Raw genomic sequence first — 144,179 nt, 5'->3', positions numbered from 1 at the left:
TATTAATTTTTTTAAAGTCGACTGTACAATAGCATTATGTCCTAGACTAGAAGAGATAAGGAATAAGGACCCTCCCATAAAACTTATTTTTTTATTTAAAGGGGTAACAATGCCCGAGGCTTTGCGAATTGCTCGATCTTCCGAGAAAGAGTTCCGCGTATAAATGTTTTTTTTTGCAAATTTGTTGTGCATACAGAGGGTCCCGGACGTCCCGGAATTATGCAACACTTAACTTTGCTTATCGATTGAAAGCTCGCCCGTCAAATCATGCTTCTCGATCTTGTGAAATATTTTTGAAATTACAGTGCGTCCGCTCTCTAATCCGGATCGGCGGAATCCGGACGAGTTCTCGACGGTTACATTTAAAAGATTGAGGTTATTTATGCATGTCTGTTCACCAATGAAAATCTTGTGGAGTTTTTGTTTAAGCATAGAATTCTCTATGTCTTCAATTTTCTTTAAAACATTTTAATTCTACAAAAAAAAATCTTGTTGTATTATATTTTCGAGACGTTGAACAAATAAAAAAAAACCATCCGAATTACGAAGCGGACATCTGTCATATTGTCTTCCAATCATCCGGATTACAAAACGGGCACTGTATTTTAACCAGCTAAAGCAGTAATCAGCTGGACTGAATTGAAATTCAGATTTATAAATATGTAATTAGTAAATCAGCTGAATCTCTGAATTGACCTCATCTAATATTATATATTTAACTAATTAAAAATAAAAGGGGTGGCAAAGCGTCCCAGCCTTTGCGAAATGCTCGAATTCGTGACTTTGCTATACCGCCAAAGTACTTTCCTATCGTTTACCGTTTACCGGTTCTCAACTGATTAGAACCGATAAATCTCTTAAAAGATCCCCCAAAATAGTTTTAAAATTAATAGGATTGATTTTCAGATAAAATTTTTTTATCGGTTATGAATCGGTTCATTACCGATTCAAAACCGATTGGGACCGGCTCAGTTTTATAGGGAATTCCAAGAACTTTTCAACGAGCCCAAACATGACCCCATTCGCTTGATAAATGCGCTTTCTGATGTCTTTTTAACTTTTGACCTTGAAAAAACGTTATTAGGAATGACTCAACGGTATTACAGTAGACTCTCACTCAATCGGCTCTTTTTCAATCGGGCGACAAATTTTGTTGACAATTTTCACGTTTAATTATGAAGCTAATTCGCTCAAATTAGCTGTAGTTCTTCCTATTTTATCGTGATTCTTCATAATTGAGCACTTTTTGTGGAATTTACAAAGGATTTGACGCTCAATTCTATCGCTAAACCGGATGACATTTTGCCCCATATTCCCGATTGAGAGAGAGTCTACTGTATCGTATAAGGGCAAAATGGCCGCCTGGGTAATCTTTAAAACCTAGTCCCCGGCGAGTGGCTTGCAGAGTTGAAGCCAATTTCTTACTTTCACATACAAATGCGTATGGGAATTTTTCTGCACTCGTGATCGTTATGCTAAATATTTAAAAAGTGAGAAGTTTTCCCGTAATATAAGATAACTTTCCGTATGGTGGGATAAATATACTAAACACAGAATTCTATACTCTAGAAGGGAGATGCCTTAAGAACTCCCATACAAAATGTGTCGCATGAAGTAACGAACCAAAAACCCTAAACATGACACCAACGCCATCTGATTTCCTCTTCATGTATTTTGCGCCCGAGCGCCATCTGTCAACTTTTCACAGAATTTCATTACGCCACCCTCCGCCCCGCCATATTACATTTGTTCGTTATGAGTGTTTTGAAGTGGCGTGATAAAAGTGCTTGTGAAAAAACTAAAAAAGACAATAAATTAACAGTTTTAAGAACAATATGGTAGTGAAATGTGTAGTAGAAGGTTGCCGGCTGGTGCAGAAAAAAGATTGCGGCATATCTTTTCACTGGCAAGCAGAAATTTTGTGACAAATATATGGGCAGAATCGAATGATTGTTCTTGAATTTCTACGCAATTACAGTTTTCCTGGGGATCCGCTGAGGAGGCAACTTTGGATTCATCTCATCCAGGAGGGGAATCGCCAATTACTTGATGAGACGAAGACGAAAGATCAAAGGATTTGTGGGAAACATTTTAGCCAAGATGATTACCTCCCCGGAGGCATCCGGAAATTCTTGAAGCCGAATGCAATTCCGCAAAATTTTCCAGGAACCGAATCTCAGGAACCACAAATATCCCAGTCACAACAAGACAAGAGACCGTGAGTATTAAAATTTACATTTGTTATTCATCTATTTCATCTAGAAAAACTAATTTCTTCTAAAATTTTATTCGACATTGTTGTCCGGAAACAATCAGGGGAGAAAGTTACTCGTTTTCCATAAAAAAAAAGTTATTTTTTTGTAAATAGGATACCCTTTTAAGCAACAATCTTGTCTTTGAAGATATAATTTTTCCCACAAGTAATAAAACTTTTTTTAAATTATAACATTTAGAACGACAGAATTAGAATAATCTTGTGTGATATTCTTCTTGTAGGTGGATTTTCCATGACCGTGTTTGTGAATCAAGAACTCCAAATACCTTCAATAATTTTTTTTTTCTAAAAGATCTACCAGGTTTTATAAGTTTATTGAAAACACTTTCCCGTATTTTTAAAACTCTGAGTGAGAATTTTAAAATTTAAAAAATATTTAAAAAAATATATTCTTGATTGCAGGGATTTTTTATTACAATCGCGACTCAAGAATTAAAAGGCGGTCCTCAATATTAGGTGAGATTCTTAACAATCTCACCTACTATTTTTTTATGTGGAAGCTTTTATAAGTTTATTTTAAAGTAAAAATTTTTCCCGTGGATTTAGAACTCTCTTAGAATTTTGAGAATATTTTTAAAACTTATTGTTGTACGGTTTTTTTTTAATCACGAGGGCCACGCAGAGCATTTTTTCATATTTTCTTCAATATAAAGCAAAAAAAATTGAATTTAACCTCTTACTCATATAAAGATCAAAAATTTTAACTATATTTTTTGAAATTTCTCGGAGTATAGGGGAAACTGGGGCAAAATTTCTCAAAATTTTTTCAATATTCACAATTCTCTAAAATAAAAGAGACTGAGACTTCAAATTTTTTATTACAGATAATCTTCATTTGCCTTCTTAAACTTACAAAGTTTCACGGTATTCGAGGAAAGATTATGTAAAATAAAATATAGTTAAATTTTGATCGCTATTTTTGGAATATTTGGATTTCAGAAAATATCAATACTGATTAGCTCAATTTAAGCACATTTTTTCTTTAAGATAGAGAAAAATTATCTTCGACAAAGTTGTAGAGAAATAAATTTCCTATAAAAATATGTCTATTTGATGTTTTTAACGTATTTGAACGTCACGAATTATCCGAAGACTGACAAAATTTGCCCCAGCAATTTTAAAAATCTCCACAAAATCGACTTTTAGGAAATGATTAAAAAATCACATATCTTTCGAGATAGAGCAATGTTGTAGAGTAGTAAATTTCCTATAAGAATATGCTCCTTATAAAACGTTTAAGTTTTCTCAGAGGTCGTGAAAGAATTAAATTATGCGCTTTGTTCACCTGACGTCAAAAAATAGATATTTCCTATTAGCTTATGAGCTAAACTCATACTTGACGAAACATTTTTTAATCTTTATCAGAACTTATTTTACTAGTTTACACTTGGTGTAAAATATACTGAAAAATGTATTTTTGGTTTAAAAATCTCTCAAAAATCCAAATTTCATTAAAAAATGTAGGGGAGACCGGGGAGGTTTGGTACACTTTTTCATGTTTAGACTTTGAGACACAATTCCAAAAAATCAAGTTAGTGTATTACAATTTTAAGCGGTCTATAAGATACTTATAGGTATTGACTTTATAAAAAGTACTCGAAAGAACTTGGAAAACAACTGGAGAAGATAAAACATTTAACTTGACGTTTTGTCCCAAACCTCCCCGATGTGGGGCAGTATGGGACGCAAAACGGGATGTTTGGGACGCGTTTTTTCTCGCATAATTTGCATTATTGGAGCACGTTAAAAAATTTTAAGTACTAGATTAAAAATATTTCTAATCGAAATAAAAATGTTTCATCTGTTATTTCATACTTAAAAATTAATATCAATTTAATTTATACAGTACAGTCATTTATTGTCAATACTTATCAATTATACTTATCAATTGTATGTATATCATCATTTTGGTGAGAATACGTTTGTAATACTATTTGTTGTGCATATTTCAATGTTATTTTAATAATAATTTCAAAGTATGCATAACAATGGTGTTATAATAATATGACTACTATGCGCTTGACAATTAACTAAGTCTATTACTATGGGATAATTTTGTTAATATAACGTTAAAAAAAAAGAAAAAACTCATATAATTTGCTCTTTATGTAAAGAATACAAAAAAAATATGAATGCGATTGATAAAACATTCATCTGAATATTAAAAGCGCATAATAGTTGTATTGTAATTAAAACTTACTTACTTGAATCTAATATTGTGTTTTTTTTTGTTTTTTTTTTCTTTTTTTACAGAAAAGAGACATCTGCACAACATTGAGACTGCTCAAGGAAGGTAAAAAATCCGGAAAATATCCACCAGGCCTACGAGCATTCGCCTTGTCCCTACACTTTTACAGCCCCAAAGCTTATAATTTTCTCAGAGAGGAAATTGGTACTTTACCGACCCCGCGGACCATGCGCGGATGGTACAGTAAAATTGATACTGAACCAGGTATGTCTTCAGCTGCAATTGAAGCGTTACATTCAAAAATAAATCAAGAAAAATCCTATGGTAAGAAGGAAATCTTTGCGGCCTTAATGATGGACGAAATGGCCATTCGACCAAAGTTGTGTTGGGATCGTCAAAAGAAAAAGTTCCGTGGATTTGAAAACTACGGCATGCCGAATCTATCTAAGACTAAGAGAAAGGCCAAGGAAGTTCTTGTTTTCCTTATCAATGCAGTAAATGGAAGGTGGAAGATTCCTGTGGCTTATTTTCTAACAGCAGGGCTCAACGGAGAAGCCAAAGCCCAGTTAGTTTTGGACGTACTACGCTTTCTGAGCAAAGTCGACATGCGTATAATTTCGCTGACTTTCGATGGCCATCCTGCCAACAGGAAAATGGTGGAACAATTAACTTCATCAAAGTTTGGATTAGCGACCTATTTTTTACATCCTGTTCAAAAGCACAAAGTACATATAATTTTGGACGCAGCTCATATGATAAAGCTGATGCGGAATTACTTTGCCAAGCCCCATTTAATTAAAGATGGCAATGGTGACCATATAGAATGGAAGTACGTTCAAAGGTTGCATATGATTCAACAAGAAATGGGTCTACATTTTGGAAACAAACTTAGAAGTCCACATATCAATTACAAAGATAATATCATGTCAGTAAAAGTAGCTGCCCAAACTCTGAGCCATAGTGTGGCAGTGTCTTTGGAATTTTGCCGGCTATTGGAAATTTCAGGGTTTAAGGATTGTGAGGGAACTATCAAATTCATTGATATGATGGACAAGGTAATTTTGTGGCCGTTTGATGCAACGAATGTATGTGTAAATTTACCTTTTTCATTTCATTGTAATTTCAGGCTTTCGACATCGCCAATTCTAAAAATTTGAATGATCTTGATTTTAAAGCCCCCCTTCGTCAAAGTAATTTTGAAAAAATTCAGGAAATGGCAGGGGAAATTGAGGCATACATAAAACATTTGACTGTTTATGTATTCCAAGGTACATCCCAGGATGAAGTGAGTTTGTGGAACTCCCAATCATGTGGAGTAGGTGCGAAAGGCCTATGTACAACACTTAAATCAGTTCTTAATATATATGAGGAGTATGTGGCCACCGGTAAACTGAATTTTTTGCTCACATACAAATTATCCCAGGATCACTTGGAAACCTTTTTCTCCAAGATCAGATCTCTGGGAGGATTTAATCCCAATCCCAATGTCGTGCAATTTTGCGCAGCTTACAAAAGACTGCTTATTCATAATCACATTCGGCCATCAGTACATGGTAATTGCGAAGACGACCAAACGTCAGAAATACTTTGGGTATCTTCAGGCCAGCCATCTGAATTAAAGGAGGAAGTGCATCTTAACGTTCAGGAACCTACAATTGAAATTGATGATCTTCCTAATCTTTCTGACGAAGTTAATCATATCATAATTTATATCGCAGGTTTTGTCGAAAGGTATATCCTAAATAAAATCAAGTGCGAGCTTTGCACAAATCAAATTTCTCAGTGCGAAACAATTCAAGGGGATTTAATAAAAATAAAAACAACGATAAGGTTGCATTATCCCAGTGAGGATACCTACAAGTTATGCGAAATTTTGGAAAAAATTCTCAGACAAACTGAAATTCACACACATACTTACGCTAAAATTTCACATCAATTTTTTTCTACGGTTGATTTTGATCTATACTTCAAAAATGTGGAATTCGGCCACACTAATAGTTGCGAAAAACAGAATTTTCTTAAAAAACTTGTGGACACTTTTTTAACCGTAAGACTCAGAGAAGTTGAGAAACGCCTGGAACCGAGAAACGTAAGAGCAAAGTTCAAAAGAATGCTAAATCTAATGGGCCAGTAAATATTTTTTAAAAAAATCTTAAGTAAATTTTCTTCAGCAAATATTTATACGTGAAGTATTTTTCCCTATTTTTTGAATTAGTATCCTGTATTAATTAGTGCAATCTACAAAGAAAACAAGTACCAAAATTTAGTTATAAGGATTTTCAAAAGGAAAAAATGGCTGTAATATTTATGTATTTTTAATTTTTTTCGTGTAAAATGTGATAATGGTTAGTGCAATCGGAGACATGAATTACCAGAAAGTAGTTATAAGTTTTTTTTAAAGAAAAACCTTGTTGAATTAATATTTATGATTTTTCATTTATAATCTGGAAAAGTGCAAATATGATCAGTGCGATTACAGACAATAAAATGATTTGAATCTGAATTTAGATATGATTATTATCTTAAAATGAAACTGTTATATTTTGTGCTTTTTTAAAAAACTTTAAAAAATGTATACATTTACTATATCTTATTTTATTAATAAAATATTATTATTATTTTTTTATTTAATAAATTCAGTCTATTTTTGTCGTGCATTTTTACTCTTGGGTGATAAATCTTTTTGAGGAGCTGCAATCGTTAATTCATTTTGTTTATTCGCTTTAAAATTATTTTTGTATTCTCATCAAATTTTTGTATTAAAAAATTAAATATTTATAAAATCCATTTTTCGATTTTTCAATTAAATTAAAGGATTAAAAATTGAATCAATCGAATCAACCTAAAACTATTTTGAAGAAGTTTTCCTTAAATTCCCTGATGGGTACATTTCTTGTTTCATCTGTAACTAGAACTTCAGTGTAACTAAAGCTATAGATTTTTTTAGACGTTTGGATAGATATTCAGAACTAGTATTTGCTATCTAATCTGAAGACTACCCAGCAAAACTTCGATCTGCAATTCTGCACTTTTGAAATTTTAACGTTTCTTGTCATTCAATCGGATACTTCGTGTGGCTTCGGGATAGTCGTGCGACTTCGTGAGCATCGCGAATTTCTTTCGTGCTTTCTAACCATTTCCTTCCCCTTCGTATTTTCTATTATGGCTGATTTAATAAAATATTGTATTATAACATTATAATAATATTGTAAAAAAAGAGAGTATTCACGTAAAATTGTTGAATAAAAATTGAATTTTAAATAAATTGAAATACATATTTTTATATAGTTAAAATAATGTTTAGAAACATTAGAAAGGGTAGAAGAAATGTAGAAATCATCTAAATACTGTAAAGAAATTCTACCGATAATTTTAAAATTTTCTATAGAAATTCTGCAGAAAATTCTGCAGAATTTTCATACAACGATCGGATCCACCTTAGAACAAAATTCTGCAGAAATTCTGCTGATTTTTCGGCAGTTAGTAATTCAAATCTGACGAATTTCTGCAGAATTCTGCAGAATTTGCCGGGTGGGTATGTGGGAGAATAACGAACGTAACAAACTTGAGTATTACTTGTCATTTTTCTCCCAAACACTAAAAGTTGTAGGGATTTTTGAGATTTAGGAGTCGTGAAAGGATAATACCATCAAGTAACATCTAGTGTGTTAAAATTCTTGATAATTATTTTATGAAATAGTTTTTTTTCTTGAATAAACTGTTGTCATTTTCCCTTATTCCCCTTGCAAAATAAGCAATTTTGCCAATTTGTGACAAAAATCACCATTTATATGACATTTCAATACAGATCCATAGAAAATTAAACAGTTTTATGAACCATATCCCATAATATCTAAAGCTATGAATACATTTTCTATTTTTTTCAACAACGTCCTTTTTAAATACGTTGAATATGATGCATTTCAAATCAAATGTCGCGCGCGCGAAACGTACGAGCAATTTCTCAAACTTGCCACTAGGTGTCAATCATGGCGTTAGTTTAATTTTCATTCCACCAGGGGGTTTGCTATCGATCACGAACCAATGCTTTTGAATACCTCCAACGCCCATCTCCCTTCTAGAGTATAGAATTCTTTGATACTAAATTTTTGTTTAAATACATTTTTTCCTCGGAGCACTGTGAGCTGAGTCCGAGATCAATTTAGGAATTGGCTTCAAATAGCTCCATATAAAAAGACCAAGGAGGGGAGTGGTAGGAGGAAAACAAGGGGCATGTTAACGATCCTTGGGTCGACTTATGGGTGGTCCTGGTCCCCCGAAGGTCCCAAGTCGCTATCTCTTACCGTTTGGCCTCTAGAGCTGGCGACAGTCGAACGGACAGACGGACAAACAGCGTGACGACATTTCTCAGAGATAGTCTGAAACGCGAAGATTTGTTTACAAAAGTGGTCTCCGGGGGATGGAAGGTTCGAGCAGTAAACCAGTGATAAGCCCAGATAAGCTTATGGTAGCTGAGATTCTTTACAGTCGACCACGAAATGCGTGCAACTCGGAATGCGCGAAAATTCGAGTGTGAGTTGAATTTTGGGGGTAAAGAATCGCGTCGAGCCAATTTCATCCATTTTGACTGCCGAGAACAGTTTACTTGACGCGATTCTTTACCCTCAAAATTCAACTCACAATCGAATTTTCACGCATTCCGAGTTGCAAACACCCCGAGTTGCACGCATTTCGAGGTCACCTGTAAAGAATCTCAGCTACCATAAGCTTATCTGGGCTTATCACTGGTCATTTTCTATTTTAAATAATCTGAGTGCAGAAGGCCAACAAAAGAAAAAAAGTTCATTGAAATCGGTTAATAAACATTAGAGATAGAGTCCGGTCCATTTGGATATAGTAAGGGTCGGGGTACAGTGGGTTGGAGTGGAGACGGCGGGACCTTATATGTTTAATATCTTTAATATGTTGTAGCTGAGGTCGAGACTTATTTTTCAAAGCAAAAATTCTACTTTATGAACAATAGTTAATACTATTAACTATTTTCTATTAACTTCGCTTAACAAAATGGATTTTTAGCTTTGGGAAATAAGAGAAAAATTGAAGCATTCAAAAACTGACGCATTAAAAGGCATGTCACTTTCCCCCATAATTCTTCTCAATAAATCAGCAAAAACACTTTCAATTCGTTCTTTTAAGGCTTTTATACACTAACAATCAAGAAAATTACATCTGCAGAACGTCAAACTCCCATATAAAATGCATATGGCAGCAACTGCCACTTGGTCCTTCCGAGTGCAGATTTTTGTTTTTGCAATATATTTACAGTAATATTTAATTTTTATTAAAAAATTTATAACGAAAAAAATAGCCAGATAAATTCTGCTCGCATTCAATCAGGCCTCCAGGCGAAATGATATATTCTTCGATAAAATTCGGTCAATTCAAATTTTATATAATATAAATGCACGGATTTTTGACCTGGTTCAGATTTATTCAATTGTATTTACACACGACGTTTCGGGGACGATTTTACCCCTTCCTCAGGTATGAAAATCAAAAAGACAAATCGGGTCTTGGAACAAAATAACTACCACTTCCACTTTTGAACAAATTGATACGTCCAGCATGCCGGTCAAATGCAGACCGTGCATTTATATTAGATATATTCTTCACTATAAAAAATTAAATTGAAAACTAAATTGGCAGCGGCTGCCACTAAGGTCCTTCCGAGTGTTAACCTTTCCCGAAAACCACTTGTCGATATCTCTCTCCGTTCTCTCTCCAGAAGCGTTTGTCCTCCTGACGGGACGGACCGTCCACGAAAATCGATTTTCAGCACACATGATATTCGTGATCTATGAGTGTCAAAACGTGTAAATCCAAAATTTGGGCCCGATCTGACGAGGTCGCATTTCACCTGTGACCACAAAAGCTGAGATTGTAAAGAATCTCAGCTAATAAATCAATTACGATTACTTGACCCACTTGACCAATACGTTACAGATTAGGGGATCAATTCAGATATTCAGCTGATTACTGATTATACACATTGAATTCCAATTCAGACATCCCAGCTGATTACTGATTTAGCTGATTAAAAAAGTCTCCAAAAAGCTCCTAAGCTGTTTTCGTATTCAGACACATCCGGACACATCAGTGTAATCAGCAAATTACTGATTAGCCGTTGATTTATTTTCGACCACCTCTCGCGGTGACCGATAAACTGATTTAAGTTAATTTGACCCTTATGAAAATCTATAATAGTGACTCCGTATCATATTTTCCACGCGATTTTCTTGAAAAATTATGTAAATAAGTGCTTGTATTTTTATTATTTTTACTTTTCTGTTATTTTTTTTATTCTTAAAACAATATTTTGTGGCAATGTACAAAGGGCCACCGAAACTGCAATTAGAAAATAACTGTGAAGAACTCGATATTAATTTTTTCGAATATTAAAATTGTGAAATGAATACTAAAATTCCTTCAGGATGTGATTGATTTCTTGGACTCCAGTCTGTTGAAATTTTTCCATTCAGAAGTTTTTGTCTAGCTCGCATGAATAATAAAATAAGTTTGTCCAGGCTGTGTTTTGACCATGGGGGTGACATTAGCTCTGAAAAATGCGACCGGTTTTAGTGTAAATTTGTCCCTGTTTTCGTACACATTTCACGAGATATCTCCGAAACTACGTTAGTTGCCAATTTGGGGTTTTCGGTTGCCCATTCCATATTAAATTGGCTTTTATTTTGTATTTGTATTTTTTGCTAAATCATTCTACAATGACAGAAAACACCGAATAAACTCCAAAGTTTTTATTCGGTACGCTAAAAAACATAGGGGAAACATAGTAAACCTTATGCCCCTGGTTTTGACCATTGATTGTACTTACAATCTTCATTTGACATTTGTTCGGTTTCAAAAGCTTCTTGCTCACCTTTGAAGGATATGAAGGGTATGAAAGGTATGAAAGCTCCCTAAAAAAAGATCTTCAGACTAGGTACAGTCCTATTTTTGACGACTTTGGATTTCTAAAGTGCATTAGATTTTCTTAAATCTGTTAGATCATTTCCCTATATGAATTTTTTTTAGTGTTACGTCAAGTGAACAAACTTTCAGCCTGATTCTGATGCCCTTGTAATTTGAATTTGTTCCTCTTCCTGCATTACTGCAATTGACTTTTAAGTCAATGAGATATTTTTGCCTATTTGAATTTACATCAATTTTCATTTGAGATCAATAATAAAACTTTGCCTGCGAGGATTTACTACTAATTAAATAGAAACCATCGAAGTTTATGGATAAAAAGGGAATTAGATTTAGTAGGGACTGAATGCAAATATAAAGCAAATAAATATATCCCTTATCACAGTTATTTTGATAGTTAATAAAACTGACAATCATATTGGGATAATAGTTGAAATTGGAATGCCTCAAAGTCAAAATTAAGCCATTAAGTTATCTAATTGATGACAGTCACAAATTGTTCCTGTAGCATCTTTGCAATTAATTCTTAAACTTGTCGCATTGGATATTTTATCGCAATTATACCCATGTGAACATTAGGAGGGCCATTCTTGAGGAATTTACATCTTTTGAACCCCTTTGGCGCATGATGAAGATTTCAAAATGGATTTACAATTACAATGAGGCAATTCGGGGATGATGATCTACAATCTACATGCAAACCGGGACATGTAATACATGCAGAAATAATGGGATTTACCATGTTCTATCATAACCAAATTTTATCCTACCCAGCTCAATGGGCCTCTGCATTAATCACCAACATGATTTATTCAACAAAATTTGTTTAATTATGAATTACATTCATTTTAAAGTGTTCAAAAGTGCTCGTAGTGCCACTCTTTCATTCGAAATTTCCAACTGCTTTTCCAAGGTAGATTTTTGCAAGTGAAAAAGAATATTTTTCCCCCGTTAAATGAATAAACAAAAAGAAATATAAGCATTAAATTTATCATTGAAAACGCAACATGTTGATAATGGAAAACCCAAAAATAAACATACTCGTACCTACTTATAATTTTCACATGTTATACATGAGTTTTCATTCTCTTTTACTCACCTTTTGCTATTATATATCTTTTCCAGGTATTATTCTGCACCTTTTGTATGCGAGAGGAGCAACCAAACAACCTCTGAATATGATGCTTAATACACAAAGTAATTATGCTTCGCACCAAAGTTTATGAAGATGAATTCAGGGGAAGATTTTATGTTACATATATGGAGGTTATATATACATATTTGAAGAGGGTGAAGAGCAAGTTTTCCAGTCATTATCAACGATTTATGTTTTCACACAGAAAGGTATAGGACTACAGCCAAGACATTTATATTAAACAAATCCGTCTTTGGGCTTCACCTCTTATTTCGTTCTTCAAGGTCCTTGAGGATTGTTGGAAAGTACAATTTTTTTAAACTTTTTTTTTAGTACAAAAGTGAAAAAAATATTTAGGTTGATTCAGCTCATGAGGACGAGACATTAAGACAGTTTACACATTATTAGGAGATAATCGCGTTTAGGCCTAAAAGTTGTAACTGTTCGACTCGAACTCCGAGACAGAGCAGTTTCCACCGTTTCCTCAAACAATTATTTTCACCTTTTTACCATTCTATCTTCCAAACGGTAAGAGATATCGACTTCCGGTCTTCGGTAACCCCCCGTCCCCTCACAAGTCAACATTCTGCAGCGACCTAACTTACCCAAATCACTCCTCACCCCTTCCATCCCATCCAAACACATAGTTTTTTGGCTTTTCTCAAAATTGGTCTAGTCTAGGCGATTTCGTTCATTTTCGGGTATGTTTTAGAAGTACAGTAGAGCCTCGTTATAGTCCATATTTGGTTCCAGATTTGACACTTGGGTCGCACTATAGTCCATGTCATTTTTTAAAATTATCAACGACTTTTAGTATTAAAACTGCTCGACGGCTTCCACTTTCTTTGCAATTGTGGTACTTGTCCTCGCTCTCTTCATTGTGGATCACAATTATCACAACTACTTAATAAAGTTTGCCAAAAATATTAAAATAATTATGACAATATTGCACGTCGCGTACTAAATAACATAACCTAACTTAAATTCAGTGTTTTGAAATCAACGGTCGATAAATTGTGAACTATAGAGCGATGGCCTATAGCGGGGTTCTACTGTAATCTAGCTGAACATTTCGTTTGTCAAAACAAAAATCTCATCCGATTGAGCGGAAATTTTAGTATGTACTAGCTGATGTCAAGGCCTTTTTAGAACATATTTAAAATCCTAACTTGTTCAAGATATTGTCTGGATACAGCGGTTCCAAGTTCAAAATTTTGACACTTGCATGAATACAGAACTACGGGAAGCTTTTTTATCGAAAACATCGCAAAAAAGACAGCACTATCGTTAAGCAATGAGATCTAGCAAACAAACAAAAAGAAAAGTAGGGGAGACTGGGGCAAAAAGTCACAAATTGAAAATTTTAAAATTCAATATCTTCGAAAATAAATAAGATAGCGGCTTAAAATTTTTTCCATAGATAGCCTCCATAGGTCTTCTTCAATGTCGTAAGTTTGTTAGAATTTGAACAAGGAATTTAGAAAATAAAAAATATCGAAATTTTTAGCCCTATTTTTGAAATATTTTCTGTGCAAAAGATATCAATTATTAGCTACTTATATTAAATTTGATGCACTGGTGAATATTTCCTAAATTTTCTGGATATTCTTTGAATACGAATCAGCTCTCTATTTTAGAATTTTACAAAGATTCTTTTCTCCAGAAATCCTTTTATTAAAAACGACCACTTGGGGTAAAAAGTAACAAAAGCTATGGAGCAAAAAGTAACAAAAACTGAAACAATTTCTGATGTCCCATGGTGAAAAGAAACGTCAATGATATGTATCGCCGCTTGTTGTTTGCATTGGTCAAACGATTTGCAGTCTTTTGTACGTTGTTTTTTTTTGTAAAATAGCTTAAAATGCGCTTTTTTCGCGCAGATAGAGAAAACGGTGTTCTACAGAGGTTTCCTATGAAAATATGTAATCAAGGTATTTTACTTAAATTTACGGAATCCCGTAATAAAGCGAATCAAAAAGTGATAGTATCTTATTCCTAAAACTATTTGCCCCAGCATTTTTGAGAATGATCACAAAATTATCTTTTAAAAAACGGCTCGATAAATATATTTCCTTACAAAATAGAAGAAAATTACTTTCACAGAGTTGTAGACCGGTAAATTTCCTATAAAACTGCGCTAATTAGAAATTTTGGAGGTGCTTGGGTAGCTTGTAAAAAAAATAAAATATTCGTTTTGCGACTTTTTGCCCCAGTCTCCCCTAATGTTTTTGTTTATAACAGCATATTATTTGAGGATCTATAAAACTGTTTTTACAAAGATGAAAAAATAAAAAAATAAATAAATGCACTTTTCGTTTATTTGTTTTTAAATTATGTAAGAGTAAATAAAAATATAAAATAGTTAAAAGCCTCAACCATTTTTAATGTTTACTGAGGCATTTCGTTTATGTTTCAAAATTCAGGGTTGGTAAATAAAGAACGCCAAAATAAGAATATTTCAAAATTTTAGATTTTGAGCCTCTGTATTTAGGTAATTTCTCGACCTAAGTCGGAACAAAGATACATTTTGAAAAGGTATTTACATGAGCTATGTCATACTAAAATTTCAGCTCAATAGGACAAGTTTTAAATTTTGACAGTTATTCAAAATGGTGGACGAAAACGTCAAATCAAGATGGCGATCACGCCATCTTGTAGATCTCATGCATCTTACTGTTAGATGTGAAGATCTTCATTGTCGTTTGTTATCAAAAATTATTGATTTTTTGGTATTTCTTGAAAAGTGCAAAGTCACCCGCGACGACGGTACGAAGATTTATGAGAAAGTACGGGCATTTGATTCAATGTACAATTTAGGGAAGAATCACATTGAAAGTAAAATGTCCACCGTCACTGTCAAAGCCTCACTGTATTTCGTTAATTTACGCATTTTCGTTGCAAACCCGTCAAATAATTTCGTCAGATATCTTTAAGATTTCTACAGAAAATATCTACATCTCTGCCGAAAATCTGCCGAGAAATCTGTAGATATTCCTACGATTTTTATTTGGGCTTGGGACAAAATTCGTCAGGATTTTTTGCAAATTTTCTGACGAATCCTAGTGCATACTCTGACGAATTTCTGTAGATATTTTGCTGATTTTCTGTAGATTTTTTTTACATTCAAGACTTTCCAGACAGATGTGTCAGAAAAGATGGAATATTTTTCACTGAAGTTTGCAAAATTCAAAAGAGTTCTTCTTGGTAATATCACAGTGTTTATATAAAATAAAGAATTCTGTGATGCCGTGTTATAAGTAGGGAATAGTGAAGTGATATCTTTAAACACAGTGTCGACCTAAATTTAGTGTTTTTGTATCATTCCATGGGCGATTTTTAAGAAATTTGTATTTTTGCTTGAATCTTTTTACTTATCTAAAATATGTACTCGGTAATGCTTGTTAAGCAGAGCATACCATTTTCTTTATAACTTCTACAGTTTCTTCATAAATAAACAATATTTTTGTGAAGTAATGGAGGCTATGCAGATTTTCTAGGGAGAAATTCTGCCGAGAATCTGTGGATTTTCGGCAGAATTTCTGCCGAAAATCTACAGACCTTCTACGCAGAAATTCTGCCGAAAATCTACAGATTTTCTCTGAATGTACTAGAATATACCGTTACAATTCAAAAAACCTCCAAGTAAAATCGGCAGGTAGAGCAATGATTTGACGGGAATCTTACGCAAATTCTTGAATAACGTATTACCTTATCTCATACTCGGTGGCACTAGATAAAAATAATATAAGAAAATTGAAAAAAATATAGTGAATATTCGATAAACAGTGAGCAAAAAAAAAACTGTAAGAGAAATTAATCATAAAGTTTTTTTTTGTTTACCGTTTATCGTATTTTCGTTTTATTTCTTCAATTTTGTTATATTAAGTTAATTAAGGAATATGAGAAAAATACGAAGTGTTCGAAGCCAGAGTGTGTGCGAAGCCTGAAAACCTTCTCCTATATGGAATATTCACAAAAGAATTAAATTTTGTTAACGTTTTCACCTCGAAAATATAGAAAAAAATATTTGAAAAATTGTATTGTTTATTGCTTTATCAGAAAATTTCAATTAATTTGCGTCAATTCTAATTTCTTTCCTTCTGTTTAATGTGTTAGCACTAAAATTAATTAATTTATACAAAAACCGTTTTTCTTCAAAGTCTTTTAACCGTGCTGAAAAATTAGTCTTTTTTTCTTTTATTTTATTTAATTAAAAGCTTTTTCTTCCGCATAGTTCTCTTTTTGAGGAGTGAAATGGTTAATGGAAAAGATTAAACAAAACTTTAATCCATTATCATTTTTTATTCAGCCACGTCCTTCTGCTGAGACTATGGTGAGCAACAGGAGGATGAACCCAATGACAGAAGCGTGCACGACTTGGGAAACTGTTATTATATTTAATTTATATTTCATGATATATGAAGTGAAATATGAAATTTGGCTTTTATATAGCCAACTGCCTCTTAATCAGATTACGAGAGGAAGAACAGGAAGACTATTTTCCCAGGCACCACTTAATAACTCTCTTCGCGTAAGATTATCTCTTTATGCATATTTTATGTGCACACAGAGAGCATAAATGCAGTAACATTTAAACATGCACGAATGACGGGTACTGACTGAGATTTTGGGAATATTGTATTTCAATCAGTTACTCTTCTTTAATGGATTAAAAGTCAATATAGAAGTATATTTTAAATTTTGAGCGTTAAATTTTAAATTTAGGCTAATTTTTCGTTATACAAAATTTTGGTTATTCTAAAAGTAATAATTCTTTGTAGCACCAGATGACAACGACATTGCACTGAAACCACATTACATATAGTTAATACTGAAACTCTAGGAACTTTATAATACTGTTGGCATGGTATTGTTTTGTGGTTCATTGTGCTAGAATCCCAAATAGTCTACATGTAGAGTGAAGAATGTTGTATTTACATAGTGTAAGCTGCTAAGAAGGCAAATTAAATGCATTGTTTATTCACAAAACGACAACTTGACCAGAAAACTTACTCTTCCCTCCATCCCTGAAAATATTACATGACGAAGGATTATGTTGAGAATTTCATAAAGATATTTTACTGAAGTCGGTTATGGATACATGGGAGCAGAGATTGAAGAGATTGAGCTTTCAAGGAATCCGTGAAGTCTTTTTTTTTGCTTCTCCATTAAATTTTTAATTGGTGATTATATACTTAACATACACGAAGATAAGGAGACAAGGATAATATTAAAGTGTCCTGGATCTCAGGTTTTGTGTGGAACATGTGTTTCCATCCGCAATATTACGCTTCGTTAAGCATGACGCTCTCTGCAACATCGACTATACTACTTCGCAGTTCTCCTGGGGATCAACTCCACTCTTTGTCACCCTTCACGTGGCCTCTTTGTCTTAACCACCTCAACCCCATGTAGCAACATAAACATACAACATAAACATACTCTGCATACACCCTGGACGGGAATTATGAGCATTTACCTGGATAGAGCTATAATGGGAAGGATTCAGACTTGTCAGTCTTTCGTGATTTTAGATTTACTGCTAACCCCGTGGTGCTTTATCTCTCAATTATAACATTTATAAAATTGTAAAATGTAAAAGAAAGATACCTGGTAAGCTTGTAATTTTAATCTTGCTTCTAATCCGATTTGAATTAAATTTACTTTAAAACTCCTTGAATTTTAAGCCTATACCTTAACAGCTGAATGTTGAATCGAAGTATAAAGATAATTCAAGGATGATCCACCGTTTTCTAATGTTTGAACGAGAAATAGAATAAATTTAAACAGTGGATTAACGTTTAAGCCAAAAATTAGATCCTCGATTTTGGAGGTATAATTTTTGGCTTAAAGATGGAATAAACCTGTCCACATCTATCCGTAAATTCTTCCCGAAAATACTGTTAAATGATACCAAATTGATATAATCTGCACTTTAGTGGATTTCATGAAAAGAAATAAGGCTTTCACTCTATTTACAGCTTCTTAAAAAGCCAATTTTGCCTGAAATAGAAAGAAACATCCACCATATGCAATTTCAATGAGTCGCTTATTAATAAGAAGTATTAAGAATTAAGAAGTTATTCTTCATTTCAACATTCAGCTGTAAATTTCAAGTTACAACTTTAAACTTTAAAACTGACATTAAAGCCTCCGGTACACTTTTTAGATCGATACAATTTTATAAAAATAAAATTCATGTCCCTTTCTTTCTCAAAAGATTTGCATAAGTCTATCCCATTCTTTCAGTCTCGAATTTGGACTGAACTAAATTTAATTTGGTGTGATGTGCAGAAGAAGAAGAAGAAGAAGAGTGTAAAAAAGTAGGATACAAATATGCAAAACTTTTAATAAAGAAAGAGACGTGAATTTTGATTTTGTGAAATTTTCCTGATCTAAAAGGTGTGCCAGAGCCATAAAGACTGATTTCTATTCTCCAGTAAATCAATACCAATTTAAAAGTGTCAAAATGCTTGACGCTTTTAAAACTGAGCATAAGAAACTTCATTATTAATTAATTTTAAATATAATTTTCAAAGTTTTCTTTACTTTCAAGAACAATAACGATGATTCTTTAGCACAAAAAGGAGTTATTATACTGAAAATTTGTACATCACCTTCACAACTTCTTTTATAAACTTATTTACCTGACTTTTCCACATTTTATATTTAAAAAAAAAAACTTCTAAAATTTGCAAACCATTTGCTATCATGTGCTATATCATATAATCCAATTCTTGTTAAAAAATTTCAGTAGTGACAATTCTTAGATGGTAAGTGTGCGAAATTTCGGCATAGTTGCATGCAAGCGCCAAAGTCTCAAGTTTGAAATGTAATCTTTAATAGAAATTGATTTTTTTATTTCTTTTACTTAAGGAGTGTTACTTGGAACCTTGTAGACAGTTTATCGTCTTTATTTCCTCTAAATTAATTCTTAATACATTCTAAAATGAATAAAAATGTAGCCATAACATTGGTGGCTATTTCGGCCACCTTCATTTTCAAAGTTCCTTGCCCTTCTGGAATTCTTCCAATGTCTTTTTCAAATCAACTTGTTCGTCGAAGCGACATATTTTGTTATTTTTTGCATTGTATAATTTCTAGAGTATGCAAAAAACAAAAATTCATTGAAATTCAAGGAACAAAAAAAAATGTGGTCGAAATTGAAAGCTGGCCGGAATTTGGCACACTTACCCTTCTCAAAATCAAAGTTTATTTCAGAATTTGGGTAAAATTTAAAATTTCGGACAGGACTGAAAGTTGAACTAACCTATTGGGAAAGTCGGACATCTCCCCGAGGGGGTAGCCAGAAGGACGCTAGCCAGAATTTCATACAAAAATTACGTACAAAATATTTAGCACAAAAATGCGTTTGAAGTCGAACTTTATCTTAACTGTCCGATATTCCAAACTCGATCCTAAGCAATAATAATCAATTGTATTAAAACAAACCCATGATAAAAGTATCATTTTTGGGAATATTTTCGGATTTCACAAAATGCTTCACGGTAAATTGAAAAGGGTTTCTTCATATAAGTTCACCCCTTGGAATAAGATGTGGTTAAATTTCAAGGATTTTAGGGAAAGTCTCCTGATTTCGAGCGTTCCAGTCTCCGAATATCATAAGTTTTCCATTTATCAGAGAGTAGAAATTCTTGGTTAATGAATCGTTATAATATAAAATCACCAGTAGCAGTGCTCGGTCTATCTCTACTTCAAAATTTCTCTCTCTGATAGTATATACGATACGGAATTCTAAGTATCAAATGTTTTTTGTTTAGGATCGATTATTATAAGGCGGCGGTAGCCATTCCGCAAGCGTATAGGCAAAGTACATTTACTTAAATTTTACAGGATAAAATGGAATATTTTACGATTTTCTTCGAATCTTGTTGATGACTCAAAAGCCAATTTACGATAAGATGGGCTGTAGAATTATGTCTATTTTGAAAATTTGAGATTTTCTCACTGTTTCAGATACTCCAAGAGGAAAAGAAAACCATGAAGAAGTACAAGAGCTTTTATATTTGAGAGTACTTTTACGTTTTTTTTCCTTTTTTCATCTAATTCCGGAGAATTCCGCTCACAGAGTTGCTGTTCTTGAGGCTGGGCTCTTGCGCTTGGAGAGTTCCGGGCATTGTGATGGCGATTGAATAGGTATTCAATCGGCAAAATCTCTGGTAAGGTGTCCTTTCGGGATGCATTGAATTCCTCCAGTCTCGCGGATATTCTGCCTGCTGTCCCGAGGCTTCCGTGTCCATTTAGGATCATTCGCTCGGAGCTTCTGATTAATATTAATAGGCTCTGTACCGATCGACCTAATGGATGCGGAGTGAATGGCGGTGTTCCTCGTCATGAAGTCAATGATCGGACTCGGCCAACCCAAAAAGCCTTTAAACATGAACATTGTTCGGAAAAGAGAAAGCCGCCACTTAGAGTTGGTACGTTTGGAACGTGCCCAGCCCACTTTCCGCTGCCCCAAATCATCAATCTCTGGGACCCTATCAGGATGAGCTGTTTGTGATAAGACTGGTCCCGAACGTCACTGCTGATCGATTGAAAAGGAATACATCTTGTCTTTTGGTCACGATGCCGACGTTACGATTCTGTATCTCCGGCCTTACAATAAAATTCAAATAGACACATATTATTTATTTAGGGTCACAATTCCGCATGAGTCAGTGGACAGTCTGTTGAGTTAGGATCGGACAGTTCTGTTAGGATCGGACAGTTAGGATAGGCTTCTCGGACAGTTCTGTTTAGTCTGCTCACTCATTTGCTTTTCTTAACGATTCAGTTTATGTGGTTGATGACTATTCTTTTTGATCTTCATTTTCTGATCCTGACTTGGCTGATGGTGTCTCCGTGTCCGAGGCAGCTACTACACCTAAGGCCTTCAGATTTAAACAAATCTGTACCAATAATAGAGAAAACGCTCTACTTTCTGACGACTCAAGCTCGGAACAAGACATTCTTTTCAGAACGTTATTTTTAGGAATTTGACCCATTATAATATTATATATTCATAGCTAGTCCATTTACTCAAATTTTCTGAAAAGAGCCATGGATCAAATCTATAGAAAACTGTAGAAAAAATTGAGTTGTCCGAAGCTACAGTCATCTGAAGGTAGCACCCTTTCCCCTATATTACAATTTAATTAATTTTTGATAATAAACAATTGACGGGAAAGTGTATCAAACTTCTTGAACTGCTCGAAATCACGTGTACAATGTTTTATAGACTGAAATGTTCTATTCAACTAAACAAATAATGTAGAAATAATTTTAGGAGTATATTATAGGGGAATACTGGCATGGTTCGCACATAGCTTTAAAACGATGAGAATTTTATCTTTGGGTGCAAATGGATGGTTTAATAATTATCTATCTCATGGCTAAGAAATGACAAACAACCTCTTTGCAAACAAAGAGAAAACTAGCATAACTTGAAGGTTCACTGTGTGCGAATCATACCAACATTCCCTTAATAGGAGTCATGAGTTCAAGTATTTTGTAAAGTCGGGATGTTTTGTCATTCTAATTTAATCAATTTCACACGTTAAAGCTCTTGAGAAAGAACTTTAAACTTTGCAATATGATTTTGGGATAATCCCATGGTATCGTGGTACTCAAAAGTAATATTACACCATTTGGTATTACTTTGATAACTTGATCACAAAGCTGTAGGTGATACATAAGATGAACAATGATTTTATTGGTGGGTGCATAGATGACTTCCGGGTTTAACTTTGGCGAAGGAGTGATAGAAACGATAGAAATGTTATGTAATGTGCTATATGTAAATGCGCTTATAGTTAGTTAGTGGCCATGATGAATGGTTGTAAATCCAAGTTGCAACATTTAATAGTAGTCATTAAATTCAATGATATTGTCGTGGAACAAGAAGTTCTATCAATCACTTCTTCTCGAAAATAGAACACACTCACCTCAAATGAGCATTATTTATGTACATAGCATTGGTATTATGATCAATTTCATCCCACCCAAAAAGGGCCCGGAATATACCAAGTTTTAGTGTTGTAGCGGAAGGGAGAGGAAGTTGTTTGGAATGAAAATGTTATGCTAAAAGGCTGTGGACATAGCAATTCGACTCAAGTACACTGAACATAAATTTCCTAAATTAACCCACAGGCTGTAATGACAATACGACAAAAGCTAAATGTATAGTCTCAGTGGTTCTCAGTTCTGTTAACGAGGTTTTGTGCGGGTATCGATTGTGTTTTTGGTATAGTTTAAAAGGATGTTTATTAAGTAGGGTTTATTTGTGAATGTTACACTGCAATAAATTGCTCCCCCCGAAAAAGGAGCAGAAAAATCTTCTTGGCTTTTGGAAACAAAATGCCAGGAAGCTAATCAGAGTCACACTTGAAGACATCTTGAGAACTTTGTCTACAATAAATCCTGGAAGAATGGATAGACTTTTGCAAGTTGGAGGAGTAGAAGGGAGAGTTTCCTAAGTACACACCTGATTGGGATCAAAGTCACTCAACCCTACGCCCTAGAGGGTGGCAATTTCTAGGTATATCACTGTTGAGTGTGCGGCGAAAGCCAGTGAGTTTGCCCTTTGCTATATACATAAACTGCGGGACGTTTAGATACTTATGACATGTATATAAGTATACATATGTACATGGAAGGAAATCGTGTTCACGCTGAAGACGAAGGAGTAAGAATCGGAAAATTTATTCACCCAACAAGGAAAAGTGTTTTGTGAAATTGGAAAGAAACTTTTTCGCACATTGTTCACCATAAATTTTCATATTATTGCCTCACTTTTCAACATTTTTTTTTTGAAACAATTTTCTTTCTTTATGGTATAATATTGAAAAATGCAGCGAATACAATGCACTTCCATGCGGGAAAACTTTTCAGTATCTTACCTGCTGGTACGTGGTCTAAATAGAAGAAAATAGGATTAGAGATACAAAGTAGAGTAATTTCAATGGACAGTTGCAGAAGCAAATATTGAAAGATGAAATTATATAATGTCGATTTAAAACGAATCTCCGCATTAAACTTGTATACTAAATAGCATTGTTATGTTAATACCTTCTTTGCTCATAAATACTTTTAAACTTATCTGTGTTCCATATTGCCCATGGTTGGAAATACTTTTCGTGTCAAAATTGTCTATTTCTAACATCGTATTAAATTATTAATAATCCCAGCTGTTGTATTGGTCGGGACTTTTTATATCCCTTGATCGGACTTAGACTTACGGGAAAGCGCGCTACCTTCGGACGGATAAAGCTTCAGACAACACATTTTTTTCTACGTTCATAATGGGTTTGGTTTATGACTATTTTCTGAAAATTTAAGCCATTGGACTAGTTATTACAATATAATATTTTAATCAGTCAAATTAATTAAAAGCATATTGAAAAAAAGTAAATCGTTGGAAGCTTGATTTCAGGCTTCGCAAACACTTCATTTTTTTTTCCATAGTCTTTAATGAATCTGATCTACCTATAGCAAAATTATTTTAATGATTTTAATAACTAGTTCTTGGTCCTTTGAGCCTCAAAGGGTCAGTGGATAGAGTATAGTGTCTCTATAACTGTGAGGTTTCGGGTTCAAAGCTGAGCAGGAGCAGAAAAAGATTTCTCATGCCATATCGACTTTGAATTCGTCCAGTGAATGAATGAATAGTAATGCCAATCAATGGTGCACATTGGTAAAAAAGAGATGGCAAAGCATCTCTTTTATTTTAGCAGCATATTCACTGTCACTGATCCCAAACACACACCGAGAAGGGATGCTGTAATATAGTAACGGCACTGATTGCTCACAGAGCTTTGATATAGAGTGGCTACCCGTTTCGGGGGATAAGATAGAATAGGAGTGGGGAAGTATAAGGGGCCCAATCGTGGCCTGGATGCATCGGTAATCCGAAGCGGAGAACTGACCCCTGGCAAAATCTTAATAGCTGGTCTTAAGTCACAAATTTCCTGAAAAAATAGGTCAGATTCATTAAAGGAATTTTGGAATAATATCAAGTGTTCGAAGCTAGAGTGTGTATAAAGCCTGAAAGCCTTTCCCAGCTGTTTCCTTTAAATTTTTTTTAATACCGGATCGAAATTTTGTCCGTATAATACAACGACCTTAAATTATTCTCTATATCGATTTTTTCAAAGTCAGAGGTTTAATGGTTCTCGAGAGACTAATTTCTCTACCGATTGTTGTAAGTTTAGTTTCATTTGAAAGGTATCGCAATCCCTGATAAGTAAAATAGGTAGTTTCTAAGTGGTTTTGAATCGATATGGAAGCGATCATTTATCTTCGTCTTTTTAGCTGTCAGGTGTTTTAATCATTCAAAATGGATCTATAAATTCAAGAAATGCAAAACTGTAATAGTCCGCTCTTTTACAATTTTGAGACGAGAGTCTTGGGAGAACAACAGAAAAGGGACCATCGAGTTCCGTGTTCTGAGTTTGGCGAACAGAAAATTTAGTGATCACGAGGCTCTGGACTATAAAACTAATTAAAACTGCTGATGGAAGATGTCCTACTCCTTGAATATCAAGAATTTCTAGGGCGGTTTGTCTTAGCAAAGGTTATCACGATCGGTGAACCCTACCTGAACTATGGAAACATGGAGCTTTAAAGATGTTAACCTTGAAATTTCGGTCCTCAATTTGTTAAAGAATGAAAATCAGCGAGCAGTGTTCCTTATATCATTAAGTTATTGGTTATTCATAGCATATTGTTGCTGCAAATCCAATCAAATGAATTTTTAAAAATTATTAGCTACTTTTTACCATTTAATTCTCACTCAAAAGAATGCACTGCATTAGCTCTAAATTAATTTATAAAACCAATATTTCGTGACATTCCTAAGTAAATACGTGACGATCCGAGCTACAGACTTCAAGTTTGCAATTACTCATACTTTTCACATTTTTCGTAAAAATTAAATATTCAAATGAACAGTTATAGAAAAAATGGACCACTACCAGTTAGCATACGCAAAAGTACCAAATGTAGGCTTATATTATATATTCAATTAAATGTAGAGAAAATTTTTAACCTTCCGATTCCGGGTCCGCGGTGCTCTTCCTTTAAGCTGAAGTCAAAGTGGGAAATTCGGTCTAATTTTTTTGTTCTTCAATTTGACTTTATTTTGCCAACGTTTCGATCCTGGATGGGATCTTCTTCAGGGCATCAAAGTGCTTAGGAGAACCACCGTCAGGGAAAACACACAAAATTGCACTACTTTTTACTCTTCCAGAGAGCTTTGAAGTATCACCTCTCATCACCAGATGAAGTCTTCATCTGGTGATGAGAGGTGATACTTCTTTTTTGATACTTCTTTTTCTTCCAAATACGAATCCTGATGAAGAGAACATCTATCCTCGAAACGTCGTCGTGAAGAATTAAAAAGCAAAAGTCAAGGAAGATCTATTAATCCGCTCACTACTCACAATATTCTAGCAGACCAACAAGGACCGAAACATTGGTCAAAGGATATAAGAGCAATAATTGTGAAGAAAGACTGATAGAACTATCGCGGTATTCTTCGGAGAATAGGATCTCTCAAAGAAAACTGATCAACTTTAATCTCTTTTTTCAACTTAGTTCTACAATTTCTTTCCTAAGATTTGTTGAAAAATCAGATTAAAGTGACGTTTACTTAAATAGTCGCTGTAGCAGAAAACGTTGGGTTCAGGATGAACGAAGCTTAAACAAAGTATAGTGGCCAGCAAAGCAACGCCAATATCGACAAAATGTCATTATTGACCAGTAGAATTTTGAGATTGTAAAGAATTTTAGTTATCTCGCTCGGGTCGGTGTTGATAACGAACAATGACGTCAGGGTAGACGTTAATGAGAGGCTAGTGGCTAGGAGCAGATCTTAAACGACTGCCTGTGTTAATTGTTGTGGCACTGGAGGGTTTTCGCTTTGAATCGCGGATAATGATGAGGGGTGGGGCAACAGACTTTGTCCGGCCTTGTCCCTCAATAGGACGTAGGGCCACCTAAGTGAGTAAAGTACGCTACAAGAATTGGTCGGAAAATAGGATCCTTTAAGGAAAACTCATCAACTTTAAATCTTACATGAAACTTTACCCCTAAACGGATACGTGATGTTCTACAGAAGACCTGAGTATGCTTTATAGGGGAATGAGGTTTCGTGATTAATACACTATCCAAAGACACTAGTGAAGCAAATTCATCATAATACTTTTAAAACTATCCAAAGGGGATGGGCAACAAATTCCTCCGATACTAAATTACGAGAGATATTAAATTTACGGACAGAAGGACCAAAAACGATTAAGCACGCCGATCTGCAAGTGTCATTGACTAAACTTACCGTCTTGTCTTTAGCTCAAATTAAGAATTTCGCATTCCATAAGGTGAATTAGCTTTATCACTATCTCCACCTTTTATTCCGCAATACCTCACTGTCTGGAGTATAACTTTTCCATTCAACCCCGAAATTGTTGCCCAAGTTGCTACTAAAATTAATACTGTTTATTACACCGTGTACTTGAGGAAAATTTCTTCAAGTTCAACATCATGTAATGTAGCGTGTTTTGGTAAATTTATATAAGAATGTTACCAAAAACCTATTACAGTATTTTTATGAAGAATAATGTCCTAAAAATCATTGCAGGATTCCGAGAAATTCTAACAAGATATTATTCTCTCCCAAAGTGTGAAAACTTCCCTACGGCTATCCTTTGATTTATCCTACCATAGAACAATATTTACCTCTTCCTTCTCCAAACAATATAATGAGAAACACTCGGGGGGACGCTGGAAGTAATCGGAAACGTGACGCCACATTAATCAATCAGACACGAAATTGTGATTAGCCAATTCCCAATCCTAACTCTTTTCTTAAATAAATTGTACGTGTGACGAGAAGGATGAATAGCTAGAATGTTTTCCTTCATGGTCAAGAAATTAGTGCTTAGTGATTGGCAATCTTTCTCAATTGTTGTTACCACTCACCAGCCATTTCCAGCATTTGCTAGTAAACTTTACTCAATCGCTTTCAACTGTGCTACGGTTTCAAGCTACATTAAAGTTTCTGCACAATTGGAGAACCAAAGGAGAAGCAGATATAAATGTAATTAAGAATGTGGGATACTTGTTAACCATCTTGTTGAATGTTTGGATTCAATTGTTTGTTTTCTTTTTTTTTTTTAATTCAAATTTTAACCTAAATTTTGAAAATAATTTTGGCAAGATATGAAGGGTAGTTTTTTCAAATAACAATGTATCTAATTGGACCTTATTTTCAGAAATATTTTTTTTATAAGAATCAGACAGTATAAGTTTAGTATTAACTGCTTGAACTTCACAGAAAAATCTGAAACATATAAATAATCTCGCGCTTTTGAGTTATAATATTATATATACAGTGGCGGCCAATAAAATAGAATCGCTCCTCAAAACTTGAGTTTTTTTTAACTTTTGGTAAATTTTTTCAAGTATATTTAAAAAAAAAAAATTAGAAATGTTGAAGTAATTGCCTTACGTTGAAAAAGAACAGTACTGGCCGCAAAAGGTCTGTATTTTTACTCAAAATGCGTCAAAAGTGATGTTCTGCTGGTACAAAAAAATAGAATCACTTTCATTTATAGTCATAAACTGAAATTCATTTCGAGTTTCGAGTATTTCACAAATAACAAAACTTTAGTGTAATGTCAGTAATTATTTAGAATCTTGATAATTTATTTTCCAAGTTTGGATAAAGGAAACTATAAGAAATTGGAGCAAATATAGAACTTTCTTGTTAGGGGATCTATTAGATTTTTGAGGCTACGAAAGCATGGCATGATCGTATATATAACACAATTTAGTGTTTACATAAACATAAAGAAGAATTCTTATTTAGAATTGAGAAAGAATCCTTATTTAGAGCTCTTCATGACTATAATTAAATACTCTTTGCATGACAAAAGAATAGCATTTAGCTCTTGCTCCTCACAAGAACTTATTCTTTCATCAACACAAAATAATTTGATTAAGAGTAGAAATCTCACTCTTTTCCTTAAATTTTATACTTTATTTGCAAATTTCAAACAAATTCATTATTATTAAACTTACCTAACTATGCTCAGGGTATACTAAAAATTGAAAGAAATGTTACGTGGGACGCGCATTTTAAGAAAAAAAAAAACAGCATATTTCCTTGACAACTTTTTTCAACATGATAAACAAAGATTTAATTCGAGTTCTTAAGTATATCAAAGTATAACATTTTAACTATATTTTCTGAAATTTTCATTTTAGAATTTTAAAAATTCATTGGTGCATGATTATTGGATACAGTTTTTGAAAAATTACATAGTTTTTGGTGGGCAAGATTTGTCAGAGTGTATTCATCTGACATAAAAAAAACTAAATATTTCCTATTTATCCGAAGAGTTAAATTCGTACTTGAACGGTAGATTTTTTTCTTGATCACAACTTATTTTACAAAATAAAACGTGGTGTAAAATATGCCAAAAATTTTATGTTTTTGTATAAAATCTTGCCAAAAATACAAATTTCATTAAAAAAAATCTACCGTTCAAGTACGAGTTAAACTCATCAGCTAACAGAATATATTTAGTTTTTTGATTTCAGATGAATAGACTCTGAGAAATCTTGTCCATGGAAAAGCATGTTTTTTTTTCAAAGTAAGTCTCCGAAAATCAGGTTCCAACGGCTGAATTTTAAGGATTTTTAAAAAGAAAATTTCAGAAAATATACAGTGGCGGCCAAAATAATAGAATCACTTTGCAAAGCTTATATTTTTATCTTTTCTTTTTTCATTCCAATTTGTTGATATAATTCTGAAGTAGGAATCTTCATATTATTGGAATCGTGGAATATAGGTTGTTTTGGCCGCTAGAGGACCTCTATTTTACACACAATAAGTCAATAGTGAAATTTAGTTCGGCCATAAAAATTGGAAAACTGTCATTTATGGTTTCTAAATATGGTTTTATTTAAACTTATTCGATGTATAGACCACATTCTTTAATTTAAATGAAAGCGTTCCTATCATGTTGTTCAAATCAAATTTCACTATTGATCTATTCTGTGAAAAAGAGAGACCTCTAGCGGCCAAAAACTACTTATTTGACTTAAGGTAATTATTTGAACATTTCTATATCAAAATTATTTCAACGAATTGGAATAAACAAAACTGCTAAAGGTAAAATAGTGGTCTTTGCGGAGCTGATTCTATTATTTTGGCCTCCACTGTAGTTTAAATGTTGTACTTTTGTATGCTTAAGAACTTAAATTAAAATAAGAATTTTTTATGTCGAAAAAATTGAACATTTGACATTTGAGACAGTTTGTAATTTTGGACACCTTGAGTATAAAATTGAACATTACAAATAAATTGTATATAATTACGGAATCTTCTTGGAATATTTAACGAAAAATGTATTCCAGATATTTTTAATTTTAAAAAATATTAACATTAAATTCGTTCAATTTTGAATACGATGTGAATTAAAGTTGTTTTGTTGAAACTTCAGTGTGACTTCAGGGCTTTTGTTGAAACTTCAGGTCTTTACGACAAATATGATAAAACTTTGTGATTTCAATCTTGTTTAACTTGTACTGATTTTTTTCAATGATAATTTTAAGTGTTATTATAAAATAACCAATTCTTATTGTGTTAATTCAAGTTAACAGCGATTTATTCATTACTTTTATTTGTTTATATGAGTCCTGGGAGTTCCAGAAGGTCAAGAAAATAAAGAAATCTGTGAGTATTTGGATGTAGCGTTGAAGTCAACTCTATTTAATCAATTATATGGGAAGTTTCTGTACTGTATGGGATATCCTAAGGCTCCTTCTCACAATCAAGATGAGAGCTTGGTAAGTTGTGTTCTTGAAATGGACGAAAATAGCCATGCTGTCCGAAATTACGAGCAAAGTGTTCAAAATTACAAGAAAGGTGTCCAAAATTACATTCAAATTTCCATATAATATCTATCCATACAAAACAAAGACTATAAACGACTTTTCAACTTCGACAACAACGACTTCACATTATTCGAAGGCATGAACGTTCGAAACGAGAGTACTTTTCCCTACATTTTTAAAATTTTTATTCGATTATTTCATTAAATCAAGTCCGAGAAATGGTGGGCCTTGCTGTCTTGGTTTCTACGACGAAGATGCCATATCTCAAGATGAAGGCTGCTGCTTCGAAAAATCCGCTCCACCCTATAATGGGATAGGCTGTCTGAATTTTCTTTCGAAACTTCCTAAATGACATCCCACTCCTTCAGCTTCAAATTCAATTTTCGATCATTATGAATTGCCTCGCATTGAGAATCTCATTTACAGTAAATAGACCTAAGCTTTATCACCATTCCTCCTTCCTCCGGTATTATATGAAACATTTGTCGTCTCACGGTATATTAATGAAAACTTGCAACATAATTTACAGTAAGTCCTTCTCATGTATGCATTGAAAATTGAAGTATCTAATATGATGCGATAGAAGGCACAAGTTCAGAATTTAATGAACAACTCGTAGCAGTGCTGTGAGGGAAGGACCACTGTAGAAGCGGTACACTTGACTTTAAAGTAATCACTATGGTTTCATCTTCCCAAAATCTCGTTCTATATTGATAGTATACACGAAACTTTCACCAACTCCATGTATCATATTTATTGAATGGTATATGAAAATGCATGTTATATAAGATATCCGTTATGATAAATTAAATTGAGAATTTGTATTTATTTGCAAAACGATGCCACAATCAAAATCCGTACTACTTTAGATTATGCACATATGTATTTGTTTATAGAATTTGTTAGTAATCTAGCTTGAGCTACATATGTACAATAGTCGTAAAATTACATATATAGCACGGTTACACTTTGGATAACAACATGAAAACGTGCCCTGCATAGGACACGGTAATCAACGCTAAATCATTTCGTTTCCTTGGAACCACCAGGACACTCCAACACTCATGGCACCTTTTTCCATGTTGGGGTACTTTGAGTATGTTAAGTTAGATTTGAAGTGAGGCTTGTGAGGGGAAACTTGTATTATTACTTTGTTTTATTGCAAAAGTTAATTAAGTTTTTCCCTTACTAAAAGATATTGTACACTTTGCTTGATGTAATTTTTTTTTCTGGTGCCCCAACTCCTTTTTCAACTTGCCTTCAAGAGATTAAGTCAAGATTGTAAATGTTGTTATAGTACAGGAAAAAAAATCTTAAATTTCTATGGTGATTTTTGCTAAAGCTGAGAAATGATATAATTTATTTTTCGCTTAATTTTATATCATTTGCCCTTCGAGACATGCCGAAGTAAATTCCTATTTCCCTGACATTCCACTAGAGGTTTTGGGATAATAAGTTTTCTCTCTATTTGTAGGATGATAACAGAGGTTTGGGATGGAAGTGAGTTTAAATGATGGTGTCTAGGAAGGGGATTATTGTAGGCGGACTATGATGAGAAATTGAGCGACTCATCTTCAGGGAAAATGTCTATTTGTGCAGGAAACTAAGAGAAAGGAACCGTAAATATACAACGAACGGAGCCCACAAAGCTTTTCATCTCTGCCAAAATATAATATAGATTGTATTTGGATTTTCAATTGAATTTTCCAACCCCTTGATTTCAATGGGGGATGCAAACAATTTACCTACAGCAAAAGTGAATCTGATAATAATCAGAAAGTGAATTGTTGCCATACACTAAAATATGGCTAAAGCACTCATTATGCGATATGCACACGTATATACAAGATAAGAACTTCATCATAAGGCATACAATTTATATACCTAGCTTAATGCATAAACATATTAAATAAAATTGAAGCTACTACAACCAAACTTCGTGATTTATGGCTGCTTTTGGAGCGAGGAGTTTTTCAAATAAATTTAGGTTTTGGATTCAATGGTTTCCTGACCAAAATCAGGCTTTTATTGAAAATAAAATGATAATACACGTAAAAGTAGCAAGGGAAGAAGTTAAGATCAAAATTCGTATTTGAAAATGAATGCATTAAGGGGGGGGGGTATGTTCCGAAAACTTCGCTATCTCGAAACGTGTAGTCTATATTAATTACATTCTGGAAATATCGAATTCGAAGGCAATTAAACAGGGACATACCATTTTAACCCAAATATGTATAATTAGGATAAAGTGGTACAAGTTGGACAATGGTAAAATTTGGACAGAGCTTTTTTCTTGATAAATTTAGTACTTCATTTTTATTTGTATATTTTTAATGCTTTAGTTTTATAATTTGGTTCCTTGTGCTTAAAAACAAATTTTGTACTGTATTTATCAGGGACCCATAAAGCCGAATAAAAAGTGAAGCTATTTTTCACTTTTCCTTGTAAAAATTTTGCGGATATTGCACCGTGACTTAAACAAATTTGCTTGTAGTTCTTGTATTATTTCGGTAAACATTATGAAATGTGTATTTCTAGACAGCTTTTAATGCATGATTTCGAAATATATCAAACTGATAAGTCAGTTCTCTTTGGGAAAAAACTTGCCAATAGTCCAATAGTAGTGCCAATTTTTTTTATTGCTTTTTGCAATGTGTCTTCACTTAATCATTTTTCTTTTTTCCTCTTATTTTTCGTTATTTAAATTTTTCTTTTGCTATTTCAGGGTGCTTCTTCATCTTCTTCTTAGGTATCTCTTTTTTGCTCCTCTGGTTCTGGTTTTTCTTCATCTATAAATTTTTGAATTCTACTCTTTTTTTACATTATCGGTTGTGGTATCTTTTTTTCCTTTTTCCTTACTTTTGTTCGAATTTGCGCATTGATTGCAATCTCAGTGATGGCAACACGAAAATCCCATGATTTTCAAGCCATTCACTTACCTCAACCCTTTGCTAACTTCTCACGCTACCCACTATCCTGCTCTGAACCATTTATAAATTCACAATTAAAAATTTATGTAATATAAATTATGTAAATCCTGTGATTCGGTCTGAAGCGGGGTTTCCGCCGTTTACCCTTGGAGGCTGTTGTGAAGACGGCGGCGGCCGCCGCTCGAGTACCAGCGTCAGGGTAGGAGTGGGTTGTGGGTTCTTAGTGGTATGGGGCGCATTGGGCTCGAGTGTATGAATAAATAAATAAATAAAAATAAATAAAATAGTCTTCAGTGCCTCTATGCAAAAACGTGTGAAAAAATGAAATGTCGATAGGCCCCTGGTATTTATCAAGAAAAAAGCCATGTCCAACTTGTACCGGCGAATTGTCCAACTTGTAACACTATGTCCAACTTATATCACTTTACCCTATAGCCAAAGCAATATTGCCCTCATCAGTGGTCAAGTCTTTTAAATGTTCTCTAAGTTTCGTTCATTAACTCGATCAGGATATTCACAGGTCATGCAGATGGAACCGGGGCACTTTTTTATAATTTTCTAGAAATTAGGGTAAGTGTACCAAATTCCGGCCAGCTTGCAATTCCGGCCACCTTTTTATTCCTAGAATTTCCATGAATTTTTAGTTTTTGTATACTCTCTCTAGAGAATATACAATGCAAAAGAATAACAAAGAATGTTGCTTCGACGAACAAGATGACGTGAAAAAGACATTGGAAAAATTACTGAAGGGCAAGGAACTATGAGAATGAAGGTGGCCGAAATAGGCCACCAAAACTAGATCTAGATTTTTATTCATTTTAAAATGTAAATGATTTTAGAGAAAACGAAGACGGTAAACTGTCTACAAGGCTCCAAGCGAACACTTCTTAAGAAGAAAGAATAAAAAAATCAATTTTAATAAAAAAAATGGCTACAGCAGAATGGTAAGTATTTTGGTAAAACGGTAAGTAAAAAAAATCAAAAATGGTAAGTAAAAAATGCAAATTTGATAAGTAAAAAATCAAAATTGTTAATTAAAAACTAAAAAATTGGTAAGTAAAACATCAAAATTGTACTCAATATTGTACTTAACTATATTTAATCATCTGAATGTTTTAATGGTTTTAATACTCAAGAAGTACAATTTGTTGTACAGTTGTACAGCTCATCTCCTTTATATTTAATTATCTTCCTTGGAATGTTATCCACATTTTGAGCTTTATGACTCTAGGCTTTGATAGTTGTGACAATCTTCATCCAGTTTAGTGCCTTCTAACTTCATGATGGTTAGTGCTAACGTCCTCTTCGAGCTTTAAGATGCAGTTTTCAGCTGCATTGAAAAGAATTTTGAAGTACTCCTCTTATATCCTTGGTACATTTTTGGCATCTCCTCTGTATGTACTAAGGGACTTTCTTGAGTGGCCCTCAAGACCATTAATATTAAATAATGTCTCATAAAATTAAAATGTTCCTATAGGGGAAAGGGTGCTACTTTCGGACGACTCAAGCTTCGGATAATTCAATTTTTTCTCTATGTTCCTTATGGATTTCACCCATAGATCTTTTCTGAATATTTGAGGCATTGTACTAGCTATTAAAATAATATTATAATGGACCAAATTCATGTATAACACATCGAAAAAAAAAAGATTTGTGCGAAGCATAAATCGTCCGAAAGTAGCGCGCTTTCCCCTACAAGCCACTTTTAAAAGTTTTAGAACGATCATTTTGGATTTTACTGCTTGCAGAAATTTCGAGCTACTTATCAGTTAATTTATTTATAAGAACTATGACTGAATTAGGAATGATGCAAACAATACATATAATATGTTAATAGTTTGATTTATTATTTTTTTCAAAAAAGAATCTTTGAAGGAAAGCTTTAGAAACTTTAAGAATTGTCCTGAAACCATTTAGTTTGTTTAAATACGAACAATATAGTACAGAATTTGACCTTCCCTTTGCAAAACCTTCTTCTCACAAGTGGAATGGGTACTTTAAGATATATATTTAAGAGAAGGGTGTTGAGAATAGAAGATACATAGTACACATATGGCTATGTATATAACCGTAACACAATAAAAAAGCTTAAAATTCTGCATTGCAACGTAATAGAATAAGATTGGTGTTCTACCAGTGTTCCAGTTGATATCACCCACGTCGCGTTGAAACGATTTTGGACAATGAATAGAGTTTTATGGATGGGTGTATAGAGAAAATTCAATTATCATTCTCACGTTTTGGATGACGCTCAAACGTGAGTATTAATAAAAAGAAGTGAAGTGGTGCTATGTATACTTCAAATTCTAAGAAAATTCAGAGTGTTGCTTGCTTGGAAAATCGGGTAGAAGTTTATTTCCTCACGTCTGTTTTCAAAATATATATATTCATATAACATAATATAGGAGGATGTATCAGCATTGAAAATTAATGCAAAATGCAAGTGGCTGAGTTCAGTTATCCTTTTGCGACTACTCCCGATGCAATATAGGGCAGAGCTGTGCCTTTTGGTCCCATTGATCATATATTCGCGAAGAGTTTCAGGTGTAGCTCTTTATATGGTCTTCAGATCTAAAGTTTAGCCATGTACTTTGACTTCTCTAACTTCTTATTAAGGCCTCTACACATTGGCAGTAATTTTAGTCACAAGTTTTACTTTGATCGAATTTTGACGTTTTCACCTACAGAGGCTGCGTGCAATTTCCTTCAAAAAAGCAATTTTGATAGAAATTTCTCCGAATTGTGTAGAGTACTTTAGACATGATTATACAGTGCCCGCTTTGTAATCCGGATAATTGGGAGACAATATGACAGATGTCCGCTTCGTAATCCGGATGGATTTTTTGAATTTGTTCAACGTCTTGCAACATAATACAAGTTTTTTTTAGAATTAGAATAAAAGTTTTAAAAGAGCATAAAAAGACATACTTAGAGAATTCTATGCTATTATACTTGATTTATTGAACAAAAACATCAGAGGATAATTCATTTTCATTGCCGAACACACATGAATACATGACCTCAAAATTATTTTAAATGTAACCGTCGATAACTCGTCCGGATTACGGCGATCCGGATTAGAGAGCGGGCACTGTATTTCAAAAAATCAATAAAATTGCATGTTTTTTTTTCTTTAGAATTTCGAGACCTTCGGAGCCTTCGGAGATTGAGCTAAACCTCCTATCCGAAGCCCATGTTATGTCGGCTTCAGACCTGAGCTTAAGCCCAGTTCCCGAAAGTCTTAAATTCCAAAATAGCAACCAATTTTATTGGTTTTTCTGAATTAACCAGGTCATTTGCCCATAATATCCAATTCTAAGTCATATTTTCCCAAAGAATCTTAACTGATAAGGAATTAGAGAAGTTAAGTTATATGGCTAAGCTTTAGCTGAAGCCCGTATTAGAATGTTTTTCTAAACCTCTCAAAAAGTTTCTTGATCTGTTCCAATGTCATTTACAGCACATATTGAAGCTTAATTAGATCTTCTTAGACAACGTCATCCTTTTTGATTTCATTCTTAAAGGCTTCTACATACTAGTAGAAATTAAAAAAAATGTTTTTGTTTAAAGAAAATTACCCCTACCAGTGTAGGCCGAAATGTCATTTTTTTAAAGCAATTTTTGACGAAAAATCTAAAATTTAAAAATTTCGCAGAGCTTTTCAGATAATTACTTTGCAAGATATACAATGAAGTAATTTGAAATAAGATTTAAATAGGTGTTTTGAGTCCCTCGTCATCCTCGTGAACAATGGGCTCTCAGACAAGAGGAACGGACTATCGTGCGTTTTCTTGAATTTGGCACTGGAGAAAACGGTCTGTGACTCCGGCGTGAGTATGATGGGGGTCATTCTTATGAAATCCACGCATCTCCTAGTCTATGTTGACGATATCGATATCACGGAACGCAATCAGAGCAGCGCAAGAGTCGTTTATTCAAATTGATCAAACGGCATGAAGTCTGGGATCCCCATAACGTTCCCTCATCCTTGTCCCTTCAGGCCCACGGTTTACTAATGTTTAGGCATCTTTTCAGCTAGCATTCGTTGAATGGGTCCCAACCACCTAATTTGACGTGCTTTGATGGTGGCCATAGTGCCTGGCTCTTTATAAAGGAGTTCCAGCTTATGGTTCGCCCGGACGCGGTACTCTCCATTAACTGTTTCCCTTACTGGGCCATAGATCCATCTCAGCACTCGTTTCTCGAAGATCAGTAGAGATTGCTCTTCAGCTTGGGTCATCGCCATCGGTACTACCTCTAAACTATAAATGACAATGGGCCTCATCGGATTATGATCTTCGATAATCGAGAGACATTTCGAGAACGAAATATGACCTCCATCTTCACACTGTTATCAGAACTCACCGCGGATCCGAGGTATTTGAAGCTTTTAACGACTTCAAAGTTCCAAGAATCGATCGTGAGGTTCTGGTGGTACCGTGGTACCGTGAGCCTTGTTGCCAAGTATTTTGTCCTCCCTCGTTGACTTTGTGTGAATTCATCTGTGGATTTGAACTGAGGACATTTTGCATTATAGAGTGAATACTGTACCACTTAACCTATTAAGTTGAATGTTTCATGAATTTTCGCTGAATGAATCTGTCCGCGCTAGTGGCTAAGTTGAAGAATGCCTCCTTGACCGGTATATACGACAAGGTTCCCAATGGAGGACTGCAACTTTTAGGTTATTAACTCCTACGTCTACCTTGCGGGTTAACAATTACAGTCGACAAAAGCATCTCAACAGAAGTCCGCGTCCGGCTATTGAAAGCCAACAAGGCTTATTTCAGGCTATAAAGAGTGTTTCGGTTCAGAACCCTAGCCATACATAGACCAAGCTACTATTGTAGAGGGCCCTCAGCAAATAGAATTGCGAACTGTTGGACGTGTGTGACAGGGGGATTCAACGACGAATTTTTGACCTCGTATGTAGGAGGAACGATTCCGGAGCGTATATAATCACGAGGTGTATTATCGCTACTTAGTGAGAGGTAACTGTCGTCACGCAAATATGCCTCAATAGTCATCTGGTTCGCAAGGATGAGGACGACCCAGCCTGGAAAGCCTTTAGGAGCAGACTCTTTGCTTCAAGGAAACGAGGCCAATCAGGTTTCCGATTGTCCTACAGCGTGGACCATTACACCGGCCCATTATAGGGGTCCGAAATTGGAGAACAATGGCGCGTGACAGGCTCGAGTGACTACACCGACGGATCCTGGGTTAGGCCAAGACCAGAAATTGGCTGTAGCGCCGATAAAGTAATTAACTAAGTAAGTAAGTAGCAGGTACTAGGATACATCGGCGTAATTTCGAATTAGACCTGAATTGGAATTTTAAGATTTCCTCAATGTTAGAGATGTGCAATACCAAAATGAAGACCACGAATTAGTATAAGCCCTACTATAATTAAGAATATACTTCTTCATGATACGCCTTTTCCCAGATAAAAGAGGTTGGAAAGAATCTCTGTTAATACTGAGAAAATCCAAATTTAAAATGTACCAACCGCAAGCCTTACATATCCCTAATTTTGTGATTTTTCATAGTAATTTTGCTTTTGCTGAAACTAAAAATTTCTGCGAGATGACCAGTTGGGAAATTTCCAATTTAGGTAAAAGCCCAATGACCACCGATGGGTCATTGCAAGAAGCTCCATGAAGCTCTCAGTAACTGATACCAATCTGATTTTGAACTGATTTATGCGAATTTACTACATAAAACTTTAAAAATTTCTCATATGACATTGCCATACTGTTATAGAATTCCCTTACAGAAGAGCAATTCTGACTATAATTCATACCACTGCCCTATTGTATAATAGTCTGTTAACCGTGATAGGAATTACCCGTCAATCAAAATGTTACGAAGTATACGAAAAGTACTTGAGGAGTGAGAACTAAAGGTTTTAGCACTGGATCACTGTATTACGATATACTCGTATTTTGTATTAACGTATCAAAGGGAAGCATGCAGACATCCCCATACATCCATTTTATTGTTTATCCACTTTGCTTGCTTTACACCTCCGTTTAACAACTTCATATTGAGAGGCAGTGGAGGCGATTTGTCGAACAGCCATCTCGCCCTTGACGGGAGGTTGGGTGGATGTATATATGTATGAAGTGATTGTTTAACTTCCATCGCATCATGTGGAACCAAGTATTATAGAACAATCAGAACCAGGAAGTGGGTGGAAACATGATATTATTACTTGTAAAAGTATGTTGAATAGAAAGGAGGCAAGATTGTTGGGTTGTTGTGCTGTCTGAGGTAAAATATATTGCAATTTATATTTCCTTCAGTCCTATTTGAAGAGCTCCTTAAACTTTTTATGCCGCAATGTATATAAAGACAGGTATTTTATTTTGGTTGAATTTTTGGAATTTAAAATTTGCTTAAGGGAATTAGATTGGGGAGTGTTTCAGGGTCTGCCATTGTAAATTCAACTGACAAACTGACAGATTATCAAGGTTTATACATTTGATTTTATTTAAATTTCCCTCCTAATTGCTTTACCTATCACAATAAAGGTGATAGAGGGGAAGGTGAACCTATTTTAGCAAGGGGCAATCCAAGGGGCTAATTTGACCACAACACTGTGAAATTTACTGATCATAAGTAGCTTTTAGAAGAGGCTATAAAATTGCAGGTTGTGCTTGAGCTTCAAACGTTAAGCTCGTTAAATAAACATTCAACTTAATAGGTTAAGTCAGGGGGGTGACATTAGCTCTGAAAAATGCAACCAGTTATAGTGTAAATTTTTTCCTGTTTTCGCACATATTTGACGAGATATCTCCAAAACTACGTAGGTTGCCAATTTGGGGTTTTCGGTTGCCCATTCTATATTAAATTGGCTTTTATTTTGTATTTGTATTATTTCCAAATTCATTCTATAATGACAGAAAATAGCTAATAAACTCAAAAGTTTTTTCGGCACGCTAGAAACATATGGGAAATTTAGGAAACGTCATGCCCCTGGGTTAAGTGGTACAGTACTCACTGTATAATACAAAATGTCCTCAGTTCTAATCCACATATGAATTTCCTAAAAAGAACTTCATTTGTCCGAAAGTGCCCTACCCTCCTCTACTCTATTCCGCGGTCTTTTTCTTGATTAATATTATTTTTAATTGGTCTAACTTATGGTAAATTGCACATAATCACTATTCCGAATATTCAACAAAGTATTTAGCCCTAGTGTCATTTAAGAAAAATGTTTGCTAGTTCATAACCGAAATAAACCGATTTAAAAATCAACGAAAAGTTTACCTAGAACTGTCAATTTTTATTGGTTGATCACTGATTGATAACCGGTTGGAATCACTTTAGACTTGTTAGGGAATTCAAATCCTGTCCAAATAATTTAGATGTGCTGTAATTAGTAGGGAAATAGTGAAAAGGTGTCTTTAATTTTTGACCTTCAAAAACCATTGTTAGGAATTATCCAAGGGTATTTCTGAATTTGTAGGGGTCTTTCGAAAATCTCAAGATGCAATCTCTAACCGTTTGGCCTCAAGTTTTTTCTTACGGTCAAACCTACGAATGGAAAGCAAGTGGTAACTCATAAAGCAATCAGAGTGGATCGAGTTTCCGGTTATTCGAAATAATTATATGGGTTCCCAGAGTTTCTCGAGTTTCCTGAAGATATATATGAGTTCTCTGGGGTCTCTGAAATTCTCTCATTATTAATAAAATCTCTCATAATTAATAAAATATAAATAACTGGATATTTCAATTCCGTCTCATTTAACCCTTGCTAATACTCCAATTCATTCTCAGGTGCATTTAATCCATTTCTACACCCCTCCTCCAACATATCGGAAATCCGAGTTGTCCGGTTCTTCGGGCTCGTCGGGTTCTCTGGGTTCTCTGGGTTCTCCGGGTTCCCCGGGTTCCACGGGTTCCCCGGGTTCCCCGGGTTCCCCGGGTTCCTCGGGTTCCTCGGGTTCCTCGGGTTCCTCGGGTTCCTCGGGTTCCTCGGGTTTCCCGAGTTCCCCGTGAGTTTCTTGAAAAACTTATAGGTTTCCCGGGTTTCCTGAGTTTCCCGTGAGTTTCATGAAAAACGTATGCTTGAACGTATGCGTTTCCCGGGTTCTCTAAAAATGTACGGGTTCTTCGTGTTGTTGAGGTTCTCAGGGTTCTCCAGGTTCTCCGGGTTCTCCGGGTTCTCCGGTTTCTCCGGGTTCTCCGGGTTCTCCGGGTTCTCCGGGTTCTCCGGGTTCTCCGGGATCTCCGGGTTCTCCAGGTTCACCAAGTTCTTCGGGTTCTCCGGATTCTTCGGATTCTTCGGGTTCTCCAGGTTCTCAGGGTTTTTCGAGTTCTCTAAGTTCTTAAGGTTCTCCGGGTTTCGTGAGTTTTCTGAAAAACATATGGGTTCCCCGGGTTCTCTAAAAAATGTATGGATTCCTCAGGTTCCCCGTGGGTTCCCTGGGTTCTCTGACCAGATTAGCTCGAGCTTTCTGAAATGAGTTACCCCTTAATGATGAAAGATCATGAAGAATCTCATGTAAAATACAGTACAATTCGAGAAAAAAAGCTAAGAAATACCAGTTCTCCAAGTTCTAAGAAATTCCAAACAGCCCCATTTCTCTTTTAACCCAGACACTTTCAGATAAGAAAAGTGAAACCAAATGAGACTTATGTTTAAGTGGATAAGGTCATGCTTTATTGAAATTTATTTACATGAACATAAATATTAACAGGTTTACGATTTCATCGTTCTAATTGTTTGTCTTATCTATAAACTTTTTGTTTCTTGAAATTGTTTTTTTCTGTGAGTTTTGTTGAAATGCTGTACTATAAAAAGAACAGTCAGATGGGAAAGTAAAGTCAGTGTGAAAAGAGATTGTAAAGAATCTCAGCTAAGTATCTAGACACCATGAAGTTCTTCGATATATTAATAAGTGGAATATTAGTGTGTTCTTTTGTCACAGTATCAACTTCTTCTGTAAGATTTTAAAAGAAAATAGGAAGTCTTTCATGGATTATGATGTTTATTGTTTTTTTTTTTGAATTAGCGTATCGCTCCCGTTATACAAGTTCAAGAGAATTTTGCTCAGCGGATTAATGGAACAGATACAAGAATTATTGGTGGATATGAAGCTAAAAAAGGGCAGTTTCCTTATCATGTAAGGGTTGTGGCATTTAGAGGGTTCTTCGATGAAGTCCGTGTGCACAGATGCGGAGGGAGTATCGTTGCGTTAGATTGGGTCCTTACAGCTGGTCACTGTTACGTAGAAAACACGGATCCATATGATCCCATCACGTACGAGATTGAAGCAGGTTCTGTGGTGTCTGGTGAACCATATCAGAGAGATCGTGTGCCCTATGCAAATGCCTATCGTCATCCAAAGTACGATATATCCACTTTAGAGTTTGACGTTGCTCTGCTCAAAACCACCAAGAAATTTGTTCTGGATGCTTATGTGGATGTTGTTGATATGTCTTTTGCACCACCATCAGCAACATTCATTGGGAAGACACTAACAGTAGCTGGTTTTGGATATATTACGAACGACGGACCAGTATCACCTGTTCTCAAGTGGACCAAACTCACAATGATTCCATGGGATGAATGCTATCCCCACTACACAGGTGGTATCCCCGTTACTTGCTTCTGTGTACAGGATAAGAATCCTCCAGTACACACAAGTTGCGGTGGAGATTCTGGAGGAGCTATAGTGTATTATGTTGACGGGGTACCAAAACAACTTGGATTGGTATCTTTTTCAAATGAAAATGGATGCGAGATATCTCCGCCGGGATATGCAGATCTAACACATAAAGAAATTCGTGATTGGATCATTAAAATAATGCTTAGAAAATAAATCAAGACTTTGCCTCATGTTTGGGATATAAATAATAAATTATCTTTATAATGAAATTTGACTTTAATAAATCTTTTTTTCTTACTGGTCAGATTATGGAATACCGAAACAGAACTGCTATCTATTTTTCAAAAGGTATCGTGGTCAGCTACAACATACTAAAATTTAATTAAAATACAGTTTAGTTTACGGAATATTCGACAATGTCATGTCTTTTTTAATCGATATTTTAAATTTAGCGCCCCTAGCGTTGATCGCATGAAGTTGTGATGTTCTGAAAATTTATCAAACTTCACAAGATCTTCCATTTGAGGTTTTTTTGATAAATTTTGGGCAATTAGAGGCTTAGCAAGTAATACCCTAAAGGACAAAGGCATCGGTAAGGGTCATGCGAAGTTATTAAAAACATAAAATTCAAGGGCAATTTCAAGATTGCAGGATTAGAACCTGAGTGATAGACTGAATCCTTAACTTTGAGGCACCCGTCGATATTAAATCTTCGATAACCATAAATCGTGTCCCTTAAACGGATTTCAAACCTAAAGTTTAACAATGGTTCTGTTCAGTAAAAGCCTTTCGAAGAGACAAAGCCACTCCAAAGCCAAGTTCGAAAATTTACCGGAAGCCTAAAGTGCAAGTTCACGTACTCGCCGTTTTAGCGCTGATTTTTCCATCGTCAACAAAGTTGAAAAAAGTGAGTTTTTTGAGTAGTTTTGCAGAATATCAGGATTCAGTTTTATTCAAATAAATGTTCTTTTACTTGAAATTGCTCACTTTTGTGTAACTAATCGGTTTAAACGTTCAAACTTCCAACGGATTTTTAGGTAAGCTATCTCTGATATATACCTTCGAATCGGTACAGAAAAAACCTCAATTGGAGAGAGCTCTCAAATCGGAAAGGTTATTACTGAACAAGAGGAATGTGGCTCAACTTCTCTAATTTCTTATCAGGCAAGACTTTAGAGAAAATTTTGACTTAGAACCAGATATTAAATTCTAATTAGATTAGGTTAGATTCCGAGATCTTTAAAAGAAACGGGCTCCTTCAACTTTAAATATGTACAAATCCACCATTTGCCTCTCAAATGACATAAACTCAAAATGTAACCGGTTTACATTAAGCTGGTTGCATGTTTTGATCATTTTAATTTGGTTTTTTAAATGAGGCAACAAACTTTTGATTTTTCAAAAAATGACCAACTTTTGGAAAACAATCATATTTGATATGAAATAAAATTAATTACTTTTTTAAAAACTATAAATAATATCTACGGATTACACGGAACTCATCTGCAAAAAGAAAAATTTGAAAAAGTATTTTTTTTTATCATTTTTTCACTTGTTTTCTCAAACATGCATTAGGCAACAAACTATTGACACTCACTGTATTTATCACAAACTGTTATACACTCAAGGTTCAAGGATCATCAATTCGACATACGTCGTATAATTTTTCTTTACTTAATCCTTTGGTGCTAAATTTTTCAGGCTTAATATTCTCTAGGATCAGCCTGAGTATAATATTAGATCCTTAAGGAATATCTTCATTTTCATCCTGAAATATTCTTTATGGGGAATAGTTCTTTATACAATAAAGAAAATAAGAATTTATAAACCTCAAAAAACATTTATGACTAAATTTGTGCCTCTGAAACAGTAAGAAGTCGTAGAGTAGCGTAAAACACTTTTAGAAAATTTTAACGTCGAGGACTATTACATTTAGTAATGAGCATAAGAGGAAAGTCTTTTAAGTACAACTATTCAACTTTTGAAGAGTTTGGTTTTCAAATAACATTGAGCGAAAGCTTTTTAAATTCCATATCTAGAAAACTTTTTAAAACAATAATTTAATTACAAATTTTGTCATTAACTGCTTAATTAAAAAAATAATATCTTTCTTTTTAGCTGCGATTCTTTCGAAACTTGCTTTTTGAAATTTATTTCAAAGAATAATAATTCCTTTTATCATCATTGTTTCAATTAAAGAAAGAAATCGGTACAGATCGAATTATGAAGAATAGAAGCAAATATTAATACCAATGCCTTGTACGATTCCAAGCTTTGTGATGACATTTTTACCCATATTTGTACGATTTTACGAAGCATGGGCACTTTTCTTTACCACTGAATTCAAACCCATTTTAAGACTTTTAGCTAAACTTTCCCTCTAGAAATTCTTTTATCGAACCTTTCTAATAAATCTAAATGAAGAGTTATTTTTCGCTAAAAGTAAATAAAGAGTAAGTGAATTTAAGAACTTAAGTAAATTAACTTAAGTTATCATCAGTATTTAAATCAGTTAATTGGAAATTCACCCATTAGAATTACATGATTCCTAAAGGCAAAAACGTTTTTGGTATGGCAAATTTGATATTACTCGAACGCAAAGAGACAGCAGTTATATAATCATTTCTTTTCAACTTGTCACCGCCCTGGAACTTAAACGTTAAAAGATACCAAGTTCCGGTTTTGATGACCTCTAATAAATAAAAACAATGTCTCTAGACATTTTTTCTCCTCACTACCGCCTCCATTCCTTATACAAAACCATGTTTTTTGGTTTTTTCTCGAAAACGGATCCTACGATTTCGTTTATTTTTGGATATGTTTTAGAAGTGGTCCAGGCGGACATTCGTCCAAACAAAACTATAACCTAAAAAAAACGCCATCTTGAATTTTCGAAAGTCAAAGTTTAACTGGTTTTGAAAGCAGTATAATGAATCTGTTAAATATACGTGAGTGACTTATCTTACGCCAGAGCAATCTAAAATGATCATTTATTCACCAATTTTTGATTTTTCAATGCTTTTGTGATTTATGAATCAATTTCAGCACCAAAAGATCATGTGAAAAGCTATTTCACGGAGAGCATTCCGCAAAGCCGGGATGCTTTGCCATATCTTTTTTTATTTATTTCGAAAATGGCTACTAGAATTTCTATTATTTTTTGATATGTTTTGAAGGTGGTCCAGGCGAACATTTCGTCGAAACATACATATGACCTAAAGAAATCGCCATCTTGAATTTTTGAAAGGAAGTTTTTACTGTAATAGAGGGTCTATTTTTCAACCGATTTGGATAAATTTAGATTTTTTGGGAAGGTTTTCAAATTAACAACCAGATTGCATCGGTCGCAATTAGTAACGAATCGGTTAAGTACCCGTAAATGACAAATCTTTTTTTAATATTCTTTTTTTCTGTCCGTAAAATTGTAATCAATTTAGAGGCGAAACGGTAAGGGATATGAACTTCGAATCTTCAGAGGACCACCATAAGTCGACCCAGGGAACATTATTAAGATTTATTATAGAATTATTATAGATTTATTTATTATGATTTTTATATCTCCCCGACCCCTCTCCATCCTCTCCAAAGTTATGTTTTTTTTTTCTGGTTTTTGTCGAAAACGGATCCTACGAATTCTTTTATTTTTGGATATGTTTTGGAGGTGGTCCAGGCGAACATTTCGTCTAAACATACCTATGACCTAAAAAAATCGTCATCTTGAATTTTTGAACAAAAAGTTTATACTGCTTTAAAGGGTTTATTTTTCTACCGATTTTGGTAAATTTGGATTTTTTGGAAAGGTTTTCAAATTTCCAATTAGATTGCATCAGTCGCAATCAGTAATAAATCGGCTAAGTTCTCGTAAATGACCAATCTTTTTTAAATATCCTTTTTTCTGTCCGTAAACTTGTAACCAATCTAGAGGCGAAACGGTAAGGGATATGAATTTAAAATCTTTGAATTCGAAGTTCATATCCGAACTGAATTCGAATTGATTCTTTTATTTTTGGATATGTTTTTGAGGTAGTCCAGGCGAACATTTCGTCCAAACATACCTATGACTTAAAAAAATCGTCATATTGAATAAAAAAAAAGTTTTTACTACTTTAAAGGGTATATTGTTTAACTGATTTGGATTTTTTTTAATTTTTTGGAAAAGTTTTCAAATTTCCAATTCGATTGCATCAGTCGCAATCGGTAATAAATCGGTTAAGTACCTATGAATGCCCAATCTTTTTTAAATAATCTTTTTTCTGTCCGTAAACGTATTTAGTAAAAAAAAATAATTAGTACAAAATTCATATGGGAAAGTAATTATTTTGCTACTTACTATTTCCATTTTTGCTTAGCATTCTTACTAATATATAGGGTGAAGTGATACATGTTGTACTTTTGTTTTTGATAATTACAGTACAAAATTTGTTTTTAAGCACAAGGAACTAAATTATAAAACTAAAGCATTAAAAATATACAAATAAAAATGAAGTACTAAATTTAACAAGAAAAAAAGCCCTGTCCAATTTGTACCACTTTACACTATTTACCAATCAACGTTATCAAAGCTTAAATTTTCTAATTGATTTATCAGAATGTTTCAATTTTACCCTTGTATAACAGGAAAAACTGCTTATTACAGTCTATTACATTCTTTGTCATCTTTGAAGGGTTAAATGGGTGGGCCTAATTAAAGGCCTAAGTGTATTGGTCCCTAAAGAACATTAAAATAGCCCCCTAGTTGAAATCGTAATCTTAATCTTAAGGGATAATGACATGGTGAATAACATAAAAGAAAGGGCATGAAAAGCCATTACGAAGTGCTTGAATTGGAGAGTTTGAAATGGTACTTAGCATGTACTAATTTAACGCCGTACGATTTTAATTAGTAAGTTAGCAAACTTTTTTTTTTAATTTGCAAATTTGTATTTTTTTCTTTTACCTAGAGTATTCATTGTTTAAAGTGCGGTGGCACTACAATGTATAATCTATTAGAAAATGTGTGTAAAAGGTAATCCTATTATGTATTTGGAAGAATGTTGAGCAATGTAGTGGGGTGAATTTAGTACAAATGGTGGAAGGGATGAGTTCTAAACTAAAAGACTGCGTCTGCGCAGAAGCCATGTATATGCGTCATCCCCACCACTTTGTGCGCTGAGCATGGGATTTTGTATGGAAGCCAATAGAAATGTTTTTAGTACTTCCCTTACTCTAGCACCTCCCACCACTCGTGTTCTAAACATCCCTATTCAACCTGTTCTCTATAAATTAGTGCTAATCCTCAGCAGAATCAGTCGTCGTGATGACACTTTGTACGCTTGACGTTCGCAAAGACAATGCTACATGTAAACACAGTGAAAAGCATAAAGTGTGAATCCAATAACGCGCTTCCCTCGTAAAAAAATATACTCCAAAAATTTAAAGTGAGTGTTTGTGAAGAAAAAAAATTAAAATAATATTGTGCTAATTTTTGGGAAAATAGTTAAATTGATCACTATCATCGCATAAAGGCAAATAATTTTATTTTGTGCTTCGTCAACTGTTTTTCTTTTCTAATTCAAAAAATTTCAAAGTGCTATTCCTGGGGAAAGAAATAAAATTTACATATAGGGGAATCGTAAAAATGTGATAAAATTGATGGAAATGCTTTTTTGCTCTCTTTCCGTTTTCGTTATTGGCAAGAAAAAAAAATTAATATCCGAAAGTAAGTCCCAATTTCATTAGGGTGAATATCTCAAGTGTTGACGGATTAGTATCTGTGGGGAGATATCAAAAATTTAATACATATCAGTCAAAATTTAGGCTACAAAAATACTTTCTTCTTTTATCACATTCAGGGGTATTATTGTCAGTCAAAAATCGCACCAAATGTTTATGGAAATTCTTTAGAAAGATTCCAATTTGGTCTTTGTCTAATTTGAAAATTGAATTTTCAGTATTTCTATTTAAACAGTAAATTTGTGCCGATTGCACCATGTGTCCCAATTTAGTTTAGAAATTATTTATTGTGTTTAATTCAAAATGTGCAAACTTTTAGTTTAGTTGCCAACATTTAAATTTGATAAATGAAATATGGGAAATTGCAATTTGCAAATGCTATGAGATAATAAATTTATACTTAAAATAAATTTAGGATTTGGACATTGATTGAGATTTTAATGGGAGTTGTAGTAGATTAAGTGTTGTAAGTTAGCAAGTGATTGGCCAAGAATACAAAGGCCTATAATTGTTTATTTAAATTCCAAAACGGTCTTTGGACAAGAGCTTTATCCTATGTTACCAAAGATTTTGGAAATTCTAAATAATAAACAAGTGCAGTGATTTTTTAAAATATGATACACCGAATTTAGAGCAAGGGAAGGCTTTCAGGCTTCGTACATACTCCGGCTTGGAGCACTATATATTTTTCCCATATTACTTTAATGAATGTGACTTAATGTTTTTGAGGAAGTTTATGACTTAATGCTAGATATCAAGATATATTACTATTATTAAAATTGATATATTACCATCAGAAAAATAGAGATATTAGAATACGAGTCCTGTCGGGTCCGGAAGTGTCCTAAATTTATTGAACCGTTTAAGATGCAACATAAACAGTCAGATTTATTATGTCCCGTAGATGTGGTTGACTTTGCACCCTTGCATTTCGCAAGCTTTGTTTTAATTCTAGGACTCGAGGATGGTGCAGTCCAAAGATCATCCTTAAGTGCCAAAATTAAAGAAAAGCTTACGAAAAGCAAGGATGCAAAGTCGCTCCCTGAGTGCAAAGTTACCCGCATTTACGGTGATTTGGGAAAAAAAGCTTTGCTTTAATTCTAGGACTTAAGAATGGTCCAGTCTAAAGATCGAAAGAGGAATAAATCATCCTTAAGTGCTAGAATTAAAGAAAAGCTTACAAAAAGCAGGCGTTTAAATTCACTTCCTGAGTGCAAAGTTACCCGCATCTACGGTAATATGGGAAGAGGCAAGCTTTGTTTTAATTCTAGGACTTAAGAATGGTTCAGTCTAAAGATCAAAAAAGAAATCAATCATCCTTAAGTGCTAGAATTAAATAATAGCTTACGAAAAGCAGGGATACAAAGTCACCCCTTGAGTGCAGAATCTCTAGTATATACGGTAAAATGGAAAAAGCAAGCTTTTCTTTAATTCCTTTACTTCTTGAACTTAAGACTGGTCCAGTCTAAAGAGCATCCTTAAGTGCTAGAATTAAAGAAAAACTGACAAAAAGCTTTAGATAAAAGTCGCACCCTGAGTGCAATATCTCCCGCAGTTACGGTAATATGGGAAAGAGCAAGCTTTGCTTTAATTTTAGGACTTAATAATGGTATAGTCCAAAGATCAAAAAAGGAATCAATTATGCTTAAGTGCTAGAATTACAGAAAAGCTTACGCAAAGCAGGGGTGCAAAGTCACCCTATGAGTGCAAAGTCATACGAATCTACGGTAATGGCAGAAAGCAAGCTTTGCTATAACTCTTTTAATTCTTGGACTTTTAATTCTGTCCATCTTAATCTTTATCCTTAAGTGCTAAAATTAAAGCAAAGCTTACGAAAAGCAGGGGTGCAAAGTCACCCGAATCTACGGTAATATGGGAAAAAGTAAGCTTTGCCTTAATTCTAGGACTTCAGAATGGTCCAGTCTAAAGATCAAAAGAGGAATCAATCATCCTTAAGTGCCAGAGTTAAAGAAAAGCTTACTTAAAGCAAGGGTACAAAGTCACCCCTGAGTGTAGTGTCTCCTACATCTACGGTTACTAAGCTTCACTTTAATTCTAGGACTTTGGAATAGTCCAGTCTAAAGATCAAAAAAGAAATCAAGAATCCTTAAGTGTTTAAAGAAAAGCTTGCGAAAAGCTGGGGTACAAAATCATTTCCTGAGTGCAAAGTTACTCGCATCTACGGTAATATGGGAAAAAGAAAGCTTTGCTTTAATTCTATGATTTCAGGATGGTCCGGTCCAAAGATACTTAAGTTTGGATCTTTAGACAGCACCATTCTGAAATCTTAGAATTAAAGCAAAGCTTTCTTTTTCCCATATTACCGAAGATGCGGCATCCTTAAGTGGTAGAATTAATGGAAAGCAAGGGTGCAAATTCTCCCCTGGGTGCAAAGTTACTCACATCTACGGTAATACGAAAAAAATGAAGTGTTCGAAACCATTGTGTGTGCAAAGCCTAAAAGCCTTCCCCTAGTTAATACAACGATACACCAAAGTTTTCATAAGTCGTAGTTCTTTGATCCTAGTTTACGATTTTAGTTATTAAAGTCCGAAAGTTTCCCTAAAGTTATTTTCGCAAGTGTAATAGTTTTTGCAGTCCTTTTAAGTAGTTTTTCCATTATCGTAAAATACAGCAAGAAAAGCGCGATAAATAAATCAGGGATTTCCCTCATAAAAAAATCAAAGAATTTTTTAATTTTATTGTTTTCTTAAGCTAAACGAAAGTTATTTAAATTGAACGTGTCAAGGCTCTTTCAATTTAGTTCTTCAACCTTCATTAGCATGTTGCGCTTTGTTGTACTTGAACGATGAAAAATACGTAAGAAAAGAGAGAAAAAGCTATGCTAGCGTGAAGAGATTAATGCTGTAAAATAATAATAATAAGATAATAAGAAAGATGAGCACAAAAGAAGATGAGACATGCCAAGATTATAAGGGAAAACATATACGGTACATCATACTTCTTAGTATCCAATTTTCAGTCTCCATTAAATCTATACCAGGGTTCTAATCTTTATAGGGGGATGGGGATACAAAACTATAGTTTAGGGAAAGAAAAAGTATATGTTTCCCTCCTGTTTTTCACTCGCTACGCTTTTTTTTTCTTCTTTGGTTCCTTTCCGGCAAGTGGCACATTCTAAGCAGAAAGAAAAATAATGATTTTTATTGTAGTTTGTCTTTCACTGGCTTGAACCTTTTTTCCATCCTTATACCTTTTATTCCCTGGATGGAAAATGAGGCTTCTTCTGGGACTTCTGGGGAAAACGGTGTTTGTGCTTAAATTGTGAAGAAATGTGTGAGAGTATTTGAGATGGTGTCTCAGGTGTAGCAATTTTTTCAAATAATCCGATTTAAAAACAGGTGCTTAAGAGCAATAAATTTTATTTAAGCTTGTCATTACAAGGTAAACGGATTTTACGGTTTTGTGGTGAATGCGTAGGATTGAGGCGGAAAATGGTATAGAATTTCCATTGTAGGGTGAGTAGAGTGAGTGAACGGTTGATTGAGGGGTGGTTTAGTGAAATTAAAACAAACAATTCCGCAGTCATTCAATTCACCCCTCATAATTAATAAATCATAAAACGGACGTTTTCTGCTCTACAACCGCTCCAACCATATCGCACGAGACGCTTTTGGGCTAGGAGAGCTTTATGGGTAAATTAGCTTCCAACTGAGATGATATAAATTGAAAATTGGATTTAAATTAAATTCACACAAAATTTATTTACCATTCACATCTTTTATTTATTTTTTTGTTATTTATTTAAAACCACCTCAGTATCTCAATAATTTATTCACATTTGGATTAATACCCATTGACTGTATAAAATACAATGTAAGTTGGATGAAAAAGCATCGAGATAAAACCACAAATTGTCACCAACTCATCTCACTTATAAACAAACACTAAGCGAAAGCTCAATATGTACATTATAAACCGCAGTGATTCGCTTCCGTTCTGGCAGAAAATCGCATGTGAAAATAGACAGAGGTCTTGCGGGTGTTTAATGGTAGTTTAGATGGTGGATAACAAAAAAAAATGCCAGAATTCTTGTTGCTCTAAATTCAAGTGCTCTCAAGTTCTCGCCTTCCTTGCTGACTTTACCAATATTCCAGCTCGCATATCTTATGCCATTTCTTACACTTTAGCCCTTGACACTGTTGGTGAAATATTGAATATATGGCAGTGATGTTTATCGTCTTGGATGTAGTGTGCAATTCTAGCGCTTTAGAATGTCACTAACCGAATAGTTAAAATGTTGCCTATACACTCAAGGCGAAAGCTCAAGTATCTCAAATAAATTTTACGGTATTTTGCTCATGAAATACTATAAATCTTTAATTTTAAAAACAGGCCAATCACAAAAAAAGCGGAATGGTTCTTTATATGGGGAGAATATTCGTGCTGCGGCTAATATAGGCTTTAGACTTCAGGTTTAGCCAGTTTAGCCCTAAGGCTTAACTTCTCTAATTTCTTATTAAACAAGATTATGGCGCTGGCACACTTTTCAATTTAGTGAAATTCAATCGATTGAAATTTTACCTCTTGCTCTTTCAAAGTGAAATAAGATATGTTTGTTTTTTTCTGTCAAATGAAAATTGAAATTTCAATTTCATTTTCAATTTCAGTTTGAAATTTCATTTGACAGAAAGAGACAGCTGTATTTGATTTCAGTTTGAAAGTGTAAGAGGTAAAATTTCAATTGATTGAATTTTACTCAATTGAGAAGGTGTGCCAGACCCATTAGATTTTGAAAGATTTTGAATTTACTTGAATTACAAGGAGTTCCGCTTTCAAAGAAATTCTTGGGACTGAAAAAAGCCCGCGAATTCACTTCAGTGACACAGAGAATTTGCATATTTCCAGGAGATATCTTTGGGATAAGTTCTAGAAGCGCCGTTATGTCTGCAAAACATTTTTGCCTCCAATTTTTAAGTCTATTTTTAGCGCTAATGGTTCATAAGAAATGTTTTATTTTATTTATTTCGATGTAGCCGGGCTTTTATTGCCATTTTGTACATTGTTCAGTTTACAAGTTTATATTAGTCAGTTCACAATGTTTCGTGAAAAATGTACATTTAGACATTTGAATCATTTGCACCGGGCGGGACTCGATCTCACAACTGTGACAGTCGAGCCAAGGGTCACACCGCTCAAGAGCCGAACGCTCTTACCAATTGCACGACGGATCCCCTTCATAAGAAATGTATTCCTAATTTACCGGAACTCCCTGTAGGGTAGCGGCATTACTTATGGCCACAATAAGGATATATTCTCTCACAGATTCTTTTCATTTTGACCAATTAAGATAAAATTTTAACTGTAATTTCTTTAAAGTACATCCTTTCGATATATCCAGGTGAATTTAGTAGAAAATTCCCTTAAGCCTCAGAAAAAGTATGATTTTTTTATGGCCACAATGTAAAATGATGCAAAAAAATTAGAAATAAAATATTTTAAGTGCAAAAGAAAAGAAAAGGATTTTAGGTAGGGTAACGTGTGGTATTTCTGGACAAGATGCTTTTCGGGGCATAATATGGGTATTTTAGGACACATAAAAAATGCTATAAATATTTGTTTTCTAATTATTTTTAAGTTCTATATGAAACTTCTGAAATTTTATTTAATTTAAAGCGTGAAATACGCGTGAATTGTGAATGTCACATTCCACTTTTTACAAAACCTTCATTGTGGTCAATTTTGCAGATGTCAACACAAACAGTGCTTAGTTTTTTGCGATTTAAGTCACTTTACAAGTGCAATTTAAACAAAATTTTTATGAAAGAGTGAAGCTTAGACCTTCTACTTAAAGGTAAATAATCAGGCTCGGTGAAATTTATTTGCATAATAGCGACTTTTGTCTGTCCCGAAATATACCACTTTTACTTTTTTTTACATATTTTGCTATTTTGTATAAAAAATGATGCATTTTTCAACATTTTTTGATCAGAATCTTTTTCTAAATAGCATAAGAAACATAAATATTTGTATCAACAAAGAAAAAAATTATTTGAGAAGTCGTTAAGCTGTTTTAAATTTGAAAGTGCTAAATAGTGTCCCGAAATACCACACGTTACCCTATAGTTTCATAGATTTTTATTCTTTTGTTAAGTTTTATAGTTTTTATTCATGATTGTAGCATTGCACTATTAATTGCTTCTCATCCTTCCTCTTTATTGAGGCCAGCAAACCATTTTTCATGATGAAAAATCCACATTTGACTGCATGAAAAACCAACCTTACAATTCCCTATGTCTCCTTTTCCAAGGGCATTGTGAAAGCCTCTGTGGTCTGATATTTCTTTTGGAACCTTCCCGCAGACTTTATTGAGGAGAGTTGTGAGAGGAATGTGATACACCTTGAAATACTCTAGTCGCAGTCATTCCATTATCAATACATCTCAGTGAGTTGAATATTGAGACTCTTTTTGGTTTTTTTCATATTTTTTTTACTGGTATCATTGTCCTAAAAGAGAGACAAACGAAAAGTTATATCTGTAACAAAATACAAATTCATGAGATAAATCTGCAACTCTCGAGTAATCTTGAAATCAGATTATACACCACATTTATTTATAAACAATTTTATATTACAATTTCAGCACTTACCTTAAATTTCATTAAATTTTTGCCAGAAAACACTGAACTATTGAATAAAAACAATACAAATTACAACTTTCCAAATCAAAATAGTTACGCGTATGGTGTGAGGGCGCCACACGTCAAAAACCGTGGCCACAAGTCCGTAATCCTATCATTTTGGTCATAACTTATGGCCTCATCGTAATTTTATATTTGTTGTTAAAAAAATTATCAAATTTAATAGTAAAAGAACATATAGTTATTACGGAAAGTAGTTTTGAAAAATAGTACTAAATATCTTCCAGTCAAGGTATAAAATTTAGTTGTTAAAAATTTTAACATCTCTGGTAAATTTCTTAACGATTTGAAGTAATTTTAATCGTCATCCGCATCAGTGGAATATTTTCCAAAAATAGATTATTATTGTACCGAAATATTTAAGTAAATTAATTTAAAAGTTTCATTTAATGATAGCCCACCAAGTATTGGTAATGTTGTGGTTCTTTGGAATCATTTTGTGAGAAAAAATTGAAGATTGAAGAAGCCACAAGTATAGATTGGCCATAAGTAATTCCCCCATCCTACATGTTATTCAGTATTTGAAGGCCTACAGGAACTTAGCTAAACCTCCAGTTTGAAACTCATGCAAGGGCCCAAATAGATTCAGACTTATCCTAGAGAATATTTAGCCTATAAAAATTGGCTGTAAGCGATTGGTTTAAGGAAATTTATGCAAAGGACCTCTTATCGATTATTCTAAACCCGCAATGTATGACATTTTGGGATAAACATTTACTGCCAAATTTTACAGGCTAAGAATTCTCGAGAATGAGCCTAAGTCTAAAATCTATTTAGCCTAAAATCTAAATAAGTCTAAAATTTATTTAGGCCCTAAGACTGCTTTGTAATCTCCAGCGACCTCTTTCGGGATCAGTGAACGAAAAGCATTTCGGTGAGCCCGGTTTAAAACCTGAGATTAATGCCTGTTCCTATGATGATAAACCAGAAACTTTTTCAGACATAAATTGAGGCTTAGTGCTTAGATTCTGGCAACATTGGAATTTTGCGGGCTGTTAAATTTCATTTTCCGAAAACTTAAACAAAGTACGTTTCGAATTTGCAGCTCTATCTTCCGGTGTTCGCCGGAGAATTCGTTTCTTTTCAAATTGAAAAAAAAAAACTTCGAAAATATTTTAGTGAAATAAAACATTTTCTTATCTGAATAAAAATAAAAGAGAAATGGCAAGAATCCGAAGTCTTTCAACTTGAAAAGAAACGAATTCTCTGGTGAACACCGGATGAGCTGCAACTACACAGAACTCGTCAGACACATATTTCTTGCGTCGAATATGTTTTGAACGTTTATTCATAATATTATTTCTCTCTCGAGTATGCTAGAGAAATTTCATTTAGAGCTTTTTTAGTATCTCAGCTTTCCGTTCAAAACTTCATAAAATACTACCTTAATACGCGTATAATTCTTTTTTTTTATCCCTGTAATGACTGATTTGATGTTTCACTATGTCGCTGTAAAGGTGCGTCATTATCGATAAGCCACTAACAAAGCACTAAACCTCCGTTGCAACGAGGACTTAGGTCCTTGACACTCTTACGACTTAAGCCGACAGACGGCTTAGAGGAAAATGATAGAAATATGGTTTAACCATTATTTCGAATATGATTACGCTAAGCTGTCTCTCGGCTAATCGTCAGGTCTGTCGAGGCCCTTAGCTAAGGCTAAGGCCGTCTTCAGACCTAGTTCGTCAGTTAAATCAGCATTTGTCGTAACTTTCTTTTGACAACTTTTCAGGAGACGAAATTTTCAGTTCAATATTATTTTTTTTTAAAATGAGCCCCGAATGCGATACTTTTGAGTAAAAATAATGAAAGTGGCACTAATAAACTGTAAGTTAACTCGAGAAAATCTTTATAAAATTATTTAAAAGTTGCAATATTGAGAAATATGTTAGAAGAAACATAATAATATTTTATCGTAACTTCCATCGTTTATAAAGCCGTAACTTCCAATGTATGGAGATTCTGGAAGTTACGACAATTTTCTAAAATGCATTATATCAATTTGAATTATTCTAGTGATAATAAGCGCCATTATTTGACTAAATTAGTCAATAATACTGTTATCCTTGTCCATAAAAGCTTTTATTTCATAAGTTTTATTGAATAAATTTTGTGCGCCACGTCGCTTGTTTTGTTTTGAATTAATGACAAATGGGTAGGGATTTTTTCTCACTTTTTTCTCGCAGATATTGAATTAAAATGATTTCATGCTACACTATTCGCACTGTCTTTCGATATTTGGAAGAGTTTATAAACGTTTTATTGAGAAATATTGCAATTTTGCTGCAAATTACAAGCCACGCAAACGAGCAAAAGAAGTTACGGCAAATGCTCATTATTGAAAATTTTGTATGGAAATTTGTCGTAACTTCCCCAAAAATGGAAGTTACGACAAATTCTAATAAATTTTTGTTAATTAAGAGCTCTTACGATAATTTTTGTTTAAAATAATTTTTATTGGGCTTATAAAAGTTTCTTTTTCACAAGTGCGTTTAATAAACAAAATTACGCTGATTCCAAATACGTATATATCTCAAAATCGCAAAAATGAAGTTACGATAAATGCTGATTTAACTGACGAGTTCCCGATGGTCTAGAATTTTAAAATAGTAACCAATTTTACTGATTTTCTTTTTAAATTTAAATGATAACTTGCCCATGTTGTCTAATCTTAAGTGATAATTTTCCAAAAAATCTTGATTAATAAAATATTAGAGAAGTGAAGCATGATGGCTAAGCCTTAGGTCTGAAATCCGTATAAGTCACCAAATTTTTGAGTTTGGAGAAAGCTCTCAAATCCGAAAAGTTATTACTGAAGGAGAAAAATAGAGCATTTATCTTTAATAATCCAATCATGAATTAAATTTTTCAAAAAACTGTGATTGATAAGAAATTAAAGTAGTTAAGCCATATGGATAAGCCTTAAGACTGAAGCCCGGATAAGTTGCACGCTACTTAAGAGCAAGCCTGAATTATACGGCCAAAACTTAGCTGTTTTTTGTGATTTTCTTTGAAGGAGAAAGAAAAGACTAACTAAGCTTCATGAAATTTTTGGAATTTGTTTCTGCAAGTACGAATTTAACTTATTTTCTAGCGGAAAACATTTGGTTTTCGAGTTCAGATTAAGGGGTTATGTCTATCAGAATGTTAAAAAATAACTCTTTTTGTGACTTTTTTTCATAATTGCTAAGGAATCGATGAATATGAAATTTTCAGGGTTTATTACATGTACGGGTCATAATTTGTAGAAAAATGAGTTTTCATTCAGAGTGCTTCAATATTTAACATTTTTCTAGGGAACCTAAAAATTCTCTTTAACGATAGATCATATTCTACATTATTTTTTACAAGTTTTTATGTAATTTAAGTACAAAAAAAAATGAAACAAAATACGAATAAAAAATCCTGGTGGATATAACCCCTTAATATACCATTAATAATCGTGGTAACTACCGCAGTCCCCGAAGGGTCTCGGCTCAATCTTTGAATTTTCCAATGAAAATTTGCAGAAAATACTATTCAAACGGTGAATTTTTAAATGTTTAAGAGTTTAAACTAAAAAGAAAGAGTCTTTTAAACCTAAATATGAGAAAGCATGTTTGCTTTTTAGTCATCAAGACAAAGGTAACCTCTTAATGCGTAGCAATCTTTTGTGAGCTAATCACAATTGTTTCATATATTCGTACCTTGACCTTTGTCAATAAATTTTCCAGTTACCACATCATTCATATTCTATCATGTGTAGGAAATTTTATTGAGATACTAAACAATGCAATATTAATTACATTATTAAGTAAATTTGATTTGTAACAAAAGGAATGAGAAACAGGAATTGAGCACTGCACATCAATGTTCTTACTGGATTTTAATAAGTAAGAACGATAAATATTTAATACCAAATAACACCGTTTAGAAGGCTAATTGATTTATTATCTAGTGATCGAACTCATTATATTGAACAAAAAATTAATTTTTTAAAACGACCGACGGCGACGCGACGTATGGTATGTTATTATTTGTCCGAAAATAAATATTTACACAGGAAAATTTTCTTTATAAAATTGTTCGTAAATGTTTGTTCCTTTTTCACAAACATTGTTCGTAAAATGCTCGCCAAATGATCATTTTACAAAAAATGCTTGTGAATAAAGTACAAACTTTTACGAACTTGTTTGTGGGTTATACGACTAACGAGTATTTCGTAAGTCCCCTATAGGAATTCACAAACATTTACGAACAATTTTACGAAATAATTTTTCTTTGAAGTGATAATTAAGAAAAAAAAGTGGGCAAAATATTTATAAAGATTTAATTATATCAAATATTAGTATTTCAAGCTTACTTATCATTAAGGACAAAACCACAACTATTTGTTTGATTGCTTCTGACTTATAACATTCAAGTGTTCTGAATAAGCTACTAAAATACTCCCATTGCGATATACAAGAAACAATTTTATTCCCTTGATACATCTTCTCTCTTATTCCAAACGGTTTCTAAGAAAAACTACAGCTTTAAGTATGACAAAAAGTTCTCAACATAGCTATGTACTTAAAGAAATTGAAGTTTTTCTATTTCTTCTCTTTCAAATGAATCCTTTAGATTTTAAATTTCTTTCAAGAAATAGTTAATTTTAATTCATTTAAGTAGTTTGTGGAGGGAGAATAAACTTTGAGAAGTGCTTTATGTTTGCTGATATTTTTCTGAAAAAAGAAATTAATGTTTTTTTTTCAAATTTAGCAGATGTGGCAGCTTTTAGAGTTCGTTAGGAATTAACTAGTATTACTTCTTTAAATGAGAACATAAGGATAGTTAAACTTTGAGGAACAGTTGGTACCTTAGAAATTGGGCTTTTTTCTTCTATATTTAAAAAGAATTGAGGCTTAATGATGTAATTTAGTTTCACGACTAGTTTGTCAAGCAAAATTGTATCATGGTATGGTCCAGTTTGATTTAAAAATAGGAGAAAAACGATCTATTACAAAGGTACCACATTTCAAAGGTACCATACTTCCCCATAAATTTTCAGGAAATCAAGTCAGTTCAATTACTTTGTTATCAATATTTTTCAAAAATACGTTTTGATTCTTGTAGAATTAGTAAATCAAAGTATAAGACAATTAATTTACTTTTGGTGTTTTTGTGCATTAATATTATTGCAGGAGGGTCTGCCCTTTGCAGAGGAAGGCATTTTTTATAAGGTAGAAACTCAAAGAAAGCTTTAACAAATTAAAATAAATTAAAAGTTTTTATCAATGTTAACGTAATTATTATTATTTACAACAAAGTGAATCTTTCTTTTTCTTTGAAAGAAAATTACGATTAAGAATCATATGATAAAACTTTTTATTCTTTTACAACGAGATAAAGACAGTCAAATTTCGGACGGTATTTTAATCAATTTTTGGCAATATTTCTTGTTTAAAATAAGGGAAAGTTAAAAAAAGAAATTACAACAATAAAGCGTTTACAAAGTAGTGAAATCGACTTAAAAGTTCTCAGACTGGCAAAAGTCTTCTAATGCGCTTAACTTTGGACGAACGAATGAATAACTGTGTAGGGTTAATGTTGTTTTACAATATCCGTCTCCAGCTTAAATTTATTTTTATAATATTTTTATTTTATGTTATTTCCTCATAAATAGATACATCATATTTTACTGCCCATTTCGAGTTTTATATTGCAATAATATTTCTTCAATTTTGTTAACCAATATCAATATTTCGTTTGGATTTCTTGTTCTTATTAGAGGGAAGTACTCTCCCTTCGAACGTTCATGCCTTCGATTAATGTGAACTGTCTTTTATTTTTCCTAGAGATTTATTCATAATTATTACATAATTATTAATAACTGATCATAAGATAATTTAATAAAAATGTGTAAGTCTCTTAGGAAAAACAAAAGAAATTCACATTATTCGAAGGCATGAACATTCGGAGGGAGAGTACTTTCCCCTACTTATTAAGGTAAGGGCAGTAGGGATCGTCCAGTTAAGAAAGATGTTCTATACTTTGCTTGAAATATAGATTCTAACCCAATTTTAGGCAATTTTGTATAACAAAGAAGAAAATATTTTCTAAAATTGTTCGTAAATGTTTGTATCTATAGGGGATTTACGAAACGCTCGTAAATCGTAAAACCCACAAACAAGTTCGTAAAAGTTTGTACGTTTTTCACAAACATTGTTCGTAAGATGATCATTCCACGAGCATTTTTCTATTTTTCCAATCATTTTTTTCGTATATTTTTGTTTGTCTGGCAAAAATTTACGAACAAATACGAACAAATATTTGTAAAAGTAGAAAAGATGCTCGTCAAATGATAATCTCACGAACAATGTTTGTGAAAAAAGTGCAAACTTTTACGAACTTGTTTGTGAGTCATACGATTTACGAGAATTTCGTAAGTCCCCAATAGGAATTCACAAATATTAACGAACAATTTTACAAAATATTTTTTTCTATGTATAAGGGAAGAGCACCAAGGATCGGAATGTTTAGAGATATGATCGATATTTAGTTGAAAATATAAGCCCCAAAAAAACTTTTTTGTCTTTTTGGTTTTGCTAATTAGTCTATAAATTATCCATTTACCTATATCTGTACATTTCATTTTTAAATATTTACAATAAAGTAATAAAAATAGGTGTTATTGCAAACTTGCACTCTGTACCTTGGATCGTCACGAATGTAATCAGGAGTGGAATGATAACTTTTTTATACTATCGAATCGATAGTATCGATAAATCTGTATCTGTTAGATTAAGTGAATGTCGACTTTTTACAGATTGTTGGACCATTAAAAGTAACATTTTTGAAAGAATGAGACTGTTGATAAACATCTATATTAGTCACAAGAAATGCAGCTATCGTTTAAATTTTTCAGAATCGACAGTCGATAGTATCGAAAATAAGTTATCATGTCTCCCCAGGTATCTAACAGAAAATTGGCTTTTTAAATTAATTCTGAATTAATGCAGTGCATTATTATGAGAGTTTAATGGTAAAAAGTAGCTAAAAATTTTTAAAAAGAATCATTTTATTTGGAGCAACGATACGATATTAACGTGACGATCCGAGGAACACTGCCAATCGATGGTGCTCTTCTCTTACTAATTTGAACTTTAGTACATTTTGTAACTAATTGAAATGAAGAACGCATCGTCTGAGATTGAATAAATGATGAATAGGAGTTCATTAACTGAGTTGACAAGTTACAATTTTTGTAAAAAAAAATTATTTTTATGACCCATGGGCCAAATTTTTTATGAGCATAGAACATTAAGTTGTTCGAAGCTTGACTCGTCCGAAGGCAGCGTGCTTTCACTTTATGCATACCCCAAGCAAAGCATTTTATGTTCTCGGGACTATATACGATGCGACTGTTGATAAATATTTATATGATTTACAAAATGCTATAGTGGAAACTGGGGCACCACCAAACACGGGGTAGCACCAGACACTATTTTTTATTTCTAAACTACTTGGACTATCTTGATCATTTCTTTAGTGGACAAGCTAAAGCATCCCTATAATGCCTATAAGTTTTTATAAGTCTTGTCCTCTGAAGTCGAATATTCGATTAAAAAATCGCAGTGTTTGGTGCTACCCCATGTTTGATGGTGCCCCAGTTGCCTCAATCCCAAAAGTTTTTACGAATTTTTGTCGTTTTTATACAAAATTTATTTTCAATTACGATTTGGGTACAATAAGGTAATTTTGAAGAGAATGTAATTTAAAATTTTGAGATTTCTCATAAGGTTAGATAGTTAAAGATCCTTTCTTGGACTTTTTTCTCTTTGTTCATCTTTTTCATGTTCAAAATTATCCCATTGTACCCTATTCTGATCACTTTTTCAAAAGCCAAAATTATATAAAAATTCACTAACCCTTCCCAAATCTGTCCGAAAGGGCCAAATAACTTAATTTAGAACGATTAAGTAATAAGAAATCTATTACAACAGACTAAGAAATTAAGCCTGGAGGGTTAATGAAAATAACTCTTTACTGTGTTGCGTTCCATCATACGTTACTTAAGAAAGTTTCATTTTCTACCAGGCTAAAAAGTATGTGAGATACTCAACCCACTCAACCAGAAATCTCTCCATAATTTAGTAATAATCCCAGGAAGTGTGCAATCCCCCAAAAACTTACTCTTACAAGTAACCCAAACAAGAGTGTAAGGAAGTGAAGTGAATTTTTGGTGATGTTGTCAACAGAAAACTTTTTCACCCATCCACTTTGTCTCATTCAACTTGTATTGGTGATACTTATATATAGCATAAATGTACATTAAACTGTTACAACGTGCTAAGTCATCCTGGGTGAGGGATAACGCAGGGAAAAAGTAACCGTGATTCAGCGTAAGAGCCACAGGAGACGTGCAAAGAACAGAGGTGAAATTTTGTGAAGCTGTGCATGAAAGGATAATATCATCACCCCCTAAGCACTACTATCCACTTCAATATCAACCCAAGTTAGTTGATGGGTAATCTTGGGTGCGTCTGGGTGAAATGAGAACACTTGGTGTGTCCAGGAAGTGTACAACAAGTGATCGACAAAGGACAACCACAGCACCAGGAAGCAACGGCAGGCGGGCTGTCGACAACATTTTCAGTCAGTTGTAGTGTTAATAATGGTGATGACATGACCATTTCCTTTGTTCTTCAACCACCAAAGTGGTGGTAAAATCATCTGCGAGCCAGCAAACCATCTGAATCTGGGCAAAAAGAGAGCTCAGTGTTATTCTGTACTGTAGCAGTTTTACTTGGGCGAAAATGGCAACAATTTGTCGAGTATTTGCGGTGTGGATCTCATTGTCAGTTGTGCATCTCATACATGAGCTGCAAGCCTCCTCATCTCCTTCATCCAGCCAACAAGGTATGTGTTCCTAAAGTACATGCACAAAATACATCCCCCAAAATATTCACAAATTCACATTAGATACATCTGATGACTGCTTCAAAAATAACGTAAACACCTTCGGAATGTAGCTACATATTGGTAGAATGAAACTTTAAAATTTTATAAATGAAATATGAATGAACAGCGCTATTTACCCAAATAGCAAAAACTAGTCCTTATGACGTAATATTTTAGTAACTTTGACGTTTTCACTTGGTTACTATGTGAGGTTCTTAAAACACATTAAGAAAAAGCGGGGGAGCTATTAAACTTTTTTGCTCATAACTTTAACACTTTTTAGGTGTAAAAATGTATCAACATTTTTTAATGTTATTTTTACACCTTTTTAATGGTAAAATTAACATGAAAAAGGATAACTTTAACCCCTAATACACCTAAAAAGGGTAATATTTGCACCGATTTCGGATCAATACTGCAGGGTAAATTAACATTTCCGGAATGTTATTTTAACTTTTTCGGATTTCTCTCAGTGTAGGACCGTATCACATTTAATGGGCTCCGTGACGTTGAACCTTTGACACTACACTTATTATATTTTATTGAGGTTAGACCAGTCAAAAAAGAGAGAGGAAGATTGCCAAGCTGATTTAATTAGCTGTTAGGCAGTCATATTATAACACTGAGAAAAAAAGAGGGTGCGATTAACTTTTTTTCCTCATAACTTTAACACTTTTTAGGTGTAATAATATATCAACATTTTTTAATGTTAATTTTACACCTTTTTAAGGGTAAAATTAACATGAAAAAGGTTAACTTTAACCCCCAATACACCTAAAAAGGGTAATATTTACACCGATTTCGGATCAATACGGCAGTGTAAAATTATCATTTCCGGAATGTTATTTTAACTTTTTCGGATTTCTCTCAGTGAACCTATGTTCTTAACTTCTCATAAACACTCTAAATGATCTCCGCGACTCTGAAACTTCGACAGAAATTTCTCATCCATTTTAATTACAGTAAAATTAGTCAAATAATAGTTATTTTGCTGACCTATTTCTGTGATGTACTTGAAAATCACAGCCGTCGGGTAATGATCGGGAGATACCTCTGTCTTAAACCGAGAGATTGCTTAAAACAATTATGGTCAAAAATTATTATTATTATTAATCGTATCGGAATATTTATTACTGTAATGCCCTTATCTAGGACCTCTAGGACAGTCTTTTTCTTTCCCCCCGCTCCTCTCCTTCTCCTTCAAAACCATTTTTTGTGGTTTATTTCGAAAACGGTTCCTACGATTTTTTTCATTTTCGAATATTTTTTGGAAGTAATCAAAACAAACATTTTGTCCTTGAACTCCTATGTTAGAAAAGCATTTCGATATCGAATTTTCTAAGGTCAGTTTAACTAATTTTAACGCGCCTATTTTTCAGCCGATTTGCTTAAAAATTGATTTTTTGAATGATCTTGAAATTTCCAACCTGTCTGCATCGGACTTAATCGGTCATGAGTCGGTAATATAACCGTAAATGATTTATCTTTCTCGGATTTACTTTTTTATTTGTTCTAAAGCTTGTTACTCATACTAAAATATTCTAAAAACTACTTTTCTTAAGCAATTTCTGATTTTGGAATGTTTTTTTTAGCTGAGATTTTTTACAATCTCAGTTGTGGTCACAGATTAAATGCGATCTCGTCAGATCGGGTCCAAATTTTGGATTTACACGTTTTGACACTCATAGATCACGAATATCACGTGTGCTAAGAAACGATGTTATAGTTTGTTATAGCTGGGCCTAAGAGCTTTCGAACAATACCAAACTTAAGGTACCCTGACTCCCCTGATCCGAGCTAGAGGGGGTCAAAAATTGAATTTTCGAATGGCGATATCTCCGGTTCTAATTATCGGAATTCAAAATATTTTAGTGTTTTGGAAAGCTCTCGTTGAATACTACAACCATTATGACACCTCAATTTTATTCGATTTAACCGAAGGTCCGATTAATCGAAAAATTTATTTTCGATTATTTTTTAATTTATCAAACAATTTAGTCGGAAGTAAAGCGGTATGTATCCCAAAAAGTATGCGAAAAGGCAATACACGGATAGCTCTTTCTCGTGAGTTCGAGCATTGTGCAAAGCTGGGACGCTTTGCCATCTCTTTTATAACATAATCTTGCATTTGACATTTTGAATTAACAGTTGCTTGAACTTGAGATCGTCGCTCTAAGGACCATTCCTTTGGATGTGATCTATAACGTGTTTCGTAACATTTAGTACATGCATGTGCTAATCTAAAGAATACTAAAAATGACAGTAAATATTTATTAAAGGTCGTTGTAGTGAATATCATATAGCGATCATACATGATCGGACAGAATTCGGTTCATTTTTTAGTATAGGCGGAAATGTACTAAGTTCATAATCAGACTTCTCAAGGATCGATCGAGCCATTTAGGCTTTGGAAAACAATATCTTCTAATTGTTGCTTTGATTGGCGATAAAATCCGTCATAAAAATATATCCCTACTCATTTAAAAACTAACTAGTAAAGTGAAGTGGACTAATTTTAGTACATGCATGTACTAATCGAAAGCAAGAAATATTTGTAGAAATTTGCAAAACTGAATGAGGGGTGTATATTAAATCAAGGTAGGGTCGAATGAACACCTTTTCGACAGGCAACCCCTATTGACACTTTTGTCAAAATGTTAAAATTTATTTAATGTATCTAATAAAGTGTAACTAATATGTCGTTTTATCATTAATCTATGTTTTTCGATAAGCATAAGTGTTCAAATTTCGTATTCCAAATGGTACTGAGTAGGGTGTCAATAGGCCCTGACACGAGTTCTTAAAGTGTCAATAGGTGTTCCTTCCACCCTAGTAAAGTGCAGTGTAATAATTTTAGTACATGCATGTACTAATCGAAAATAAGAGAAATTTGTAGAAACTTGCAAAAGTGACTGAAGGATATGTATTAAATCACGGTAAATTTAATGAAATTAAAACTAATTTGTTTAGTACATGTTAAGTGAAAATGCAACACATAATCAAAATCACCAAATTGCCAAAGGTATTATTAAGAATTATTTCAATCGCTCAAGATTTTTCACTGTGATAAGCCTTTTAGGGGTATTTTCTGAAGAATTTTGTAAAAATGTTGAGGTTGAAATAAAACAATCTGCGAAGCAATCTTCACGGGAATCCATTATAGTGGAAGTTTAACGACGAATTTTCACGCGAAAACCAACAGTGGCACAATAAAACTAATGTGCACACTACAGGAGGGCAGAAAAAATCAGGGAATGTAATTTAGTATGGCTGGAATGGAGGGTGTAAGAGCAAAAATATTAATTTTCAGTAGAAAGTTTTTGGAGTAAAGTGTACGTTTGGTGCAAGATTAGTTATTCTTTGCGTAGATTTGACCTCGTTACTTCATGAACTTTTGACATGTTCAACGTAGTTGTTATAGGCTTCGCACGGGGCTTTTTGCTGGGACTTTTTAATGTGATAGTATCACGGTAAAAAATTTAAAATTGTTTATTTAAAATCAAGAATAGTTTTGGACTGTTTCATTCATTTTCGTAGGAGTCTCCAGATATGTGTATATGTAGTAAATATTGAACTACTCCACACAAACTAGCTTATATTAGACATTTTCAAATCACGTAATTTCACCCGATTCCCGGCAATCACTTCATGAATTTTCACATCACATCATCTCGTTCGGTGTGCAAATAACATGCAATCATGTACTAAATATATTCCCTCAATCTACCTTCATTTTAACTCATGTCTCGCAACAAAAAGCTTCATCTTCCAGTGTTACTTGTGGGTACAGGGATATGCCTATCTATTCTCGCAGCTTGTGTCCTTTTATTTTACAACATCAAAATGAGATGTAGCTTCCCACTGTGCGACAACTTCCTGCTATCCCGCCAAAAAGTAGGGAGAATGGGATGATGGGTAGTCGATATGAAAGTGCGCTATGTGCAAATCTGTCTACATGGGTAGGAAGTGAAATGAAATTTATGCGGTATGCCTCCCCTATTCATATATATATTCTTCTAGTGAAAACCTCGTTTCCTGCAAAAATGTTCGTGTTACTAATGAGTGAAAAATTCCACTTCATCTTTTATTCCCTCAACCATCAATGGGTTTTCTTTTTAACCCTCTCCAGGGAACAAATGTAATTTTTTTTTGTTGCCCTCTCAAGTTGCTTCCCGCAGCTTCTATGGGGCAATATAGTATCTCATCCTGGAGGCATTAAAAGCGACCAAGTTGATAGAGGAAGGTGAATTCATTGGCAGTTACAAAGTCGTTTGCATGAAATGGGCGTCAGGAATATGACTGACCTTTAATAAAACAATACATTTTATTGGGGGTGCAAATACAGTGAAAAGGCGGTGTTTTATGTCACTTTCTCCTTTCCTCCATTTCCGATTAAGTGCCGCAATCAAATGAAATTTTGAGCACCCCATGAAGAAATTAATGTTCTATCCCATACATATTTACAATGTACATTTTATACTTTATACATATCGAGGGGAGATTGGCGCTCTTTTCGACAGATCTTCGAGTTTTAGCCCGTGTTTTATCAAGAGAGCGAGTGATACACTACCAATACCATTCACAATTAAATTTGTTAACTCACATCCTGATCATGAATTACTTAATGAAGATGTTTTCCCAAACACTCCGAACAGTCATCCTCAAACTTGGTAACAGTTTATTTTGTTGTAATTACACTACTAACCATTGTTCAGTTTGCTTATGAGGAAAATAAAATTTGTAAATCATTCTGAAAGTAAAGGAACTTGTGCAATATCGGATTAAAATGAATTGTTTTGTACTTGTTTTTCTGAAAATTAATTTCATAATGATCTTGCTGCTTTATCTAATTTTTTACACGTGGAGCAATGTCAAATACCTTAGATGTGGATGAAGCTTTTCGTAAGCTTTTCTTTAATCCTGGTACTTAGGGATAGTCTTCGCAGTGTGAAAATAGTGCCTCCGTTCCCTCTCATGCCCTGTTGTAATCCTGACCAAAACCCTGAACGGGCTTCAGAGAAAGATTGCAAGACTTGACCACTGATGAAGGCTTGGAGACAGAGCCGAAAGCTCTTGAGATAGTTGATGTGTTTCCCTGAGTGATTGTCTCTTCCTTGTGGGTATAAGCCGACGTTAATTGCAATCAACAATAGGGAAAACCGTAAGTAGTTGGGAAGAGATAATCATTCAGGGAAACACATCAATTATCTTCAGAGCTTTCGGCTCGGTCTCCAAGCCTTCATCAATGGTCAAGTCTTACAATGTTTCTCTAAGACTCGTTCAGGGTTTTGGTCAGGATTACACCAGGGCATAAAAGGGACTGGGGGCACTCTTCTTACACTGTATTTTACAATTTTTTGAATTACTTGGCACAATTTTCGGATCCTCTTCTTCGTCTCGGGTCTTGCTGGGAATTTCTAGGTGTTAACAAAGAGATATGGAGCTATTTGAAGCCAATTCCTAAATTGATCTCGGACTCAACTCACAGCGCTCCGAGTAAAAAATTTATTGAAACAAAAATTTAGTATATTTATCCCTTCATACGGAAAGGTATCCTATGATACGGAAAAACTTCTTACTTTTTTGTTATTTAGTGTAACGGTCGGGAGTGCAAAAAAATTCCCATATAAATTTAAATCGAAGTATGAGGAAGTGGCTTCAGATTTCAGGCAACTTTCCAGGGGCGTGCTTGGAAAGGTCGTCTTGGAAGCCGTATTAACGCGTCTATAAGATCCTTTTTACAAAACTGTTGTGAGACCGGAAGTCTCATATGGAACAGTGATTTGGTGGCTGAGAGTCGAGTTTAAAAACTTGCCGCGGGCACTACAACGGCTCTGTAGGTACAGAGGCTACTCTAGAAGTAATGCTTAGCCTGCCACCACTTTCGTTCTTTATTAAGACGCAAGCGAGCTTGGCTGCTTTGAGGTTACGCTCGGCAGGAACTTGGAGGATCGGGAGCAATCCGGCGGTATTCGCGAGAATACTTGATGAACCTGTCGGAAGGCACCCTGATCTTTTGATGAACGATGACTTTCAGCGTGAAAGTTTTCCCAACACTCGGGTTAATGCTACAATGCGCACTAGATCCGAATGGAGCGACTGCGAGGGGCAATTTATTGAACTTGGAACGGTTGCACTATTCACAGATGGCTCTCGTGTGGAAGGCTCTTCAGGCAGGGGTCGGACACCACTATCCTGGGTTTCAGCTCAATGGATCAGTGTCTTTTGGCTGATATACAACTGTTTTTCGGGTCGATGTTGGTGCCATAGTGTTTGAAGTGCATAGGCTGTTGCAGGTCGGTGTTTGTTTCCGTATGTCAGGAGCTATTAGAATCGACCTCACAGATAAGTGAGGTTGAACTACACTGTGTACCTGAACACAGTGGAATTGACCGTCCCCTCTTCTAAATCAGATTAGATCATCTAAATTAGATCACGTTTCTATGAGTATCTGACTAAACTGTCTCTCGGCTTAAGCCGTGAAACGATGTAGTTAATGGGAAACAGATGGGAATTTAGTCTAATCTTTATAAGGTAAGGTAACCAATACCCAATAGTGGCAACTAGACTTATTTATCTTGACTATAGTAAAATAATGCCCAACGCACAATAAATTTTGTTTAGTAAACATGTTTTTGACATTTCAGTGAAAGTGAGTGAGATCTAGATCTAGTCATCTCGCTCATTCTCATGGGAAATTTTCAAAACATGTTTACAAACAAAAGTTATTGTGCGTTGGGTATAAACCTTTGGCACATCACTCTTAACAAATCCTTCAGCTCCTTAAAACTGCCCCATTCTCCTGTACATTATTATCTCGAGATAACCGTAAAATGCAAAATTTAATTAAAAGCCATTAACTGATGTGTCCAACTCTGATTTATGGTTATGGGAAATTAAAAAACCTGTCAAATAAACCAAAATTTGAGTATATGGAAAATAATTTTAGATCTAATGGCCTCTAGAGTCACGTAACAAGATTACACACAAGTTGCTGCATCCCGTGTATTTTCAGCAATATTATTGGATTTATATTGGTTTACCATCGATATAGCCGGTTCATAAATCATTTACAAACCATATCAAAAGCAAAAGATATTTTACCGATTACCAGTTGTAATTGGTACGTCAGAGTTTCAATATTTTAACAGTTTGACAAATATGTAAATAAATAACATACTATACTGACCGAGTCTTCGCAATAAAATTCAAAATACACCCTTGCGAAAATATGTAGAGAAAATAGTATTAAAAAGGAGGGATTACTAGGGTAGTCAGGAAAAGAAAACGAAACGCTCCAAGGGAATATCGATCAGTTAAGAGACCAATAAAGATCTTAAGATCGAAATATTTCTTTTTTTATTGATCCGTAGACAGATAAGACGGGCCTCAAGTCTAATGACCTAGACAGACTTATGTGCTGGACACACCTACGGTTCAAGTCGAGACGCAACTTTACGTAATTATCATCTAATTTCTCGGCCTTAGCCATAATTCTGTTACATCTATGTAAGCTGGACACATGTACGATTTAAATTGAGTAACGGCTTAACGTAAATCAATATAATGACTTGACTACATTCCCATCAGTTTCCTACTGAGCCGTGTTCCGGCTTAAGATGTAATGCCCCAGATAGACGGTCATAAGGCTGTCTACGGCATTACGGCTTAAGCCGAGATACGGCTTAATAGCAAACTTTTGAGAATGTAGTCTAATCATTATTTTGTTTTATAATTACATTAAGTCGTCTCTCGGCATAAGCCGTAGGTCTTTCCAGCTCATAAGGCTAAGCCGTATGGTTAAGTTTATCTAATTCCTTATCTTAGATGATGAAAAATCAATAAAATTGGGTAATACTTAGCATTTTGAGACCTTCCGGACAGTGTATTAAACCTATAAAATCTTTTATCAAATCCTCATAATTCTGATCAATGAATTAAATTTAATAAATTTGACAAATAATTATATTTAATTACTTTAATTCATCACCTAACAAATTATCGAGGGTGACATTTATCAGATTGCGCTACTGTTGACAAATTAATTTGATTTAAATAGTCAAACTCAAAGAGAGAGCAGTATTTAGTATATTTGTACAAAGAAACTTCAAAGGTAATGTTTTGAGAGTATGAATAAATTTCCGTAGGTGATTTCTCATTGGGAACGTTTTTCGGGCATGATTCAAATTAATTAATTATTCCTATTGACAATTTCGTCAGTATTTAGTCATTAACGATTGCAGATCGGCATTGTTAATTGTTTTTGGTCATTCTGTCCTGTCTTTGACACTGAGAACAATTGAACACAAGCAAACGACTTTGACAGTCAGACATTTTAGAAACGTTTAAACCATTTTTACTAGTACAGTAGACTCTCGCTAATTCGGTTCTTTAAAGATCGGGCTACTTTTTAATTTGGGCAACAGTTAAATTTGGAAAAAGTTTGTTGACATTTTTCAAGTTTGATTATCAATTGAAGCAAATATGCTCAAATTTGCCATGGTTTGTCTTAGTTTTGATGTAATTTGGAATATTGAATGGTTTTTATGAAATTTACAATAAATATGAGTATGTAAACTCAATATGTGTAGTGTATGCAGATGAACAAAAAATCGTTGTATTTCAAAAAGTGTGTCGCCCGAATTTCTCTGTAATTCGGGTGACATTTTGGTCCCAAATGCCCGAATTTCAGAGAGTCTGCTGTACTTTTTGATGGTGCATGTTCACTGTAGACCTTTCTAGAAGCAGAAAGCAATTTTCATCCAATTACCATCGAAATACAGTAGAGTCTCGCTATAGTCCATATTTGGTTTCAAATTTGACACTTGGGTCGCACTATAGTCCATGTAATTTTTTAAAATTATCAACGATTTTTAGTATTGAAATTGCTCGACGGCTTCCACTTTCTTTGCGATTGTGGTACTTGTCCTTGCTCTCTTCATTGTGGATCACAATTATCACAACTACTTAATAAAGTTTGCCAAAAATATTAAAATAATTATGCATGTCGCATACTAAAAAACACAACCTAACTTAAAATCAGTGTTTTGAAATCAACGATCGATAAATTGTGGACTATAGAGCGATGGCCTATAGCGAGACTCTACTGTAAGTTCATTTGACGGGAGTTTTCACCCATTAAATTCAAATCTCAATTGAGTTTGTACGCATTTCGATCTGAAAGGACCTTTGGCTTCAATGTCTACCTGTAAATAATCTCATCTTTCCATACCATAATCTTACCTGAGTTTTTAAATGTTTTTTTCATCTTTAGTTCTCACAGAAACTATTTAACTTAATTAATATCTTAATAGCAATTTATTATAATTTATTCTTTCCATAAAGAGGTGAAAATGTTTCTTAGTAATGGCAAATACTTAGCCAGAAAGCCTGAATACTTTATTTCAGACTAAAAGATTAATCTTCTCAATGTTAATGCTGTGATCCTGGAAGGATCTTCAATTAGATAGATAAATATATTTATCAACAATGCTTTAAAAGCAAGGGAAAACGCGCTACCTTCGAACGGCTCAAGCTGTAGGGGAATGTTGGCATGGTTCGCACAGAGTGAGCCTTCAATCAACGCAAATTTTCTCTTTGTTTGCAAGGAACAAGTTCGTCATTTCTTAGCCATAAGATATAGATCATTATTAGGTTTATGAAACAAGATGAGAAATAGTAGGTCAGCTCTTTGCAAACAAAGAGAAAATTCGCATCGTTTAAACACTGAGATAAATCCGAAAAAGTTAAAATAACATTCCGGAAATGTTAATTTTACCCTGCATTATTGATCCGAAATCGGTGTAAATATTACACTTTTCAGGTGTATTGGGGGTAAAAGTTACCCTTTTTCATGTTAATTTTACCCTTAAAAAGGTGTAAAATTAACATTAAAAAATGTTGATATATTTTTACACCTAAAAAGTGTTAAAGTTATGAGGAAAAAAAGTTAATCGCAGCCTCTTTTTTTTCTCAGTGAAAGTTCACTCTGTACGAACCATGCCTACATTCCCCTATTATAATAGGTGAAAATCATTAAAAACATATTGAAAAATGAGTTGTTTAAAGATCGTCCGAAAGTAACGCACTTTCCCCTACAGTTTCGCTTAATGAGATCCCATAAGTTTTCAGCGTCCATCGCCGTCTTAGCGTTGGTGTCCAACCTCCAGAGAAAACCTGTGGAAAAGCTCTTTCTCAGGTTTTTCAATTTTTAAATAAAAATCAGGACTAGTGAATTTTAAGAGTGTAAAAGATTTTCAATTTATTTATCATAAATTAAAAAAATAGCTGCTGATTCTATTAGAGATTGATTCTATTGGGGATTGACTCTATCGAGGTCCCACTGTATTCAATTCTCACAAGGAATATTTTCAAGAGAAAACATCCATCTGGGTGGAGGTAAAGAGGAAATAAACGTCTCTAAATGTAGAATTATGGAGGGTCGTTGAATACCGGAAGCCTATATCTTCTTCCATTTGACCTTTAGTTCTAGAATAGTCAGACAGGGGGAAATAATAGAAAAATGGGCGGTATTTTCCTCAACTATTTAGATCCACTTAATTATGATAAAATATGATTTATCAGGGGATTAGTGGAAATGTGAAAGTATCAGAAAAATAGGGGATTATACGTATATTTAATGTATATCTGTTTCTTTGGATTTAACGAATAAAATAGCAACATTTCCAAGAAAATATTGACAATAAACAACTTTCCATGAAAATAACAACTCATTAATGTCTCTATGAGTAATTTTCTTAAAAGAAGAAGATATATTTAGGCAATAATTGATACAATGTATCAAGTCTGTCACAAAAAGCCGTTCGACTAAATTGTGGCATTGTGAAAATTTAATCACTTTTTCTTATCGGTTTTTGGACCATTTAAATAACAGATTTATTTATCTCGATTTATTGTATAAATACAGTGCAAAAGGCAAAATCCAATTTTCTCAGATAAATGAATTTGAAAGTTTAATTTTTTTTGCTTCCTCTAAAGTTTGTTTTCCTGCATTTTTTTAGGTAGTTGTAACTTAGAGTGGTACAGTGGAAGTAGAACGTGTTATGTACCACTTAGAATGAGCTGAAAAATAATATGGGATTGTTTCTATATAGGATACGATGACAAGAATGTATTTAGGTATATATATAGGGCAAAAGCTCTCGGATGTAGTGCGTCACATTACCCTATGTTTATTCGATGGAGGGGTTCATTAAATAATTTCCTGTGTATGCGTAATAAATTATACGACAATTTCCTCATGCTTCTTGAAATAACTAGTTTCTGTTTGTGGTGACGGACTGTAATTTGAAGAATTCAATTTCTCCGTCATAACAAGGCTTCCGTTGAAAGTTAGAATTATTTCTGCGTGCGTAGGCTTGGTAGAAAAGCCACATGCTAGGTATATTTTTTCAGGATATGGAGGGAGGACATGGTAAGATTAAAGCCCTTGATTTTATCTGATCTGTGCGTCTGACCCAAATGGTACACATTTTCACTAACCCCAGGACTATTGTTTGGTAGATTTTCCTAAATATAGGACCACTGAATGATAGGGTTGGGGTGTCAAAGTGCTTCCAAAACGTAGAGGTAAGAGACATGAAAATCTACTCACCATTTCTCTGTCTTATGTGTAAAAACACAACTAAATACACTTTTCTGCCGAAATATCCCCATGCCACGCAATACAACAGGTTATATGCAAAATTTTCCAAGCAATTAAGTATTCACAACACACAAATTATGAATATTGCTACACGAGCATTATTTAATGTTGCCTATTAAATGTAGGAAAATAAAATTGTTCCACGAGTTGACTTTTATATGGATAAACTTACAAATATCTTTTCTTACCCTCAACCCTCTTGGGCCTTAGCCCTACCAACGGCCTCCCCCCAAAATTGGGATGGGTAGAATTTCTCTTTTATTTCTATAAATTTTCAGGATGAAGACAGAAAAGAGGCACAAGGTTGTACTTATACATCCAAGGGATATATGATTATACCCTTATGCATTAAATGTTATATGAAATAGTAACTCAACGATAATTTAATTGCATTTCCCTGGGGATTTTCAGTCAACCGCACAAAAGCCAAAAGACGACCCATAAAAGAAGGGAAAGAACACCAAAAAGCTCCCAAAAGCCCGTTTCGTTTTGCCTTATTAAAAGGCGGCAGGAGGGAAAAACAGTGGTGGAAAGCTTACACCCCCCCCCCCTCACCGCCCCACACAGGAACAAGTGGAGATGGAAAAATTGTTATTATTATCACTGATGAAAAGAGATCCCTTCTTGCATGGTTTCTCTTTACATTTCCCCTCTTGATTATTATATAAATTACATTTTTTGAGCACTTTAGTACGAGAGGAATTCCTCATCTTTTTTTTCTTAACTCGCTTCTTTTATCCATTCAGACAAATGCTCACTCACCCTGCTATTTAATGGATTTGCGAATGGGATGAGTGGTTAGTGGGTCTTGAATGATATAAGAAGTTTATCCTTTTTCCCTTCAAAAAAAAAACACATAACACTTCTTCCCCAATTTTCTTGTTACAGACGTTAATTTGCAAGGAGTTGAACCGGAACCTGAATTCGAAGGAACAATTTCAAATGTGACATTCCCAGCCGGAAGAGAAGCCCTCTTGACATGTTCAGTGAAGAATCTGGGAAGATATAAGGTTAGTATCTCTTATAATTTTATGATTAGGGCGGTTTTCTTTTGGTAGCAATAAAAATTCAAGAATATTCAACAGAAATTTATAAATGTGTATTATCCCGTGGAATATTTTAGACGCACATAAAATTATTATGATTTTCAGTTTATATTGGAAATCTTGACAACCAACCATTTTATGACTTTTACTCTAAAGAACAATACAGCAATGTATAACATTTTGCTGACTTTGCAATTTTTTTGTGACTACTGCTCAGATTTTAAAAGAAATATCACAGAAAAAATTGAAAAGAAAAATTTATATGTAATGAATTATGGTGCTATTGTAGTAGAACTGTTGGGCCTAGAGGAGTTAGACGGAAAAAGTCCGTCCTGACGACGACTCTTCTAAGCCAACGGTACCAATCACGGTTCAGCTGGGGTAGTAACTTTGAGGGGTGCTGTAATAACGGCTAACTTCAAGTTACGATATCTCTATAATTCCGCTAGGTGGAGTTGAGAGCGCTCGCCGAGTTATTCCGATGGCACAATCGGATCGGTTTCTCAGTCGGTCTTTACCAGTGAAGCGAGGAGGACGCTAGATTCGTGGCTCTCTTGGAATGAGCAATGGTGGCTCACTATCGGAGACAAGCGATGAAGGGTTCTCCAGCATGTTCTGGAGAACACTTTGAGCCTAAACAGAAATAATAATAATAATAAGTTTATTGGTTCATGCCCAGGATACAGAAAGTAACATGTAGGACTATACAATATAAAATATGTAGATAGAGATAGTTTGAAATAATTACAAAGGTGTGTAGCACAAAAAAGGTGTGTAGTAGATTTTGATTCTCCAATAGTGTCTTGGATGAAAGGTAAATGGAACTCTATTTGCACAAAAAGTCGTTAAAGTTCGAAGAATTCAAATTCAATTTCGAATTTTCATACTAAATTTTCGAACAAGGTGGGGAAAATGTATCAAATATCACACTAAAAAGCTGGCAAAAGAGTTACTCAGTGATTACGGAGTAATTAAATAATGGGACAAGAACAATAAGCGTCGTTGTTCTGTTTTTTTTCCTCGCAACAAATGTGAAGACCGTCACATTTTGACACTTCAGCACTTCGAAATTCAAACAGGATGTACCTCAGCCACCTTGCGGAATTATCTAAAAGTAAGAAAGTCTCTTTTTTGGATCTTCAAATCGATTTTCGAATTTTTCAAGATCTACTTCTGTACGGAAAATTTACTGTTCTCAAGTGGTTCTGCATTATCGACTTGTCTTTGTGTTGGCTTTTATGTCGACTGTAAAAGCACCAAACTGTCATCGATTGCGTAGAACCACTTGAGAACAGTAAAGTGCTTAAAAACTGTTCCATTTTAATTGGAATAGCATCATTAGGGCAGTCGAGTTCAATACCAATCGAAATACTGGAAATTGAAGACTCTAAACGAAATGCAAAAGGCAAATTTTTAAACCGAGCACACCTAGAAACCTTAAACTGAAAACTTAGGCAATGACCCGTATAGGGGAAAGTGGAGAAACTTTAAAATATAGCCCTTTTGTCCTATTTTTAAATGAAAATGAGCCTTATCATAATTTAATTTTGCTCCATAAACCATTTGAGAAGCTAAAATACAACATGATAAGGCTCAATTCCGTTTAAAAATAGCCAAGAACCCAATTTCAAGACTCCCCCAATTCAAAGGTGCCTCACTTCCCCTTTACGCAAACTCTAAGCCAAATACCAACGACTGAAGACTTAATACCTACTGAACAGAACAGAATTAAATATCTAAAATTGAAATACTATTCTAAAATAATAAAAAAGTGTGATTCAATTCGGGAAATTCAGAACTGAATACCAATACCAATGGTATACTCAAAACAGCGTAATAAAACAGGGGCTTAGGGTAAATTAAGCTAATTCAAAACATGCTCCAAATGGAAATTTTTCGCTACTCCAAATGGAAACGTCATTGTTTTCATGATAAATACAGTACTAAATTATTATATTTATATATTTTCTATACCGCAGTTTCATTATTTAGTTAATTTTGCTTCAAATAAAGCGAAAATCCATTCATATTCACAAATTTTAATTTGTTAATTTCTCAGAATAATTAAAAGTGTACCTTTTCACCATCGAATTTTTTATCGATCGACCATGTTTTCCAATGAAAAACACAATGAGGTGATTGTTGTTCATTCACTTTTTTTTAACATTTATGTCATATTTCTGGCTAATATTAGTTAAATTAAGTGCTAATCTTTATTGTTAACGGTACGTGAAGTTTTCAAATGAAATAATTACCTATTTCGTGAACAAAAAGGGTTTTCTGAAGTATCTGCAAATACTTCAATAGGAAACCCCGGAAATATGATTTTTTTGGAGGGATTTTCTTATTGTTTTAGATGGGAAAGCAGAAAAGACCAAGACTAAGAACAAATCCTGCACTCAAGAGCAACTCAACAAGGTTTTGCAAGCCTTTCGTCGCGGTTTCACTTACACTGTTTGTCTCCAATTACAAACTTTCCCTTGTCTCCATTTGGATGAATATGTTTCCAATAGAATCATTTTACGCTCGCGTATTTTTCTTTTGTATTTAAAAAGTTTTCAAATTATATCTAAAGAATTTTCACTAAACAGTAACATTCTAGAAGAGTCAAGGAGCACATTTATGTAATTTTCTTCAGAAAAAATATGAATTTAATGTGTTGAATCTTCTGTCAAAGTTAAAGCGTCTGGAAATAGATTTGAATTAGGACATTTACCCTATATACCAAACAGAAAAGCTAATACTGATTTGCAAATATGTATACCATAAAGCGAGAACAGTTTATTAAAAACGTGAAATCGAATATCACAACTAAAAACAAGATTTTGATAGTCGAGAAGTGAATACCGATAAACGAATACCAATTATTTAATTTGAGAGCTGTATATCGGAACCCAACAATCAAATACCTAGGGTTGTATACCAAAAACTAGAAATTAATTAGTCCAAAAAAGCATACTCTAAATCTAAACACAAAATTTTATAACAAAAACGAGGAGCGAGTACCAATAGTAGGGAACTATAATAGATTTAAAGAAATGAATACCACAAATCGAGGAGTATTAGAAACATAGTGCATTAGAATATTAAAACTGAAACCGAAAAGTGATAATTGAGGAATGAAGCTCAGAATCGAATGCAGAAAACGAAATCGAATACCAAAGAAGCAAAGAACAGTCGCATATGAAACCAAAGAATCGAATACCAAAAGTAGAAGCAATACCAATAGTAGAGAAATTAATACCATAGAGTGTGATTTGTTTACTGAAAACAGAGAATCGAATACCAAAAATAAAATCGAATATTTATAATTAAAAATTAAATACAAATATCCGCAGTTCAAGTATCTAAACTTAAGAACTCTGTGTCAGAAATTTAGAGTTGAAAACAGAAAACCAGGACCTTAATTCCGAAAATTTATCATCAAGTAGCAAGAATAGATTACTCAAAATTTACTACTAACTGGGAACAGCATAACAAAACGGAGAAATGAATACCAAAAGTAAGAAGTCAGCACTAATTCACTCAACGATTTATGAAAATGAATACCACAGAGCGAGGTTCACTGAAAACGTAGCGTAGAATATCAAAACTGCAACCGGATTTGGAAAACTAAGTCGAATACCAAAAGAATCTGACAACAATCGCATACCAAAACAAGTAATCGAATACCAAAAGTGAGATGCAATGCCAATAGTAGAGAAATGAATACCACAGAGCGTGACTTATGTAGAATCGAATACCACAACTAAAACCTAACTAAAATTTAAGGATAGCTGAAAAACAAATAACGATTTTAGGAACTTATTCACTTCTGTCTAACTCGTTAGTTTAAATTTTCGAACTTCCAACGATATTTTTTTAAAAGGAAATGTCAATATCAGAAACTTATAAACGCATAAAGAAAATCTAAGACCAAAATTTGAGTTATGATATGAAAGTCCTGATAGTTTCTAAAAAAGTTGCAAAAGAAATATTGTAGAGTAAAATCTTATAAATGCCTTGCAGCTATAATTGAAACTGATTATATACACATTTGATAATATATATACATTTCATATAATTAACGTTTGATCCGAACATAGGGGGAAGACTACATAATCAAACATTCTGCAAAGTTGCTTACGCTTTCCCACCATTTCTCTTTTTAACAACATTTAGCATTTTGAAGAAAGAAAAGCAAATTCATCCTACAGAAAAATGTTTGTGCATTGTTATTTGTGAATACGCATACTTTTCGTGTAATAAATTTACCCCAACTTCATCCGACTTCTTGTACATAAAAATATTTTTCTGAAGACCAAGAAACAACCAAGACACATTTTTCACTGTCTCCATCTCTTCTCGGCTACAAATTGAAGAGAATCCTTTTTTTTCTTGTACGAATTTTTCCTCATAACAATCAAGCTTTAGCCATTGCAATAGCCCAACAATTCTTTTACGTCTACTGATGAAATATGCAAATAAGTCATTTACCATTCATGAAATACGGAGTAAAGATAAATTCATGCATAGAATATCAAAACGGGAATTTTTTTCAAACAAATTTCAGTTATTTTACAGTTTTGGTAGTAAATTGTATGAGTTGTGAGTACTAAAAGAGAAAGTTAAAAGATTAAATAGTATATAAAACTTAATTAAATTATTTTACATGTATAAACAAATATGTTGCCTTAGCCAAAAGTTGAACATAATTATATTGGGTTACAGTGAAAAGTTTTGGGAAGGAATTTTCGTAATATTCCGACAAATTCAGAAGTAGGATTACCATTTAGTTTATTTATTTTATATTGTACTCGTATTTAGATAATTTGGTAGAATTATCCGGATGAATTGCTCGCATAACGTCGACATCAAGCTCCTTATACTCGACCGTTTTCAGAAACATGAAAACACATCCGACCAATACGGAAACGTTTCCATAAACATAATATCACCTCCAAGGTACTCTCAAGCGTTAATAAAATTATAGAATTAAACCTACATAAGAAATATAGGGGAAAGTACTCTCCCTTCGAATGTTCATGCCTTCGAATAATGTGAATTTTCTTTCAGTTTTCTTGAAAGACTTACACTAGTTGGCTTATCATCAGGGTTGGGCGAATTTTTTACACTTTACATCATTTTTTTCATAGTAAAAAAGAACCCTTTAACATATGCTACATTTTTAACATGTAAAGTTACAATGTTAAAAATGTAAAATTGAGTGATACCCATCAAATATCATGTTCAGATTTTTTATTCATTACTCAATCAAAGATTTCGTTGCAATTAGTAAAATATTTTGCGGCTTTTTACTGTGAAGCTTGTCGTCTAAAATTCATGAAGAAATTTACTGGCAATCACAATTAAAATTTTCTCCTACCCGGTTGAACCGGTTGAACCAATATAATAGTATCAGGGAGTTTTCCAATTATTCCGTGATTTCTGCTAATCATAAATATTGTAAAAATCATTGAAATTAAGATTTATTTCCAGCTCTCTTCATAACGATAATCTTTTTTGGGGATTTTGTTATATACGTTGTTCAAGACATCACATTCCAGAAAACAATGTTCATGAAGAGAATCAGTGTCTCCTTGCTAACACTGATTCTGTGATAATGAATGTTTCTGTGATAATATTCTAAAAACCATCGTGCTTTATTATTGAAGTGAGACTAACGTATTGAACAAAAATTCGCATAGAAATTATGATATTTTATCAATTTTTAATAAAATCTGCACAGAATCCGAGTAAAAACGATCTAAGTTGCTAAGCGTTTCGTTCGAGAGAAAATTTATATTCAATTTTAACCATTTTGTGCTGAAGCTGTTCGCTCTTTATTTGCAATTTAACCCTTTTCGTGTTAAAGCTATGCGTGTATTACATATAAGTGAAATCATTTTAAGCTTAAGCTGTGCGGGTTTTATGCAAAATTACGATCGTTTTTTACTGAAGATTGATTAAAAAATATATTTTTTGATTTTGTTCTTTGCGTAGTGTGTCACAATATTAGTGAACAAAATTTCATTCCCGACCTGAAATTCTCAAGGGAAAGCTGGTAAATGAAAGAAAATGAAATTGAATAAATTTATTGCTTTTTTCATCGAATTATTGAAAAAACTTATGAATGCCGGATTTTTACTGCGTGTATTGATAGAATATCATTTTAAACACAATTCTGGACAAATACAAATATTTTTGCACAATTTCTCAATTAAATTGGGTTTAGTGTCGCCAAATTTCTATAATTTTTCAATTATATCCAAAATAATTTTCCTGATAAAATAAAAAAATAAAGATATTATAACCTGAATAAATAAGAAATTTAGAAGAAAACACGTTTTTACATATTTTTGTGATTATATTTACAGTATGTCGTACATTATGTTTACATTACAGATTCCTGATATCAATAATATCACTTCAGAATAAACAATGTCAAAACACTGCATTTATGCATTTGATAGACTTTTTATGCACTCTGGACACTCTTTCTGCAATTAAGTTTCACAACAGAAGATCAGGAAATTGTTTTAAATAATAAATAAATAATAATAAGTTTATTGGTTCATGCCCAGAGATAGTTTGAAATTAAAATTACAAAGTTGTGTAGCACAAAAAATGACTTATCATGGGAAAATTTCAGAATGTACAATTGTTTTGAAAGTGTGTAAATCCTTAACATTATTTAATCTTGGGTATTTTGTAATAATTTTATTGTAAGCGCTGATGGCTGTAAATTTTATTGATTTTTGTCCAAATCTTGTAGAGTTAGGTCTGATATTTTGCAAGGTATGAAGGTATGAAGGTATCATGCAAGGTATGGTTTTAGTGCTTGTTCTTTCGCTACAATACAATTAAAGAAACAAAATGTTAGCTCTCACGAATACAGTATGAATTCACTATTTTTCTATCAATTATCCTTACTTTGTCAAATTTGATTTCTTCGATGTGTGTGCTTGACTTTACTGTACACGCTGGTGCACTTCACGAATTTAATTTATAATAAACATCACTTTTTATCACAAGTTTTCACTCAGAAAAGAACCTCTGCTTAGTAAACAAAGCAGAATTTGACAATCTGGCAGCGTCATACAAAAAGAAGACAAGTTGTATATCGTCGGTTGCGTCTACCTCTGTCGTATCTGCATTTCTTTTGTTTCAGCATTTCATGCAAGAGGGTACGTCTGTATTGTGGCTTGCACCGAATGCAGATACAATACAAATGCAGATACGACAGAGGTAGACGCAACCGACGATATAACTTGTGTCTTTTATGGAGCAAATGCAACTAAAATATACCAGAACATGATGTTCATACAATTTCACGACATTATATGAACATAATAGCACGAATATGTAAGATAAATATACTTTAGAAATTTTTGACATAGTTTTATGCATTTTCACTCAAAAATAGATTATATTATGACTTGTTTATAGATATAAAAATATTTAGTCGTAATTTTAAGGGAAAATAACAATATTTTAACTGCAATTTATCAAACAAAATGTATTGATCATATTAATAGAAAGTAACTGATATTTTCAATACATTTTTTAGCCAAGTTATTATCAGGTTATTGGTTATTGTACTGGCATTCAACGCACATAATTTTCAGATAATATACATCCTGCGTTCATACATTATAATTTTAAGAAATAGCTCGATTACGTTGAAAATACCCTGCGCGCTTAATGTGTTGCTCCTGGCTTACACAACCTGTGAAAGAGCTTTTCCACCGTTTTGCTCTGGAGGTTGGTCACCTACGCTAAGACGGCGGTGGACGCTTGTTACTCTCTTTTTCTTATACTACCACACTATGTTTTCAAGAGATTTGTGTCTCAAAAGTCAAATGTTATAATAAATAAATAAAGAAAAAATAAATAAATAAATAAAATATGTTGGTTACATTTGACACATTATTTGGATATCAAATGCGTCTTGGGATATTTCATTGGTCTTTTTTTATCTCATCCCCGTCCTCTAGTCTAGACTGATCTGAACGTTAATTTTGAGTTTGAAAGGATTTTTAAATGGATTTCCCACCTGGGATAACAAGAGCATGTTGATCAATTGATTTTAAATTACAGGTTGGCTGGCTTCGGGCGTCTGATCAGACGGTTTTGGCACTGCAAGGCCGTGTTGTCACACATAACAATCGAATTAGTGTTGTCCACGAAGACATGCACACCTGGCGATTGCGCATCAAACAGATCCGGGAGTCAGATAAAGGGTGTTACATGTGCCAAATAAATTCTAGTCCCATGAAGAAGCAAATTGGATGTATCGATGTGCAAGGTTTGTAGTGTTTGCTGTATCCTATAAATATATTGTAAAGCCTGAAGTAGTACTTTTGGGTCTCTTGACAGAGACAGAAATAGAAGAACAAAGAATAGCGTGAGAGGACAGCCACTTTGGCCAATTTTCCGGTGTTCAACATCTGAGGTGTGGGTGGGAGTCAAACTGATTTTCCATTCTATCTATTCCCCTTGTAAATCCATTTGCTATTTCGATTGCCACCTTTTCCTATATCAGTTCTATCTGTCTCTAGGATAGGGACGAAAAAGCTCTGAACACCATTTCAACCTTTCAAATGGATGTTTGTAAATGAAAATATTTTGTCATCCCCAGTAAATTTTATTCCTACTTTTTTGTTCCTGCCTCTGCACCATTTTCTTCTCATCCGACTATCCTTCTCAACAACAACATCTACGGTGTAAACTGTAAATGGCCAGATGAATTTTGAGAGCAACCCTTGGCTTAGGGTATATTTTTATATCAGTTTAAGCTTTTAATGCTTTCATTCGATTTCATAGTTGTCTTATTCCTTTCAAAACTTTGATTTCTCTAATTCGGCATCCATAAATAGATATTTCTAGACGTGACGTAAAATCTTGTTTGTAGGCCGTATATAATTCAACTCAAATAAATAGAGCTTTTATTACATCTTGCCAATGCAGAAAATAATAAAAGCTAAGTGCATATTAACCTAAATATTTTTTTGTTTTATTGACTTTTAGAAGTTTTATTTTTTATACTTTGAATTATAAAAATCTTTTTACATACGTGCATTAAATTAGTTGGAATCCGGAAGTCCCGATAAGTTACACTTCCATTTAGCTTTTAACATTGATTCGTACGAAGAGTGGTACTAAATAACTTACTATACAGTAATTTATAATTCCAGAGCTTATTTATAAAAGCAGCTTTGGACACTTTCAGTCCTCTTAACTTTCCGGTCAATCCACAGAGTTGCATTATTCAACCACATGCTCTTGTTCGCTTAATTAAATAATATCAAAGTTTATATGTTAATTCCAAGTTAATTGAGAGATTGACTATTCATCTGCTAAAAGGGTATTATACAGATTTCGTAAGCAGAATGGTGTACATCTTTTAATAATTCGATTTAATATGCGGTTTTGTACATTTCAACTTCACGTGTTGGTTCATGTTTACCCGTTTGCACAATTAAATTTTATAAACTTGTATTCCAAACATTCGGAGATAGGTTAGCCAAATAGACATTTAATGTACACTCCATTTTCCCAGAAAATCCCTTGATTCTCAAATAAATTATTCAGTTTTCTTTAGGGAGAAGTAGGGCACTTTTAAATGACAGCGCCTTTGAATGGAGACACCTTTGAAATTGGGTTCTTTTCTCCTATTTTTAAATGGAACTGGAATAAAATTGCATAATATAAGGTCTAGTTTTATTTAAAAATGAGAGAAAAAGCTCCATTTCAAAGGCAAACTAATTCAAATTGCCTCACTTTCCTTTATCCTTTAGTCAAGATTTTATATCTAATTTATCAACATTATATCATCATCATTTTCAATCTTATCCCTATTGGAGTTGCGGGCTTAGGACATCTAGGTTTGCAACCCAAGCTTCTCGATCCTAAGCCACTTCAGGAAGGTGTTCACGGCCAATCCCAAAGCGCTACCAGAGTATGAATTCTGAGATTCGTGAGTTACTCACATGAGAAATTCACGGCTCTGAGATCACCTTTAGTAAGCGTTTTGTGAAGCTTTCGTAAAAACTATACTGTGCTTCCTTAGTTGCTGTAAGAGTTTTACATAACACTTTATATGAAATTTTAACGAAAGTCTTACAAAAGACGATTTAAAAACGGTAGGTTTTTCACGTGAAAAACTCACGAATCTCAGAATTCATACATTCATAGGTCTGCCCCGAGGTCGACGCCTCCTCTCCCAATTTATCAATTTCCAAAAATTAATGTTCTTAACTTACTTTTTAATCTTTCACATGCAAGTAGGGTAAAGTGATACAAGTTGGACATAGTGTTACAAGTTGGCAAATTTGCTGGTATACGTTGGACATGGCTCTTTTCTTGATAAATACAGTACACAATTTGTACTGTATTTGTAAGAAAAAAGCCCTGTCCAACTTGTACCATTGTCCAACTTGTACCACTTTACCCTAACTCTTCACATAAACTTTGTAAATACGAAAATAATTAAAAAGTTAGTTAAGTTCTGCCTAAGTTTGAGAAAATCGAGAAAACATGGTTTTAGAAGACATGGAGGGGGTGAGGGGAAAAATGAAAAAAGACCGTTTGAGATAATATCCACTTATGGGGGAGTCATCGAAGATCGGAAGTCGAAATCTCTCACCATGTGATCTATAGCTCGGGAACAAACTTAAGGTTAATTTAGAGTTTGAACTGTAAAATAAATTAAAGGAAAATCACATAGAATCAAAATTCAAACCCTCCCTTGAATCCTCCCTTAAACGTTTTGCATATGTGTGTTCCGTAACTAAATTAAATTTGTCATAATATTCAAAATAAGAATAATACTAAAGGCTCGGATAAACTTTGCAAAAACGTTTCAGGAAGAACAGAACGTGAAATTGGATTTCAATTTCAAGAAATTTTCCTGATTCAAAAGGGTATTTCACAAACATTTAAATATGTTCACCGAAATATTGAATTTGGTTAGCGAAAAGAATAAATTTGATGAATGAAAAATTTATTCAGAGAATATTAAATTTGATCACTCAAAAATTAAAAATATTCATCAAAAATCAAAATTTTGTCTTTAAAAAAGTAAATTTGATCCGTGGAAGATTAAAGTTGGCCAATAAAAACTAAATTTGGTCATTCTAAAAACTAAATTTGGTCATTCTAAAACCAAATGACATTTGGTCGGCAAAAAATAAAATTTGGTTACTGAAAAAGTAAATGTGGTCATCAAAAAATGAAATTTAACCAATAAAAAAATAAATTTGATAAGAAAGAAAATGAAATTTGGTCAGCAGAGAAGTAAATGGGGTCAGAAAAAAATGATATTTATTCAGTAAAAACGTAAATTTGCAAAAAAAATTTACGTTTAGGTTAGCAAAAAATTAAATTTAGTTAATCAAAAAAACGAAATTTGGCAAGCAAAAACAAGTAAATTTGATCAGTAAGAAAAGGGACAGATAATCCTAACCGGCTTATGTAGGTGAGATTCTTAACGTGAGCTAACTCGAAGTGCATGCAAATTCGATTTGGAGCTGAAGTTGGGAGACGCCATTCAGCTATCTTGAATCAAATTCGTGAAATTATACAAATTTTGTATTTAAACCAAAATATCAAGGATTTGGATGAACTGACAGAAAAGTGGTATATGGGTGAAATGTAGACCAGAATGTTCTCTATAATTTTGCCGTAGAACTTGAACTCATCGATTACTCAGAAGCCAAGATAAGCGAGGTTTTTTGTTTCTTAACTCGTTTTTTCATCCAGAGTGCCACAAGTAGTCATTTGTTGAGCTTCAACTATTTCTAAGAATTGTTGTATTTTGTGGGACTTTCCATTTAAAACCCTATTTTAAGTGGCTTGGTGGAGTAGAAGCAGTCAAATTGGCATCTGAGTGATTTCAAAGCGTTATTATGGGAAAAACCAATTTTTTCACACTTAAACGGCAAAATCGGAGTGATAGCGTAGTCTTAGCGGAAAATGATGTATGGACGAAATGTAGAGACAAATGTGCTCTACAATTATGTTGAAGTAATCATCAAAATCGGTTCAGCGAGAGTCAAGATAATTGAGGTTATGTGATATTGAAATTGGTTTTTCGACTGTGGCGCCCCTGGTGTTGGTCCCACGAAGTTCAAATATTCTAGAAAGTTGTAGTATTTGGTGAGATCTTTCGTTTAAGCCCTCATTCATCAAAATCGGTCACATAGAACCGGAGATATGATTTTTTGAATTTCGTGAACTTTGACCCATCATATCTCCGGTTCTATTGAAACCACAGCGCACATACGCACCATTTTGGAAACGTCCTAGACTGGACTACAACATACTAAAATTTCATTAACTTGCACAATGCCGTTTTTGAGAAAAGTGACTTTGAATTTCGATGAATTTTGACGCTATCACAGCGCCACCTATGGTGACTTTTTGAACTTCCATCTGAAAGTGCTCGTCGAGACGAAACCAAAAAGGTAAAATTTAGGTCGATATGTTAATTAGAACCGGAGATAGAGGCCGGTCAATGTTCGAACTTTGACCCCTTATAGCTCGGGTCAGAGTTTATGGATCGACTTAAGGTTTTTTTTGTTTGATAGGTATAATCAACGGCTACAACATACTAAAATTTCAGCCCGATGCACAATGGAATTTTTGAGTTATTTAACTTATAAGATTTAAAAATTTTCTTTTTAATAATAGCGCCCCTAGCGGTGGTTTTATGAACTTGCGATGTTAGAAGGGGAAGTGGCATTTCACGAGAGCTTTCCAAAAAGCCCTCACTTTTTAAATTCTGACAATTAGAACCGGAGTTATGGCCATTTTAAGAAATTTTTTTTGGACCCTTATAGCTCGGGTCAGGGGGGTCGGGGGACCTTAAGTTTGGTATTGATGGAAAGCTCTAAGGCCCAGCTATAACATACTAAAATTTGAGCCCGCTCGATGCCATAGGGGCGGAGCTATTGAGAAAACAAAAAAAGGGGTGTCTTCAAAATGGCGGAAGGAGGGGTGGGGGGTGGGGGGTCAATGCACCAAGTTGCAATTTTCACCCGATATATAACCTTTGCCCAAAACCGCAAGTCGATATCTTTTTTAGTTTAGGAGCTATTAAGCTCCAAAGAGCGGCCGGCCGGCCGGCCGGCCGGCCGGGAACGTAAAATAGCCACATATATATTCGTGATCAGGAAGTGGCGAAACACATTTTGGCCAAGTTTGAGGTCGATCGGACGACATGAAATTTTGTTAGGATTATAGTAGGTGAGATTGTTAAGAATCTCACCTAATAAATGGTTGGTAAAAAATAAAATTTAGTTAATAAAAAAAAAACGAAATTTGGCGAACAAAAAATTGAAGTTTAATTCGTCAAAAAAATTAAATTTAGATATCAAGAAATGAAATTTGGTCAGCAAAAAAAACTAAATTTGACAAGGAAGAAAATAAAATTTGACCAACCAATAATACCAATAAACCAATAATAAAATTTAGTTATAAAAATTGTAAAATCATAATGACTCCGGCCCAAGCCCAACTTTTAGATCAAGAATATTTCATAAAGTCAAAATTCACATCCCTTACTTAAAAGTTGTGGTATGTCAATCCTAGTCTTTCGCACTCTTCTTCTTCTTTTGCACATCACGCCAAATTAAATTTAGTTCGGTCCAATTTTGAGTCCAAAAGTGGGAGAGACTTAAGCAAATCTTTTGAGAAAGAAAGGGACACGAATTTCGATTTCTTAAAATTTTAACAATTTAAAAGGTGTATCGGAGGTATAAAAATGACATTTAGTCAGTGAGTAAATTTGGTCATCAGGAAATGACATTAATTCAGTAAAAAATAAATTTGATCAGGATGAAAATGAAAATTTAGCTCATCAAAAATACGAAAGCTAGTAATTGAGAAAATTTGGTCAGTGCAGCAAACTGAATTGATCTGCAAAAAAAAATTAAATTTGGCCAGTACATTTTTTTGGTGAACAAAATACTAAATTTGGTCAACAAAAAATGGAATTTCGTCAGTAATAACCAAAAATTAATAAGCAAAATGCAATCAGCGAATAAAATTTGGTTAATAAGGAACTTAAATAATTTACAAAAATGTATCTAATGGCTTCGGCAGACCTTTTAGATCAGAAAAATTTCCTGAAGTCGAAATTCGAATCCTTTTCTTTCTCACACGTTTTGCTTATGACTATCTCATTCTCTCGCACTCTTCTTCTTCTTTTAAACATCTACAAAAATTTAGCTCAAGCCAATTTGGAGTGCGAGAGAATGAGATAGACATACGCAAAAAGGTGTGAGAAAGAAAAGGATGCACATTTTGATTTCATGAAATTTTCCTGATCTAAAAGATATGCCGTAGCCCTAATGATATAATTTAACATCTTATAGGATTATGGATAAAATGAAAATGGGTTGTAAAAATTCTCAGCTGCTTCTTTATTTTCCCTTTGACAAAATCTTTACTTCTAAATTGAGTACTTGTCAAATTTGAATTTTTACTGACCAAATTTGATATTTTACTGTGTTCATTTGCTCAGTATTTCATTTTCTCTCTGTCAAAAATTATAAGATGACTATTTGCTATGGTCTATTAGTCAAATTTGAATTTTTACTGACTAGTCCCAGCTTCAGTTACCTCATTTAAACATTTTAGATTCGTAGTATATCTGAAATCGAACAGGAAGAATCATAATCGTAGTGCAAAGAACACGTACTAAAATGTTTATAGAAAATGTCGCATTAGTGTCTAATCCAATTCTATGCTAGAAACAATTTAAGTTGGAAATTTGAAGTGCCTTGCAATTAGGCTTAAAGTCGCCCAAAATTCCAAAATGTAATTGTAGAACGATTCCAACAACATAACATCTGTGCCATTGTCCTAATTAAAAGCTGACTTATTCAACTCCAAAGTTGCTGCCAATTTTGCGACATTTAAAATCCAACAACTTTATAATGGAGCTTTTTGTTAGACTGTATTTTGTTCAAAATAGCTGTTAGACAAGCAAAATTGTCAGTAACAAGTAATTAACACTCGAAAAACCCTTTTCTATAATCTCTAGATATTGTGGGTAACATTCTCAAAGTGAAAATTTTATTTATATTTGCCCTTAAGGCAAAAAAAAAACCGGATGAATATAGGCGGGTTGGGGTTTATGTGTACAATAGAATAAGGGGTTCTTTCCTTGGGATGTGGGCCCGTAAAAGATTCTGGCAAATTTTGTGGTGTAGGAGCAGAGGAAACTTTGCAGACAACGCGCTATGAGTGCTTTGCATATATAATAATACTAAAAAAAAATTTTGTGTGAAGCTTCAAGACGCCACATTGGGAGCTTTTTCATCTGCCTACATCTTTACCCGTTTTTTTCCCCATTTCCTCCTATCCTCAGATAATACTCCAGTCTACCAGAGTCTGTAACGAATTCCAATGGGAATGTGTATTTTACGGCGGAAAAAATATATACACAACTTTGTGACATTCTGCTCCTTGTGCTTCTACTCCCTTTTGCCAAATTGCCAGTCGATTTTGTTGACTCAGGAAAAGAATTTCTCAATTGAACACATCATTGGCGTCGCGACGTCTAAAATTCTTCGAGTTTCTTTTTTTCCTTCCACAATCTGCTCAATTGGAAAAACCACATGAAACAGTGGAAAACATGCATTTGGCAGAGTAATTGTACATATTAAATTCTAAATGTGATTTCTGTAACACCAAATGGTCAAGATGACGTTTCCTGTACAATTTTCACTGAGTCACTTTCTGTACTCCACATTGTAGGGCACCCCCCCACCATTTCCACCCATTCTCATGCCATGGTACTTTAAAAGACCTCACTCTGTGCGAACCCGTGCATTTTGGGCCTTCTGGTTACTGCTGGAAGGTAATTTGCTTTTATGGTGGTTATAGTCTTCATTACTCCCACTTCTGGCACCTTTAGCCTTTTCCTCTGGCTTTGCTTTAGCGTTAAACTTTCATCTCACAAATGACACGTTCACCCCATGCGACACAATCCACCCCAACATAATATAGGTATGTGTAGTGTGTATCAAACCCACACAATACACACACCCAGCAATTCCACCCCCCGAGAATGCCATCCCCAAAAAGCAGCCACCCTCAACCCAATTTTTATGTGGCACTCGGGACAGGCATCATCAGTTGAACGAGTTTTGAAGCGCTTTTTGCCAACAGTTAAACACTTTTTGTGTGTTTGGGACCAAATCGAGCCCAGGATCGAGCGGGGATGCCAAGGGGTGAGGTTAGGGGGTGGGAATCTGAGTAAATTCAACGGCTGTGAGAGTGAAAACGTGGTACAATTTCCGAATTTTTTTTTCCTACTCCTCTATTGACACTCCCAAGTAGCAAATTAGCCATTCTCACTGAATCAAAGTTATCTAAAAGTGCTTTAAGCTACTTATAAAAAGCCTATAGCCTATAAGGAGAAGATACTTCGTTCTAGCTTTGCGGAATTCTAGAACTCGTTACTTAAGCGCCATAGGGTAAAATGGGGCAATTTGGAATCATGTCTAATTTGGAACTTTGCGATTACCTTAGAGTTTTAGGTGGGAAAAAGAAAAAATACAACGAGGAAGTACTCTCGAATGTAAAGTCTTGTACACTCAATCTCGGTATTATGCACATTTTGTTTTACCCTCCATGCCAAACGGCTGCCACAGCCTGGCCTTGTCTCTTGATTGAGTGGACATTTCCTGACATTCTTATTCAATGGTTCTTATTTAATGTAAACATGTAAACAAATATGTAAACAAATAATGTTACCTTGGCTTATACAACCCGTGATAGAGCTTTTCCATCGTTTTGGCTCTTGAGGTTGGTCACCGACGCTATGACGGCGATGGCCGTAGGGAAGGTTGGAAATGTCACAATCAAGATGAAGAATAAATACAATACAATACAATTTTCGGGACCGAAAAAAACGCGCGAAATGCCATTACGCATCGAGAAAATTTGCATACCCGCAGGGGCTTTCTTTTGATTAAATCGGCCGTAGAACGGATTTCACGCGGAGTATAAGTAGTTCTAGCAAAAAGATTCAACTGTTTAATAGAAATGAATTAACGTACTGTTTGGCCAGAGTTCTTTAATAAATGGCTAGAATATTTAAAAAAAAACACCTTAATAAAAGAAATAAAAGTTTTATTCTGAAAAAGTAGTCGCAAAATAGTATACATTCAGACGTATTTCAAAATTGGTATTCATAAATTGACTCTCAATAGCAGGCAAACTTGCATAATTCCGTCAGGTGCATAATCCCGAGGGACTTAATGCCGGGACTGAGTATATTTCTTTTTGTTTTTATTTTTCCTGTGTCCATTAAAAAAAAATCTCAAAATTCCAAAATAGACATGATTCCGAATTAGGGGAAAGTGCCCATGCTTGATACCATTGGAAGCTTCGTAATGACTAAATTTTCTATGTTTCACAATATATATGTGACTCATCGCAAACATATTTTAAAAACTATGGGAAAGTGGTCAGTTTTTAAAATATATTGCGGGGTCACGTTTATTGAGAAATATAGGAAAAATTTAGTCATTACGAAGCATCCAATGGTATCAAGCATGGGCACTTTCCCCTACCCCATCTTACGCTACTTCAAAATCAAAAACACTTTCTCATAATTTACCGTCTACCGGTTCAAAACCGAAGAATTGAATAGGTTGTACAGTAGACTCTCTCTCAATTGGGCATTTGGGGCAAAATGCCATCCGGTTTATCTATAGATTTGGGCGTCAAAGCCTTTGTAAATTCCACAAAAAGCGTTCAATTATAATGAATCACGATAAAATAGAAAGAACTACAGCGAATTTGAGCTAATTAGCTTCAGAATTAAACGTTAAAATTGTCAACAAAATTTTGCGCCCGATTGAGCGAGAGTCTACTGTATCACTAAAAAAATCGCACAAAATAGCTCGGAAGTAATACAATTTTTATGATAAAAATTAATTATCGGTTATGAATTGGTTTACACTCGTTCAGATGTTGGGTGTGTCATAGGAATGTAGGATTGGGATTGGTGTGTTTGACCGTCGACTGGGTTAACAATTGTCGAATGGGCCATATGTCCTACATATCCAAAAAAGAAAAAAATATGATGCGTTTTCGAGGAAATCAATATAACTTGGTTTTGGAGGGGAAAATGGGGGGCATGTTAACGATTTTCGGGTTGACTTGTGGGGGAGAGGGGTCCCCGAAGGTCTCAGGGCTCTATCTCTAAGCGTTTCGCCTTTACACCTCGCGACAGCCGAATGGACAGACGGACATACAGCTTGATGATAGTCATCAGAAATCTTCTGAAACGCGAAGATTTGTTGAGAAAAGCGGTCTCCACGGGGTGGAAGTTGGAAATTTTTGTGGGGAGGGGGTGAAAAAATCGAGGGATGATTTTGACAATCGCCGCTAATACCGCGAATACCGCTTGAACTTGAGCAGAAATAATCAAAAATTTTAAAAATGGTGGTTCTTGTTCTTTAAATAAGGCATTATTCAGACTTTTGAGGCATTGTAAATTCTTCCTGACATAGGGTATCTGTACCAAATTTCGGCATAGTTGCACGCAAGCGCCAAAGTCTCAAGTTTGAAATGTAATATTTTTAATAAAAATTGATTTTTTTGTTACTTCTTTTTAAGGAGTGTTGCTTGGAACCTTATCATCTTTATCATCTTTATTTTCTCTAAAAACATTTTTAATACATTTTAAAATGAGTAAATATGTTGATATAGCTTTGGTGGCTAATTTCGGTCACCTACATTATCATAGTTCCCTGCCCTTCTGGAATATTTCCAAAGAAAATATGAAGAAATTAAAAATCCGTAGAAATTTGAGGAATAAAAAATGTGGCCGAAATTGCAAGCTGTCCGAAATTTGGTACACTTACCGTATTTCTTATTTATTCATGCCTAGATCTATAAAGTACATGATAGGGCTATATAGGGGAATGTTGGCATGGTTCACACATGGTGAACCTTCAAACGATGCGAATTTTCTCTTTGGATACAAATAAATAGTTTACCATTTCTCATCTCGCCTCTTGGGGTTAATGATTATCCATCTTATGGCTAAGAAATGACGAACTAGCTCTTTGCAAATAAAGAGAACATTCCTATCGTTTGAGGGTTCACTGTGTGAGTACCATGCCTACATCACCCCAAATCCATTTTATTACAAAACCTGGATTGCGTGGAAAATAAAGTTGTTTTATTTTCTAACACTGCAATTTCCTAACACCTCCAAGCACTTTTTTTTTAATTTGAATACTATTTCCGACCGTAGTGATTTTCTTGAAGTTTTCCTTTTCAACTAATTTTTAATTGCAGAATTTTCTTTAAAACTCCTGGATAATGAAGAATAAAATTTTTATACTTCATTTCCATTTAGAATTTAAAGTGAATTTGAAATAATTAAAGTATTTTGCGTAAAGAGAAATCCAACTAAACATTAATTTACAAACGTGAGATGATTGGGAATTACACATTTGAAGTTTTGTGAACTTTTGGATATGTGCCAAATCAAAAATTATTCAGTATATGTAGGTCTGTTTGGAAAAATCCAATGAATTTCTTTAACCAATTAGTACAATTTTACTAGGAATACTGAGTAATTATCTTTTTACGTTAATAAATGATTATTGCGAAAGGAAAAAGAAACTTATTTATAAATGGCTCATGGGTAGACACTGTCAAACATAACGCACATCTTAACGGTCACTGAATTTAAAATCTTCACATTAAATTGTATTAAAAACCATTTATTTATGTAGTGTAACTGTCCATGAAAATAATTCTAACTCAGAAAACAAATCAGGAAAGAGAATGCAGAAAAATATTATCAAAATCGACGTGAAGTTAGTCTTTCTGTGCGTTAATTTATCCATAAGATTAACATAACACTCCGCGAAGTAAAGAAATGTGTGAAAAGGTATTTCTATCTTTGTCAATCTAATCTTGGCCCACACTGCTTAACAAAGGGAAGTGTCTCAGATTAATAAAAAAAAAATGGAGCGTTGTACGAGATAATTGGTTTCGGATATGGCTAAGTTTTCGGTTTACCAGGCAATCAAAGTAGACAGTAACCAATCACGAGTTGCGACTGATTACATTGGAGAATTTGACTTCTGATATCGTGCTTCTAATCATGCAGTGCTACTTGGGGTTTTTTTCTTTTTAACCGTTTAAGAACTATCCTAAACGCAAATTAATCGATTTCAAATGATTTATATCTGTACAATCGATTCTTTCTTATTAACCAGTCAAAAACTTATCTGGTTATGCTCGTGAATTTGGGCTCAGGTTATGAAAACGTTGTTTAAACGTTAGTTCTTCGTTAGCATAATGACTAATGGACATTACAGAGTTAAGCGCACATGAGCCAGCGGTCGAGCGGCCACAAGGTATGGGTCGATCACAAATTTCAAAATTTGCCAGCTAAGATTTAGAACTTTCAATTAAAAATAAAATTACCCATATCCCTTGCCTGATCCGAATAATTGTGCATGAAAAATTACTCTTAAAATGGTCATAGGGGACAGCGTTCTACCTTCGGACGAATCAAGCTTCGAACAATCAATTTTTTCAATATCTTTTTAATGAATTTTACCCATTTTAATATTATATTTTAATAGCTAGTCTAATTTTTCAAATTGCCAGAAAAGAGTTATGGCTCAAATCCATCAATAACATAGAAAAGAAAATTGAGTTGCCCGAAGCTTGAGTCGTCCGAAGGTAGCGCACTTTGTTACCTTCGCATAGCTTTTCGTGGGCGTTCCATTCCGTCTGTTTGAGTTCTCAATAACTGAGTCCCTGGCACCTATAGATCTCAAATCTACATATCTTATAGCTGGGCCTAAGAGTTTTCGATTAAAAACAAATGAAGTCAAGAAGTGAACCCGGGCTATAAGGAGTCTAAAAATTTAATTTTGAAATGGCCATATCTCCGGTTCTAATTGTCAGAATTTAAAAAAAATATTGGTGTTCTGGAAGTTTCTCGGGAAATTATTATTATTAATCGTATCGAGACACTTTATTTATATTACAATTTTAGAGCGTACGGCCTATTCGACGAATGTTAACCCAAGTCGACGGCTATAACCTAGTCCCCGGCGAAGTGTTTTTATATGGAGCTGTTTGAAGCCACTTCTCAAAACAAGACCGCATTTAGACAGATATGTAGTATATTTATCCCTCTTTACAAGGCCCAGAGTCTTGTGCAGAAGGCTCACCTCAATTTTGAAATATATCGTGTAACGGTCACGAGTGCAGAAAAATTCCCATACGCATTTGTATATGAAAGTAAGAAATTGGCTTCAACTTTGAAGGCCACTCGCCGGGGACTAGGCTATAACCCACCAATCCTAATCCCTTATTCCTTATGCCGAAAATAGATACAGGCTGATTTTGGAGAATACTCAGCTCGAAAAATTTGGCGGTACAGAATCAGCCCAAACTATCATACACTGAGAATTTTGGATTAAGGATTAGCGTTCTCAGCGTAAATTTCTATTAAATGTGGACTTTTTGATTGCTGAAAGACTTCTTAAGTGCAATGTCAATGGATTTTTCGTAGAGGAAGAAGCACTCCTGACCTTCCGATTACTCCAATCTTAATACATTTTAGGATTTTGCAACATTGCCTACCATTGCTTTCCAGGTTTTAGCTGAGATTCTTTACAATCTCAGCTTTTGTGATCACAGGTGAAATCCGTCAGATCGGGTCCAAATTTTGGATGTACACGTTTTGACACTCATAGATCACGAAAATCATGTGCGCTAAAAATCGATTTTCGTGGTCGTCCCATCCGTTGCGTCCGTCCGTTGTGTAACCACTTCTGGAGAGAGAACGGAGAGAGATATCGACATGCGGTTTTCGGCAAAGGTTAAATGTCGATGGGTGGCTAGAAATAGGTGATGTCAGATCCACCTCCCACCCCCTTCCGCCATTTTGGAATACCCCAAAATTTTGTTTTTTCAATTACTCAGCCCCTATGGCATGGATCGATCTCAAATTTTATTATGTTGTAGTTGGGCCTAAGAGCTTTCGATCAATACCAAACTTAACCCCTTCCGACCCCCCTGACCCGAGCTAGAGGGGGTCAAAAATTCAATTTTTAAATGGTCATATCTCCGGTTCTAATTATCGGAAATCGAAAAATTTTGGTGTTTTGGAAAGCTCTCGTTGAGTACTACAACCCTTATGACATCTCCATTTCATCCGATTAAATCGAAAGTTCGATTAATCGAAAAATCGATTTTCGATTAATCGATCGCGAATATTTCAAAAACTAGACGATGCTTTTCCTTTAAATTTTAATATTCTTTAATATTTTAATATATATTTTAATATATTTTGACATCAATCCTCATTTTTCGGGCTGATCCCTAAGTTGATCCGTGTCTATTTTGGGCTTTAGACACGCCCAACCCCTATACCATCCTTATCGGTGCTAACAGGTTGCTTTTTGGCTCTTGCTGTTAGGTAACTGTTCTGTCTTCAAGGAGTGAGCTGTGGTCACCGTGGACGGTTCACTATCATGAAATGAAAAATGGGTGACACCTACAGTTCTCCAATTTCCCTCTATAAGTTTGTAAATTTATTTAGGTGAGCTTCATAAGGGCTTACACAATATAATCTTTACAACTTGTTCGTTTGATGATCGTAGATCGCCTAGGAACGCGTTTCTCGTAGTGTGGATGCTTCTTCTATGTTTCGGGAGTTTTTTAGGGAGAGGCGGCACATTTTTATCACGTTATGTCACAGTGAAAATCTATTTTTTTTTAGACCGGGGATCGATTCGCCCAAGAGCCAACGGTCTTGCCTATTGCGCCACCGAGATCTCCCCTCGTGAAATACTGCAACTCTTCTGATATCCCAACTTTGTCCGATTTTATGCAAAATCCGATAATAAAGCAAGAACTCTATCTACTAATTCCAGTACATAGTGTTACGTAGGAAATATCTTTACTTTACTTTTGAGAATTAAATGGTTCTTGGGTATCCCCTATTGCTATTACCTCTTAGGCACTTACTCTAGCCTTCGCAGGATTTTTTGAGGGATGGAGAACGTCAGGGAGTCAGCAATTCCGGCGGAACGAAATTGAAAATCCTAATCGATAATAAAAGAATTTCATCCCTTAACTGTAGCACTTATCGAGTTTGTGTTTGGTGGCTTCTTTTCCCATTCACTGATTGAATTCCCCAGTTTTTGGAGAGTTCTGTCAACAGATTTTCCTATTATTCGCTTAAAAAATTTAATAACCATCCCCCAAAAACCGGAAAACACTTGGAATGATATATTATATTTTTGGCAGAGGTGGTGAGACTTATTTTTACTAATATATACTATATGACTAAGCTATACATAGTACATATAGCTATGTATATAGTCTAACCTAAGATTGAGGGTGAATTTTTGATGTGGTGGTTTTCTTGTGTGTGGAAAAGGGAATAAAATTTCCTCAATCCGGGAAATGGGAGTAGGAGTGGCAAGTGCCAGACGGAAATGGCATTATATAGTCTTGCGGAATATGAATGTGTATGAAAATAAATTGCTCGAATCATTCGGTATAATAAAATATCACAAAGTGAGGAGGGAAGAAAAAGTTCTTCTCTTCTTTTTTTGGTGAATTGAAACAAGTGACGCGAATCAAGAATTTTGCAATCAGTCAATTTCTTAGATTTGCGTCAAAGTCAATATTTGAAAAAAACTTTCTCTCCCATTTTCTCCAATCATATTATATGTCACATTATATATGTAATAATGGATTTTTTTTCTTCCTTTTTGTACTGTTGATACCTCCAGATGTGGTTTTGTTCTCCTGTTTCCATCTCTCTTGGGTGACCCAAGAGACAATTTTGACTGTCTTGCAATTTTGAAAATTAATATTTTATTATTTTGGAAAATTGTCACACCCACAGTGCCTCCGGATATAATCAACGAAGAGTCATCAGCGGATATTGCTGTGCAAGAGGGAGAAGATGCATCATTAACGTGTCGTGCTACTGGAAATCCAATCCCAAGAGTCACATGGAGAAGAGAGGATGGCGATGTTATTCTTATAAGAAAGCCCGGAAGTCGAGAAATAGTGAAAGGTAGGAGCAATAATGGGGGAGGGTATTAAAGAAAATTTGTTTGTAAAACGTGTCAAAGTGCACAATTGTCCCTGTGAAATATTCATCTCTTGGGGGAAAGCATAATAATAATTGAGGTTAGATCCGTGATGCTTCCTCTAGAGAGATTGAGATAGAAGACATAAGAATTGGGTTAGTTGCATTCACAACTTGCTAATGCCTGCAGGAAAGTTAAATTAGTGCTTAAATCCGGATCTATTTAACCAGACAAGATTCATCTTGCATAGTGATTATTTGATAGGAATCTGTGAACTAAAAACTGAAGGTACTATCAATATAAATATAAATATCCATACAGAGCATTTAATTTAAGAACCATATAAGGCTTCAGGATTAACTGACGGGTTAATGATTGCAATTGTAGTGGGATTGTGGTTAAATATTATTGTTTTAATCCATACCCTTAATAATCCTCAGGTTTATTACCGGCATAACGCACCTGACACTGAGCTTCATTAAATTCAGAAATTTTGAGGTTATGTCAGGGGTATCCAAATAAATTTAGAATGTATTTCACGTTGAGGAATATTGTTACTTGCTTTGATTCTCTTAAAAGCACTTATATAATGGACGATTGAAAATATAATCAGCGTCCACCGTCGTCTTAACATTGGTGACCTACCACCGGCCATTTGATGTATAAAAGTATTCCAGCTGCGGTTCAGCATCATTCGATTAGTAATTTAAGAAACAATAAAATAATGTTATAAAAGTTCTTTTAATTGCAAATGAATAAATTCCAACCTCAAAATGTCAATAAAATAACTGACGAAGAACAAGTATAACGCAATAGGGAGATGACCTCCTTCCGGGTGCGTCAGGGATGATGATCCTTTCAGAGACCAAACAACAATATTTTTTCGCCAAAGTGGTAGTTATAAACACTGTAATTTTTCAATTTGATCTTAGACTTCACAGGACGAGACCTTATATGGATAATCATTCAAGTCCGAGTAGTGTAGACATCAATATCAATGTTTCGTGCTACCTCATGTTTACTACTGCCCCAGTCTCCCCTATTCTAGAACCTGTACAGAACAAAGGATGTAAAATTATTCATTTCTAAAAGGACAAATGGGAATTTCTTTCAAGTCAGTAACACTTATGGTGATTTAATAGAATGAATTTGTATATCCGGAGGGCTTCTCAACAGCATACATATTTTCAGGAAATCTGCCAAGAATTTCGGAGAATCTTTCTAATGAAGATAGAATGCCTGAATACCTGGCAAAACCATAGAAGTTCTCAACAGAAAGTATATCTGGATACTATCCTTCCCAAAGCAATTTTCACATTCAAAATATAACACATGCATTTTTCCGTGAATCACATTACTGACCACAAATTTAATGATTTTTGTAAAATTTACTACGGATGTTAACTTGTTTCTTTGTAGAATTAAACGAAATACTGAGAAAATATATTAAAGGTACCATTCGCCAAGGAGTGACACAGCACTAATCCTCGAAACTCGTTTTCGTACCAGCCTCCATTGTTTAGGCGTTTCACTTTTTTGCCAATTATGTACTATTGGCATTACTATTCATTCATTCACTGGACGAATGAGAAATCTTTTCTGCTGCTGCTCAGCTTTGAACCCGAGAGAGACCTCATAGTCATAGAGCCACTACTCTATCCACTGACCCACTTGAGGCTCTAAGTAACACTAAAATCAACCAGTTTTCTCTGCAGTGTGGAAGCAAGAAAAATTGCTTTGTGAACTGCACTAACCGTGGTATCACACTAGAGAATTTCACATGAAAATTTTCATGTGATTCACATCAATTGTTGCTGATATATGCCCTATTGTGCAATTTTCTTCAAGAACTTTTAGAAATCGATTCATTTAGTGATAAAAAAGTAGACTCGAGTCACAAAAATTGGTTTAAATAGATTAAAATAGCATAAATACGATTGATAACTAATGAGCAAATAATGAGCAAATAATGAGCAAAATTTGCTCATTACATTTGCATCTGGTACTACTTTATTGCAGTCATTCGGGTAGTTTCTGCACCACAACTCTCCCACCAGTTTATTAGTGATGAAATTGAAGTAGTGCCAATTTATCGTAAACGAGATGGAGAAAGGGCAAAAGGCATTGAAAAAGATCGGTGAAGAGGATAAGTAAGAAAAAGCTAAACAAAAATGTGTTCGATCTACATTTTATATTCGTTCATAAACTTCTAGGATTTTGTGGTCAAATGAGATGGTGGCGGAATTGATTGAAGCTATACATCAAGAATCCGTCATTTGGGACTACAAAATATGTCGAGAATACAAAAATAGAGGCAGCCGATCTGATGGTTTTCAATCCGTTTGCGACAAATTGAGTCACAAATCGCCTTTTTTTGTAGATAAGGCCCTACGATTTGAAGATGCTCTTCAAATTCCTCCGAAGTCATCCGGAGAAAATCATTGTCTCCAAAAAAATCTCCACTTGCGATGTTGCCATAAAGATTTTCAACGAAACCATGTGAAGGTCGCGTTAAAAGCCATTCTCTCGCCCACACCCTCCTTCTTTTCGCTTGGCGGGTCCTTTTGCACGACACAAAAGCAGTGTACAGGAGGATAACTTCCTCTTCGTCACTAAAATCACACATTTTCACTCAAACAACTGAAATGCTTCAAAAACAAAAACACTCATCTGACAACCCGTGTGCCATCGTGACATTGAGCAATTCTAGCAATGTGTCCTGACTAAATCAGCGATTTCGAGTGGTTCTAGTAGTTTTAATGAGCAACTTTTCAATGTGAAATTTTCTAGTGTGATAACACCGTAAGCAATTGATTAAGGTCATGTAGCAAGTCAAGCGGGGCATGTGGCCTCTAATAACACAGTTGGTAGAGCACTCGTCTAGTTAACGAGAGGTCTACAGTTCGATCCTGGGTGGAGGCAAGAATTTTGTCTGTCTCCACTTCGGAGAAAATTGGATGAATTGAGTGTCATTTGCTCTGATTGACGATTCTCTACATAAATAAGATTTTCGAATATTTGGCTTGGCTTTGGAGTGGTTTTTTTGTTTTATCTTTTCGGAAGGTTATTACTGAACAGAGCCAATAGAGGGTCTAAAACGAAGTGCAAGGATTCCCCGCTAGAGCACTAGCACATCTTTTGTTCGAAATTTCGAAATGCAAACTCCTGTTTTAATTATTTTCAAATCTGGTAACCACAAGGTAGGGTCGAAGGAAAAACTCTTCGACAGGGAACCCCTATTAACACATCAATGGACAAATCCGATGATCGTCGGATGGGAGGAGGTTCAGCCCAGAATAAAAATTCTTTTCTTCCCAGAGCTTTCGATGCTCTACGCACCTTCTTCGTTTGGTCGAAAATGTTAGGCTTTTTCTGGGACTTCGTCTCTATTGGGGACAAGGATGATGTCTTTCTTGGGTACATAGGTAACTGAGTTTTCACACTTTTAGACAGCTTTACAGCAATTAACAAAAACTTTTAACACTTTTTACAATAAACAATTTCTTTGGCTCAACACTTTTCTTTTCTTTCTTCTTCTTTGGCGCTCGCCTATTAACACATTTGTCAAAATGTTGAAATTTATTTAATGTATCTAATAAAATGTAAGTAATATGGTGTTTTTTTTTTATTAATTTACGTTTTTCGATATGGATAAGTGCTCAAATTTCGTACTCCAAATAGTACAGAGTAGGGTGTCAATAGGTCCTCACACGAATTCTTAATTTTCAATAGGTGTTCCTTTCACCCTAGAATCGAAGAGAAACTCTCAAATTAGGAAGATTAGCGATATTAGTACCCAACATGCTACTTTGATGTATTTAACATAATAATTGCTGTGCAACTTAATCTCTTGTTTAATTAGGAAGTTTTCTTTGTGCAATTAGATAACTATTTAGACCAAAAGATCTTATGGCTTCTTTTGATAATTCAAGATTTCTCTTCAAACTATAAATTCACTTTTGGATTTTGAATGTTATAAATTTATTTCACTGCTTTGACGCATATAGCGTGACTTCGAAACTTTCAGCCATTGTTGAATTAGTCTCAGTCTGAAGTTGGCTACAAGCAAGTTCCTTCCGGATCATTTTCAACATCCATTATATTGATACTTTATCTTAACTCTCAATTACTCATTGACGACAAAAAAAGAACTGGTACTACTTTGCAATGTGCTAAGCTTAAAATAAAATAGCTTTCACTTAATGAGTTGTGGAGTTAAATTGCTTTCGAGCATTTCAATACATTTTCCCGGGCTTTTTTTTTTTTGAACACACTTTTCCCCCATCCTTTTAAACCTCTCGAATTCACTTTCAATTACATCATTCAACCCTGTTCTTCTTTGGGGATTGTATAAATGACAAAAGCGTCTGTAAAAACATAAATAAAGCTTATAAAAGCACGAACCGTCAGCTCACGACTGTATATGCAAAGGTGCACAAACAACTTGTCATCCCATTTGGTATTTTAATTAACTTTTTTTTTGTGCCATTGCTTCATGTTTGAAAACAACGTGTGGTGGGTAGGGGGGTGGGATTTTGACAATAAATGGTGTAACGAAGCATGAGGAAAATGCGCGTATAGCTCTCCCGGGGAATAGAATGGTTGGGAACATTGAAGCATATAGAAGCCGGTCAGCGTGGCATCGAAAGCTCAATTAAGCACAAATCATGCTTTTCATAGAATCAACCTAACTCCTTCTTTTTCACACCCACACCCCTATGTAAACCCACCTCTAGTCAGGGGAATTAAATGTGACCCTAACTCATACTGCAACTTTTAACCAATTTCAGCTGATTCATACAACGGAACATCATTAAAATTGTCTCGACTGGAACGCCGTCAAATGGGAGCTTATTTCTGCATAGCTTCAAATGATGTTCCTCCCGCTGTATCCAAGAGGGTTTCATTAAGCGTTCATTGTGAGTATTCTTTGTGTAATTCACCCTCTATGAACTTATATGACTGCTCTATTATTGGTTTTCCTCTACCAAAAGCATACCATCCATTTAAAACATACGCTCTTATGGCTCTTATATATAAAAAGTACATGTAAAGCAATGTAGAACAGAAAGAGGAGAAGTCTATCTCTTCCAAATCAACTTTGACTATCTCCCTATGTTACTTTTTTTATCATACATCAGACAACATTAATTTGGATAGTGATTAAAGTTAATTAAGCGAAATAATTCAAGAACAAAGGCAAGTGACTCCGGTGAAACAGTAAAACCCATCCTTTGATTTTATGAATTATGCAGTAGAATTACATGTTCTAGGATTTTCAACATTCAGAGATTTCTAGTTAATAAATGCAGACGTAGCTAGGGTATCGTATATCAAGTATAAACTAACAGAGAAATACATTAAGGGATGAGCTGAATAAAGATCATTATGATGTACCTTCGCGATATGTAATTCAATTACGTGCACGTCTGTCATTTCAATTTAACTTTTTTAATATTGATTTATTTAATTATCTTTCATATTATCAGCTGTAAAAGCAAAAATTAAAGTTCACGCTGATTGGCATAATACTTCAGAACTTCAAAATTACTTTCCGCCACCATTAGTAGCGCTGGAGTTCAAAATTTGAGCGAAAAATTGTTTAAAATGGCTCCGGCATACTTTTTACTGTGTTATCACACTTGCACATTAAAATTTTAATATGATTCACAATTCACATTAATTGTCACTGGTGAGAGTCCAAATGTGTAATTTGTGTGTTTGATTCATTTTATATTCAAAATTTGATCTATTTGTTGATAAAAAGGTAGACTTGGCCCGCAAAATTTGATATAAATTAATTTATAGCATTAATGTGAAAAATTAATGCGATTTTCTCTTTAATTTTTTAATGTGAAAAATATTTATGCTTTAGGTAAATTTAAACTTATTTTTGCAGCTCAAGTCCACTTCTTTATCAATGAATAGAAAAACCCCAAATGTTAAGTGACTCAAAGACACAAATAACATATTTGGAGGCTCACAAGCGACAATTAATGTGAATCGCATTAAAATTTTAATGTGCAAGTGTGATAACGCCGTTAGATCAGGAAAATTTCATGAAGTCGAAATTCGGTTCCTTATCCTTCTCACATGTTTTGCATATCGCTCCTTGGAAATTACAAGGGCCAACTCAATCTGAGCCATTTTTCAGAAGACAGCATGAAATATTCAACTTTGTATAAATAATTATCTCAATTAAGTATGTTAATAAAAACAATTTAATTCTTTTCTATTTGTATGAGCAGTATTATAAACATCAAAAAATACATATTTTTATCTTTCAAAATATGCTTTTTTATGAGTTAGCTCTTTGTCATTCTAAATTTTCATGAAATTAGAATGACACGGGGTCAACTAGCTTGAGTTAGTCCCTTGTTTCACAAAAATTTGAACGATAAATCTATTTTGTGCCCCTTGACTTCAAACAAAACCGCGCAAGCAGGCATAAAAGAGTAAAATTTTGAAAAACTTTTCTAACAACGAAATTTATTGACTCATATCATCTGAAATTTTATTAAATTCTCTGTCTGAGTGCATTAAAACCTCAAAATCGCCAAAAAGTGAGTTGGCCCCTTGTAATTTCCAAGGAGCGATATGTCCATCTCATTCTCTCGCACTCTTCTTCTTCTCTTAAACATCACTCCAAATTCAATTTAGTTCAATTGAATTTGGTATGCGAAAGAATGAGATAGTCATATGCAAAATATGTGAGAAAGAAAGGGTTTCGAATTTAGACTTCATGAAATTTTCCTCATCTAAAAGGTGTGCCTGAACCATAATGATCCAAATCAAAATTCACATCCCATTTATTCTCACATGTTTTGCATATGTTAATCCCATTTATTCACACTCCAAATTCGATTGAGCTAAATTGAATTTGTTGTGATTTTAAAAATAAGAAGAAGAGTGTGAAAGAATGAGATAGACTTACGCCAGGGGGAGACATTAGCTCTGAAAAATGCGACCAGTTTTAGTGTAATTTTTTTCCTGTTTTTGTACACTTTTCACGAGATATCTCCAAAACTACGTAGGTTGCCAATTTGGGGTTTTCGGTTGTCTTTACATTATTAAATTGGCTTTTATTTTGTATGAGTATTATTTTCTAATTCATTCTATAATGACAGAAAACAGTTAATAAGCTCAAAAGTTTTTTCGGCACGCTAGAAACATATGGGAAACATAGGAAACGTCATGCCCCTTACGCAAATCTTTTGAGAAAGCAGGGGATTCGAATTTCGACTTCATGAAATTTTCCTGATCTAAAAGGTATGCCGGAGCCATAATGACTGAAAAGGCATAATGACATGAAAGGCACATATTTCAGATTAGGAAAATTTCATGAAGTCGACATTCGCGTCTCTTACTTTCTCAAAAGAAAATTTGCATAAGTCTATCTCACTATTTCGGTCTCAAAATTAGACTGAACTAAATTGAATTTGTTGTGACGTTCAGAAGAAGAGGAGTCCGAAGCAATGGGATACAGATAAAGCTTTTACGAAAAAAAGAAAGTGAATTGAAATTTTCATTTCGAACTCTTCTTCTCCTTCTTTCGAACGTCATTACAAATTCATTTTACTTTAATTCAATTTTGAGTACGGATGATTGACATGGAGCACATGGACGTATGCAAAACATTTGAGAAAGAAAAGGATGTGAATTATAATTTCATAAAATTTTACTAATCTAAAAGGTGTGACAGATACCTAAAATTTCTAAATTGAGTGTCTGTATTTGAAATCTAAATTAGACTATTCAATACAATAAAATTTTAGTACGGTGTACTTCACCTTCCGTCTGCACAGTGGTCATCTAAATGTGTCTCAGCTAAAATAGTAGCATATTTTTTGGCACAAAAGGATTGTTCATGTTCGAAAAAATTATACAGATTTTCAAAAATTCACACGCAATTTTCGGTCTAAGGAGATTTAAAAAAATACAGTTAAGTTTCTCAAATTTGAATGTTATTTTCTAAAAAAATTACCGACTTTTATGTGAGATTACGCACATCTTTAATCACCCCGCGTGTTTCTTCAGTTTTTTACAATATTATTTTATGAAATCCGAGAAGACACTTTCAGATATTAGTTCAAAAGCCAAAAGAGAGGCAATTTTACTTTACGTTTTCTGCATGTGGTGACTGAGTGCTTCCTGTTCGAATTCGAAAGGTTTCGAATGTCACAGGGAAATTTGAAGCAATGAAGTTTATAATATTCCTGTCTTAATGTAAGCCTTCTCATAATAATCATTGAGATCTATTTTGAAACCTCAAAATAGATATTCTTAATTTTTGATAATTCCGCAAAGTGGCTGAAGAACTTTCTGTTCGAATTTCGAAATGCTTGAGTGCTTCTTTTGTTGTAAAAAAAAATAAACAAACAAGGAAACGACGTGTACTATTCCTGTCTGTGTATTAAATCTTTCCATAATCATTGATAACTCTTTTGACAAATTTTTCGTGTAATAATTTTATAAATTTTGTCATCATTCGAAAATTGTAATTTGAAAATTCGAAATCGCGTTTAAATATTCAAACATCAACGGCAGTGTGTGCAATACAAGTAGATTATGGTTTTCCGACTAAAATGTAAATCTATTTTTTCAAAAATATCGTTGGTGTTCGAAAACTCATGCAATTTCGAATTTCTTTCGCACAGGGAGGTGAATATTTATAATATATAAGATTAAAAATCTGGAATGAGAGTTGCTCAGGGAGTATGAAGTGTTTTCTTAACGAAACAGGAATAGAAAACGTCGTTGCTTTTTTTCTCGCAATAAATGAATGGTAAGAGTAAGTCATTAGAATATTCTTTTTCTACAGTTTATTAATTATCACAATCTTGCGTGAAAATTAACCTTTAAAATTCGAAATTTAGCTTGAGTTTTAGTCGAAACACTTTGGGAGAATTAAATTCAAGCTGTGAACACACAGATTTCTCTTTAGGTTTTCGTAACTCATATCCTCCCAACCTCATTAATTCCTATCGCGACCCAGGTCGAGTAAAGTCTGTTACTAGTAGACATTTAAGAAGGCATTTCAGACACTTCGAAATTCGATCAGTGATATGAGCGATTTTGTAACCAAAAAATCAACATTTTATTTGTATGATCATTCTTTGTTTCATTCTTCTGTTTTTTTCCTCATAACAATGTGAAGACCGTCACATTTTGACACTTGAGCTCTTCGAAATTCGAACCGGATGCAACTTCTGCCACCTTGCGAAAGTATTCAAAAGTAAGAAAGTATCTTTTTTGGATCTTCAAATAGGTCTTCGAATTTTTCAAGATCTACTTCTGTAAGGAAAGATTGTGTAGCACGATTGTGTGTCAAAAACTTTGATATAAAGAAAATAACATACTAAATCATTCTGGACAAAGTGCATTTTTCGTAAAAAAACGTTTTGAATACATCAATCGCTAGTGTTTGGCAGCTGTCACCCGGATATCGAAGTGCCGGATAACGAAGAGCTGAGTGTAGTATTAAATTCTTACAACCTTGTGCAAAAATTTATTTTAAAAATTAAAAATTCTGTTTCAATTTTCAAACGGTAACGATATTTTGAGCGAGAGTAATACAATTTACTTTTTAGCTGAGACACATTTGGAGAATCAAACTCCGGCTGTGAGCACGCGGGTGTATTAGATGAACTTTTCGAATTGTTTTGAATTATATTGTACTTCGCTTTCGCATTTTTTATACTGCAGGTGAACAGTAATTTCTTAAATATTTTCCTTTTTATTTTACATTTTGTCACTTCAAAATTAAACTGTTCGATGTAGGGGAAATCACGCTACATTCGGACGGCTCAAGCTTCGGAATATTTATTTATTTTTCAATATGTTTTTAATGAACTTCATCCATGGTAATATTTGTGTGTTAATAGCTAGTTCAATTCTTAAAATTTCCTGAAATTTCCATGGGTCAAATAAGTTAAGAACATAGTCAAAAATGAGTTGTCCGAAAGTAGCGCGCTTTCCTCTAAATTCAATATGCTTCTGAATTTGTTGCTAATGACAAACAAATTCAGATACAAAGATACAGAGTTAGGACACTTTCATTTTGAAGAGACAATTTGTGAATTGATTTTAAGCATTGTAAATCACATTTGGTAGAATATAACTACATCTTGGTACATTCGTCCTTTTGCTGTAGCTCTAAGGGGACAGTAAATTTTGCAAAAGTCCTGAAATGTTGGAGAGTTGCAATTGTAGCATAAGCCCCAGAGAATCACATAAATTCCTATTTTGATCCCACCCAAATTATATCACTGTATGTATGGCAGATAGTAAAAATATGTGAAAATTTGCTCTGCCGAAATTCCAATTTAGTTGCGCCGTCAGTTCGAGCACCGAGTCAGCTTCTGGGTGCCCCCTTGGGGTCCGATGTTCAGCTGGAGTGTCAGGTGGAGGCGTCACCAGCCCCAGTATCGTACTGGCTGAAGGGTGGTCGTATGCCGCCCAATGGTTTTACCGGGAGTACCACCAGCTTGGAATCGGGTCAGCCCCGACCAGAGATGCTCCTGGATGGGTGAGTGTTAGTCTGAAAGCCATAAAAATGCAAATCGAAATATTGTCTCCATATCTGCAGTGAGTTTTTCCTGGGAAGTTGGAAAAACTCATCTGATTTACAACATTGCCTTCAGGGTAAATGTGCATCAAACACTTGCACATTCACCTTTTTCCCGAACAGGAGACAAAAATATACTCCCCAGATATACCAATGCTGGGGCGACAGATAAAAAAAAGAAATTGAATAGAAGCCATGTGAATTTGCTAGATGTCATTTTTAACATATTTGTAATGTGCAATTTTTTTTATCTTTTCTCGTGGTTTCATTGACGCGAATGGAAATTAACTTCAGTCCCAAATATGGTATCACAGAACAACGATCTGGATACCGGGGAGTCATGAGGCTAGTGGTACGTTCGTTCTCACATACCGACGTGGGGACATATCATTGCGTGAGCACAAATTCACTTGGACGTGCTGAGGGAACCCTACGACTCTATGGTAAGAACGCATAAATAACTTTCTTATTAGATACTCTATTTCATTACTAATACATCAATTGTGCTGTATCATCCGAAAAGGTCATATACCTTCACCATTTAATATTAAACCAAATGTCAAATGCATGCTTGAGTTCGTTCACCAAATATTAACGAACATTTTATGTTTACTGTGACAGAAATTAAAATTAGTCCTGGAAGTGTCACATCAGATGATGAACAAACAAACTTCATTGGAGGTAATTATATTATTTTAATAAATTGATAAATGTTTAGATTAATAACATTAATAATATAAATACCATTTGAATGCTTTAATGAGACTTCCAGACAATTCTCCTGGGGCCTATTCCAAACAACTTTTGTCTCTGAAATTTTTGCTATTGATTTTCAAAGTACAACGGATAAAGTTTTCATATTAAAAAGTCATGTTAAATTTATACAAAAACCTTTTTAACTCTGCGAAATTTAGTGAAAAGTTAAACATTTGCACTTGAAACTTTGATGGTTAATGTACGAAATTCTTTCGTTCAGTAACCTTCGAAGAGACAAGCCACTCGAAAGCCAAGCCAAACCTATTCGAAAATCTACCGGAAGCTTAAAGTGCAAGTTCATGTTTTCGCCACTTGAGCGCTGATTTTTCTGCCATTTCGAATTTCAGTATTCTTGACACTTCAATTGTCAATGTTTGTTACAAAAAGTTAATTTCTGTTAATTTTCATGGAATTTCAGGATGGTTTGAATAGCAATTTCATTAAAATAAAGGTCCTTTTCATGAACTTACTCACTTTTGTTAAACTCGTCAGATTAAACGTTCGAATTTCCAACGGGGTTTTTAGGCAAGTTGTCTCTGATACACCTTCGAATTGGTACAGAATAAATCTCAACTGGAGAGAGCTCTTAAATCGGGAAGCTTTATTACTGAACGTAGGGATAGTGTATACTAATTCGAAGGTACATCAAAGAGAATTTACCTAAAAACCCTTTGGAAATTTCAAAATTTTAACCGATGACTCAGTTAGCTAAAAAAAAAAACGATTTCTGCAAAATTTTTGCTTAGTCGACTAGCAAACAAATGCAAACCGGTAAGCAGTTCTCGAACAAAAAATGCTAACCAAATATATTGAAATGGCACTGTCTCGCTAGTCTTTCCGTACAGAAGTAGATCTCGAAAAATTCGAAAATCTATTTAAAGCACCAAGAAAGAGACTCTCTTACTTCTTAATACTTTCGCAAGGTAGCGGAAGTTACATTCTGTTCGAATTTCGAAGTGCTTAAGTGTCAAAATGTGTTGGTCTTCACTTTGTTGTGAGGAAAATCACAAAGCAACGACATTAATTGTTCCTGTCCCATTATTTAATCACTTCTTAATCACTGAGTAACTCTTTTGCAAGCTTTTTAGTGCAATTTTTCATAAATTTTCCTCATCTTATACGAAAATTTAGAATGAATATTCGAAAATGAATTTAAATCATTCGAACATCAACGACTTTTTCTGCAAATAGAGTTCCATTTACCTTTTGTCCAAGATACTATTGGAGAATCAAAATCTCCACATTCTTTCCGTACAGAAGTAGATCTTGAAAAATTCGAAAATCTATTTGGAGATCCAAAAAAGAGACTTTCTTACTTCTTAATACTTTCGCAAGGTGGCGGAAGTTACATCCTGTTCGAATTTCGAAGTGCTGGAGTGTCAAAATGTCTCGATCTTCACATTGTTATGAGGAAAAAAACAGAACAACGGCGCATTCTGTTCTTGTCCCATTATTTAATCATTCCATAATTACTGAGTAACTCTTTTAGCAGCTTTATAGTGTGATATTTGATAAATTTTCCCCACCTTTTTCGAAAATTTAGTATGAAAATTCGAAATTGAATTTGAATTCTTCGAACTTTAACGACTTTTTGTGCAAATAGAAACTATTTGTGTAAATAGAACTATTTGTAAAAATAGTTCCATTTACCTTTTATCCAAGACACTACTGGAGAATCAAAATCTACTTCTGTTTGGGCTCATTTCGAAACAGAATTTTTGCAAAAAGTTGGGAAAATTTATGAAATATTACGCTAAAAACCTGGAAATAAGTTATTCAGTGATTTCAAGGGGAATTATAATGGAAATGTAATATTATGAGCTTGGCTGGTTTGGCTTTCTGGCAACAAAGAGGACTGAAGCAAATTGATACTCGGGATGTCGGGACGCTTCGAAATTCGAACTTCAGCCACCACGCGGACGAAACGAAAATTGAAAGCCTGTTTTCTTTGGCTTTTGAAATAGATTTTCGAATATCTTTTCTCGAACTGTTGTGCGAAAATCAACGCAATTTTGTGCCAGTTGTCTTCTAGCCGAGACACTTCTGGAAAATTTTATTTCGGCTGTGAGCTTACTGAATAGCTTGAAAATTTGTTTCTCTCTTCAAAAAGTATTTAAAATTTTTGAAAAAAAGTAATTTGAAAAGTTAAATGGAAAAAATACGTTTGAATCCTGATTAAATTTTATACTTAGATTTTAATACTTATTTTTTTTTAAATTTATTTTGATTTTATACTTAAATTTGAAAATTTTGCGAAGTTTATTTTAAAACGCCAAAGACCATTTAAGAAATTCCATTATAAAGTGTTTAAAATTTTTCTGCGCTATTTCTAAAAAGAAATGTTAATAACAATCACAAAATATTTCTTTTTACTTTAAAATATATAAGAACTATTATGAAGTTTTCAAGGATTAAATTGAATAGCTTTAGGTTCTTCTTGGAATAAACCACCCTCTTCTTTGGGGATATGGTTCTGCAAATGTTGACTTTCCACGCTAAAATGTAGGGCAGTGTTAAAGTTCAGACAGAAAGCTGTGGAATAAGTCTCCGGAATTGAAAGATAGAATTTTACTGGAAGACTTTTAGCCAATGAATTTAATTTATAATGAATTTAACACGGAAGTGACCCTTGATGTTTTCAGAGGGGCTTTCCTTCTTTTTTAAGTCTAAAAATTGCATTTTTGCATTAGGATGGAACACTTGTTGGATACTATAACAATAATATTCAAAAGAAACATTAATTGCATTATAATTCACTGTGAGTTGTAATGTAAATAATGGTGCTTTAAAGTTATTATTATTTTAGTTAAGTTATCAAACAAGTGATTCATGCTAATTTAAAAATGCAATTTTAAGTCTCAAGAAAGAAGGAAAACCGCTCCGAAATTCCGATTTATTCACTACGGCATTAATTTTATAATATTTTAAATTATAATTGAGCTTTTAATTAGGCAATATCAGTCACCCCCAAGAATAGTACATAAAATCAAAACGGTATTTTTTAAAATTCAAATATTAATTCGTTATTTTACTTAAACCTCATAATATGACCAGGAAAGTGTTAAACCTTTAATACTTCAAAAGGAAAGAACACATTTGTTTCGAAAAGAAATCAATTGAAAGACCTTATGATACGTCTCCAGTTTGCCTTTTCTGCCTATTTAAAACAAGGAAAAAGGCACTTTTGCTGCCAAAATTAACTTCAGGCAAATTACTTATATAGCATGCTTGTCAATTTCTTATAAGAACGAATATAACTCAAAATCTAGGGATTTATACACGGTTCTCTCTGTATAGTTCGAGTTGTTCTATATAGTTGTGGCGATTTCGGGACCGGATTTGACTATTCTCCTTTATGAAAGTTACTTTTTTTTTGTACAAAAAATTCCCTTTGATATTTTTCGTTAATTTTCAGTAAATAAACACAAAAATAAATTTATGAGTCCTAGAAATATTGAAGTAGTCTCGTAAAATGTAAAATAATTAAAACATGCTTTTTTGTTGGAAATTTAAACTTGCGTTTTATAGCCATTCAGGCTTTTACGTGATTTTTTTTCTCTGAAACTTTTAAGTGTTAAAGCTCTAATTGTTATCCATGAAGTCGATTCTTTTTGTAGTCATGCAATATTGCATGGGAATTAATGAAACATTGCATGGGGTTGTTGATGAATTGGGAATTTCAAATGATACTGATTGTAATTTAATAAATTTTGATATTAATTAAAAGAAATTCCTATAAAATATTTTATTGTTCCCAATAAATTCTTGTAATTCAATAGGACTTGTTATTGATATTGGGCTTTTTTTAAAATTCAAAATGCTAATAAATTAATTTTTTAGCAACATATCAAATAACATATAGGGGAAAGTGCGGTACCTTCGAATATGTAATTTTTTCAATATCATTTTTCAAATCCATTAAGAACGTAGAAACGTCGTTTCGAAGCTTCATTCGTCCGAAGGTAGCCAGCTTTCTCCTATTTCCATATACAGTGTCGGCCATAAGTTTCTTGACAAATCTATGTTCGAGAAACCAGGTAGAGAAACGACGGAATTCAATGAGAATTGTCATATGATAATACTCAAAATTAATTATGATAAGAGTCATATGAGAATTCTCAGGAATATTCACAATTTCAAGAATGCGATTCTTCAAATTGAAACTTGAAACTACGTGACTACGTAGATTCCTCCCGGCAGTATCTCTGGAAGATTATTTATCATTTATCTTCTTCTATTACCATTTTAACCTAAATTATAAAGTAACAAAACAATATTATTTTATTATTATTTCTCATCACTTTTAAATGTATAAATTGACTATTGCAAACTTTAGAAATGTGCGAACCCACCACTTGCCTTTCAAGTGGCATGACCTTAAAGTATTACTGGGTTAAAAGAAGTTACTTGTACGTATTTGACCATTTAGAATAAGTTTTACAAATGTGTCAAGAAACTTTTGGCCGATGAAAAATACTCAACTTTGGAAAACAATTATTTTTGATATAATATAAAATAGATTAAAAAATTTAAAACACATAAATAACATGGATTACAAGCAATTCATTTGAAAACCTGTGATAAGCCCAGATAAGTTTATGGCAGCTGAGATTCTTTACAAGCGACCTCGAAATGCGTGCAACTCGGGGTGCTTGCAACTAGGAATGCGTGAAAATTCTATTGTGAATTTAATTTTGGGGGTAAAGAATCGCGTCGAATTTTAAATAGTCTGAGTGCAGAAGGCCAACGGAAGAAAAAAAAGTTCATTGAAATCGGTTAATAAACATTAGAGATAGAGTCCGGCCGGTCCATATAGATATAGTAAGGGTTCGGATACAGTGGGTTGGTGTAGAAACGGATGGGACCCATCGTTAGAAAGATCTCGATCTCAGATACAATATATACTAAAATCGTATCATAAGCACCAAAAATGCAGTCAGGTCAAGACATTTTTGATTATAGCTCGGGTCAGGGAACATCGAGGGAGAAAATTTAAAGAAAAAGCATCGAAAAATATAATAAAAATATTCGAAAGTAAATATACGAAAATCGATTTTTCGATTAATGGGACCTTCGATTTAATAGGATGAAATTGGAGTTTCATGAGGGTTGTAGTACTCCACTAGAGCTATCCAAAACACTAAAATTTTTCGAATGCCGATAATTAGAACCGAAGATATTTCCATTCGAAAAATGAATATTTAACCCATTCTAGCTCGGGTCAGGGGGTCGGAAGGGGTTAAGTTTGGTACTGATCGAAAGCTCTTAGGCCCAGCTATAACGTACTAAAATTTGAGATCGATCGAAGCCATAAGGAGGGACTGGGTTATTAAAAAAAATACAAAATTTAGGGGTATTCCAAAATGGCGGAAGGATGGGTGGGGGGGTGGATCTGGCATCACCTACTTCTAGCCACCAATCGACATTTAACCTTTGCCGAAAACCGCTTGTCGATATCTCTTTCTGTTCTCTCGCTAGAAGTGGTTATACGACGGACGGGTCGGGACAGGACGGGACGTCCACGAAAATCGATTTTTAGCGCATACACTGAGAGAAATCCGAAAAAGTTAAAATAACATTTCGGAAATGTTTATTTTATCCTGCAGTATTGATCCGAACTCGGTGTAAATATGATGCTTTTTAGGTGTATCAGGGGTTAAAGTTACCCTTTTTCATATTAATTTTACCCTTAAAAAGATGTAAAATTAACTTTAAAAAATGTTGATATATTTTTACACCTTACAAGTGTTAAAGTTGTGAAAAAAAAATGTTAATCGTACCCCCGTTTTCTCTCAGTGTATGATATTCGTGATGTATGAGTGTCAAAACGCATAAATCCAAAATTTGGGTCCGATCTGACGAGGTCGCATTTCACCTGTGACCACAAAAGCTGAGAATGTAAAGAATCTCAGCTAAAAAGAATAATTTAAAAAAGTTATTTTACTACTTGAACTCCACGGAGAGAGCAGTATATATGTAATCCCTCTATTTTTCATCTCCCGGACACCACTTTCTGAGAAATGTCGTCACGCTGTTTGTCCGTCTGTCCTTGCGGATGTTACCAGCTGTAGCGGCAAAACGGTAAGAGATAGCGATTTGGGACCTTCGGGGGACCTCCCCATAAGTCGATCTAAGTATCGTTAACATGCTCCTCATTTTCCCCCACCCCTCCCCTTCCCCTCCAAAACCGTGGTTTTTGGTATTGCTCGAAAGGCGGTCATTTGACCATATACGAAAATACTGTTGAATCATTCCTAATAACGGGTTTTCAAGATAAAAGGTCAAAAAGACACCACAAAGCGCATTTATCAAGCTTATGGGGTCGTGTTTGGGATCGTTGTAAAGGTCTTAGAATTTCCAATAAAACTGAACCGGTTCTAAAGGGTTCTGAACCGGTTTATAACCGATAACTAATTAATTTTTATCCGAAAATAAATTCTACTGTAAGACACACAAAATGTACCCTTAGTTCCCTAATATTTTTGGTACTCTTGTGCCTCTTCTGAAAGCCAAGTAGGTGTTCTGCGTGGCAACTACCTCACAGTTCGGGTTCATATGAACGTTAATCGATCGATAGACGTCACGGGATCACCTGATGTCAGTCAGTGTGTGAACATGGCGGTGAGGTGGGACCACGGAGTTCGGCCGCAGAACTCTTGGTCCAAAAATGTGTATTTTCTTCCTTGTAGGTCCTTCAGACCTTACACTACTACTTTTAAAACAATTTTGGAGGATGTTTTGAATGATTTATGAATCGGTTCAAATCGGTTGAGAACCGGTAAATCGTAAATGATGCGAAAGTACTTTTGAGGTGTAGCATCTGTCACGAGTTCTAGCATTTCCCAAAGCCTGGGACGCATTGCCACCACTTTTACATCATTTTTTTCACCTGGTTTCTCGAAAACAGATTTGTCAAGAAACTTATGGCCGACACTGTATCTCAATATGCATTTTAAGATATATCAAATTCAAGTATATCCTTCTGTCCTTATCATCCGGCGTTATAAAGAGTTTAAGCGATCCAATTAGCGATAAGTTTGAGCCAGTTGCAGTGCTCTGGCTTAGGAAACAATATGAAATATGATTGAAGGATAATAAGATGACTTAGTGTACTATTCTTGGGGACAATGGATAAGATATTAGCAGAACAATTGACCTCTTAACAAGCTCTCAATACCTGAAACAAATCCTCCTCGATATCTATTGCTTTTTGTTAGTACACCTTGTTGGTAGTATTCCTCGTAACATCTCCAAATTGAGTCTTGTATGTGATTTGTGATCTTTTTCCTTTAGTTATTTTTCTTTTCTCAAAAAAAAAAAAAATGTTTCCTCGTATAATGTGAGACACGGTATAACTTGTAGGACTTGCAGAAGCCGCTAGAGGAAGGGGCAATTCCAGTGCCAATTTGCCACAAATGATGATATCAAAAACAACATTTTTGCTCATGACAACTCTATGGGTGTACGTTAGTTCTTTATTTTCTATCACTACACCCACCTCCTCATCACTGAGAATCCTGCAGAGCTGACAACATCATTGAACGCCCCCCAATAGCTGCCACAAAATCAGACAGAACAGAATGAGAAGTATTCACCCCATTTGTTAAGTGAAATCATTAGGGGTGAATTTTTCTGACACTTCGTTATAATAAAAATAGGACATCGTGCAAAATGACGACAATGATACAGTATTTCTTTCTCTTCTGGAGTATATCATCTTATATATTTATTTCTTCTTTTTTTTCCTGAAAAAAGAATTTATAACTCATATTTACTTCCCTGTAAAGTGTAAATTCTGAGGGATGATTATGGTGTCGTCGTGGCATCGCAAGGCAAGCATTGTATGAAAAGTTTATGAGAAGAAGTGTTGGTGAAAAAAAGTGAAATAAAAGGAGGAAAAAAAGAAAAAAAACACAAAGAGCGTGTGAAAACTATATTTTTCCATGTGGTACCATTTCTATTGTGATCAAAGTTTTATGGTAAAAGTTCTCGATTTCACAAAAAGGAGTTTAGCGAACTGTATAGTGAGAAAGGTCCTCCGTACTATACAACAAAATGTGTAACGAAAAAAAGAGGTGAAAGAAATAAACCTTAGGAATAAGAGAAAATGTACATCCAAAAAAAACAAGTTCATATCAATGCAGCCGCATAGCAACCAAATGGTCAATTGAACAAAATATTCCTCTTTTTGTAAATTTAAAAGAAAAAGAACTAAAAACAAAATATCAAATAATATCATAAAGGAATGTAAGTGAATGGATGAAAAGCTTAGATATGTTTTCATATATTTCCAACGAAGATATCAATTTAATAAAAATGACGAAAGTCTTATAGACTAAAGCCGAAAGTTCAAGTGGGAGAATTTCTAGCAAAAAGAGATTTATAATACCAGAGTGACTAGTGTAACTTTTATCACAAATATGTACAGCGAAACTCAATAATTTATAGAAAATACAATCTTATTGCAGAATATCCGGTCAATATCACACAATTTACGACCAAAATGCTACAACGTATAATTTTTGAGAAAGCTTTCGTGTTCCTTTTTGATTTTCATCTAAACTTAAAAGCAATATTTATTAATTTAAACTCTTCCCTAATTACATTGATATTTCCTTTGAGCACAACTTTCTCTTTTTCCGAGGAGAAAACTTTTTATCAAGTTTTCTTTCCTTGAACATGACTTTGATGTCGTGTTTAGTTGATTATAGATTAGCCCAACAGTATGCCACAAACACATTAACATAAAACTCAGTGATATTTATTATTCATTAAACCGATATATTACAAGGAAAGTGACACATTAAAATAAAATATTGTGGTGGATTTTTATAAAAAAATATTTTTTAAAGTGATATAAGTTGGACATAGTATTACAAGTTGAACAATTCGCCGGTACAAGTTGGACATGGCTTTTTTCTTGATAAACACAGTACAAAATTTGTTTTAAGGTACAAGGAACCAAATTATAAAACTAAAGCATTAAAAATATACATATAAAAATGAAGTACTAAATTTATCAAGACAAACAGCTCTGTCCAAATTATACCACTTTACCCTACAAAGAGGTGAGCAAGAACCGTTTGAAACCGAACAAACGTCAAATGAAAGTTGTACGTCAATGATCAAAATGCTACTTGTACAAATTTATTTTAACGATTATTCGGTTTCAAACGGTTCTTGCTCACTCCTGCTGTACCGGAATTCTGTAACGATATGACAATGTCATATGAAAATTTTTTATGGTAAACAAGGAAGCAACCCCATAGCAAAAGAAAGCGGAATAGGAATAACAAGCGAAAAATTCCTCGGAATTTTCCAGTAATTTTCCTTGAAAAATTCCATAGGAATTTTGCATAGTAGATTCCAAGGAAAATTTCATGGATTTATAGAGGATTTTGCAAATCGTCAGCTGTCACATGCACCTCATGATTTTACTTCCGAATATTAAAGAAATAGCAAATATCACGAGGATTTTAATATGTTTTACTAAATCAGCGATAGCGAATTACCACTTTAAATAATAAAAAACCATTTTATAAAAGAAATATTTGTTCCTAAAATACACATTAAATTACATAAAAATAATTTTAGATTGGCAACCTATTTAATGTAATCAGTTCACTATTATTGATACGAAACGGAGTGTGGCATAATTAATTTTATTATAATTCTCATAGTGACCAACGCACAATAACTTTTGTTTGTAAACATGTTTTCAATATTTCCCATGAGAATGAGCTAGATGACTAGATCTATGTTTCATTTACTCTCACTGAAATGTCAAAAACATGTTTACAAAACAAAAATTATTGTGCGTTGGGCATAATGACCAGCGCACAATAACTTTTGTTTGTAAACATGTTTTCAAAATTTATCATGAGAATGAGCGAGATGACTAGATCTAAATCTCACTCACTCTCATTGAAATGTTAAAAACATGTTTACTAAACAAAAGTTATTGTGCGTTGGACATAAGAGTCACTAAAAATGTTTGGAGAAAGGTTTGGAAACCAATTATCCATGTTGTCACAACTCCATTTTATTTGCTAGACAGTCGAGAAAAATAGTGGAAAAACCACGGAAAGCCTGTGGAGTGGAAAGATAGTGGATTTTTACATAGGATTTCTCCAGCTTATCCCGCGGACGATTCACATTTGATTTCCAGTGAATCGTACTTGAAATTCCATGGAGAGCTATGATTCCAATGAAATTTCCGACTCCAAATTCCATGGAAAATTTGCTGGAATTTTAGTGTCAAATTCCGCGGATTATTGCAATTTGGACGCTAAGTTTTCCACTGGAATTTCCGCGGAATTTTACTATGGGGGAAAATAACGTTAAAATCCAATGACCATCGAATAGCCATTGCTAAGAACTCTATGAAGCTCTTAGTAACTGATTTTCGGTTAATTTTTTGGAATTTACCAGACAAATATTTTAAATTTATCATATGACATTGTCATACTGTTACAGAATTCTCCTACTGGGAGCGTATTCTGCATGCAAGTGAGAACTCTCACACGACGAAATTCAGTGAATATTGTCATATGACAATACTCAAAAATACTTGTGAGGAAAGTCATATTAGAATTCACATGAATATTCACAATCTCGAAAATGCGATTCAGTTGAATATGACAAAAGTCATTGATTCGAGAATTTGTGGCTTTTTCCAATTCAAAATTCATAAGTGACTATTCTCATGAGCGGAATATTGGAAAATATGGGGATCTCAGTGGCGCAATAGGCAAGACTATGAGAATAGTCTTATGACCATTCTCATGTGCAAAATCTACCCTTTTATGGTGGATTTGGAAAAGGGATCATGTGAGTCATCAAATGATAAATTTTCGAAATATTCATAAGGGTTTTGAGAATGCGATTCAGCTGAATGTGAGAAAAGTCATCACTGACAAAAGTCATTAATTCCCATTTTTAATATTAAAGATGCATAACAAAATGCGAATGCGATTTTTTCAATTCAAAACTCATTAGTGACTGTTCTCATGAAGAAAATTGCAAATATCCACAATTTTGAGAATGCGATTCTGCTGGATATGACAAATGTCATCAGGGAGAAAAGTATTTGATACGAGAATTTTTATTAAGTTTTTTCAAATTTCCGTGGGAAATATATACAATATAGTCATACGAGATAATTTTGAGAATGCGATTCTGCTGAATATGACAAATTCAATCTATGACAAAAGTTATTGAATCAAAATTTTGCAGAAATGCTGCGATCAAAAATTCCTGGTTTAATTTGTAAATGATTTTTTCAATCCCCAATGGACATTGTACGGAATTGATTTTTCAAATTTCTTGATATGATGACGGATAGTCATGGTAATATGACTTTATCTAATTCGAAACTCATAAGTGACAATTCTCACATAAGTGCTGCATCTAACCTCAAGGAAGTTTAGCACGCTGAGTGTAAGAATAGTCATGAAAGGTTTGGAAAATACGATTCAGCTGCGAGAAACAATTCTTATGGTAAATTATAGAATGAATTACTTTTTTCATCTCGAAATTCATCCAATGACAATTCTCATAAAACTACTGAATCTACCTACCATCGGGGATAAGGCCCAGTAAGCCCAATCAGAGAAGTTTCTTATGAGAAATTTTGTGAGTAACCACAAACAATTTTCTTTCAAATTTCGGCTCAGATGCTTCTGACAAATGTCATTCATGACAAAAGTCATGGATTCTAAAGTATGAATAATTCAATGACTTCTTGTATCTCACTGTGATATTCAAAATCAAAATTCACGTTAAAAGAAGAGAGTTACAGTAACTTTTTTCGGTTCAAAACTCATCACTGACAAATCTTGGAGAATGCTAAGTGTGAGAATAGTCATGAAAGGTTTGGAAAATGCGATTCAGCTGCGAGTTACAATTGTTATTATAAATTATAGGATGAATGACTTTACTCATCGTGAAATTCATGCAATGACAATTGCCATAAAACTACTGAATCTACCTACCATCGAGGATAAAGCCCAGTAAGTCCAATCAGAGAACTGTTTTATGAGAAATTTTGTGAGTAACCACAAACAATTTTCTTTAGTAGAAGGGAACCGGAATTCGTCGGAGAAACGGAGTCACTCTTGGAAAAACGACAATCCTTTCCAAAGCTTTCGGCTCGGTCTCCAAGCCTTCATAATTTCTTTCATTCATTTCTTTAGATCTTCGGTTCAGCTGCTTCTGACAAATGTCATTCATGACAAAAGTCATGGATTCTACAGTATGAATAATTCAATAACTTCTCGTGTCTCACTGTGAGATTCCATAACAAAATTCACGATAAAAGAAGAGAGTTACAGTAACTATGTTCGGTTCAAAACTCACCACTGACAATTCTCGGAGAATGCTAAGTATGAGAATAGTCATGAAAGGTTTGGAAAATGCGATTCAGCTGCAAGAAACAATTCTAATGGTAAATTATAGGATGAATGACTTTTATCATCTCGAAACTCACCAGTGGCAATTCTCTGAGAATGCTGAGTATGAGAATAGACATAAAAGTCCTCGAATATTGTATCTGACGTAGTTGTATATTATCTTCAGTTTCTTCCTGCGTTCCTCAGAGGATTGTCTTCTTCTCCAAATCAAGAAGATTCAATTTTCTCCAAAGCTTTCGACCCTTGGTATGGGTTTTCCTCAGTGGTCCTCCGGTGACGAACACCGGATGAAACTGAAGTTATAGTCATAAACGTGTTTAAAAATGTGACTGAGCTGGATGTGGCGAAATTTAATTATAAAACTTATCATAAAAAATCTAATACGATACTAGTCATCTCGATACTCATTCTAATTAGTAACAATTCCCACGAATGAGGTAGGGTGAAAGGAACGTCTATTGACACTTTAAGAACTCGTGTCAGCACCTATTGACACCCTACTCTGTACCATTTGGGATACGAAATTTGAACATCTCTGTTTACAGTAAAAGGTATATTACATAAAAAACGTTATATTACTTATACTAGATACATTAAATAATTTTCAACATTTTGACAAAAGTGTCAATAGGGGTTCCCTGTCGAACAGACGTTCCTCCGACCCTAGCTGTTTTAACTCAGTGAATGTGAGAATTCTCATATAAGAAATTCGGAAGAAAGCTGTCTGTTTTCCTCCACAGATCCTAATTTGATATTAAAGATAGTTTATAGACAGAAAAAATATAAATTTTAGTTTATGCGGTGTATTTTTTTTATTGTCTACAAACGAAAATAAATTTTACTACACAACCTTTTGGCATTAGGAAAGTTTCTTGTACGGAAGATTTTAGTGTGTCATCTTTGAGCATATGTGCTATAGGGGAGACTGGGGAAATTCAATTATTGTGTCATTGATTTTGAAAATTGTCTTTTGAACGGAAAACTTATCGAGTTTACTAATTCTGATAAAGCTAGGACACTGAACTTTGAATATGTATTCATTATGCGAGTGATTTGCAAAATGTGAAGTGTTTGAAATGGCTCCATTCTCCCCTAAGTGAAGTTGTATGTTAATGTGTTTGTTCGAGAGAAAACTTCAAATTTCAAACTTTTCTATCACAAGTTTGTTAAAGTTTAATATTTTGCTGGGAATATTATTTCGGGTAAATTTTAATGGAATAAAATATTTTTGGTCAAGTAATAAAATCATAATGGTTAATAAAATATTCAAATGCCAAGATGCTTCATTTCAATTTTCTATTTTCAAAAAATTTTGATATTGGTTAAATGAATAAATAATTTATGAGTTGATTTATACGGACGATAGTGACTTTTTTTTCACCCAAAATCGTATACAATGTGCTACAGTCATGGTTTAATTCAACAAGATCCATTAAAAGTTGTATGATATTCGATATTATGTAATTAATTGCAAAGTCTGGCATATCAAAAAAGGTGCACATTGCAATGAAAAATTAAAAATTATAAATGAAAAATAAACAAATTAAATGGGATTCCATGCAATAAGGAAATAAAAGCATTCGTTGTGGGCAATTTCACAGCAATTACAGCAAATCCATTTGCGAATGATTTATAATGAAAAAAAAAGCACCCCAACATATCCGAATAATTAATTTGACTAAATGTTTAAAAGGCACGAAATTAAAATTCATTGTAATTTTTCTAACGTCATTTCCTGCCAAATATTTTATTAACATGAATGCAAATGTAAGTTTTTTTTTTTTTTTGAAATATTCCATCATGTTTGAGATCTAAATTAAAACAACTCACGTCGTGTCACCAACCACGACCAAATCTGAAAAAAATATACATCATTCATTTTATTCAATTGCAAAAATGCACAAAAATCACTCTTCATTTGTAAAATCAGAGGAAATGCTGAGTAATTTATTTTTTTTTGCCATACTTTTTGGTATGTTTAAAAGTTTCGTTGAGTTGTTTTTTTTCATACGAGAGATTTCTAACCGCAGGTTAATTATATCGTTCGCTTTTTTTGTTATTCCCTGATGTGCAGTATTAAATTAAAATGATACCGCATGTTTTTACTTCTATCTCTCGGCATGATATGATAAATAAATGTGTGATATCTCCAACATCCTGGAGCTGCAAAACCATATATGATTTTAATGATAGAAAACTGGGAAAATGCATGTGGTGATGATATGGATAATTGAAATGCAAAAGACTCAAAATTTTACGTTTGCCCCTTTTGTTGCTATCTCTCTGCGGTTTATTCTTTTTTCCCCACAAATTTATATCCCTTATCACTTAGCTGTGATAACACATGGAGGAGGAGATAGAGCGTGAAAAGATTTCCCACTTAAAAAAAAAAATAACGTATGAATGCACAGAGAAAATTTTGCAGAATGTAAGGTTATAAAAATCAGCAACTTCAACTCTTTTTTTTCTCTCTCTCTACCTCTGCGAAAAAAAAAGAACCCCAAAGTACCGCCACGTCGAAAGCCAACCGCAGGGTTGGTACGGTCGATCGAATGATGAGTGAATGACAAGAGGTTGGTTTTTTGGGGTGGTTAAAGTACGCTTTAAAAAGCATTTCGCATCAGTTGTATCTCATACCCAATGTATAGGAGTGTGAAGCCCAAATCATATTTTGATGAACACCACGAGGAGAAAATTTTTATACATTTTCATCCTCCCACATGATGTGCTTTCTCACAACAGTGGGAATTGAATAGAGGTTCATTCGTTGTTGGGATGGAAAATCTATAAAATTGTAGGTAGTCCGGGGAAATCTGTCTATATAGAATGGCATCCGAAAAGCAAATGGTTCGGGGTATAGCCCAATAAAACTATAGCTAGATAGTGCGGTGTGTTAGATTTTCGCGATGTGTTATCTAGAATATGTTATGTGCACCGCAAATGTAATATAGGGGACCGTGGGGATATGTCATGTAACACGGTTTTATCTGTTCCATGAAAGAGGGGGCACTGAAAAGTACGTAATAGTAGTCCTCTTTCACATTGAAATTAAAGGTCAACAGGTTACAAGTAATAGAGAGACCGTCCTGTAGCCATTCCGAGCTACTGACACTTAAAAGCGTGTGCACGTCAAGATTGCACCCAAGAATACACTCAGTCCCAGAATTATGCACATTTTTGGAACTGAAAAAATAACGTGCAAAATGGCATTATATAGTGGCGGCCAAAATAATATAATCAGCTCCATAAAAACCACTAGTTTACCTTTAGCATTTTTGTTTATTCCAATTCGTTAAAATAATTTTGATATAGATATGTTCAAATAATTACCTTAACCCATTCCTTACCATGGTATTATACATCATACGCAAATTGAGTGATTTTAGATGATTTATTACAAGGCAATTGATATTCGAGTTTCTGTTGGGAATGGATTTTTAGTTACTTTAGTCCTTCAATTACTTGGAAAAAATAGCCCGACAGAGATGGGAATACATTTTGTTGTTCTTTTCTCGCTTCACGTGAAGTCATGCAAAAATTTTGCTAAAAATGGCGGACGGAAAATGCGACATCCCGTCGAATTTGTTAAAATTGACCTTCATCCTCTTCCCTGATTTGAATTCTGGCTGCCAATGTGTTTTCTTGGATAGTTACTCTATCTAAATCAATAGAGTTTGTAATGAATTCACACAGAAAAATGGAAAATTCTTAAACAGAAACACCCAGGAATTTAATTTCAAATCCCATCCAATGAATGCCAATGCCCTCATTCTAAATCCTTGAACATTTAGTTTTAGTTGCAATTTGGAACTCCGTAGACATTTTGCATTTTCTAGCTAATGCAGAACTTAAGTTCCCGATCTCTTAGCTTGAAAGAGCTAAGGATTCTAGCCCATTTCTTTCGCTCAGAGCTTCTAAACTTAAACGCCTCGGGGATTCACGTCCAATTTAAGTTTCCAGTATCTTATATATTCTTAAATTTAGAGTAAAAATTTTTCTGTGTGTTAATGAACAGAATTTAAATTCAGTGACCGTTAAGACGCGTGTTTGAGGGCGGCTTCTTGCGCCCCCAAAATGGATAAAAATTATTTCTTTTCAAAAAAATCACCTATTAACCTGTAGGAAACTAATCTCAAGTATTTCTGGCACATTGACTGAATGGGTTAAGTCAAATAAATATTGTTTTGGGCGCTAGAGGTCTTTATTTTTCACAGAATACATCAATAGTGAAATTTAGTTTAAACAACACTATAGGACTACTTTTATTTAAATTAAAAAATGTGGTCTATAAATCGAAAAAGTTGAAATAAAGCCATATTTAGAAACTATAAATGACAGTTTTCTAAACTTTTTGGCCGAACTAAATTTCATTATTGATGTATTTTGTGTAAAACAGAGACCTCTAGCGGCCAAAACAACCCTTATTCTACGCTTTTAATTATTTGAAGATTTCAACTTCAGAATTATATCAACAAATTGGGAAAAAATACAAAAGTTAAATAAATATAAGCTTTGCAAAGTGATATTATTTTGGACGCCACTGTACACCAACTGAGAAAAAAAAGAGGGTGCGATAAACATTTTTTCCTCAGAACTATAACACTTTTTAGGTGTAAAATATATCAACATTTTTTATGTTAATTTTATACCTTATTAAGGGAAAAATTGACATGAAAAAGGGTACCTTTAACCCCTAATACACCTAAAAAGGGTAATACACCGATTTCGAATCAATACTGCAGGGTAAAATTAACATTTCCGGAATGTTATTTTAACTTTTTCAGATTTTTCTTAGTGGCGATAAAATTAGCCAACCTTCAGGGGATTTCTTTTGAATAAATCGGCCGTAGAACGAATTTCGCGCGGAGTAAACGTAGGCAAAACAAAAACATTCAACTGTTTAATAGAAATTCATCAACAAACAGTACTCTTTGGCCAGAGTTTATTAATAAACGGTAAGAATATTTAAAAATTTTACCTTAATAAAAGAAATTAATGTTTTATTCTGTAAAAGAAGCACAGTTTTTCAAATTTCCCGCGTCACAAAATAGTATACGTTGAGGCGTGTTTCAAAAATGATTTCATAAATTGACTCCCAATGGTAGGCAAACTTGCATATTTGTATGTGCATAATTCCGTCAGGTGCATAATCCCGAAGTGCATAATGCCGGGACTGAGTGTAATGCTTTAAAAATGAAGTCTACATAATATAAAAAAGGAAAATATTTTTTGAAACTTTAATTCATTGTAGATTTATTAGATATATTAGTTTTTTAATTCAAGTATTTAATTGGCGAAATCTCGAATCTTCTTCTTGAGTCCTCCCATCAAAGTCTGTACAAGATCATCACCGCGGTTCTTGGTTGTTTTATTCCATTTTTTCTTGAAGTTCTCGATATTCTCGACGCGTTTAGCCTTCTTCTTCAGATCGTATTTGATAGTAGACCAATATGTTTCAACTGGACGGATATCCCTCACAGATGTCGGAGGATTGTTCTTGTAACGCATGATCACCTTTTTCTCCAAAACTCGATCTCCAATACCCCGATTTTTCCACATCCAGATTTCTGGGCAGTGGTTTTACTGTCGAGGAATCGAAGAATCACCCTACGGACGGTCTGGCTTGAGGTATTTGTGAGTTTTCCAAGGTCCGCATAATTGATTCGAGGATTTTTTAGATACGTTTACACACCGTGTACACGATCAGTTCGAACGAGGAGAAGAGTCGAGATATTCGTAGAGGGTAAGGGTGTGAAGTGATCGAGAGAGAAAAGGTTAGAAATTACGAGTTTGGTGTTTTTAAGAGTGTATAACCGGCTGTTCTTGAATATAAAACAACACTATATCCTACATTTCCCGGATACTCGATAATGGATCGTCCCTAAGTGAGATCCTAAACCTAGTTCAATTCTATTCCTAGACCTGCCTTGAGAATGTTACCCCGTCGCCCCGTCGTGTCAGCTATCTTAAAGAACCTTCCATTAGAGCCCAAATAGACTCAGGTAGACCATCGAGACTATTTAACCTGTAAAATTTAGTAGTTAAGGGTTAGGTAATCCTGAGCCCTTAGTGTTTGACAGTTTAGGTTTAGAATAAATCACTACTGCCATTTTTTACAAGCTGAATATTTATTTCTCGAGGATCAGCCTGAGTCTATTTAGGCGGTTAGCTAACCCTTAGGAGATCTAGTAGAGCAGTTGGAACAAGTACCAGTCAGTTCTTTTGCGGTGAGATGCCTGACTTGACTCTTTCAGTTATATTGAAGTTACATCGCGAGAAGAAGCTCCTGACCTTCATCAGTGGTTGAGTCATCTACTGAAAGGGACTTTCCAGTGTTCGCCAGTGAAAAAGGTCACCCAAAGATGAAAACATTTTTTTCGTCTTGCCCAGAGCTTTCGGTCCCGATGTGGACCTTCTTTAGCCACTTTTTTTTAGACTTCTTTAGCCACTGAAGAAGGTCCACATCGGGACCGAAAGCTCTGGGCAAGACGAAAAATGTGTTTTCATTTTAGGGTGACTTTTTTCACTGGCGAACACCGGAAAGTCCCTCTCAAAGTCCTTCATAAGGTACAGAATAGAAAGTCAACTATCGGAAGTTACGCAGATCTCTAGCAATAAGTTCAATTACTCATGGTTTCAGTTGAGGCATATGATTTAATAGTGCAGAGCGTACGGACCATTTGACAATCGTTAACCCAGTCGACGACCGAACCCCCGAATACTTTATTCCTATGTCGTGCACAAATAATCATCCATAGGCGGGTGCTGAAGGTTGCTGGGGCTTTTGATCGAGTCAGTTGTCTCCGTACTTCAGTGAGTGACCTTTAGTAGCCGTGGATAGGCCACTCTTTATAAGTTATAATTCTATTTCGATGAACTGCAACAAGTAGGGGCAAAAATTTAATACATATCAAGCCAACTACTTTACAAAAGCTCTATCTAAGAAATATACCGCAATACTGTGAGAAAAAGCCCTAGTTTCTCCTAGCATAAAAATGAGGGTTATGGAATATGTGACTGACTGATGGTTTTAGAAGGAAAAAATGCACAGAAATTTCGATATTGTGTTGGGAAATATAGTGAAAGCGCGACAGTACAAAATCCGGATTCTGGAATTGTTTGAAGCTTATACAACCACCACCATCTACCAACATAGCATCATTTACATATTTTGCACTCCGTTGTGTCTCGTACTACCATCTATATTCCGCTGACATTTTATTTATATCATCTGTCGCGGATGATGCATAAAAGTTTATCATGCTCTCATCCAGTGTTAAGCATAAATTTATAACAACAACGAATGACATGCAAAAATTATTTCACATGTGCAATTTCTCCTCATGCGAGGTGACGATCCACAAACTAGTAACCAACCTTGCTTGTACAGTAGTTCAATCCATCTCACAAACTCTCCTTTTCCTCCAACCAAACCAACCATTCCATACTTCTACCCTTCCCAGTATAAAATCTTTTGTAGTATACTGGAATGTTTTACATCATAAACTGCACTTTTCCACCTCGTCAACGTCATGGAAAATTCAAAGTATTTTCCACTCTACACACGTCTCCTTTTTGCATTATTCGATACGATAGAGTGTCGTGAAGTATGTATAAGCAGATATACTAGAAAGCTTAGGACGGTATGACGAAACGCGTATGATAAAATATGCGACAATTGTTGCAGATCACTAAAGCTAAGGGTTCTTCAGAGCGAAAGTAACATATACAACGTTTTACCCTCTGTGTTAAATTATTCTTTTTTTTGGAATTTCCATACATAATGCACGTATGATTCATTTTTAACCCACCCTCTTCTGGTACCAAGTCCGTGTATGGGCATTACAATCGCATAAACCTTCTTTTTCGTCTTTAAATCTTTAAAATGTACGAGTTATATATGTTACAGTTAAAATCGGAAATCGGTTAAATTCCAGCTGAGACAATTTAAACAGAGTATTTTTGGAGTTATTAAATAAAATAAAATATTGTGAGAATTTTACGAACTTTAGTTCAATGTTAATTGTATTTATATACAGAGAAATCGTCAAGCAGAGCAAATCACACTCAAATCATTCAGTTTTTTCTCAGTGGAGATAGGAAAAATTCCAGCCTCCACCCAGAATCGAACTGGAGACCTCTCGTTAACTAGACGAGTGCTCTACCAACTGAGCTATAGAGGCCACATAAAATAAAAAAATAAATAAATAAAATAAAATAAATAAGTAGTTTTTTTTTTAAATTAATAATCGAAACCCAAACAAAAACAAAATCAATTTTCATTTTCATTTTTTCTATTAACTGCACATTTTTTTAAAATTTATTTATTTTTTTTTTAATTTAGCTTAGTTAAAAAAGAAAATAGAAAACGTGTATTTAGAATTTTTGATATTTAAAGTTAAACTAAACTCATTTCTGTAACCAAATAAACAAGTAATTAATCAATCAATCTTTTTTGTAACTATTTAACTTTGATCAAAAACCATTTTTCAGGGAACTCGCGAGGAATCCATGTATTTTTTCCGGGAACCCGGGCACGTCAGATATTTTTCAGGGAACTCTCGGGGAACCCGAGGAATTCATACACTCTTCATGGGACTCTTCTTGAATCCGGGGAACTCATATATTTTTTCAGGGAACCCGAGGAAGTTAGACATTTTTCAGGGAACTTTTGGGAATCCCGGGGAATCTATAAACTATTCAGGGAACTCTTCTGGAACCCGGGGAACCCATATATTTCTCAGGGAGCTCACAAGTAACAAGGAACCCATATATTTTTCCAGGAACCCGGGGACGTCAGAGATTTTTCAGGGAACTCTCGGGGAACCCGGTGGGGGGAATCCATACACTCTTCACTTCAGGGCACACTTCTGGAACTCGGGTAACCCATATATTTTTCCGGGGTACCCGGGGAAGTCAGACATTAGTCCTTGGGGAATCCGGAGAACCTAGAGAATTCATATACTTTTCAGGAAACTCTTCCGGAATCAGGGGAAGCCATATATATTTCAAGGAAATCAAGGACCCATTTATTGTTTTTGGGCAACCTAGGGAATCCATACTCTCTTTAGGGAACTCTTCTGGAATCCGGGGAACCCATATATTCGGAGTTCATGGGGAATCCAAATTTTTTTCGGGGAACCTAGGGAAGTCAGAAATTTTTCAGGGGACTCTTCTGGAATTCGAGGAACCCATATATTTTTCAGGGAACCCATATATTTGTTCGGAGAACCGGGAACTCAATTCACTCTATTTGCTATTTAATAACCCCTTGACCGAAAGTTTCGTTTTCTGAAGAGTTCTCAAAGTAAAGTTACGACAAATGCTGATTTAATTGATAATAAGCTTTACTTTTCAAACCTAAATTCGCAGTGGATTCAAAATTGTTGAAGGACTGTTGCTTTGTAGAAAAAAAATCAAAATTGATTTGGTCAAAAATTGTTTACAGTCCTTCTAAGGGCTCCTCATTCCTATTTTCAATGAAAAGGGTTTCTGATTTCACAGGTTTCGCGACTATTTTCATAAATTCATCAAATTTCGCAGAGTAATTTTTCATTTTTCGGGTTTTGCAAAGTAATTCATGAGTTTCTTGAGTTTTTCAAGATTATATTTAGGTTACCCAGGTTTTGCAAAGCAATTTTGGATTTTTTTCGAAGGAAAAGTTTTTTTTATATGACTCACCTCTTAAGATCTTCTTTTCAAGGCCCCTATACGTTGGGAGCAATTTTTCGTACGAAATTGTCCTTTTGATGGAATTTTGAAGTTTCTACATATGCCCTTGACCCAAGCATGTGGCAAGTTAATTTTTTAATATGGAGCTATTTGAAGCCAATTTCCTAAATTGATCTCGGACTCAGCTCACGGTGCTCCGAAGAAAAAATGTATTTAAACAAAAATTTAGTATATTTATCCCTCCATACGGTAAGGTATCTTATAATACGGAAAAACTTCTCACTTTTTAGATATTTAAAAATTCCCATATAAATTTAAATCGAAATATGAGAAAGTGGCTTTAAATTTCAGGCAACTTGCTAGAAGCGTGCCTTCACCCATTGATGTGAAGGAAGAGAATGTATGAGGATGGTCGGGACCACTCTTGAGCTAAGCCTAGGGCTGTTTTGGACAGGGCTGCACCGGGTCCTCGGTGTAATCTTTGATTACTGTTCCCCAATCTAAGATAAGATAAGATATTGCAAGGGTCAGTTCTCCATTTCGGGTTACCGATGCATCCAGGCCACAATTGGGCCCCTTATGCTTCCCTACTCCTACTCTATCTTGTCCCCTGATACGGGAAATCGCTCCATATCACAGCTCTGTGTGCGGCTGTCTCACAGATAGTGCCGAGTCTTTGAGAGACTTAAGGCCATGACAGACTTGAAGATTGGCCGAGAGATGGCTTAGCATAATTACATTCGAAATTTTGGTTTAACCACATTTCTATCTTTTTCCACTAAATCGTCTCTCGGCTTAAGTTGTAAGTGTGACAAGGACTTTACGACTTAAGCCGAGGGAGTCAGCAAACTATCGATCGTATGAGTGGCATAAACTGAGTTTACCTAATGAGACCGGTATTGGTAACCCAGTTACAGATTGGAACTAAAAATGTCTATCTATCTATTTATCTATAATTACGCTATACAGAAAAAATATTTTGTAAAAATGTTCGTAACGTAGAGCGTATGGCCCATTCGACAATTGTTAACCCTGTCAACGGCCAAACCCACCAATCCCAATCCTTCATTCCTATGACACACCCAACCCATCATCCCTATGCTGGTGCTGAAGGTTCTTATATGGTGCTCTTGTTGCTTATGGCTATTACCACTAGTACTTCGGTGAGTGAGCATCAGTCGACGTGGACAGTTCACTCTCAGGAAGTTGAAATAAGGGTTCCAACCTCAGTTCCCCATGTTCCCTCTTTAAGTTTGTAATTCTATTTAGGTGAGACCCATCTGGGCTTACAGTAAATGTTTGTGAATTCCTATGAGGGACTTACGAAATGCTCGTGAATCGTATAACCCACAAACAAGTTCGCAGAAGTTTGTATTTTTTCACAAACATTGTTCGTAACATGATGATTTGACGAACATTTTTTGTACTTTTACAAACATTTGTTCGTAAATGTTCGTAAGCTTACAAAAATGTTCGTAAAATTTTGTCATTTGTTCGTAAATGTTCGTAAAATCTTCGTCAGATAAACAATAATTTACGAACAAATGATAACATTTTACGAACATTTTTTGTGTGTTTACGAACATTTACGAACAAATGTTTGTAAAAGTACAAAAAATGTTCGTCAAATGATCATGTTACGAACAATGTTTGTGAAAAAAGTACAAACTTTTACGAACTTGTTTTCGAATTATATGAAACACGAGCATTTCGTTACTCCCCCGTAGAAATTCACAAACATTTACGAAAATTTTTACAAAATATTTTTTTTCTGTGTACAATTACGCTCAGCCCTCTCTTGGCTAATTGTCAGGTCTGTCAAGGCTCTTACAGTAGTACACTGAGAAAAAAGAGGGTGCGATTAACTTTTTTTCTTCGTAACTTTAACACTTATTAGGTGTAAAAATATATCAACATTTTTTAATGCTAATTTTACACATTTTTAAGTGTAAAATTGACATGAAAAAGGGTAACTTTAACCCATAATATAACTAAAAAGTCTAATATTTACACCGATAAAAAAAATTAACATGATCAAAGACAGGGTAAAATTAACATTTCCGGAAAGTTATTTTAACTTTTTCGGATTTCTCTCATGTCAGTCAGTGTACAGACGAGTTTTTTTTCTTTTAAGGTGTAGAGGCCTTAACTCTTTATTAGTCAATTTTTGGTCCTCTAACAACAAATGCCTTTAAACTTCATTCCATTTAATTTAAATCAAATTTTAAATGTAAGCACTACAATCATTTAGATCCAGAATAAATGTGAAGAGAAATCCCCCAGTATTGGCCAGTTAATTCATTTACCAGATTTTGGGTTTTGACTGTAACAAATATACATAGGTACACACATCCGGTTTGATTAATCATGAGTGTTCTAACTTTGATTTCACCCACGAAACCAGACAAATTTGCAAGTGTTTATTTGATTTAAGTCGCTATGTTGCTCTCATCCTCGTGCTACAACTGTATGTAACAGTAGTACTTTAGGATGGTGGATTAACGCATCACACTCTAGTACTTGATGGGGAACATATCGAAATGGGGTGTTGATCAGCCCTACGGTGCATTTATAACTCTCATTTCACCTACATTCTGCACAATTACATCGTTCCCTTTTGCCCATTCCTCGATCCAATTTCATCGGTACCTCTGAATATAAATTCAGGCATCGACTAGATCTACTCCCAAAAACTCCACTCACACTTGCTCTGTGGGGAATCAAACGCTTGAAAACTGGGAATAAATTGACTCTCTGCCCCAGCAACAACAATCCCCAAAACTCCTCTGCCAGACTCCCTCAGGTGAACGCGTGCGATTTGGGAATTTGTGAATAATTAAAAGGTATTGATATGTTCATTTTATCCCGTTTGCGATTTACTACCATATCAACACATTAGCACTTTGAGAGATATTCGAGAGGGTTGCATTTGCATGAATTCTGTTACACTGTGCACTATCCTCCTTCAAAAGCCACCCTTATTTTCAATTTATAAACATTGTAATACCTTCGTAATTTCACCACGTTGCTTCTTAATGATGCCCCAGTTGATGGTTTATTTCGCATCCATCAGAGACAGATTCAGCAATGAGCTATGTAAATAATAGATAAGACAGAAAATAGTATCACAAATTAAGACAATGGAAATGATTGAATAAAAAAAAGGGGTGAGATTACTATGGAATCTCATCTTAGATTAACTGATAGATTCAATAGAACAGAAATAAATGTGCCAAATAGAAATCAATTAGAGTATAGACAATGAAATCTCCATCCTTACATTTGCCATTAACCTAATTAAAAAAAAAATGCTAAAACGATTGAAAATATATCGAAAGAAAAAGGAAAAACAAAAACAACTCCCCCATATCTCTTATCCAACTGAACTTTTCCCCACAAGAAATGCATAGCAAATTTGAATAAACGAATAAATAGGATATAAACGAAGTACGGCGAAAGATAATCTCTGCTAAATGAATCGAAAAAGCTTGTATATAGAGTATAGTGCTGAGGAAAAGGGGTCAATAACAACAAAAAAAATAAATAAATAAAAAAAAGAAAAATAAATAAGGGTGGAAGTTAAAAAGAGATGCAAGAAAATAAACTATCGAAAAGTTTAGTTCTTTAATGAGGAGAAGAGTTTGCTGAATCATTGCTCGTATATTATCGATTTTGTGTACATAGCAATTCCGTTATAAAATTGATATTGTTAGAATGTAAGATGCTTGGAAGGATTAATTGAAAATTGTTGATTTAAGAGTAAAACTCCCTCGGTGTGTGAAATTCTCCGAGGTTATGGAACTAATAAATTGAAACTTTCTCACAGAGATACATTCTTGTAAAATTGAGAAGAACACTATGAAGTAATTTTATAAATAAATAACAGGCATATTCAGCATTTGGAAAGTTACTTTCTGAAATAAAATTTCAGTGATTTTCTTTTTCCAGCACGATAATGGCAATTTTATTGTATTTTGTACGTTTTTATTCTTCTGGATCTTTTGATTTTGGTTTCATTGTTTAACCCTTTAAGGACGATTGGAACACCGGTGTCCCATAAATAGGGGCCCATCAAGCCTAATAAAAAGTGAAGCTATTTTTCACTTTTCCTTGTAAAAATTTTGCAGCTATTGCACCGCGGCTAAAACAAATTTACTCGTAGTTTTTGTATAATTTTGGCGAACATTATGAAATATGTATTTTTAGATAGCTTTCAATGCACGATTTTGAAATATATCAAACTGATAAGTCAATTCTCTTTAGGAAAAAACTTGCCAATAGTCTTCAGTGCATCTATGCAAAAACGTATGGAAAAATGAAATGTCGAGGGGCCCCTGCCCATTAAGAAAATAATTTTTCCTGACTACCTAAAGTTATTTTTTTCTTATGTCTGTACATATTTGTAAAGTAGAAGGTTGGAGGATTCTAGAATATTTTTTACAAGTCTCTAGCTATTTGCTATGTAGCAAATATTTAAACTCAAAAATGGCGAATTTTTAAATTCTCAAATTCATAATTAATTTTATTTATTTTTTTTTTAAGCAAACCCCTTTTGGCAATAAAAACTACAACACTCGTTCGTAATATTTTTCATTAAAGCAAAAAATATTATTCATTGGTATTGTCAGAAAAAATACTTAAATTTTTGGGCTATTTTTGTCCCTATCGTTCATAGAAGTACAAAATACACCAAATCAGACTCTGTTGGACTTTCCAAGGTTAGATGTAAGACTTATCATTGATTATGTTTCCCAGTTTAATTTTTATTGTTGATTTTTAGTCCGTAAAAAGTGTCTCGTCGTTAAAGGGTTAAAGAGCGTCAAATCAATAGAAAAACCAGTGGTTTTTATTTCTTTAAATTTTGGTTTTAGATATTTTATATGTAAAGTAAGAATTGCAACAATTGAATGGTGTTAAAATCAACTAACTGTACGACGGCAGAGGGCGTTTGAGAAGTTCGTAAGAACGAAACTGGAATAAATATAAATTGAGCTGAAACAAATGGCAATGCCTTATGAGCTGGACATACTTACGACTTAGGCCGAGAGACGGCTTAACGTAATTAGTGTAAAGTGATATAATTTGGAATTAGTGTTACAAGTTGGACAATTAGCCGGTACAATTTGGACACGGCTTTTTTTATTGATAAATACAGTACAAAATTTCTTTTTAAGCACAAGGAACTAAATTATAAAACTAAAGCATTAAAAATATACAAATAAAAATGAAGTACTAAATTTGTCAAGAAAAAAAGCCCTGTTCAACTTGTACCACTTTACCCTATCTATCAAAAAATCTGAATCTGTGAAACTTTGTTTAGATTTTCAAACAATTTATGATTTTTTAATAGATCTCTTTCTCATGTAACCGCTTATTCTTTATATTTCTTTGCTTATTCTTCATTAACAACTAAGAATAATCTCAATAGACTGATACCATAACTTAAAAACTTTTATGGGCGTGGTTCTCGAGGAGGCGGAGCTATTATTTAATTTTCCCTTACTCATATTATTAAGACAAAGTTAATTTTCTTGTTTTAGAAAGTTTATCAAGCGTGACTGATTTTTATTTTTCTTAGGCAAATTTTTAAAGTTTGTGGATATTTCAATAAAATTAATAAAAGTTTTGTTTAATTAAAGTCAGTGACAGTTTTATCTTACTGAAATTTATGAATTCATAAGCCTTAACCTCTAGTATTAATTCGACTTTAAGTTTTTTTTTCTTAAATTGTTACTATATTATTAGTAGTACTTTTATTTGTGAAAAAAATATAAGAAAAAACTGAACATTTTTAAAAAATATAATTTCCCCAGCATAGTTAATAAAGATTGAACAAAAACTTTAATTATTTAATGTATAATAATTAAATTAAATGATCATTTTGCACCATAACTGAACAAGTTTTATCAAAATTTACCATAATAGTCAGCATAATTTGAGAAAAACTTTAAAAAAAAAGTAATATAGGGTGGAGTCTACACTTATGGATGTTATACACACTTATGGACAACGCAAAAATCTTAAGTTATTAAATTAAACAGATTTCAAAACATCAAAAAAATTGTTAATTACATCATTAACTAATAATTTTATAACTTGTCGAAATCTGTTTTACGTAAGAACATAAGATTTTTGCACACTGTCCATAAGTGTATAACATCCATAAGTGTAGACTCCACCCTATAAGCTTTGCCTTTGACTATAAATCTCATTTCAATTTTTGTTTTTTTATTGCTTTAACATTACCGAAAAATTTCGTAAGTTTTTGGAGACAAAATAACATTAAATGCTAACTAATGATAATTGAAACTAATTGGTATTTTCCGTTCATCCGATAAAAAGTGTGCACGCTTTTATCAAATGTACATTTGATACTAATTGCATCTTTCTCTATACTAATTTAATTGCTATCTATCACTTTTAATTACCACATTTCCTAATTGAATGAACTTTTTTGCTTATTATTTAATTTAAAAAGTTTTTTTCAAGTGCACTACCTTCGGACGAATCAAGCTTCGAACAATTCTTTTTTTTTAACTGACATTAATGAATTTCCCATTATAATATTATATTTTAATAGTTAGTACAATTATTTACATTTTTATTATTGTTATAAAAATTATTAATAAAGTATTTATCATTTGGTTAAATATTTAATTAAGAACGGAATCCAAAAATAATATAAATCAAATAAATGAGCAGGAATGATACAAATTCAATTTTTTATTTATATTTTTTATTAATTATTTATATTATCAATCACATTTATTTCATTTAGTAAAATATACACTGAAAACCCTGACTAATGAATGAAAATTGCTGTGAGTAAAGAGAAAATTTCGAAAATTGGAATAAAATTAGAAATATAATACGTTAATGAATTTATTTTGTTACAGTGGGTCAGCGGGTCAGCACACTTTTTGTTTACATTTTGAAATATTTATTTTTATATTCTAAATTTAATATTTTTATTGAGCATCATAACAAAAACAAAAGCAAATTTCAAAAATGAATTAAAATAATGAAATATCAGTAATGAAATAGTGAAATATCATCAATATTTTTACATGGTAAAATCCGAAAAGGCTTTAGTTTTTATTGGGCTTGCTACCCTCTTAAAATGGAAACAAGTTGAATAGTTTAATTCAGAACTTATCATTAAGAATGAATTTTCGATTTATCTGGAGAGCAAAGAAACAAAATATATTATCGTGGATGGGACACTGTACGATCCTGAGAGAGGCAGAAGACCGTAGGGACTAGGCCAAGAACAGGAACGAGGTATAGGTTCCATCACAAACTCTCCCATTTAGTACCTAAATGGGGGTTCGATGCGTATTGATGCGAGTATTCTCGCGAGGACCAACTACTTAGGCCAGTTTCTTATCGAGCTCGAGATCATCTTCCGTAGGGGATAGGACAGCAGGGCTTTCTTTCTATAAGAGGTAGATTCCAGACCCGAAGGTTGGTATAACAGCCGTAAAGATCCTGATATAGTCCCGGCGTTCAACGCGCTAAAAAGCCGCTCTCTCAATGCACATAAACCAGGACAGGATGGGACCTCTGGTAGTCCTCGACGAGATACTCGGAAAGTTTTTTGCCGAGTGCTTATTCAAAGAGGTCCAACGAAGAGGGGCCCAGAATTAAATAAAAGGCATAGAAAGAGGCTGATAACGCTACTCGTTCACCTAGGAATGGGACTGGTAATAATAGCGTTCGTTGAAGAGGAGACAGCACTGGATGTGATTTGGTGCATCGGTCACAAAACCACGCTATCAAATGCCAAAAGACCAGTAAGTTGATGTAGAGAAGGATGGGCTGACGATGATACTCTTATTTCTTCAAGATAGAATGTTTTTCCTGTGAGCGTTGGTGTATTGAGTTCAATCTAAAAATTCGTGTCCTAGGTAGATTATGCTAGATAATTTTCGGCCAGTAGCGAGTATCAGGGACAGTAAAACACGGTAATGACCTTTGGCTCCTTACTCGTTAACACGTCGGCTTGAGAAATTAAAAGGATAAAGAAGCCAAAGGTCATTACCGTGTTTTACTGTCCCTGGTAGATTATGTGTTTATATTTTGGATTGCACTCAATATACCGATGCTCATCGTAAGGATATTATGTCTTAAAAAAGTAAGATTAAATTGATGAGGTTACCGGAAATCATCGGGATAAAGAATCCCTTAAGGAAAACTCATCAACTTATTCCAGAGCTTTCGCTGGCCTTGTATTCCAGTTAGGGTACCCTTGTGGTTGGCAGAGTGATCCTCCTCACAGTTCACGAACTTTGCAATATCCTAGTGGGTAGTTCTTAGGCACTCATCATCCGGACGATCTGTGCGACACTTAACACATATAGACTTGTGTCCACCCCTTGACGGGGCCAGCCCAATTGCAGGCAGTTGAAACATTGTCAGGTTATCCTTCTTCTTACGGAAACGTGACATCGGAACCTGGAATTCATCGAGCTTGAGGAATTTCTTGATCTTTTCTTTTTTGTATTCGTAGACTCCTGATAGGAAAAGCTTGAATGACTTTTCTTGTTCTTCCATGGATGAGTATAGAATGGCATAACTCCTGCTATTCAGAGACCCTCGAGCAGTCAATGAGTCTCAATGGCCTTACACTTAACAATGATTTTCGTCGGTCCCTGCTTGTTTACCTCGAGTTGGAAGTCCTTGATACCCTCGGAAAGAGATTTCTTGGTCTGCCTGGAGTTGTCGTGTATGAGGATGATGGATGGTACCTTCTTCCAATATCTTTGACTTTTCGGCGCCTTCTGACATCCACTCACTGTCGGCTGGGTCAGCTAAATTAGACAGGGTGCCAGTAAACAAGCCTGGCGATTCATTTTGGGTGCCGATCAGAGGGATTTTGGAGACTAATTGCGCAATCAGCGCGATCTTCGAGATTAATCGCGCAATCGGTCACTCGCTGGCTATAAGGTCGAAGGAACACCTCTTTGACAAGAAATCTCTGTTGACACTTCTACGTCAACAAATCTAAGTAATATAACGTTGCTTCATTAATCTGCGTTTTTCGATAAGGATGAGTGTTCGAATTTGGTATTCCAAGTGGTACAGAGTACAAGGTGTCGATAAGTCTGACACGAATCCTTAAAGTGTCAATTGGTGTTCCTTTCACCATACTTGTTCACTCCCTGCACTCGATACAGAAAGGATAGAGAAGGATAGTGAGATATATGATCTTTATCTACTCTCAAATGGGATAATGAAATTATGGAGAAATGTTTGGGATCGTAGATCGTACCGCTACATGGATCATAGAAATTCTTTACAAAATGCATCTGAACTGACTGACTGCTTCACTTGGTATGATTTTTGTTGTTTCGCTCCAAATGAGCCTCATTGTCACTCGCTGACATACGAGTAGCTCGCATGAATTTTACTCTTAAGTGTAAATGACTTATTTTGCTGCCTTTCCTTGGCCTTTCCACCGGGGAATTTTATGTGGCGTCTTTGAGAAGGATCTGCGATAATTTCCAAAAATTTTGTATTATTATTTGGAGTAGGTTCTGAATTAGGCTACTCTCCCCTAGGTAATGATATAGTCAGTTAATGAAAATGATGAAAATCTAATTTTTTATGTTGACATTTTTTACATTTTCTCACTTAAATATTCATAACTCAGTGAGATAATCATGGTCGTTTATCGCAATAGCTAGA

General features: G+C 34.2%; 2 protein-coding genes and 1 non-coding gene across 3 annotated transcripts; 2 read left to right on the top strand and 1 right to left on the bottom strand.

Moving 5' to 3' along the window:
• The first annotated feature begins 42,232 nt into the window (after positions 1 to 42,232).
• LOC129809770 (trypsin I-P1-like) lies at positions 42,233 to 43,204 on the top strand. The gene is made up of 2 exons (XM_055859836.1): positions 42,233 to 42,324; positions 42,395 to 43,204. Exons 1-2 carry the CDS (start codon positions 42,256 to 42,258, stop codon positions 43,202 to 43,204), a joined length of 879 nt encoding a protein of 292 aa, XP_055715811.1. The 5' UTR covers positions 42,233 to 42,255.
• Positions 43,205 to 63,427: 20,223 nt separating this feature from the next.
• LOC129810189 (lachesin) lies at positions 63,428 to 120,587 on the top strand. The gene is made up of 9 exons (XM_055860514.1): positions 63,428 to 64,245; positions 76,841 to 76,962; positions 85,078 to 85,285; positions 100,898 to 101,071; positions 105,878 to 106,006; positions 111,417 to 111,615; positions 111,949 to 112,097; positions 112,276 to 112,335; positions 119,773 to 120,587. Exons 1-9 carry the CDS (start codon positions 64,143 to 64,145, stop codon positions 119,937 to 119,939), a joined length of 1,311 nt encoding a protein of 436 aa, XP_055716489.1. The 5' UTR covers positions 63,428 to 64,142; the 3' UTR covers positions 119,940 to 120,587.
• Positions 120,588 to 132,930: 12,343 nt separating this feature from the next.
• Positions 132,931 to 133,003, bottom strand: Trnat-agu (transfer RNA threonine (anticodon AGU)). The gene has a single exon. It is a non-coding gene; the product is annotated as a tRNA-Thr (tRNA).
• Between the last annotated feature and the right edge of the window lie 11,176 nt (positions 133,004 to 144,179).

Source organism: Phlebotomus papatasi, chromosome 1, assembly GCF_024763615.1.
Source record: "Phlebotomus papatasi isolate M1 chromosome 1, Ppap_2.1, whole genome shotgun sequence".
In the NCBI taxonomy this organism is placed as follows: domain Eukaryota; kingdom Metazoa; phylum Arthropoda; class Insecta; order Diptera; family Psychodidae; genus Phlebotomus; species Phlebotomus papatasi.
Note: the sequence above shows the minus strand (reverse complement) of the source record. Positions and strands in the feature narration are given on the sequence as shown.

Coding starts and splice junctions, on each gene's coding strand:
- LOC129809770 (XM_055859836.1), top strand. CDS start 42,256: ATGAAGTTCTTCGATATATTAATAAGTGGAATATTAGTGTGTTCTTTT. Junction 42,325..42,394: donor TCACAGTATCAACTTCTTCT/GTAAGATTTTAA, acceptor TTTTTGAATTAG/CGTATCGCTCCCGTTATACA.
- LOC129810189 (XM_055860514.1), top strand. CDS start 64,143: ATGGCAACAATTTGTCGAGTATTTGCGGTGTGGATCTCATTGTCAGTT. Junction 111,616..111,948: donor CCAGAGATGCTCCTGGATGG/GTGAGTGTTAGT, acceptor AATTAACTTCAG/TCCCAAATATGGTATCACAG. Junction 112,336..119,772: donor ACAAACAAACTTCATTGGAG/GTAATTATATTA, acceptor TATAACTTGTAG/GACTTGCAGAAGCCGCTAGA.